Genomic DNA, 144,179 nt, shown 5'->3' on the forward strand with positions numbered 1-144,179 from the left:
GAGCAAATTTCCCACTTGACCAACCAAACAAGATTTATTTTTCTTATGTTTTGTCGTTGCATTTCTCAATTGTGAGGCCTTTTTTCTTTTTTATGAACCCCGCATCAGGTGCTGCTGCCAGTGAACGTCGTGTTCCACCGTCAACTGTCAGTGGAGAAGATGTGTCAGAAGTTGGATGGCAGCTCTCAGGTCGTGTGTGAGCATCTATTTCACTTTAGAACATGTGTGACTCCGTGTGTGTTAAGACTTATTTGACTGGGTGTAAATCTGCTCTCCTCCTGTTCCCCCATGTGATGGAGACGGGTGGAGAAGGTGGACCTAAAACTGGCGAGAGAAAGAAAAAATAAACGAGGGGGATTTTCCACTTCGAGCAACAATAGAGAAATAATAACAGAAAAAATAAACCACAATCCCCCCCCAAAAAAATTCCAACACGAAATCTGTGACCAGATGCAGTGGAGTCCTCTCGCTCTGTTATCCTCACAGATCAACCCCTGGCTCTCATGTCAAAAAGGGAAGGGGAAAAAAATAAAAAAATAAAGCAGCCAGAAAGCCTTTTCGGTGCTACTATAATAAACCATTTTCCCCGGGCTTTATTGATCAGTCACTCTGAGCTAATGTAATTATCCTCATCAATAGGGGGACTGCGGGGAGAATCATTATGCGGTTGACATTGATAAATGATCGGCCAAATGCGGCCCTTTTCTCCCAGGGACCCCCGCCTCTGACCCGCTCACACAGGCCCCCACAACGTAGTCATAGAAACACCTCATGGCAAGAGGAGAGAAAAGTGCTGAAATGTTCAAAAAGGAAAAAGAAAAGAAAAAAAAGGAGGAGGAGGACAACACACACACACACACACACACACACACACACACACACACACAACCTTAAAAACTGTCCCCTAGAGCGAGCCATTTTGGGGAGAGCCAGCTGCAAAGCGAAGGACACTCGGCCCCTGCGTGCGCGTCCATTTTTACGACCACTATCCAAATCAGCATTTTCAAATGAGAAACAAAGAGGAGAGAGAACTTTTCTTCTTTTTTGGGGGGGGGGGGGGGGGGTTGTCAAACCAGCAGATGCACTCAAACAACAAATGCACGTTTGCAGTCCTCCCTCCCAGATCACACACCTCACTTTACCAGATGCTCTGCTGAGAAACCCCCCCCCCCCCCCCCCCAAAAAAGAGAGAGCGCCTGTAATGTATAAGCATTATTAACATGTCGCCTCTGTTGCGCGCACACGCGCACGCGCACGCACGGTGTCTGCAGCGGGTTCAACTGTGCGTGGACTTTTAATATTGTTGCACGGGGCGAAGTGAGCGTCTTGCAGGGGAGCGGGGCTGCATTGTGCAGCAGTGCAGGGGGAATATATTCCTTATTTTATTCCTGCAGCAGCAGCGCGGACTGGCTTTGACAGGGAGGAGATGAAGGGGAGGAGTTGTTTAGCTCGGCTGGATCATCCATCATCCCTGTCACACCGAATCGGCAAAAGGAAAGCAGCAGAGGCAATCTACCTTCTGTCTCATCGGGGAGGAGGGGAGGTGGGGAGGGAGGGAGGGAGGAGAGGGGGGAGGGGGAGGAAAAAGAAAAGAAGAAAAAAAAACTATTAATATTGAAATCCTCTCCATCCACGGTAATCCTCACGTTTTCTCTCTTTTTCATCTGATAATCTCCGCACAAAACGGAGGACTTCTTCCTTCCGTTTTATCCCCAGAATAATGGAGCACCAGACAAAAAAAGGAAAAAGGAGATAATGCATCATTAACTATAGATTCTGGTGTAAACCATTAACAAAAACACACAGGATTTTAGATTTTTTTTTTCTACCTGGATATTAGGCCTTGATCAAATCCCTGTGAATTATGAATAACATGTTAACACAACGATTATCTGTGCAGGTTTTATATTCGGTATTTTCGTCAAACAACCTGCGCAACATTCGAACCAAACGCCCAAATAACCGAAAAGTAATTCGTTGTGGCTCTTGAAGTAGGATAAATATATGATTTTTTTAAAAATAAACATAAAATTCACTTGCTCATATTAAGTTTTTTAATTTAAAAAGTGGCGTGTTTGAACGTGAAATTGCAGAAATATCTGGTGTGTAGAAGTGATTTAAATCACTGTGATCTACATCGCTTTCTGTTTTTTTCTTATTGTATTTAACAGGAAAAAATAGGGAATCCATCTGTTAGATAAAGAAAAAATCAACAGGCCATACCTACACGAGGAAATTTGTTTTTTCCAAGAAAACAGAGGCTATAAGAATTAATGTTTTACGTAAGTAGCCTGTTGGGGAAAAAAAGGCTAAATTAATTTGTGTCAAAATAAAGTATCAGGTTACATTTAGGCTAAAATTAGAATTTAAAAAAGAAACTCACTGCTGGGAAAAAAAACTTGTAGCAGGCCACATGAGAATAAAAAATACACCTCAGTTGAATTATGAACAAAAATCACGGCCAGGCCAGTTTAAATGCAATAAATACAAATAATAAAATCCACTTGCATTGCACTATTATTATTGTTCTTATTATTTGCAATATTATTATTATTACATGTATTATTATTATTATTATTGTAATTATTAATTTATAATTTTCAAAGTGTGTGGTAGGCTATTGATTATATTTGTTGATTAACACACAGGGTTAAGTCAGTGATAAAGCAGTGTTCCTCATTAAAAAAAATAAACACAAAAATTTTAAAGTGAAGAACGATAAATTCAGAGGCATGGATCCAACAAAGCAGAGGTTTTAAACTTCTGTGAGAAGGGCAGGAGATTTTTCAGGCGAAGTGCTGTTGTCATTTCTGGTTCGAGGCTATGACTTGGATGGCCGCGGGCAACACAAGGCAGAGGGAAGGAGCAAAGAGAGAGAGAGGAGATGGCCCATCAAAGCCCATTTGTGTGCCTTGGACGGCAGTGCCGGTCGCGGCCGACAGGCGGCGCTGCAAAACGGCAGAAATGAGCAGATCATTCACAGAGGAGAGAGAGAGAGAGAGAGAGAGAGAGAGAGAGAGAGAGAGAGAGAGAGAGAGAGAGAGAGAGAGAGAGAGAGAGAGAGAGAGAGAGAGAGAGAGAGAGAGAGAGAGAGAGAGAGAGAGAGAGAGAGAGAGAGAGAGAGAGAGGGCCAGCAATTACACCGGGGAAGGGTCCTGACTCCATTGTTTGAACGACAGGGACGGAGTGAGGGGTGGATCTGTGCAAACCAAATGACTCACATTATTCCCAAATTAAGGTCATTTTTATATGAGCAGAAATCTGACATATTAAAAAAATCCTATTTTAGAGCTAAAACCTATTTTGTGTATGAAGCAAACTGGGGTATTTCAAAATAGAAAAGAAAATTAAATGTACATTCTCTTCAGTAGATTTTTTTTGGTCCCTCACTTTGAAGAGCCGGAGGCCGCAGTCGACCTCGTTTTATTTATCTCCACTTGAGCGCAAAACACTTTTATCGTCTGGTCTCAAACCATCAGATGGCTTCGTAGTAAATTTGCTGTGTAATTTGCGCCCTTCGTTTGCATTTGACATGTTGTTTATTATTTGGAGGGACACATTTGTGTGCCTGAATAAATTGCCGTGGCGAGATATATTTCAGCCATAATTTGTCAGTGTCATTTTAAAGAGGCTGTTCAATAACCAAATGGGCAGGCTGGTTAAAATGAGCCATTGCTGCTGAGAGAGCTGAAAAAAAGTGGAAACTTAATTAATATATTTTGATGAGTATTTAAAAACAATACAAAAAAAATGTTATCATTGTTGACCAGCAACACCTTGCCAAAACCACATTTTATAATAATAATAATAACAATAATATAAATAATAATGAGCTAATTACTTGTATTGGTGTTAAAATGGTAACATGGATAAGAAGGTTTTGTAACATGGTTAATCACACAAAAATCTATAACAGAAAAATCAAAAATGAAATATTTATTACAGCATTTGTGACTGAACACCTTTTAAACATTACGTCACAGTCCTCATACAAGTATTTAATGTATTTTTGACAAAGCTTAAGGGAGACGGCATCTTATCATCTAGTGAGGAACACGTGCTGAAAAAGGAAGGAATTCATGGACATACAATATCAATGCCACAGCAGATCTGAAACTAGCAAAAACATTCTTTTTCAATTGAGGTAAACACATAGAATATCTAACATGAAACAATTAATAGACTGAACTCTGTACGAAGTTTGTTACAATATTCTCTCAGCTTTCCCCCCCCCCCACCCAAAAAAAGCATTGAGTTCATAATTTAAGTTTTTTTTTTTTTTTGATGTTTTTTTTGTTTCTTTCAAAGTTTTAGGTTTTTTGGTGCATCAACCATCAAATGCTTCTCCAGTGCCACGGATTCAACGTTTGTGTCAGTATTGTCCTTATGGCAAGAGTGTTGATCCGCGGACGAAGAAGCGCCGTAGGATGTTGCTTTTCCACTGTTAAGCTTCCTTCGATAGGCTCTTGCTGACGAGAGTCCAGGGTACAAAAAAATAAAATAATATTAAAATAAAAATGTATAAAACCAACACAATCCAGTGCTTGGGCAATTCAAAGCAAGAACTCTTTTTTTTCCTTTAAAACCTACAGGGCAACATTCATTCATGAACCAAAAAAAAAAAAAGCGAGAGAGAGAGAGAGAGAGGGGCATGACAAATGTCCAAACTGAATCTTCTGGAGAGATCCGGTGTCATTTAGCAGCCTTTTCCCATCATGCCCTGCTCTTATGGGGGACAGGACCTGATTGCCCTCTGTGGTCTGGAGCCTTTTTGAGATGTTCCATCTTCTTATTGTTTTTTTTTTCTTCTTCTTTCTTTCTTTCTTTTATAGTGCTGTGCTGCGAGACAGTTTCTCCTCCAGGAAGGAGCACACACAGTGTGAGAGAGAAAAGGTTAACCTTTAATTCTAAAAACTAGCTCAGGAAACATAAACCATGTGATCAACAAAAAAAATGCACAAGTTTTAACTTATTTATCTATACTTTTTATACTACAGTAGTTATAACTCTTGGAGTCTTTCTGTTGTTTCTTTTTTAAAACCTTTCCGGAGTGATTTTATTTCTCGAAGAGTTTGAGCGCGTCACATGAAAGTGTACTGAACATGTTTATGATGGTTTGTGTGTGTGTGTGTGTGTCTGTCTGTGTGTGTGTGTGTGTGTGCGTGTGTGCGCGAGTGAGTGTGCGGAAAAGGTGTGTGTTTCTCCAATGTGTGCGTCTGTCCATTCCTTGCACACGTGTACGTCAGAACATCCTCTGTTGATCTCAACCAAAAAGCCCAAGACTTTACAAAGTGTTCTTGTCAGCTTGGTCCTCCGTTTGGATGAAAGTAACAAAATTGACAAGTAAAAAAAAAAAAAAAAAAAGAGAGAGAGAGGAAAAAAAAGAATCGTCACAGCTCATCTGGAATTCTGTTTCGTTAGTGTCAAATTCTGGTCAAAAGGGTTTTTATTCTTAAAAATAGTCTCAAAATAGGATTTAGCGTGAGCTGCTGCTTTCTTCTTCTTCTTTTTTTTCTCGACTGTTTTCTCGTAGTAGCTGCTGTTGTCGTCGTGGTAGCAAAGTTCCCTTATACTATTGGGCATGGATGTCCAGGCCTTGTCCTCCAGTACTGGGTTCAATGGGAGTGAGCAAAGGGGGTCTCTGTGCAGACATGGCCATTCCCGGGTGCGACGAGGGTCCTCCGTGCATCAGCATGGCGTGGTGATGAGGGTGGTGATGAGGGTGGTCGGGCAGGTACGCGTGGAGAGGGGGTCCGTGTCGGAACTGGGCGGGGTGAGAGGTCATCTGATGAGGGTTGGAGTAAGTGGGGCGGGCCATGCTCATGCCCATAGGACCGCTCTGAGGTACGTACTCCCCTGGCATGCCTGGCAGACCTGAGACACAGAGAGGGAAAAGTATATGTTTTTTAAAAACGCAGTCAATAAAATCATTTTCTCAGTGCAGCCTCGCCGTGCCCCTTCTCCATTAACAGGCCTTTAATTCAATTTAAACACAGCTTCGACAACAGAGAGATTTTATGACACTGCGTCTGTGACTACAGCGCTTTTAGCTCCTACAAGTAAAGAGAGACATTATTGCACTGGGGCTATTTTAGGCCATGGTGAGTGGTTTACAATGCCCAATAGCGTTGTGGTCAGGTCTCAGGTTGGGTTGGAAAATGATCCTCAGTCATCCACAGACACTACAAGTCCTGGAGGATGTGAGGGAAACCAACCAGCCGTATTGATGTGGAGAAGTGCTAATACTTTTACAAATGGAACAGTTAATTCCCCCGCCGACTTTAGTGACAAACTGAGCCGGCACGCTCTCCTGGGGACGTGCCTCTGTGAACATATTTGATTTGGAATTCCTTACAGAAGTTATCAAATAATTTAGGGACTCAAGTTAGCTGTACAACCAAGACGGCGAGCATTAAAAGCTGGGCTCCGCCCCTGGATGAGGGGGTTTTAAGCAAATCAAAGTGCTGCTCCTGATGCATGGCGTGTGGGTTTTTTTGCGCTCAAGTAGAAGAAAAAAAGGGGGCAGGAAACAGCAGCAAGACATAAGAGTCACCGAGATAAAAGGGAAGTAGAAAGAGAAAGGAGAGGAAAAGGAGGTGGGGCATGTTGATGCCCCTTAAGATGGACCCCGCTTCATATGTGCAGAGACCTCAGCATGCTGGCATCTCTCATACTGTGACAGGACCCAGGACACAGAGATGGCTCAGCAGTGCCACTGTTTGACTTTTCACACGGCTGTTTGTTGTAACCACGAAGTAAAAAGTAAGATGTGTCAGTGGGGGGGGGGGGGGGGGGGGGGGGGGGGGGGGGGGGTTGTTCCTGGAGCCTGGGACTGGAGTATGGGAACACGGCTGGTCTAGAGGCCTTGGACCTTGGGGAGAGACCAATGAGAGCAGGGGGTCCCCGCTGGAGCCAGGGGGCCTGGGTCTGGGATTGGGTCTGGGCCGGCCTGCTTTGTAATGTGAACCCCTGGGGGATTAGAAGCTGTAATAAGAGGGGAGAGGTCGCCGCAAGGTCACTAGGCATGCTCACTCTCTGCATTCCTCCACCTTAGTACACTGCAATTAAGAAATTACACAGGAGGGCCCCGGTGAGGGGGAAAGGGAAGAGGAGGAGGAGGAGGAGGAGGGCAGAGAAGGAGAGAGAAGGGAAAAGAGAGACAGCAAAGGCCAAGATTAATGACCGGTCCCATTGGCTGAAAGCTGTGTCATTCTCCAATACTCCCTTTTCCATGTCAGTTCATTTGAAATGCACATGTTTGTCGCAGCGGGTCTCTTAAAACCCGACTACTAGGGTCATAAAACAAATAAATCATCCGGGGTGTTGGGGTATGAAGGGTTGCCCTCACCTCCGTGTAACCTGGAGCGGCTCCTGTTAAAAAAGGCCCGGCAGATGTTTTTGACACTGTAAGCTGCTAATCTACAGTCCTGTAAGGTCTAGTCATTCCATTAAGTAGATCTGAGACCCCCCCCCCCCCCAACAAACACCCCTCCTTTATTAACAAGAGTGGTAAAACCATCTGAAGACAATAAGTGAGGACAGACTGGGCCCCTCTCTCTCCATCTCTCTCCATCTCTGCATGCCTGCCTCCCTGACTGGCTCTGTTATGGCAGAGCAGTCCTGCTCAATGGCTGGCCATAATTAAGTACCAAATACACCATATTGTGTGGCTGTGTAATCAAATCAAGAGAGGATAATATTCCTCTGTATTGCGCTATTAATGTAATTGGTCATGAAGCATAAAGTATGTTACGTAATTAAATAGTCTCAAAATTATATAGCCCTATATTAAGAATTAGCCAACCTGAGCAAATGTTGTCTCTGTGTGGCTGTTTTAGGGAACATTGCTTCCTGATTTGTCTTTTCCTTTTTTTCCTTTCTCTCCCAGCTGCCATTAGCAGAGACAGGAGGGGATGAGAGAGAATGAGTGAGAGACGGAGAGGAACAGAGGAAGAGAGAGAGAGAGAGAGAGAGAGAGAGAGAGAGAGAGAGAGAGAGGAAGCAAGGACTAGAGGGGTGAAATGATCTCTGTCGGCAGAATTGCCGCTGTGACCCTTTGGAAAATTCCAGTCTCCATTTACATATAAAGGGTTCTTTTAATCAAGGTAAGTGTTATTATATTGTGCCTCATTGGGCAAGGGAGTTTAGGTGTTAAATAAAATCTCTTCTGCCCTGCCGCCTTTGGGATGTGATATGTCTTGATTTTTCAAATGTCAGCACTGTGGCACTAGCGGGAGGCGGAATGGCCAGCTTAATCAGACCGCCGCCATTTAGCTGTGTAGGGATTGTGTGTGTGTGTGTGTGAGAGAGAGAGGGCGAGAGACAGTGACACAGATTGTATCTGTGCGTGTGAAAGAGTTCCCTTCCTTTTAGACGCAGCCATGCTTGTGTCTACAACCTTATAAATTTATCTCAATGTCTCCCTGTTCTTGTCTGTAAGTCTCAGGTCAGGGTAGTCACTGGCCCCCGCCCCCCCTTAAATCGTCTCCCTCCAGTAAAAAATAATCAAAACACACAGCCCCCCCCCCCCCCCCCCCCCCCCCCCCCCCCCCCCCCCCCCCCCCCCCCCCCCCCCCCCCCCCCCAACTCATTCCTCCCTTTACACAGCTCAAACCAAACCCCCAATGAAGGATCGGCCATGTCACCCGCGGCCCGTATATCTCGCTCAGGACCGTAATGTACTGCAGTGTTCCCGTCTTTGCATATAAGATAATTTGGGCATCAATCCTTCCCCAGACAGATTTATGTCACTCGGAGGACAGTTTCACTTCTCCTTCTTTATCGCTTCACTGGAGCCTGCTTAATTTCTCCCCGTCAGCCCCTTCCCCAGGAGATGTTATTTTTTCCCTAAATGTCCAACATTTGCATTCGCTGTCCACGATGGGGAGAGTGATGGCGCTGTTGTGATAAATAAATTTCTGCACGCCATGCCAGGTTGTTTCTTCCTCTCCCTTCTTCTGTTGTCGTTCCGGTAGTCTGGCGCCACAAGTCGGGTCCTCTCTGTCCCAGGACGCTTCCCCCTTTTTCCCAAGTCTTCAATTCATCCTTGGCTACTGCCCCCACCCCCCTTCCTTCATCCCCCCTTCCTTCATCTTGCTAAAACAGCCCGGCATATTAGCTATTAATTGTTGATCCTGGGGAGAAGGGGCTTGGAGCTTGCTGCAAAATTATGACCAGGGTAAGAATGGGTATTTGCTGGTGATGTGAAAGGGAGTTGTGGGTGAAATAAAATAAAAACCAACAGCCCAAAGTGTAAAATACAAGGAAAAGAGCCCAGTACTTACTTCCCCCTTTTTCTTTGCGTTTTGCTTTACAAGATGGAGGTTACATGTAGTGCCATTGCCCATCCATGCCCATATTCATCCCCATTCCACTCATAGGCCCTAGAAAGAAGAGATAAACGCCAGAAAAGGGTCAGCGGGAGTTTGAATCACAGAGAGGTCAGAGGAGACCCGCTTACAGAGAGGATGGGATTGGTTAGTGTTAGATGGGAAATGACAAGAGTGTGGGAAAAGGAAGACGTGAAGTAGTGGCATGCGTGTTTTGTATTTTTGCATTACGTCCCACAAATCCCTTTTTCATGATCACTTATGAGGGATTTTCCCAGATGTGTTAGATTAGAGAGGGGAAAAAAACAAGCAAGACCGGCAGCACACAGCCCAGGGAGTTGTGCGGGGGACCTACAAAGAGATGTGTTATTGTGGTTGAGTAGCACGTGTTAGTATTAGGTTAAGGTTTACGCCAACTTAGGTGACCTGCTCTGTGCCGAGGCGTCTAAATCTCATGCTACAGACAAGAGGATCAGTGTTGATCAGCTGCACGATAACGGAGGGTGAAACTGGTGTCTGGTGAAGCAGGCATGACGAAAGGACGTGGGACAGGTGAGGCGGGGCGCTCGGACTCACCAGCTGGTCGGATCCCCATGTGCTGCTGACCATCCAGCACGAAGCTGCCCATTGGCTGGCCCTCTGGACTGTATGCTGCTCCCTGGCTCACTGAAGGATCAAGAAGAAAACCTGATTGTAGTCAAAACGTGGACATGAAAAAAGGGAGGGAAGGGGGGAGGGGGGTTGGGAGAAGAAGAGAAAACACACCAGACAATCAGCAATTGTCCCAGCTCCAGCCCAAACATACTGTAAGACATTGTGCTCATGTTTGCGGACCGCAATGACTGACGTGTGGCATGCAAACACGCATACAGTTGGTCCTCGTGCATGCATGCAAGCACGCACACACGCACGCACACACACACACACACACACACTCATTCGTGCACACCAGTGTCATTCAAAACCGCACTCACAGGAGATACATTGTTCTCTAAAGGAGAGAAGAAAGCATGCAGTTTGACAGGGTGAGAAGAATTTCTACCGAGGGAAGGAAATTCACCCAGTCAGTTCTCGGAATCAGTAGCAATATAGAATACTAAGTGTAAATGTGTCTACCCTCAAACCTGTGACAACATCGAACAATCTGAACGCGTAGATAATCCTACAGCTTGCTAAATTCAATATTATGATTGATTTATCTGATGATCTGTCACGGTATATAGAACAAAGTAACAAGCAATGTCCTCACTTGTAGCTGGTTTTGTTCATAATCAGCTCTAATGAACTAATGCTCTTTGGAGACTGTAGAAAACAGTGTATTCTGGGGCTATAACAGTATTATCTTGGATAATCTGTGATTCGTAAAGATTAGGGGGAGCGATTAGTCATGCTGTTTTGGCAGATATTTTTGACTGGCAGATATTGGCTGCATCCCGTCAAATATTCAAGTGCAGCGCGTGTAGAAAAAAGAGCTGCCCAGATTTCTAACTGCATCTCGTTTTTTTTTTTTTTGATCATGCTCTTTTGAACAATCTCCACCCCGGTGTGTCGGGATCTTTCTCAGACAGGAATTTGCTAATCAACAAAAACAGCTTTTCCCTCCCTGAGACAAATTACATTGCTTCTTTGTGGTAATGCCACAGTCAATGAAGCTTAGGGCGACTGAATCGTTCCACGGGATCACAGAGTGGAATGTTTACTACTCTACAATCGGTGCTTGTAATCTGAACACAATAGACGTAGAAAATGCATTTGTTATCCATCAACAGTATGATGAAGCTTTCCACGGTCTGTTTGAAAGACCTGGAAATCTCTCCCTCTCATAGGCGTTAAATCAAAACTCCCTCTCATGGGCAGTTTTCATGACTGAAAATTCGACTGAGTAGCTATTTAGGGGCCTTGAAATTTGAAATGTTCTGAATGATGACTTACGGTAAAAAATTCAGAACACAGATTCTGGAGGGAATAAAATAATAACACAGTCGAGAAAGTGAAGGAAACTCCCCTTAAACCTGGGCCCGAGTTTTTTTTCTCCCAAAACAGCCCCCCCCCCAATAAAAGAAGAAGAGATAACTCATAAACTGCTGCTAGCGTTCTCTCCTCCAGTGTCCAATTAGTAAATCACAGATAGAGCGCTAATATTCCTCCATCTCTACTTAGACTGGGAAATCTCCCATTAGAGTCAATCAGTCGACGGCCCACACCACTTCTGAACACATCTCATTGAAAAAATGGAAGAGGGGATGAAGAGAGGAGGGAGTAGAAGGGATTTTTTTGGGGGGGGCGGGGTTACCCTGTAAAAAAAATCTGGGCTCCAGACATGATGTGCATGCCAGTAAAAGATTTGAAAAAGATGTCTCCATGCTGAGGAAAGAAAAGGAGGAGAAGCAGAACTCTACTGTACGTTGGCTGGGTTGTTACTTTTTTTTTTTTTTACCTGCTCGATTTGACTGGTCAATCATAGGCTGTACTATTCTTCTCCTGGCATTAATGAACCTGGCAGAGAGAAAGAGAGAGAGAGAGAGAGAGAGAGAGAGAAAACAGAGAGGAGAGAAAAACAAACGTTAAATCACCCTGCATTCACACTCGGAGAGATTCATCACAAGCCACCACAAAGACAAAACAGTTTTGCATGACTTAATGGCGACATTAGCCACCGAGTCCTTGAGAGAGGCGCTCACAGCAAAACAGCAACAAACAAAAGGGCAATTGTGTGCTGACTTGGGAACCCAGTGAGGGATACTTTTAATGTTCCTTATGATCTATTCCCCCCTCTTTTAATAAAGCTTTTGATTACGTTCCGTTGCTCTGGGCACCAGGGAGACATTCCTCAAGTATTAAGTGCGGCCTGGGCACCGAGGAACCCTCGTCATGGCACATCCCTCTCTCTCCCTCCGTCTTCTATAGAAGCTCCTGTGGCCAGTTGCACTCATCACACACCGACTACACACACACACACACACACACACACACACAGAGTGTACAGTATCTCTTTCTCCAGAACAATGTTATTCCCGCAGGTTTTTATCACCCATTGGAATTTCAAAGTGAGCTCTAAGTTAGCAATGTCCAGGATATAAATGGTTCCTTTCATTACTCCACCCCCATCTCCACCATTCCCCTCTGTGGGACCCCCACTCAGCCTGCATTGTAGGGGGCTCTGCTCCCCTTCCAGCTGTCTAGAAATGAGGACCAGGCATGGGCCACTCCGTGCTTTCACAAGGTATTGTTATGTCAGCGAGCCCATCAATTAGGCTGTCTGAAGTTTTATCACCACCACAGCAGCGAATAAGTGCAGCTCCACAAAGCCTCCCCAGCCGGCCTTGCTCCTGTGGCTTTTCCAGTGTGGAGCCAGAGGTTATTTGGAGGTGACTGCAGGCCAGGGGCAACCTTTTTAACTTGGAATGGGATGTTTCAGGGCCGTGTCAAACGCAAGCTGGACACTCGGGTCGAGCAAACTCTCTTTCGTTCTCTCTTTCTTCCTCTTTTACCCCCTCTCCTTCGTGTTCACCTCCTAAAAACATAGCGTGGACTGAGAACTACAGGTACCACCATGTGGTTGATATTAAAACGCGGGGTTTCAAATCATGCTGGAGCTGTCCAGCATGGAGTCCTTTTGCTGGTTCCAAAAAAGCAGAAGAGAGAGAACAAGGGAGAGGGGGGGGGGGAAGCCCCCAACGGCCTTTCTAACGTACGAGCCACGGCACCATCAGTACGGCTAAAGAACTGGTCATTAGGAGGAAGGGAGAGCTGGAACCAATTTGGACTCCTAATCCCCCATGAAGCCCTGATACCTGCCCTTACTTTCTCCAATGAACTTAAACGCCTGTAATCTGCCCGGCTCAAAGTGACATGGTTAAACGTACAAAATGCACGGTTGGGAAAAGGGGAGACATGGTGCTCATTTGCCAGGGGGCATCCAGAGTGCAGCAACGCAGGGGTGCCGCGGGCCCCTGAGAGAGAGAGAGGGAAAAAAAGATGAAACAGAGCGAAAAAAGAAGAAGGGAGATGAGCCGTGCAAATTGGAGATTTGAATTTGAAATTAAGTGATGGATTCCATGATAAAAGGTGAGGATTAAGTTTTTAACTTTGAGAGTATTTTTGATTGAACTAAAGGGACGGAGCATTCTTTGATATCCATGCCGTCAGAAGTACCTGCAGTGTTTCGAGAGAGAAAGACGTTACCAGCATCAAAACCAGCTGAGCAAGTAAACTAAGACATTCCCGGTATCACACTCCCTCTTCATGCTCAGTGCAAGGCCTGCCAAAATATATGCCCTGCTTTCTCCCTTCATGGACACACCGAGGGGCTCAAAATCACAAACACGTGCTTTCTTACCTATTCTGGGACATAATCATAAACACACAATGTTTGGCATATTCTTCCCAGGTGTTAAATTTGCCCTTATGTTTTCCAGTGACTGCAGAGGTAATACTGGGGAGAACGCTGACTGATCAAAGTGACTTTTTTAACTAAATGTTCCTTAATATGAAAGCAGTGTAGACAAACACGGATAATCAAATATTTTCCCAACAAGCTGCTTCTGAGATGGACCTGCTCATCGTCAACATTCCCATTTGGCTAAAGACCACCATATTACACACACACACACACACACACACACACACACACACACACACACACACACACACACACACACACACACACACACACACACACACACACACACACACACACACACACACACACACACACACACACACACACACACACACACACACACACACACACACACACACACACACACACACACACACACAGGCTCTGTTTTTGTCCGCTAAACAAGTTGCCACAGTAACCGGGAGGCGCTGTGGCGCACTGGACTGAGTGGGGGGGTGACGAGCGCCTCTCTCGTGGTGGCCTCAGAGCACCTTTTATCAGTCTGAGTAAAGCCAATTGAGATTATCAGAGTCAGGCCTGATAACACTGTTTTCCCTCGACCCGTGAGCTGCTAATGGCGTGTGCTTAGAACAACAAAACCAGGAATCCTCCAGAGATGGAGGCCAGTCAACTTGGATGGACAGATAGATGGATACATCTGAAGACCCAAGGTCCTGAGAGAGACACACAGAGGTTGACCACAGGGACTTAGAATTCCCAACCACTCACTAAAACATACGCGCACGCAGTAAATCTACAAATCGACACCGTGGACATGACCACAACCACCGCCAGTGTGTCCGTAGGCTAACCAGAACACAGGAGGCTCACAGGGGACACCAGCGAAAAAACCTCCAACCCGAAGCCCATGTTTTATTATCTACATCTGGTGGTCGAGCTTATTATGGCCTGCCTCTGCTGAATGTTAGAGAGCACAGAAACGCCAACTCACACACACATGCACACAAAGTACACAGAGTACCTCTCAGCATGGGAACTCCACGCTGTCTTCAAACAAATAATTAAAGGCAAGGTTAGGGGGTCGTGTAGAGGTCATTCCTTGGGATACAGCTCAGAATGTGTGCGCTGCCCCTGGAGAAAGCGGGCCGGTGGGGGCAGTGATCCACCGCTGTTTAATGTGGGCGGCTGGTTACTGCTAGCCAATAAGTCTGCAAAAAAAAAAAAAAAAAAAATGTACTTGCAGTGCTAGGCATACTTTGGAGTGTGCATGTGAACAATTATGCACATGTCAATCAATATGTGTGTGTGTGTGTGTGTACGTGTCAGCGTATTCTTCACATGCTATTGCCAATTGGCGAACAATGGCGCTTTCTGCTGACGAGCGCTGAAATGGCGGCAGCGACACGTGCGTACAAAGATGTACGAGCAGATGCAATAATCATCGCCACAAGAAGACTAAGAACCACAGTGCCATGATTATGTAGAGTAGCCGTTCATGTCACAGAGGGAAAAAAAAAATAACAAAACAGGCAGAGATGACTGAAGGAGCCAGAGCAGCAGGACTCCACTTGACACAGGGTCTCCACTAGGCTGGATTGACATGGCATCCCTGGTTACTAATATCTGTTCATACACAGGGGGTGGGGGGTTCACACACTGACTGTGAAGGTGTTAAATATCCTGCCTCGCATTCAGTGTTATGCTATAACCCTGCATGAGCGTGAGGGGACTGAGGGCGAGGGGATGTTGGTGACAGAAGAGGAGATGTAGGTCTGATAGGAAACGTACATTATCTCAAAACCGACTTATTGATGAAACTTCCCTGTAAACCACCTGCATCATCATCATCATCCTCATCATCATCATCATCATCATCATCATCATCATAAGACAAAGGGCTTCTAGGAAAGGTTACTGAAAGTTTGAAGATGAAATCACAGCACCTTTTTTTTTTCTCGCTTCCTCATCTCAATCTGTCATAAAGGACTTGTTTCTGGTTAACTGACTTGCAGCCACACCTGGTAACACACTCCTGTTGTCAGCATTCCTTTCCTGAGAAAAATCGTCATGCCAAACCACCCCTTCCCTGGAGCAGGGCCAAGAGAGAGAGACAGAGAGAGAGAGAGAGAGAGAGACTTGTTGCTTGGCTGGCCAATTTCTGTGGGGATCGGAGGGAACCCAGCCAATCAGGAGAGGGGTCACTCGTCTGACGAGTTTGTGATGAAAGAAAGAAACCGACCGACCCAGAACCAGAGTGAGAGAGAAGATGAGAGAACGAGCGAAATACTAATCGTGTCTCCGTACTAACTCCTAAATACGAACCATGTTCTCCATGACATGAGCCCTTAGCGTACGCAAAGACAGGAATAGTTGTCAGTTTATTGTCTTCATGGCTTACCCGCACATGCCCATTTTAATAGCTCATATGCCAGGGCCGGGGCTGAGCGTTTCTGTTTGTCAGTCAAATTCTCGGGCCCCTGTCCGTCTTTACAGGAAGATTAGATGCAACACAATCTGAACAAGAACGTGCTGAACTCAATCCCTGATCGCCGCTCGCAAACACGACTTGCCTCTGGTTCCCATTAAAGCTCATTGCTTCCATACTTCCGCTTCAGACAGAAATAAAGATTCCAAACCCCCAGCGATTGAGTCACAACTCACTGGTATCAAAGGAGGAAGGCTTTAGTTTGATCCCCCCCCCCCACACACAAAAAAAGGAACCCTAACCCTAACCCTGACAGACAGAGGAGAGTAAAAACACTCAATGTCCTTTGACCAGGAAGTGCATGCAAATTGACCCCATGATGAGGGTGTGTTTAGTATAAGCAAACACTAATTATGGTCCAGTCAGACAGCGCGGCAGTCTGGGGCTACTGAACCTCCAACACTGATCTACTGTAGTGTCAACAACACTGATTGAATCAGCTCACATGGTCCCAACAGGCCCCCTGTAACAGTTTACACATACTGAAGCTTCGCCATCAGACTGAACCTACAGTATCTGTGGGTTTATCATAAACCATCACAAAGGAGCTTTTGACAGGCTCCGCTCTTCCAGCGTGGAGATAAAGGACAAAGAGGGCATAGGAGCGAGGACGCTTCCTCGGGCTCATCTTATCGGAGGCAGAGTTTCCCTTTTTTTTTTTCTGTCCCTCCTTCCTTTCTTTAAGTTAAAACAGGAGTCAACAGACATAAGCGCGGCGAACATTACCTCACCCCCCGTGTTTGATTTAGTGCAGATGTGAAGCGGAGCGAGGCAGGATCGTTTTTTCTTTTTTCATTTTCTTTTTTTTTTGGGGGGGGGGGCACGTTTAGGCCGGCCACTGTGTTTACATAGTTTTACCTCTGTCTCCCTCTCCCTCGCTCCCTCTCTCATCCACGGTGCCTTCATGCCCCCCTCCACACTCTTTTGTCTCCCTCTCAAAGGGGCACTGTTACACCTCTCCTCCATGGACTTTCACTGACCTGTTTTTCTTTCCCTTTTTATTACTCCACTCATTGCCCTTTTGTGGCACCCCCCCCCCCTCTCTGCCCGCCCCCCGCCCCCCCCGAGCCATATATGAGCAACGTTTGCATTGCTCTGTCAGTCTAGCTGCAGAAGAAGTCACTCCTATACGAAACGCGGGGAGCGCGAGTCATTAGGACTCGAGTGGATAAATCAGACAAAGAATTATATATTTGTGTTGCGAACTGACAGGATTTAACGAGCAGCTAATTAAAATAAATCAATAGCACTGCGGCACGCTCACTCTCTGTCTGTCTCCCCTTCTCCATCGGATTTTCTGTCAGCATCAAAGAGGTGGAATGCTGCAGTGTGGAGGGCATTGCTTTTAACCCTTGCTGCATGACCCCACCGGCCATACATTATGATGAATAGGTGAGAAGTCCTCTAAAAATAAAAAATAAAAATATAATAATCACCTCAGAAGAATCTCTGTAAACTACAACAGCAAGTCAAACAACAAAGGAAACAAAGATAGACACATTTTCTGCCTCTATTTACCCTCCCATCTAACACCTTCTCCCCTCTTCCCCCTGTCCAGTGAGGGCATGTCACCCCTGGGCCCCGCAGTCCAGCAGCCTGACCCCTACATGGCGGGCTGTGCGGCCCCAGCTGCTGACTGTCCGTCAAACACCTCCAGAGCAGCGATGGGCCAGGAAGACCACGTTTGTTGCCCCCTTTGATCCGGCAAGCAGCAGCTGCTGCTCCACACAGCAGCACTTTGTTCCTCTGTCTCCTCACCACACTCTGTCCTACGGCACAAAAACACTGGCATCTAGTGCAGAAGTGGAGGGAGAGAGAAGAGAAGAGTAAAAAAAAAAAGTGGAGGGGGTTGGGGAGGGGGGCATTAAAAAAAAAATTGCCCATTTTCTCCTACCTACAACATCAACAAGCACCGACAACGGCAGTGGGGGGTTTTCTTGGCCCCGACACAGCTTTCAGACATCCCCTCCTTAACGCTTCATCCTCCCTTCTCTTATAAGAGATACGATAGTTATTGTTCAAATCAGCCGGGGTGAATGGAATGGGCCGAGGCCAAGCCTGCCCCAGGCGTCAACACACCTGAATGAAAGAGACCTTATTGTAGCAACCCAGCATGGCTAACCTGCCCCAGCTCCACCAGTTTTCTGATGTTATGTTGTTTCTGAGGGAGGGCACAATCATCTCTTCTTCCTCTCTATCCCACACAGTTCCCTGATATTTCCCTTCATTTAACCTCCCTGCCCCTCAGCGGCCGGCATCTTGGCCCTGAGACGTTTTACTGATCTCGGTTATTTTTGAATATAGTCACTAAACATCTCTCGGGGGCCCCACCTTTTCGCACTTCTGCACCACCTCCCTTGAGATAACACTTGATTAATGGGCGCAGGGGCACAATGAGGTATTCTCTGCCTGCCCAGGAGCTGAGGGACCAACAGCTGTGTCTGAAAACACCCAGCACATGTCAATATTAGCCTCCGTCAAAGGTTCCAGCGCGTAGCGCATGACAGAGGGCGGCATGCGCTGGAAGGTAACGCTCGTTCCTCATCAGCCAGCATCCCACCTTTTGGGTGGGTGAGGGCCTGCTGCTTTCATGCAGGGCCAGCGAGCAATAGAGGAGAGACACACTGGCAGGCCGGCGCACACACAGATACTCCAACATCACACAGAGGAGAGAGAGGGAGAGAGAGAGAGAGAGAGAGAGAGAGAGGGGAGGGGAGGGGAGGGGGCACTATCCGGCACCATCACTTCCCCATCAGCCCTCATGAGAGGAGTTGGTGCGCTCACAAGATCGCCCCATTTTCTCAGTTTTGATGAGTGCCACCCCTGTTGCCCAGATTCCCCCCTTTTCCCCACAATGCCAGGCCTGTTGGGCTCCTTTTGTGTGCCCCTTCGGGGATGGAAGGTATAATCTCCGTTTCCATGCACTCTTCTCCGCTATCATACAAATGTGTGACTTTTTTAGCCCCTCTGTCTCTTTTCCCCCTGCACTATCTTTCCATCTCTACTCCTTTCACCCTGCCTTTGTCTCTTGCTCCATCCTCTTTTGCTCCCTTTCATTCTCAACCCTTTTTTCCCCCCTCCCTGCCTGGTAATCGAGTGAGAGATTTCGCGACTCTGTGACTCCCCCTTATTGTCAGATATCAAACAGGGCGGCTTTGTGGATTACCAGGGGAGGCTGATAATGACATGATAGAGGCGTGATATTTCAAACAAAATTGAGTGTCAATTGCCTGCATCGTCTAGGCAACACAAGTGTCTGCGTTGCAGCAGTCAGGCAGGAAATAAGGCCAATCTATTTCCTTTGCCTCATATCAAACGTCTCTCTTCTCCCTCCTTTATAAGACTATAATGGGTTCAGCTCAAAGAGAAGAAGAGGGGGCCCATCAAGAGGGGCCTCGGCGGTTACATCCTTGTGCAACAGACATACATGCTTGGGTACACCCCCGAGCACGCGAGCGCTGTACATGTACACACACACACACACACACACACACACATGGAGACGTGAACTTATGATACTGAATCTCAAATGTATTAGCGAGAAAAGTCAAAAAGCAGAGCCAATGGGAGGTTATACAGGGAATGTGCCCCCATTTTACCACCCTGCCCCCCAAATATATACTCACATGCACATGCTCTCTCTGATCTTACTACTTTTTTTTTTCTTCTCCACCTCACAGTGCTGTACTATCAACCATGAATGTAGGGCAGTGAGAATGCACGGCAGTTTGAGCAATTAAAAAGCGACACCTAAACCTGGTGGATAGACTGTCTAGATTCCCTAATGCCGGAGTTTAGGTGCCGCCGCACTTGAAGAGCCAGGCGATTGAGGAGTGAGAGACTCTGTGCGTGCGTGTCTCTCTGTCTGTGTGTGTTTGGAGAGGGATTCTCCGTCCCACTGGGATGTCATCATCTTCCCACCATTGTGTCTCTGGCGGGTGAGTGAGTGTTTCCACCAAACACGTTTCCATGATGTGTCCGGTGTGAGTGTGTTCGCGTCTCATCGCATGTGAGTGACCACGGGAGTCACTGGTCAAACGCTGTCAGCTTGCCTCTGCCTTCCCTGTTGAATAATTAATCTGAGTTTCAATTGCAGATAATTGCTTTGACACACACGAGGGCGAGCACACGGGCATGTGCAGGCACGGTCAAAAGCAGAGTTTAGGGCTAAAAAAGCCCAGCAGCAGGCTGGCGATATAAATAGCTGTTGTTTGTGGAGGGGACTGCTGGCAGACGCTGCAGTGACACTGCGGAGCAGACCACAGGGACTGTGATGTGCCTGGTGGCCCGGAGCGAGCCCTCTGCCTCTCAGATCAGCTCCACCACTGACTGTGTACAGCTTCGACTTGGCCTCCTTCGCGTGTGACAGCCTGAAACAAACAAAACTATCTCCGTGTCTCCCAAAAGTCAAATTCAACTCGGCACACGCACTGCACTGCACGGTCCTTGAAAATGAGCCTGTGAACTGTCACGAGTGATTCTTCCAATGAAGAGTTTCACATTTGCGCCAAAATACAGGCGACCCCGTTATTTTTATAGGTTAACATTTAGATTTAAAAAAAAAAGAAAAGAAATTCTAACCAGACACGAGTTGTAAATTAACATCTGCGATCAATTTGGAGAAAAACTTTTTATCAAAAGGCAGATGCTGGCTTTTCTTCTCCGCTTCCTACTGTACCTTTGGAGAAAGCTGAGGAAAGTCTCCCGTACAGTATAACAAGAAGACGATAACGCAGATATGTCTGCGGGGGGCTACAGGCAGACACACTCTTTCCCCCACCAGGGAAAAGACATTCCCACCGCCCCCCTTCCGACTGCACATGCTCACAGAGACTCCCAATTGAAACATCATCATCAGTAATGGGGAGGAATAAATATTCATAAGGCTGGGAAGAGAAACCCTAGATTAGGGTAATACACTCCTCATTGTTCTCCTCCTTCCTTTCGCAAAGCGCTTCCTCTGTATCTCTGCATCTTGTTATGCACGTAATGGTGTTGGCTAATCGTGGCTAATTCCTTCCTACCTAGCTACCTCTGATAACTTCATCAGGTGCGTGTGTGTTTCTGTGTGCAGAGGACGTGGCGCCGTTTATTCCTCACCTCTCCCAAATTGCAAATTACCGGGTTTTTTATATTTGCGAGATTTTGGGCAGCGTTCCAATTAAGGTGGGATTGTTTTTGTGTAGGGGGTCCCGTGACGCCCTCCCTCCCCCCTTTTCTGCTTGGCAACAAGTCGACTGATATCTCATCCATAACAGCCCGAACTGGGGCAGAGCATGGCTTAAACAAACAAAGGGCTATATTGATTTATAGGGTCTTCAATGATGGGCTTATTGGCCTGCACCTCAAAGCCACAGAGGGCAGCAGGCCATGAATCACAGCTTCAGAAAAAACACAGACACAGACACACGCACACAACAGGTAAGAATAATACATTGGAGCATTGTTGAGGATGTGATTACAACTCTCTTCCATTCACCGCCAGAAACAATCACTTTCATTGTGTCTTTAAGGAAGGAATTTTGAACGTGACACCTCGCAGAGTAGAGATGGAAGAGCACGCTTATCTGCACGCCGTTGCTGTGTATCCACAGACGCAGCGATAGAGGGAATGCAAAGTGTGAAAAGGGAAAGTAAAGAAAAACAGAGAGCGGGAGAAAGGGTGATAGAACGAGCATGCCTGGACAGAGAGAGAAATACCTTGTGGAGGTTCACGGAGTTTTAAGAGCTCAGCAAAGAAGGAGCTCCTGTCCTCTCTTGCTCCAACACACACAAACACGCACACGCACACACACACACACACACACACACACACACACACACACCCACCCTCAGGGCCATTCTGTTACACCTGGTCACCTTTATCCCTTTTAACCCCACACACACACACACACCCTCACCTCTCCTTCCAAACACATGCACACAAACACATCCACAACATTCAGCTGTCCAAAACACATCACCACCCACACACACACACACACACACACACACACACACACACACACACACACACACACACACACACACACACACACACACACACACACACACACACACACACACACACACACACACACACACACACACACACACACACACACACACACACACACACACACACACACACACACACAGCTCCGTTGGCTATCTCCCTCAGCAGATAAAACTAATTATTCCAAATCTACTCTGTCAGGTTGTCTGATCCTCTGGGGCCTCCATTTAAATCTCTCTCACTCTCTCTCTCTCTCTCTCCATGTCTCGCTGCCTCCCTCGCTCTGTCATAAGCTGCAAAAAGACCAAGAATCTGTGCCAACCGACCTCCAGAGTACAAACATCAACAGAGTGCCTAGCCATAAAAACACATATAGCACCGTAGCAGCTGAGGCACATGGCTTTCTTTGTGAAAACAGACCGTTCCCAAAACACCACCAGACCTGAAGTTAGATGTTTCTTTAAATACTCGACCAAAACACTCAAATCAAATCAAATCCACCAAAAAGAAGCATTGATCCAACCTGGTATACTCTAAACAACTGTGAAAAATCACAAAAAAATGCATGACATCATCTCGCATACAATCCAAAGGCCTTATGCACCCATTCAGATGCCTAGTCCCCCTGTTGGCTCTTGCCCTTGGCACCCATGTTAGGCTTCGGAGCTAAATAGCAGGCCAATATCCCAGGATTTCCAGCTGCACGCCCTGAAAGCCCACGGAGAAACCATTGGTCCCAATGAGCTCTAAAGGCAAATGGAAGCTCATAAACAGAGACTTGACTGTATAGACTATGCATTTTATCTTTCTGCAGTCGCCCCTTTTATGAGCCACGGACCCCTATAAGACGGGGGGAAGAAGGGAGGGATGAGCAAGACGGGAGGATGGCAGGGAGAGAGTAAGGCATGACAGTCAGGATGACAAGAAAGAAAGCAATGGCAGACAGAGCAGGAGAATAAGAATGAGGGTGCAGGTTGGGAGAATGAGAGAGAGGAGAACTGGGGTCACAAATCTTGCTGCTATTCTGGAACGTGACATCTTCGCTCGTTTGCGGCTGCTCATTAACAAACAATACTGCTGTGAAATTGGTTTAATGACAAAGTAATAAAATTGCTATTCTGCTCACAGATGGCCTCAGGCACAGGGAGATTCTGGCAGGCTTACTGTGGCTGCCCGTGTGCATTAAGCTGCGTGTTCATGAAAACAGCACTCTACACTTTCTTTCCCACTATCACCAACCTTTCTTTTTTTCCTTTCTTCTTAAGTTCTCTCTCTTCCCGCAAATGAAATAAATTAACCTACTTTCCTCCCTTCTGTTCTCCTTGAATTCTCCCTCTCCCACATTCTCACCCTCTCGCTCTCCCTCCGTCTCTCTCGAGTTTATTTCTCGTTGTCTCTCACCAGTTCTCACCCCGAGTACAGAAATTACCATCTTAAAATGAAAAAAAGAAGGTTCACCCAGGCAAACGCAGCTCGACTTCATTTCAAACGCAGAGCCCTTGTTATTAAACGACCCGCCAATAAAACCAAGCCGTTGAGGAATAAAAGAGCCAAAAGGAGCAGAGAAGTACAAAGACCTCCCTCCTCCCATCTCTCTCCATCTCTCTCTAATGCTTTCTCAGTAATGCCTCTTTCAGCTCCTTGCCTCTCTATCGTGCCTCGTCTGGCTTCATTCTCCTTGCATGCGTCTTTGCTGGGAGAATTCCACAGCCTTGGAGAGTCTTGAGCTTGTAATAGGAAAACAAGTTGGGTTTTTTTTTGTTTTTTTGAAAGCATTCATTTTAGTGCATGATCGCCCGGCAGTGCCAGTTTTATTAAAGCACCACCTGTTTTTCATAACTCTTGTCTCACGCTGAGGTGGGCACAGGGCGGCGCAATGGCCGCGGTGGGTGTCCGTGCCATGCAATGACCCAATGTGCCCCAAGTGCCTGATAAAGTGGGAGTGGGCCCGCTGAACATTTCCACAAGGCCCGTGTATTCAAACACAGCACATACACTGCGAGTGCACATAAACACTGTGGTGCGCATTAGCATCAGCTGTTAAAGACTCCCACGGCTGACCCTGTGAGTGCAGCATGTGTCTGGATTTGCACCGCGAACAGAAATTGGGATCCTTAACAACTGCTGGAAAAAAAGAGAGGGAAAAACTAAATGAAACCGTCTACAACAGGGCGTCTTTTACTCTGCCAATAATGAAAATATGTTTTCTCAAATGTGTTTCTCCTTCCAAAACAGATAAAATTGGATTATTATTACGGGATCAAGACGGCAGCCAGATCAAATGAACTTAGCGGGCAGGGGGTGTTGGTAGGGGGGCTGGCACATGGGATCTGACAACAGAGTCAATTCTGCTAATTAACTGCCAATTAGTGGTCCCTAAATGAGAGGGATCATGATGCCTGTGTTGGCAGCATCCTGATAGTCTTTCTCTCTCTCTCTCAGTCACATGCACATATACACTTGTGCTTGCACACAGATGCTAACACAAACAAACACACACACACACACGCGCACGCACACACACACACACGCACACATACGCGGCCGCAACCTCTCGACACTCCAGCAGTATATTTAGAAAGCCAGGGGCATAAGATGGCCACTGGCGGGAGTCCCTGGTTGCATCCAAAAAGAGGGCCAACATTTCCATCTGGGTCAAAGTTATATAGATAACAAGCAACTTCAGTCAACTAGCCCACCGATGTGGCAGAAAGGAAGAGACAGAGGAGTAGCAGCAATAGGCAGAGAAGGGGGAAAAAGGACCTCAAAAAGCCCCTATGTGAGATTCATAGGACTTAAATACTTATAAAGAATGTGGAAAAAAGAGAGGCGGCTTGGCCCGTTTCATATAGCTTTATGTTACATTTGGAAAATATTAGTTATTATTTTGCATTTCATAATGGGCTCGCTCGCCAAACCCGAGGATCATAAAAAAATCATAAAAAATCATAAAAGCCAGTGTTTCTAAGTGTCTCACTGGACTGAGAGAGAGGGGTGGAAAATGCTTTGCGAAGTGAAGGGGCGAATTTGGCTTTGGTTTTTCTCGCTCTCAGACACTACAAACAATTGTGCTTCACCATTAATAAGAATTCACATTTGAACCTTCTGTTCGGCACTGATGGGTGATTAAAGGTCTGAGGGATCCACGAGGGAGAGAGAGGGGGAAAAGTGAATATGAATGAGAATGGGGAACTTCTGTGGAGAGTATATGTTTAGAGTAAATAGAAGCTAAATACTAATCCTAACCCAAAACTTATAAAGGCATGTGAGTGAAAATAAGTGATACAATTTCTACAGAATAGGTTTGAACTCTCTTGGTTGCTGAGATTTATTCTATTTTGTCCATTCAACTGTTCACATATACAGTACACTTATTTCAGTGGTGTAGACTTTATAGTTTGTCAACAAAAAACAAAAAAAGGAAGACATATCCAAAACATACATGTAAATGTATGCGGCGATATGATGACTGTCTATTATTAGTGGAGTTTGTCCTCGTGTTGAGGGGGATTCTCCAACGAGAGATAAAACCATCACAATCAGTGCACCGTGCCCTGCCCCTGCATGGCTGGAGAGATTGAGCCTATTTCGTCTCCTCAGTGGGCACAGGCCGCTTGGCGCCGTCGTCTGGCGGATATCCTTCCCTTATCATGTGACCTGTGATCTGACAGGGGGCAAAGGTTGCCTGCGTTCCGCCCTTGTGTCTTAATAACTCACTCATTGTATTCCTTTCTGCCACTAATTAGAGCCTCTCTCCCGTGTGTGCGTGTGTGTGTGTGTGTGTGTGTGTGTGTGTGTGTGTGTGTGTGTGTGCCTGTGTTGCCCCCTGGGCTGCAGAGAGGAGGCAGAGAAGTAAAAATAGAGTGTGGCTTAGTGCCCTCTTTATTGTTATTAGTGCTCCAGTGGCACAGCAGTCAGTCATCAGAGATGCCAAGAACTGACATATTCGCTCTCCGACTTGCTCCGCCTCTCTCTCTGCCCGCCGTGGAAATGACCAACTGGCTGCCTGCGAGATGAGGGAATAATGAGGGGACGATTTCCTTCCTTTTTTTAGATGCCGCTTCTCTCCGTCATCTGTCATCGGTGTCATCTCTCAGGCCCGTGTAATAACCCCTGCGTGCGTGTGGTTATATATGTGTGTATGCGCCTGCACCGCTTCTGTGGTAAATAACAGCGGGACAGTTGGTGTGTGTGTTTATGGCAGTGAGTGAGGGCATGTCGTGCTGGGTGTGATGCTGAGACATGAAATGATTTGGTCAGGCCCCATTTAGCCCAGACTGATGGCAGGACACCGGGAGCTGCTGATGCAGACAAATACATACTGCTGGATACTGTAAACTGTAAACGCTTTTTTTCCTAGCGTATGGACACCTGAGTCTGCCGTTTCACCTACTTCACTATCCCAGAACGCCGCGTGTGACACGGCCCTCACCTTTTTCTCGCAATCTTAAACAAATGCGATTACCCGTCGGACCACTCCCCAATTCTGTTAACATGACGCCAGTTGTCTCAAATGTAAGCAGAGCAAACACACTACCTAATGGTCAACTAATGGTGTCCTGACTCACTGTACACACATAACATCAGCATAGTGTCCCCATTAGTAATAATGTGCATGGCGTGCACTGACTTATGCACACAAAGCATACTATTAACAGGATAATCAGGTCCGTCTCCTCATCTGCTCAGCACCAGCACAGTGAGATTGTGGACTTTAACCTTTCCCTTTGTTTCTTATTAACATCAGTCAGCTAATGGGGTGTGGGCTACGAACAGGTGAGGCTGCCAGCTAATGATATACTGTAGACTGGATATAGGACCAGACTGAGTGTCACCTGTTAAAGTCCGAAAAAAGGTTTGAAACCAGCCCGGAAGTGGTCAACTGTATGCATGTGTTATTGAATGTATGTACAGGGGAGCTGCAGGTAAACGTAATGGGAGTTGTACGTCGGGGCGTATGGTTTGGGGAGTTGTGATGGGGCGAGCGGGGAGAGAGCGGGATGCACTGTCTATTGACTATCACACAGAGCACCCTTGTGCCCTCGCTGGTCTGCGATTGTGCCGGCGGACAAAGCCCTGATTCAGCACATCCTTTCCCCGAGGGAGAGCTCTGGAAACCGAAGACGGCGGCGGCCATCCCCTCCTTTCCCCCCAACTCATCCTCTGCTCCTGTCTCTCCCTCCCTCTGTATCTCTCTCTCCCTCTCTCTGGCCAGTACGTTACTGGCAGCAGCCATGCATCAAAGAGAACTACAGAACAATGCAAGGGGCCAGCCAGGAATTTGATGAGCTTTTTTTTTTCTCCTTTTTTTCTTTTAAACAGCCATTTCATACGGCTGAGTTCTGTCATATCCTGGGTGGACCATCTTAAAAGTTGCAGGAACCAGAAACCAATGAGCCAAACAAAGAGACATCTAGCTGTAACTGCCCTGCCTGGGTAGGAACTACAGGCAGAAAAAAAAAATAAAAACACACGTCAGCATCCTCTCTATTTCTCAACTGTACCTCAGCGTGAAATAGCGAATAACGTGGCAGCGTCTGCCAGACGTCGTGACAACACCCAGAATGTGCCAGGGAGAGAGCGGCGGAGTCTAAGTGTCTCTAATGACTTTATTTGTGAAAATCGATCCCTGGTGTGTTTTTGTTAACACAGCTGGTGTGACATTAATACACAGCTCCGTGACCACCTATCTGTATGTGCATGTGTGTGTGGAAACGGGGGGGGGGGTTCATGAGGATGTTACCCAGCGCGAGATTCTTTCAGACCTCTTTATAAATGGATCTGAGGCATTTCAGTGCCGGTCTTGGATTTCATGGCCTCTGGGAAGGCAGGGGCTCTCTTCCTATATCTATCTCTGTCTATGTCTCTGTCTCTGTCTATTTCTCTCCCTCTTTCTCCTCCCAGGTTAGCAGACTATTTCTGCATTAATCACCATGACACAGGCAAGGCAACTCAATTTTCTGCTCCTGTAGGTAAGGTGCGTGGCGTCCCGAAACGGTGGCACGAGGCATGAAACAGGCAAGCGGGGGCTAATCTTTGGTTACTGGTGTAATTGAAATGCTATCCACACTGTAGGGTGCATTAAAGTCTGATAACAGCGGTTCCTGTGGCCAATTTAAGTAGCTTGACTTCCCTTGGCTAGAAGGGAATAAAGCAAAGGGTGAAAAAGACAGCGAGAGAAACGGGAAGAGAGAGAGAGAGAGAGAGAGAGAGAGAGAGAGAGAGAGAGAGAGAGAGCGTATGTCAGGATGGAGGGGGGGCTGATAGATAAGGCCGACAAACCAGGCTAATTCTCCAGGCATGTTTCTCATTGTGATCCAGGAAAAATGAGAAAAAAAATGAATCACGGAACCAAAAAATCAATTGACCCTCGGGTGGCTTGTCAGGCTGCGAGTCTGATAAACCTAAAAGCTTCGTTAATGTCGGCCCGCCTGTACCCAACTGATAGAGCACTTTGTAAATGAACCTGCTTTGATAAATATATTAAGGAAAGCTGTGAATAAAAGGCACAGACTTGTCATTTGTAAATAGAACCCCCGCTACATGGAATTAGAATGATAAAATGGGGTTCCGTATAATTAAGTTTGTGTAAGACCTGAAATCCGTGCAAATACCTTCCCGGCATTTTGAAAGGAAGCTGTCAGTTCAATTAATCTGAACATCACCCTGAGAATGTACTGAGCAAAATTAAGCTGGAGATAAAACCTGGGCTAGTATTTTGATAAGTAATTCCTGTATCATTTCTTTGCTTCTGTGATCATTTTATTTAATCCACCACCCCCAGTTATGTGCTAAGCCATCTACAAAGGCCCTGCTGGCCAGGCCACCAAAACCTTAATCCACCATATTGCTTGTGTAAAATGGGAAGGGGGTGGAAGGCAGTTTTGGCTTTCGTGGGGGCACCAGTGGCAATTGCTACGTATGATTTTGGATGAAGGGGCGGGATCGGTGTGGGGGCTATAGGGTGATCGCTGACTTTCTCCCTTAAATATATCCCACTGAATATATGTGCGTCAAACCACGAAACACCACAGATTTGGCCGCAAAACACTTTCGCCGATAACACTGGAACATCCTGGTAGCTTAAATATAACAACGTCACAGAGGTTGTCTGTGTGTATGTCACCGTGTGCACCTCTGTGTGCGTCTATATGCGATTGGGGAGGGCTGTACATAAACGGTTTTCACACTTTAGGAGTATTAGCTGTCTTAGCTGGTGGGGAAGAGGGCGGCGAAGGCTTTCGAGAATGAAAGGCAGAGCGATGCTGGTGGTGGAGATAGGGCGAGGGGAAATCTTGACTCACCAGTTGTTTACTTGTAAGATGGTGAGGCCTGTGTCTTGGGCTAGCTGCTTCTTCTGCTCTTCAGACGGGTATGGGTGCTGCAGGAGCAAACGGGGAGAAAAACGAACACACATGAGCCTCTGACACACAGATTTACATAAATATTCACGCATGCAAGCACACGTAAAAGGGAAGCACGGGAAAGGGAACACATGCTCCAAGTCAAGTCAAGTTGCATTTCACTGTATATTATGTATTCGACGTGTTCCTGTGGTTGTCGTATTGTGTAACCTAAGACTGCACCTTCCCGTGACCTCCACCCAACCCTGCCCCTCCTTTCCACAGTATACGCATTCACAGCATACACGTGTCCACCCAACAACACCCACACCCACACACAGAGAGAGAGAGAAAGAGAGGGGGGGGGGGGGGGGGTTCAATGCAAAACCTGTCAGAGCTGGCCAAACAAGTTTGTCAAAACTGTCAACTGTGATATCCCCCTTTCCTATCGCATACCCGCCCACACACAGACAACATACAGTGTACACATCGAACATATGCACCTTGCACAAATGAAAATCAGAATGGGAGCGCGCGCGCGCGCACACACACACACACACACACACACACACACACACACACACACACACACACACACACACACACACACACACACACACACACACACACACACACACACACACACACACACACACACACACACACACACACACACACACACACACACTGAAAAACAACACAGATACTATGGTGTCTGAGAATCCTTCCATAATGCCAGGCAACAGAATGAGTGGGAGCAGATTTGCGGTGAATACATTTATCTTTCCTTGAATGTCTGACATGTATCGCGGTGGTGGCTCTTTCATGGAGAGCGGCTGAATGCAGACGAATGCCGGGAGAACAAAATGCTGTGAAATCTCCTCCACAGCCGTGCTCAGATTTTTACCTGAAAATGTAATTCTGCGACCAGGGCTGCAATGATACTATTTGTGTCAGGTCTAATCTGGAGAACGCGGGCTGATATAAATGGCAGACCTTGGGCTGCCTTGCTCCCCCTGGGCCTGCTATGAAGCATGACAAAACAACAGTGATCGCTGGTGACAGATGTCTTTAAGGGCCAGATTAGGAGTCGGGGCGCACGCAAACAAAACAAATGAGACACTGTGTGTTTCCGTCAGCCGCTGTACACAGAGAGCATGCATGCACGTACACACAAGCGTGTGCGAACAGAAATGCACACACACACACGTCACCTGCAAATCCTCACACAAAAATTCCTTCTAAATGGCAAAAAAAAAAAAATGGAATCCTCCTGTTTGGGTCGTTTCAAGCTCCATTAACGCAAATTCTTCGCCTTCAAGGAAAATAACTTTAGTCTCAAAACATATTCCATATTTTTCACCTGCTTCCTTCCTCCGTATACCGACTCAGAAAAAGCAAATTCCACAGAGCTGGTAACGTCTGCCTGGCTCGTGTTAATTGAATTCAATTTTAACTTGAAGTGATAACAGTTGCTCAAGAACTATTTTCTCATTTACCGCTGGAATAATTGATGTAAGTGAGGTTTCATATCAGCAGAGAGGAGGTTTTTTCTGCTTCCAGGTAGTGCTGCCGTCTGAATGTAGTCTCTTTTAATTAAAGTTGGGATGAAAAAAAAAAAACGGTTCGAGGAATGTGCTCAATTAATAACAAACAAGGTTGACATTGGACAAATAATGAGTCCCGGCTGCAGAGGAGGATTAATCTGATTTGCACTTGTGTATGTAGTCCCTTTTAATATGCTAAAATCATTAACAAAGGAAAGATGATAATGCCACAGAAATACATTTTTTGATTGCCAGGCGCCGACATATGCCTGGCTGGCAGAGTGGGAGCAATTTCTAAGTTGCTGGGTTTGTATCGATGTGCGTGCATGTACGGAGGTGCGTGTGTGAACAGATACACAGGTCTACATCCCCATGTGCCCGTGTGCATGTCGGCTCTGGACAACAACATGTAATGAGAATGCAACCTCTTTTTCCCTCCCCCTTACACTCCTGGGCTTCCTTGGGGTTTTCACATTAGCTTTGACCTCGGTCACGATCAAAACATGCTCACAAATATAACAGTACACAAACTGCCTCCCACTCCTTTTTTTTTTTTGTACGCACGCTACACATACACGGTTTAGAGACATAGCGAAAGATGAGTGGTATGGAGGTGTTGGGAGAGGAGCAGCCTAGATTGGAAATAGGAGTGGGTCATTTACATTGTATTAAGGCTTCCTCAGCCTCTCAGGCCCAGACCCGGTCATCAATTGCCTACTGTCAGCCGGAGCGCGCGTTCCAGCCCGGTGATAAATACACCAGCCAGCGGCACAGCTCGTCCTGCAGCCACCGCGCAATGAATGGTTTGAACAAACAAGAAAGATGTCTCATCAAGGAGAGTGGGGACGTTAAAGCCCCTCTCGCACACAAAACCCCTGAGTAAGGAGATTTACTCTGACCACATAGACACGACACGCACAAAAAAATCCTATTTAGTTCTACTCATACCCCTCTGAGCCCTCGCTCATTCCCCGACTCCTTGCCTCATCGTGTCAGACAAGATCGCCCCTGTGAAACACTGAGTCCACGCATTTGCACATACAGTACGTCCAAGTAAGCACTTACACAGGGAGGCAAATGGGTACACACACACACACACACACACACACACACACACACGCACACGTACAGTACTTTTTAATGGCTGTGACTGCATGCCACCCACACTTAACACTGTGGCAGCTTTCCTCAAAGCAAGGTGCTCTGAAATCTCAGCCCTACAGAAAATGGTGTGTGGTGGCAATAGCGACACACACACACACACACACACACAAGGACACACACGGACATTAGAAGTAAGCCGCCATGGTGGGCTTAGTGGTTACAAGGCTGCAGGAGCTGTGAAATTGGAGAACAGCTATTTAGACCTCAGAGTAACCTCTTAATGTTAATTGCCTCAGTAAAAAAATATATGTCCGTAAATCACCCAATGAGCACACAAAAACCTGATATGAAAAGAGCTAACGTGAGATGAATTATTGAATAAATATTAAGCAAAACGCATAAAGTCAAAATTCTAAATGCATTCTGATTCGTTTCTTCCTGGAGATGTCCTTCTCTGCCCTCGGGAGACAGTACAACATGGTTATTTAATGAATGAAACACAAATACGGAGCAAGATCAAAGATGGTATTGATAATCTCCCCACTAGCTTTGGATCCGGTCAATATGTTCAGTTACAAACACCAAGGCCAATATCCTTAAAAGAGGATTGACCGCAAAACGTAAAACGGCCGGTCTATAAATAATTAGAGGCCAGAAATGAGCAGCTTCAATTTGTTGTCTGGACAGCAGCAGTCGCCAATCGAAACGGCTCTGTTAATTATGCTAAAGCCTGTTAATGGCACAGGCAGGCACTATCCTGATGCGCGCATGCAAAAGCACAGCCAAGCATCAACACAAACACACACACACACACACACACACACACACACACACACACAGGTGGATCACATTCTGCCAGTAACTGAGAATTGAGCTGTGTGCATGTGTATGTGTAACCAACTGCTGGCTAAATTACAGGGTGTGATGGGCTCGGTGCTCTCTGATACTGCTGGATGTAATGGCCCCTGTGGTCGCAGAACATTACAAGCGGAGGCAGCTCCATCATCTGCTGTGTATGGTCCTTTAACCCCCCGTGAGCCCAAGCTGGCATTTCACCGTACACAATAACCACATCCACTGCTGGACCGCTCTTACTTTCACACCACATCTCTTGCCCACGACGACTCCCGTCTACTCCTTCAACATCCAGCCTCGCTATATATCAGTTTCATACTCTCCTGACACCTATTTGCTGCCGTCGTCAAATCCCACAGCCCGATCATTATCCCGGCCGCTCCGTTCAACCCCCACCGCTTTTCACCCCTCCACCCACCGAAACCAGCAGCCCCTTTGCCGGAGCCCGCTGGTGGACCCCATTGATGAATGACATCATCAGTGTGTGACATGAGTTATAGGGCCAGGTCACAAGGTTGCAGTGGCTTGCAAACCTATTCCATGCTAATGACTCCCAGGAAATCGCAGGCCATTGGCTGTTTACCCGCAGTGCCATGGCAACACAAAGGAATTGTTAATGATGATTGGTGTGATGTAGCCCCTGCTATTTTCTCTTAAAGGATTTTTTTTTAGATAATCTGCATAGACACTTTTCATACAGTAAAAATGTTTGTTTATTCATTTTTGAATACTGCACCTAATAAAGGTGTCAATAGCTATATGATTTTTTTTTCATGCTTTCATGTGTTGGCAGCAGTTGACGGGCTTAACTGTGACTTTGTGTCTAGTTTTACAGCAATAAAAAGTATTTCCTTTCATATTTGCCTTCCTCACATTGATTGGAATCTTATTTGTTTTTAATCAAAGTGACTGGAGGGCGATAATAATATTCACTGTCAGAAATAACTGCAATCAAATATAGGAATGACATTTTAATATGGATTCTGTATTGAGCTGGGGGTAAGATTGGCACATTTTAAATATCAAGTTGCCATTGTTATTAATGCTACAATTGGCTTCTTTGACAAATGACAATGAGATTGAATGCATATCGGCATTACCGGGAGATCAAACAGATACGACAAATAAATCCAGTTGGGAGTTTTTGAATCCATCACGAGTGTTTACTATGCACAGAGCAATATCGGGCTGTTTGCGGCAGTTATTCTGACAGATTTTATGATTTGAATGGACTCGGTTAATTACTTCTGTCTTCAAACATCAAATAGACTGACAATTGTCAATTAGAAAAAGAGGAGCACTTCATATTTCTATGGCATTTTTTCAAATTCATCACAATAAACTGGAAAATAATAATTTCTCTCCAATTACGATAATGTTGAACTGGTTGCGTCAAAGTTTTTTTTTTAAAACAAAAGTTACATTAAAAATTGTTTTCCTCCCATTACTGTTTTCCCATCTGTCTCCATTTGTATCTTCACTTATTCCATCCCTCTCACTCACTCCCTCTCACTCAGTAGAGAGGGTTTTCGGGTGTTTGTTTTGTTTTACCGGGAACTAAACCGCTTCCTGAAAACAGGCGGGGATACCACATGACTCAACCCTGCTGCTCTACATTTCTCTTTCTCTCTCAACAGCACACACACCCACACCCACATATGCACACACAGATACAGCCAACTTATAAACAGAACTCACATGATGTCAACCTACAGTGCGTGCCAACCTCCGATAGGAGCAAATGAAAGTACGTCCATATCTGCACCTCACACAGTCTGCATTCAGAGCATACCACTACTCTCTCGCTCCCAACTCCAGAGCTTCCACAAGTAGAAAGGCTCACAGCAGACTGCCCTATTGACAGTAAAACAGTGATGATTGCAAATACGGGGCGGACTGGCGAGGCCCGCGGCATCTATTATAGAGCGAAAGGGCCCCCAGTCTGTCTGTCTGCCTGGCTGCCTCCCTGACTGACTGGCTGGTTGGCTGGCTGGTCGGTGGGTTGGCAGTGCATCAGTACTACTGCTGCTGCTGCTGCCACGGCCCCCCACAACAATTGTTGGCTGGGCTCCTGAAGCCAGCTCCTGGACCCCGGCCAGCAGCCTGTTTGCTCTACACCATTAATTTATGTTCACTGGAGATGGCGCAAGGTTGTAGAGAAGCTCTACGGCGTAACTGCTGTGCTCGCCTGCCAAGCTACAGTAACGGTGGAGTGGGTGAGAGGAGTCAGAAGGAGGGAGAGGGTGAGGAAGGAGCCCTGGAGGATATGCGAGATATAGGCATCTGATTGTACCAAGCTCCACGAGGCTAAATAGCAATCACTCCCACACAATCCCAATGCACCCCCAGACTTAGAGGATCGACCAACGAAAAAAAGGGAGCGCTGTTCCAGGAGAACATTTACAAATTATATCGTGCATAGTAAAAGAGATCACTTTCATCCAATAAAGAAAATAAAAAACAATTGATTATCCAAGTAAAAATCTGCAAAGGACTCCCACATGAGGCCCAACCCATACTGTAGATCTATTCCTGTTATGTACACACTGTGTGTGCCGGTGCATGTGTCTCATTTGTGGCCTGCAGCCATAGAGATGTGCCGATTTAATCGTCAGATCGAGTTCATGGCTTCTTTTTCCACCACCCGGCTACCCCTCTGCTTTCAAGAGGAGGAATACGATCCCTCCATCCTTACAGCAGGGGCCTGGTCTCCCTCTCAGTCTCTCCCTCGCTCTCGTTTCCGTCGATCTATCCCTCTCCCGCCGTACTCCACAGGCCCCAGCAGCTATCCCTTTCTCGCTACACGCTAACCCGCCTGGCCTCGGCTCATATCCTCTCCACTGCACCTCTCCGCCTCTCCTCTCTGCTCGTCTCATCTCGTCCCCCTCTTTCAAAGTTTCCGCTCAAGCTTTAAGCCAGGTCCTAGAGGGCAGGAATTTGGCCTCTTTTTTTCAGACCAGTCTTTTTTGGCTTTGTTGTGGTAACTGCCTGCTCAGGGGCACCAAGCTCTGTTCTGCTTTGCTCCCCAGCTCGCCTGATGTCAACACGCAGCCATGCTCCCTACTTGCTCTAGAGAAATCTTTAAAACATCTTGTAGCAGTGACTACGGCTGAGCCAAAGGATCATCCCCCTGCAAAGGGGTTTGTTCCTGTTACATTTCAAAAAGTAAATTTAAAAAAAAAATAATTCTCAATAAATAAATCTCCTGTTCTTTGGTCCTCTGTGCTGTTGCATGCTGGGAGTGAGGTAATGGGTGTCTTGCCTTTGTGAGGGCCTTCTGGGCCTATAAGCAGATAATTCGAGGCCTGGTGGGCTTGTCAAAACAAAAGATCCACCCACTTTGCCTGCATGGGAAAAACTCATATCCACACCACTTATCACCGTTGTCAGTCATAATGTCATTAAGAGCACAAGTTATAGCTTAAGTGTAGTGAATGAACTAAGCTTCTGAATAAACTTTGCCACTAGTTTTAATGATATGTGTACCCACTGTAAAAAGGAAATGATTTACCACACACACACAGACACACAGAAATATTTTAGAATTCAACCTTCTTCCTCTTTTTTCCAAAATAAATAACTGAAGAATTATATGGCCAAAACAAACTAATTGAAGAGAAATTTGGCTTTTTTGTTATGCTTCATATATACTTAAATATGTATACATGTTCTGCTTCAAATCTGTCTAAGTTATTAGATACCATTGAGGAATACTGAAGCTTACAAGCCTCTCTTAGGAAATGCTGAGAAAGCACAGGGGACCCATGAGAAGACAGTAAAGCACTTCCAACCTTGAGTCTGATGATAAAGTCTGTTGGGAAAAGGACTTACTATTAACATACAGGGTCACTTTAGGTTTATCCTCTTTCTCTATTGTGTACTTTAGACTTTGTTTAACTTCCTAAGTCAAAGTAAAGTGGGTCTGATCTTCAGTTGAAATAGTAACAGATTCATTTGTGGAGAGACGGACAGACGGAGAGCGAGAAAAAAAGGGTGTTTGTTCACTCTTCAAATAGAAGCTTCTGAGAGTTTCCACTTGACGGTTCTCCCTTTCATTGTGCATTAACTTAATGAGCATAAGTATTCAAATACACAACCAAGACCTCTTATAGCACTCTCCCTTTCTCATTCTAGTCCCTCTCTTGCTGTCTCTTTAAGAGTCCGCACGAGAGAGAAAGGCCAGTACGTTCTAACAGCGAGCCCGAGGACACGACAACAAGAGCACAACCACTTACAGAGGACAAACAAGAAACCCCTGGGGCCAGCAATGGAATGTCAAGCCAATTTGGAAGATATTACAGGACATTTGTAATGTCAATTTTTGTTTTCAGGTCAAAAATCAAAGGCGAACATGGAAGGTAACATTTGTCCATTACAGTGCAGGCAGGAACAAGCCCCCTCCCCCACTAAAAAACAGCTGCAGGGGAAACTTCCTGTTTGCTAATGATGCTAAATGTGTTCAAGTCAACCATGTCAGATTTTCTCTCCCTCAGAATGGACAGCTGGAGTGGAAAGAGAGATTTTCTCTCCTCTCTTTCACCATCTCCCCTTTTCTCTATCCTCCGCCAGTGCAAGACGCTCTTAGGCCCGTGACAGACAGACACGTTCAGATCATGTCCCTGTCAGTGAGACAGGGGAGCAGAGCTGATGGTAACCATAGGTGCATTCATCTGAGATCACAAGTACTTCCATGGAACAAAGCCAGCCGAGCCCTGATCAGTCACCACCCGAGCCTACCTGTTGTGTCTGTTCTCTTTTACTGAATACCGTTTTTGCCTTTCAGGAGCGCACATCGTCTGAGCTCTCCTTTCATCTAGGGGTGTACGAGTCAAGGAGATACCTCCTGTCGTTGCTCACCCGGGGGCGGCTGGCTGCATGGGACAGTGCAGACTGACAAATGCCCTCAGGATCTTTCACTTTTTTAATGTTCCTCAAAGGGGAGACGACATGTGATGGGAGTTAAAAATGCCTTTATGAGGTGCCGCTGAGGAGAGGAGAGAAGAAGAGTGGAGGAGAGGAGAGGAGAGGAGAGGAGAGGAGAGGAGAGGAGAGGAAAGAAGGGAGGGATGTAGCTTTTAGGCCTGGTTAATAGCAGCCAATCTTGAAGTGCATTCTTCCATCCTCTCTCCTTGTAGTGCTCTTAGGCTCAATCCTGCCCGGGGGCCGAGGTGACCTCTGACCTGGCTGGCCTGCCTGGCTACAGCCCTCTCGTTTGTTAGGGGCTTTATCCACTGACAAAGCAGGCAGGAAGTTGGCAGCCACCCAGCAGCCCCATGGGAGGATGACCATCAGCTAGCTCAGCTTACCGCTTATTACAGGATGGTGGGGAGCATGTGTGTTTGTGTGTGTCTGTCTGGCGTGTGTGTGTGCCTGCCCTTGTGCTCACATATACTGTATGTGTGTGTGCATGCATGCGTGTTCATAAACGCACTTGTGCATGTGCGACTGTGGGCATGTTTGGCTGGAGCAGCATACTTGTGTTTGCATGTGTGCAAGAGCGACGGACTCAGAGATGTGGCTGACCTTTTTCTTTTTTTGTGCCGACAATTTTCACTATGCTAGTTAATGACTCGCAAAGAATATGCCTGGAAGCTGCAAACGTCCCTGTCTCCAAGCTAACCCGATCAGCTACGCATGTTAGCAACAATCAGGCAACCTTCCAGCCGCTGGACTCAAGGGACCCCAGCACACTTCAGTTCCCTCTGTCTCCCTCTTTCCACTCTTTTTCTCCTCCTCCTCCTCTCTGCAGCCTGCTCATCAGAGCGCTCAGAACAGCTCACTAAAACATTATATCATAAGACACTCCAGTTTCACTCTCGCCACTCCATAAAAGTCAGGTAATTCATACTTCATTTATATACCTTCCCATTAATAAAGCTGATGAACTTTTACTCCTTAAATCTAATGGGCCATTTTGCCGTGACTGCCAGCGATTGCCGTTTTCTCTGTCTGTCTCTCTGTCTGCCTCTCCTCTTCCTTCTAGTCGACGAGTGCTTTGGAGGAAGCTAAGCCACCGTCGCCCAGCCACTGCTCACGTACAATGTTTTTTCCGGGTGAAGAGAGAAAGAGAAGGATTTGGAAATTTTTGAGGCTTTCTGACTGACCTTTGCCACAGACAAGCAGTGACACGTACCGTATGGTGGATTTGTTGTAGCGCTCTCTCTCTCTTTCACTGCTTCCCTCTACCTCACTCTATCTAGGTGCATCGCAAGGTCGTTGACCTCCGGGCCTAAAGCAAGGCATGATGGCTCCCTGGCTCTGAGGCTGTTGACAAGCGTCTGTGTTCTTTTCAACAACTCGTTGAACCACCCCCCTACTCCTTCCCTTCGCAGGAATGTAACACAACCGCTCACTGAGGTAACCCAAGTCCCTCCCCTCTCCCATCCTTCATTTACAGAAAGAGAAAGAGACAGATAGAGAAAGAGTGAGTGAGTGCAAGACCAACTAGGGGTGTTAGACAGCCGTCCCCCATCTCCCCATCTAACTCCTGCTCCCTCTCTATTCCTCATCCTCTCTTTAGATTTGCTTCTAGCCCACTGCCTTTCGGAATAATTAATGATGCAATTGAGCCAGGGAGAGGACTCTGACCAGCAGGGGCTGTTCCTGAATGCCCGGGTAGCCGTTTTATGGGGGACAGGAAAATAGAAAGAGAGAAAGACACAGGGAGACAGATAGGCAGAGGAAGAGAAAGATATAAAACAGTCAAGACAGTGGGAAAAAGAGATTGTTAATAGTCTGTTCCCCAACAAGCCTTAAAACCAGTCTTGCTCTATGTTTTTGTCCCCTCTAGTCTAATCCTCCATCCCCATCCCCCTCTCCTCTCCTCCATCCTGATGGCGGGATTGGGGGGCCTGACCTGTGTGGTGATTGATGGTAATGTCTCAGGAAGTCATTTTCCCCGACAGCACCCCGCCGCCTTTCACCAAGCCTGGTGCAGAGGTGAACCCATCACATGGCCGCTTTTAACTCTTTGCTCACTCGCCGCCCAGGTCTCTCCGACCCATCTATCTCGCACATCCCCTCACCACCATCTGCCTCCACACTGCAGCGCCTGCTACTCCTAACACCATGTTGGGTGTGAGAAAGTTGATCACGCTACAGATCTCTTCTGTGAGAAAAGGCCAGGTTAAAAAAAGTTTGCAAAATTGCTGAAAACAAGGGATTCCTGACAACAACAAAAAAACACAGGCCATCTTGAAGTGGATCTGCCAAGTGGCCCCTAATTCAGGTTGCTGGGGATGGATCCCCACGACTCCATTACTGTCAGCGCTTACCACCTCCATTATGGCAATTAGGACGTGGTTCCAACACTAGGAATGCTTTGCTATGCTCTGAAATTGCTAACATCTGCTCCATGTGTCAGAGTAGAGTTGTCTTTTCTTAAACACATATCTTTTCTTACAGTCACATCCTCTCCTCCTTTTTTTTGCCCTGTTTATTCAACACTGCTCTCCACATTTGTTTTCTTAATTCGATTCAAACTGTGCCTTTAAGAGATCCCTCTCTGTTTGAGTCCAAATAACCTAAAATGATCCGTGAAGAGCCTTGCAGTTCCCGTTTTCAATAGGCTTCATTAGTTTTTAATATCTAGCCTAGGAAAGGAGGGGAAAATGGCATGAAGATAATCAATGGAAAGGGGCTGGTAGCCTATTAATCACCCCCAAAGGATTGTGGGTTAATTCACACTCTTGCATAGGCAAACATGGCTGTGTGGCGAACACATCTGTCTGCCTGGATGGGCTACTTAATGAAACAGCCAGCGTTTGGCTGCTAAGATGGATGTCGTTCCGCCAGTGAAAAATGAGTTCCCTCTCCCACTATGCCGAGGCAGAGCCACACTTGATAGGGCTCCATTCAATTCACTGGAGACCTGACTGTGTTCCCCGTGGGAGAGCAACTTAAACAATGCGGGTGCCGAGCAGGACAGGCAACGCATGGCCACTGGAGCACGTCTTCATGGAGATCATATCAGGGAATCCTAATGTGAACAAGAGTCTGACTGATCCGGGAATGAGAGAGAGCATAAAGACTGGGAGAAATGCAGTACAGTAGAGCGATGAAGAAGAACAAGGGCGGAGGGAAATGAAGGCTGAGCTGCCTGCATGGGATCAATAAGCAGGCTCAATGTGTTTGAGTGACAGTGTTTGTGTACTTTGGTGCAGATTTTACGTATGTGTGCATGCATGTGCAAGCATTCTTGCCTATCTGACAGGACACGTATGCATGCGTGTGTGTGTGTGTGTGTGTGTGTGTGTGTGTGTGTATTCTGACAGTGTCAGAGGTGACCCCTGGTCAGGGAGCCCTGTAACAGGAGCTCACCTCCGGTTCTGCGAGCTCTCCTCTCAGTGTGCTAAACAGCCACCTGAAGACAGGATTAGCCATTGTGACCCGGCCCCAGAGGTAACCGAGATACACCTCCGGGGGCAGACATGAAACACACACTGTCACGTGTTGCAGACACACAGCCAGGTGGGGAGAGACAGGCACCAGAGGTAGATAGAGGTTAAAAAAAAAGCTGTACAATTGGAAACAGGACGGGACGGGACAGCTGGTGGCGGGGATTGTAGGTGCAAACAGGACAACTATAAGAGGATGAATGCAAGTAGGATACAGTATAGCGTCAAACAAGCTAAGGTGAAGGTGTTTGCTGTTTACCGTCTAGTGAAAACAAAGCACACCAGAGCATAAGAGGATTGGACGACCGAACCCAATACCCCGGGGAAACGGAGATTTGTGCCTGTACGGAAATTGATGCCTGTCATCCTGTCTATGACTCAACTCTGACAGCATGCATGCATGCGTGTTCGTCTGCGCGCACATACAAATATGTGTGCTGCACTGTGACAAATGAGCGGTGCTCAATTTGCGACTGATTATGCGGGCTGCGGGTGCCCTAAACCCCTTTGAACTAGTAATTGCCCCTGGTTTCAGTAATGAACATTAAGGAGGATTCAGGAACGTGTTGCTAATTACATATTGCCCCCCCCCCCCTGCCCCCACCCACCCTTTTTTTTTCATTTCTTCATATTCATACTGGATCAAAAAGAGGAGGAGCAGGACTAGTAGGAGGAGGATGAGCGCCAAGGAGGAGGTTCTGGGTTAGGAGGCATATACTGCTGTTGTTGGCCTCTTTATCTAAATAATTGTACAAGCTGGTTTATGGGCTTTAGAGAGGTGCTTTGTATGTCAGTCGCCGCAGCCCTGGGGATTTGGGGGACTGGCTTTCCCCACAATCAATATTCAGAGAGATTCACATCTGGAGCCAAGGGCTGCTCTACTTAGATTTGGATTTATACATTTATTTCTTTATTTTTATTTGATTCCCACCCCACCCGCCCTTTGGTTCTCTTCTTCCTCTATCCATCTGATTTTTCTTATCAGTGTGTGGTAAAGCTTTTCCAGTGGTTGGTGTCTATCACACACGTTTATATACTAAACATGATTTCTGGGTTAATGTGGCTGCAGAGAGAATCGGAGCTCTGAAGTGAACTAGGTCTGCAGACCCTGACAACACATGGCTCAATATATATGCTAGGGAGAACTGCTTGAGCAATGAAGCATTTTGGGGAAAAGGCTGCGGTGCAGGGAGAGTCCACTGAGGCTAGTGGAGGGGGAAGAGCCGGGTAAAGCAGTAACAAATTGACCCGCTCAGCCTCAGGCTTTGATGTGGACTGGGCTCGCTCTTTAAAAAAAAAAAACAGCCCATATGTCCAGAGAGGGAAAGAGAGGATATCAATGGGGGAAAAAAATGAAAAGGTGAGGAAGTGGGGGGAAGAGGTGAGAACAAGAGACATGGCTCCCAGTTATAAGGACCCCACTGTGCAGGAATCCCACTGCCTGCCCCTGGACTGAGCGCTGGGCAAAACAAAAGCATGCATTGGAGAAGAGTGAGGGAGGGGAGAAAAATCACACAAAATGGCAGGACTGGGATTTGGTGTAGCCAGAGTCCCATGACAAACCAAACAGTGAAACACGAGGTCTGTTTTTGATTTCTATTCAATGCCTCCATCCCTCCACCTATTTCCCTTTCCCTCCCTCCCTTCTTGAGCCTGGTTTGCCGTTTCCATGCTTGTGCTGCTCCTTTTCCCTTTTGCATTTTCTTCTCTTGGTGTGATATGAATATCAAAGCAATGCTGGGGCAGCTTGGAGGCCTGCAGCAGAATCTCATTGGCCTCCATGGTCCCCGGCATGCAGCAGCCACCGTTCTAGCATCTCTTGCCACAACCCCGCAATCAACCGTGGGGAGATGAGGCTAGCCTGCAGGGCGGTACCCCTGGAAGGGTAAGGGGTAATTTAAGGAAACCAGCTCTAAGATGTGAAACCAAAATCCTCTTATACATTTTGTTATGAGTAAGATAACCCCAGACGTGTAGAAAAGGGAAAATGGCACAGAATCAGCAACCACCATCTTAATAACCCTGGTTTCCCACCAGGGGCATGTAGGCTATCACAGAATACCTCGCGGAGCCCCTGATTGCACATGACATCATTCAGCCCTGTTTCCTATAGAGGCAGTCCAGTCAGGTCCTCGCCAATGGATCAATGTTTTGACTGCAGCAGTGGATTGCGCCGCTGTGCAGTGCTGGGGCCTGTTCTCAGTGGAGCGTAAAGGCCTTTAAGAAGTCTCCTCAGCTCTGTGCATGTTTGTTCTTGGAGGAGTCTCTCAGAGCTGTGAGTTTATAAATCCCACTGGCCTCCACGGGCCCAGCTCTGTTTGCATTCTGCTGCGGTCAGGGTATGTGCAGTCACCTCTGCAGGGGCAAGTGAAACTCATGCTGCGCTCCCGCTCTTCCATGGGGAAAACCCCCCCATAGTCAAACCTCATTTAAGGAAATGTACATTGCATCATATTTCAGGGAAGACTTTTTCTTTGTTGTTGTCTTACTGGAGGATATGATGCAGGTTGTTTTTTTCTTTTTCTTTGGCAAACACCGTGAAGCTTCACACCGCTTAATCACCTCCATGCAGTGGGAGCGTGTGGTAAGCAGTCCCTTTGCGAAAGCACTCACTTCTGCTACTTCATTTAACAACCTGCATTAAGATGCAAACAGCAGGGATGAAAATTAAGACAGAAGGAGGGAAAAGGAAGGAAACGCGAGGTAGCGGGAGGAGAAGTGGTGGGGTTATACAGTTAGCCCTGTATTTCCTCGTGCACAATAGCATAATGCTCATTTGGAGGATAAGCGAGCCCATGGGAACGGTAAGTTAAAAGAAGAACTGCAAACAGGCCCGGTCCTTTCACAAGCATGCGCACATTGCTTAGTGTATGCAAGGTTAATGTGCCATGCTTTATTTGTCAGGGGATACCACGTGGGGTTGGTTGGCTTTGAAGTGGAACTTTGACAGATCTTGATCAGGGGCAAAGTGTAAAGGTCCGATGTCGGAGCATGAAACAAATTAAGGGTTTATAATATTGTAATGCGGCTCTAAAGCTCTGGAATGGGTACCAACTGTATGCCAACACAAACACACTGTAAACAAGGCTTGCCAGTCAGAGTTGTGCCCCACTTACACTAAATTACCATAAGGCTGCTCTGCAATACGACGGCCAAGTTGATGCAGCCCGTCATATAATTATACAGCCTGTGAAAATGGGAAGTCACTGGATCCCCCTTCTAATCTTTCATTCTGTTTTTCTGTACTCTCCTTCTGTAAAAAAGAAAAGCATCTTGTTGACACGTAGGGGTAATTTGTTAATGAGCACTGACGAGAAAGGAGAAATAAAAGTAGAATAAAAGACTTTCTCGAGTAAAGTTGCACTGTAAAGTCTGAGTGTTTGTGTTTAAGTGCGAGTCCATGTGGGGTCTGTCCAAGTTGTGGTAGCCCCTCTGTGGAAGAGCAGATGGCAGACTGGGGCGGCTTGTGTCTCTCCATGGTGGCTGAGCAGCCAATGTTAGAACACAGGGACAAGACAATAGCTAGACACCAAACCTCTACTATTCCCCCCCCCCCCCCCCACAAAGATCTCCTCCACAGTCATTATCAGTGACTTTCAATGACTCTGTGTGCTTAACATCACCAAACTATCCTGTCATATTGTCACTAATGTCTGTTTTGCAAAAACACACAAAGCAGTGGGTATTGACACAAAAGCAACGTGATGACTCTTTTCCTTTCTTCCCTGCGTCTCCTACTGATAGTCTCACATTTGGGCAGTGGCGGTGAACCAAACTGTGGCCCGGGTTGCTACGGGTGACTGGAGAGCTGACTTTTGGGCTCCGAGGCAAACGAGCACATGACAGATTAGTGTGTGGGCCTCCTCCAGGCTTCCACCTCTGTGACCCTTAGGAGCCCCCTCTATACCCCCTCCTCACCCCCAGCTCTTACCCCTAAACCCCCCTCCAAGCTTCTCCTTTGTCTCTGCCGTCTCTTCATCGAAATTCACACAACAACACAAGGAGGCGAAAAGCAAACAGATTTTGAATGTGCATCAGTGACTCACAGACTAAAAGTAACTTTGTAATATTTCCGACTTTTAAAAAGTTAATTGTTGGTTATACACCACATTATTTTCAATCATGTAAAAATCCAAGTTAATCAACAATGTAAATAAACAAGTTTTGTCCGAAACTAGTTTTGAGCGAAATATTTTTTCAAAAAGTTCTGTGCCACACTGGAAAGATAAAAAACGGCAGCTACAAATATGGAATAAACAGCTCTCAGCAGTGTAACGTAACAGGAGGAAGGGCTGGGTATTTCAAACTGTTTGCAGATGTGTGTCTCCACCAGTTAAATGCTGGTTGTCCTGGAACAACACACAAGGATTAGAAGGACTAGAGGAGCTTAAACAAAACGGAGGATACTACAGGGCTGACTGTTTAGTCTACACAAACAACATGCCCTCTCCTTTTCGAGGATGGACTAGTACACTTGTTTATCGCATGGGACAAACATCCGTTGTCAGGGTTCGGCCTTGCCTGCGCCCATGTCTTGTGAATGACCCTAGTTGGCTCTTTTATGCGCGTCTATAAAGGGCGGTCGAGAGAGCAGCTCCCATAGGAGGGCTCGACCTGACGATGACACCCTGTCGTCATGGAGACTAATGCTATGTTGGGCTTGGATTGGGAGTGAGTGTGTGTGCGCGCCGGGTGGGGTGGAGAGGGGGGGGGGGGGTGTCACTAGTGTATCTAATGATGTTTGCAGCACAATGCACTTGCCTCCACACAAAGTGCGATGTGTCCTCACTCTGGTTAACACCTGTATTAACGGGTTTCATGTGGCATCTTATTTGTAGTGATTTTCCAGGTAATGAAGAAGAGAAACATCCTTTTCATTTCATCAATTGAGTCAAGTAACTGTTTACGAGTCAGAACATTGGTGTCACACTAAGGAGGATCAACGACTGGTGTATAACTACTTAATATTTAAAAACCCGCCATCAATCATACATAAGCATTTCTCATCTGAACATACAGTTCTACTGCTCAGAGTCCAAGGACTATCCAAATGACCAAGGGGTATATCACTTCCCTTTCAAGGAGCCCAGGGGACCAATACACCTGGCTTAGCAGCTTAACAGCATTTCCCCAAACACCCAAGCCAAAGGGTGGCCCAGCACAAAACCTGAGACGCTTGATGTTTGGGAGGGCTAGCTACTTACTCATCTGACTGACCACTCTCACTCTCAATCCCTCCCTCCCTCCCTCCTTTCGGCCCGCGCACAAACACACGTGTGCAAACTCTCAACTGGCCCGGTTTGCTCCCGAGGTCCCCTATTTATTTTCATAGGTGTTTGAGGGTTTGCACTGGTCAAAAGACAAGGCCAGAGACCAGAGTGGTATCTTTGTATCTGAGTGCTTCCTGTTTTCATTGCAAGGCCGACCCTTGTCTTTACAGGGGTGAAGAAGGGCTAGCAGGGGGTGTGAGGGAAGGAAGGCCAGGGGCGCAGGGGGGCTAATTGTAGATTTTAAAGTTTAGTTTTGACAAACAAAAGGGCATCACCTTTTGCAACAATTAGAAGAAAAAATAACCACCCATCACCGTCTCTCCATTTCTCTGTTCGCCACCCCCCCCTCGTCATCTCTTTTCTGCTATCTTACATTGCCTCTATCTACCTATCCATCTCTCACTTCCTCTCCTGAATTCTCTAACCATTGCTTTTAAAGCGCAGCAGAACATTGTACCTCTAACAGTGAAGTTTACCTTTCTGATAACATAATCTCCCTGTAGTATTGAAAAGCTTATACCAACACTCTGGGATTTCCCTTCCACTAATGTGGCTGGAAGACGTCCAGAAACTCATGGAGAGGGGGAGGGGGGTATTAAAGAGAGGGAGAGACAGAGAAGGAGTTGGTCGGAGGATAGAAGAAGGGAGTGGAGAGACAGTCTGACCCTTTTCTGCCAGCTAACACCAGCTGATCTGTCCAGCCGTTTGGCAATTACATATGGGGCATTCAAGGTTGCCAGATCACATGCTCTGTAGCGCATGTGCATATGGCCTCAGAAGGAGTCAGAGTTGTCACAGTCTCTTCACAGAGCCACTGTGGAATCTTTGCATATCTTGTCACATCTTTATGCATCCAAAACCATACCTTGTCCTCAGGTTGAGTTTATGGTAAACATGAGTTGAAATTACTTTCTATGTATATGCGACTCAAGAAAACCCTCCTGTGATTTCTCTCAAGAGAGTGTGAGGTCGGAGTACGGCAATGGGAGGGCGGGAGTGGAGAGGACAAGGGGCAATTTTGTTATACTGAATCCAAAAGCCAACAGTTGTTACTATTGGCCCGTGTTGTTTTTCTGCGTCTGATGGGGGGTCCTATCCTTTTGAGCTTTTCAGGAGACGTGACAATGGCTGGATGTTGAGAACATATGTAGGGAGACCCCTGTGGCCCATGGAAGAGCAGCTCCATGCTGGCCCCGCCGTTTGAGAAAATACAAGGCCACTCCTTTCACTCCTCACCTCTCAGTTAATGAATGCGTGAATGGCAGAATGCCGCTATAGGCCATTCAGGGGCCAAAGTCCCCAAGAATTCACCCTTACACAAACGCATCCAGCATTGGCAAATTCATTTGCTTAACAAATTAAAAGAAAGGAGAATGGCTAATGGGCGTGTGTGTGCGTGTGTGTGTGTGAGAGCGAGAGAGGTGGGAGAATTGGATGGTGAGAAGGGGGATAATTCAATTAGTCCTCTTCCTCAGTGGAGAAATTAAAGCAGGTTAAAAGGGAGGGATTATTATTTGTACAAGACTGGCCAGGGCTTTACACAAAAGAAACAAATACAGATTGGAGAGAACATCTATAAGCGGGCGATGTGATAAAGGAGGGGGTCAGAGAAAAAGAGGACCTTGAAAGCTCCTCTCTGTCTAAATGAACCCGCTCTCCGAAAAATGTGGCCGTGCCCAACATTGGGCTTTCCCTCCTCCTTTAGTTTCCACTCCTTCAATTCAGCTTTAAAACAATTCTAAAGAAAATTGTTGCCGACTACGCATCACTCGGTCTTTCTCTCTGCAGCTCTTGCGGATGGGAGTGCAGGAGCTTTGTGAGAAAAATTCGAGTCTACACATGAGGTGTGTTTATGTGCAATATGAACATACAGTGAATGCCATTGAAATAAACCATTTTGGAATTCTTTTTTGTTTGTTCTCTTCATACACAAACAAGGTGTTCTACTCTATTCCAGCTCAGGGAGGAGAAAGACCTAGAGCAGTCAAAAAAAGATTTGCTCTCCCGCCCTCGGCCTCTGAATGAAGCTTGTGTGTACGTTTTGGTGAGAGGTCTCCAGTCAGGGAGCGCTGGAGCTGTGAACAGCTGTGAAGTCATTTTGATAATGATGAGAATAATAAGCATGCAGACTGGCGTGGTGGAGCCGCTAAGGCCTGCGAGGCTCAGGGCTTTGCTATTGCAGCTTCACTGCTCCTGAATAGATAAAAGTGATTAAAGCACTCCTGATTATCCCTGACCAATATGTAATGGATTTACAGCCCTTTCAATTAGGCCGTATTTGCTGGCCACTCATTATTTGGGCTTTTGGTTAGATAATCAGGGTACAGGGGCTTTGGGAAGGGAGTGGGCACTCTTAGTTGGGTCTGGGGTGGGGAGGGGTACAGGGTGCACAGGGGGCTCCTGACCCTCTGGGTGGATGATCCATAAGGCTGAAGCTCCAAGGTCTCATCTACTCCCTCTCCCTCTCTCCTTTTACTCCTCCCTTCCCCCCACACTGTCCCTCCGTCTCTGGGACAGGGAGCCACGTGCTCAGAGCGGAGCTTATGTGTCCCGGTGTGGCCACCTCCTCCTGAAATCTGACCTGCATTGCAAAATCAATACAGACTGATGTTCTGATAATGTCCTGACAATAGGGGAGGGTGGGGGACATGTGGTCCACCCCTCTTATACTTGACACACACACACACACACACACACACACACACACACACACACACACACACATACATACAAAGGCAGAATGACACATACAGAAAACCTCAAAGCAAAGAGCGAGTATGTTTGATTTAAATGTGGCATCTCAATATTTAATCCAAGCCATAGAGCATCACTGATCTGAGTGATGTGACTGAATCGTTTGGCAAAGAAGGGACTTCCTCTCAGCTATGGAGGAGAAATATTATGATATATAAAAATGCACTGGCTCAACCTCAAGTATGAGCTAGCATATCAGCAAGTCAGCAGGATTTAGAAATGTGAAACAGATCAAATGATATATCCAATTAGTAAGTGTAAAGAGTGTAGCTGTACCCTCAACCATCTAAACACTTTCACAGGAGTTACTGTGAAAAAAACAACAACAGTTTGGCGTGATCAAGTATATAAGTTTCAAAAATCACTGTGTATGCACTCACCCTTGAACACACAATCATTCTTCAGTAACAGCCACTCTGGGTCTCAATCTACCACAGAAAAACTTCAGGCCAAACAAACAGCGCAGCTCATATTGGAGTACATGTCGTGGCCTGTTGGGCCATCTCCCTCTCACTCAGAGTGTGCTGGGCAGAGCAAACAGTCCAAACTGATTAGATTGACCCGGTCACTGTGTCTGCCTGACAGGTGGCTGACAGGTGAGCATCACAACACTTCCATTCACTCCCTCCCTCAGTAACGACTACGTGACAGCTGTGTGTGTGTGTGTGTGTGTGTGTGTGTGTGTGTGTGTGTAACTGTGCATGTTTTTGTTTGTTTAGTCTCTGCCTGGGTTGTTTTCAAAAATGTGTACAGTATCTCCAAAAAACGTCTGTGCTTACCGTGAGATGCTGGAATAGCCACGCCCTCATGATGTTAGTGGCCACCTTGGGGAAAATGCCACGCTTTTTCTGCCTCTTCTTGTCCTTGTCTGGATCATCGTCGTCCCCTGTGCCAGGTGATGCGACGCTGTTGTCTAAGCCATCTCCTGGACGGAAACCAGAGCCAGGGTTAAATAACATCCCAGACAAACACCACTGACTCAGGATACAATGAAAAAAAAGAAGACGCCTGATCTCAAAATTCTCAAAGCTGAAACAGAAGTGCAGACAGTCAAAGCCCAGTTTAAGGCGTATGAAAGATGGATAAACGGACAAATACCACAGATACATATGAAGGAATTCGAAAGCACTGCACTGAGGCCGAGAGAACCGTGCAGCAAAGCCAGTGTTATGTAGTGTAGTGGAGGTAGAGGGATTTAAATGGCCTTAGACGAAGGCCTGTACAGAGAGCGAGGGGTTTACTCAGAGGCCTAGCAGAGTTGTTCTATACCCCAGAGCACGGGAGAGGGGAATAGGGGTTAATGACTCTCATGTTATGGTTGGACATTGAAACACTAGTTTCCTCATTCCAGTTCTACAGTAGGAGGAGAAGGAGGAAAGGGAAGGGAAAAAAAGGACAAGGAACCTTCAAGTACAGTAGAGGCTTGGACTCATGTCATTAATTCAATTAAATTTGCATGCTTGACATAATAGAGCATTTTTTTTTTTTCATCTTTTGAAGAGAGCCAAAGGGGACGGGAAGGAGTTCCGCAGACATGTACAGTAACACACAGACATTCGTGAATTCATGTTGCGTGCAGGGACACTCGCACACAAACAAAACTCCAGGGAGATGATAATTCACGGCATACAGTTGAGTCGCATGAGTATTAAAGTAGGGATGTGATTTGGGGTGGTTCATTGTTGCACTTCGATGCACATAATGGACTCGTCTAGTCCCCCCCCCACCCCCATCCCAAACCCCGACTCTCTTAAGTCTCCCTTCCCTCGCAGCAGCCCCTCCCCATTGTGCCACAAGATTAGCATGACAGGCCAGCGGCAGCTTCGCCTGCATTAATGTCCGTCAGCGTTTGATTTCAAGGGGAAAAACATGCATATACCCCGGCACGATTTCTCCTTTAAATTGAAGTTTCCATCTTTGTCCCTTGCCTTTTTCTTCCTGCCCGGCATTAATTGTGCATTAGCAAAAATGATTTACTTTTAACAGTCATAGTTATTTTTTCTTGCCCCCGGGCACGAATGCCTTGAAAGCCTTCCTTGAGGGCATCTAAATTATGTATCTGAAAAACTCCTCCACTAAGGCAGAGAAGGACCCTGACGTTCTCAAAATTCTGACTTGCATGTCCTCCTGTTTTTGGGGAGGCATCAATCACAACCACCTATACAAGCCTTAATCTTGCATAAATATTTGAACTAATAACACTGAAAAGGGGGGAAAGGAAAAGGATCCGACTGGTGGCGTAATCAAATGCAAAATAAATGAAGAATACAAGGACAGCAGGGGCCCTCACTTCTGACTACTTTACCCGCTTTCTTTTTCTTTTTCCTCCTGCTTGTTTTCCCTCTTTTTTCCTTCTCCCTCTCTCTTCCTTTTCTGTCTGTGCACAGTGTTTTCCTTCCACATCATTAGTGCAGAGCCACACGAAAGAGGAAAACAGAGAAGTGCCGACTTTGCGCTCCCTGTGTGCAGCTCTGGAAGCAATGGCCCTTCTGAAGGGAATATGGGACTGGTGACACAGGCTAGGGGTGTTGTAATTGTAGAATGGGCATTCATTAGTGGCAAATGCCGTAAATCCCGGGCTAAGTACGAATCCTTGTTCAGGAAAGCCTAAAACAATAAACCTTGGTCTGGCCGTAACCTTCCCTGACTGCGAGGGGCTTCCTGAGAAATGCGACCCAGACGGAAGTCGACTCTGACTCCCCCGGTTTGCTTCCAAACGGCTTCGGCAACAACACAACTAGCGAGCTGTGAATCTCAGCCACCTTCCCCTTGTTTCTCTGCTTTTGAGCTCCACTGAATAATGTTGATACACAGTTTGGTTGTTTGTTTGTGTGCCGCCAGGTCTTGTGTTGATTTTTTCGAGCTACTCTCCAAATCCCTCTCCTGCTGTGAGCAGCCAGGCTCATCCAATGGAACCACACAGTGGCCAAAAGGCTGGCAGATTAATTTTATTGACGTTTCCATTTTCACTGCAATGCGATAGCCTCCCCCCTGGCCAGGGCCAGAGCGACCCGTGCGTATTTACAGACTGACCTGTCACTTCATTACCCAGCATGCTCGCTGCCTCCTGCCCTAGCCCGCGAGGGTGAAACCAGACTCCAAGGCTTTCAGCTTCTCTCTCCCTCTGTCTCTCTCTCTCCCTTGTACATGGATACTGTCATGTGTGCACAGGTTAGACGTGTCGCATTCAAGCAATAATTTTGTATTAATAGTTGTTTTGTTTTTTGACGATATACAGTACATGCCGAAATAAGAAAATCAATTGTGGACAAAAGGTGAAGAGAAGAAAGGAACAAAGAAAGTTCAATAAAGCAGGACGAAGAAAAGAAGGAGTAGAAAAAGAATAAAGAAGACCCAACTTCCACAACCTCATTACATCTAAAGGAGAGCTGGTGCTTTGCATCCACCCCCACTCCTTTCTTATGAGCGAGAGAAGGAACGCTGCAGGGCAAATTGTCCCAAACGCTAATGGCTTCTGACTGTTCCCTGGCAACTCTGCCATTCTAACCTGTGTGGATGTGCACGCTGAAAAAAAAAATGGGGAAAGGAAGAAAAAAAACGTACAGGGCAGGGGGAAGCGTCCCATCATCTGGCCATGTGACACAGATGGGGGTTGGCTATTAGGAGGCAGCCGAAAGGCCTAGGGGAGCTGAGGTGCTGGAGTGTAGCCCCAGGCACTTTTGGAAAAGCAGCGCCCTTGGAGACGGGGAAAAAAAAAAGACAGCCTCCCTCTCTCCCACTCTCTTCCCTCACTTTCTTCCTCTCTCCTCCCCCCCTCACCAACTCTATCAATATCTTGACTTAAAGTGCACGCAATGAAAGTTCGTGCATATTTTCACATGCACAGAAGCCGAGACAGTGTAATCAGGCAAGACGGAAGACGATGACCGGACGCAACGAGGGTGAAGACGTGAATGAGCACGCTAGCAAACAAACAAGCACGAGTCCAAGAGCACATTACGCTCACATACATTCCCTCTCTCATCACCAGTGGGTGGTTATTAAAAATGCATTCAGATATATCTCCCTGTGAGTAAATTGGTCTCAGGGCTGAGCTCATTAACGGGTTGGGAAAGGACTGTAAACACACTGCAACTCTGCTTATCTAATGTTGGCACATTCAGGGTCGCTTCAGGATTTATCGAACAAAAAAATTGGTTCACCACAAAGTTTCCTGTAGTCTCTTGCTGAGAGGAAGGGGGACTTTAGGGGAGTCTTAATGACTCTAGAGATCATGCTTTATGTCTTGGAGGCACCCAGTCCCTGAGGGAGCCACTAAGGTCTAGTCAGCCCTGGAAGAACTATGGATATAACCGTGAGTTAAAACACACTGCGGCTCTATCAGTACACCAAGAATACGCTCCCTCCGCTGCTTTATCATTCTGATATGACCATGCATGAATGAATAATGACTTGTCTATAGCTGGAATACACATTTGAACACGGTTAGTTATCAAATAACACTTGAGACTTATTGGTCCCGATACCATTCATACACCTACTGAAGAGCCGGGGTGTTTTTGGATGCTTTGGATGTTGTGTGTATTATTCTAAAGGCAGTGCAGTGATTTTGCACTGGGAGGCCCCGGTGTTTGTTTCAGGGTAATGAAGCAAGAGTGTAGGGGCAGTGGCTTATGGAAGCTGTGGTTAAAGTGACTAATTACAACAGCCCCCCCCCCAACGCCCCCTGTCAACCCAAACTAGTCAAATTGTTCACCCAAGCTCATCCAAGTGAGGAGAACTCATGGGGACAGCTAGAGGGGAAAGTGGAGTGGGTAGAGAACAGAAGCTAAGAGGTTTGTTGTCGCAGAAGCTCCTTTGGCCTTCTCTAACTTAGCACACCATAGTGACCAGGCCCTCTAACCCTCCCTCCAACACCCTCCCATTACAACACCTCCAGCCCTGCAGGCTTGGCTGCAGAGAATGAAGAGAAAAGAAGAAGGGGATTTAGAGCCTCCCTTTCCCCTCTTTTTCTCCTCAACTTTTCAGCCAACATAAGCGCCGTTTAGCACATTCAGTCGTCCCCCCCCCCCCAAAATGGCAGCGAATGAGAGAAGCAGTGGGGGCTCCTCTTTTGTCCGTCTGGTTACCCCTTTTATTTACTCTGGATTTACGAAGGGGTCTTTGCTGGCTCTGGGAGCACATGCTTTTGACGCACACACACAGTCTCCCTCACATACACACACATACACAAACATGTTGAGGCTCTATTCACACTGGAGGAATGGCCGGCCCTCTGCTGCTCTGCGCCGACTGGGGATTACAGGTCTTCTGGCTATGACCACATGCTAGCAATATGCTTCACACTCACACAACATGCAAAACAGACGAGTGTTAACGAGTAGAACATAATCTCTTCACTGACGAAACACACACACACACACACACACACACACACACTGTTGAGCGTCCAACTTCTCACTAACCTATAAGCGTGTTTGTGTGTTTTTTTGTGTGACCACACACCATATGGTTTACTGCGCTCATTCAGATCCATACAGTAGATGAGGGCCCTAAACGGAACTGTTTTAGTGTGCACCACTGCAGCCAGTGTTTTACGCTGATTATTTCCTGATCTGTGCTTAAACAAGCAGCAGCCCCTTGCACCGGACCATAAAACAACAGCTTAGTAAACAGCAAGCATGCTGACAAATTGGTAGTGCTCAGGCCGGAGTCATTAACAGCCCTAAAACCTGTCAGAGCAATTACAACAAACTCTCTCCTTTCGCAAGTCTCCCTGCCAAACTCAGATGTCACAACCCGCCTCCTCTTTACCGCCCGCCTCTTACCACCAGGACACTGGCTAAAGGTGAAGGGCAGACTACCACTTTTCCCTCTCTCCTCCACAAGCCATGACACCCGAGAGAAATGAGGACAACCCTCCATCCCAAACACAGCTGTATCTGCATCCTGGGTGCTACGACTGAGTGGTTCCTTTTGCATGAGAAGTAATGTGTAGTTGTCTCAGCCCAAAAACACATCATTAAGTGTTCCCTTAAATGAAGTGGAATAAGAGCTTCTAATTAGATGGGGGGTTTTTTTCTGTGTGGGGAAGTGAGGCAGTCAGGCAGTAAGAGAGGGCAGGGAGGGAAGGAAGGTGGGAGGTGGGGAGGGGGTGCAGTTGCTCAACAACTCCTGTACCTCTTCTACTCTCTCCCTTCTCCGCCCCTTGTCTAAGCCCCCTAACCCTGCCATCAGGCAGATATCTCTCTGTCATCCCTGGAATGCTGGAGATAACTATCGCCTCTCCACTGATATAAGGCCTCTCTCCTCTCACAGGCACAGCGTTGACCCCGCTGTGCACATCCCCACCATAGAGGGTGAGGTTGAAGTGGAGGGAGCAGAGGCAAAGAGGAGGGAGGGGTGAGATTGTGGGGTTGGAGGTAAAACTTGTTTTTTGACAGCCAGTTAGGCTATTTTACCTTTTAACCCAAGATACAGGCTGGAGCACAGCCACACTCCCCTTTCAGCTTCTCCCCCTGGAACCAAAGAAGAGTGCTTCGTTCAGAAAGGAGAGGGAGGGAGGGGGGCAGGCTGCCTGGTTACTGCCTTTTCTCCAGCGTTACTGCCTCGAACTCTCTTGATCCTTTCATAAGATTATCATCTGCCAAGAACCTAAAACTTTAGTGCTGGACGCACAATAGTATGCACATTATTAGAGGCTTTGGACGGAACAAATTACTGGTGTGATTAACCTGCTTCTTGTAACAACAATTATCCTATTACATCATAAATTGGGACTTTGACGGTAGCAAAAATAATTGCTTATGCCTCTTGGGATCTTGATCTTTCTAATACTTTCCGCCAATTCCGTTCATTTTATGTTTATGAACACACGGAAAAGTGCTGCTTTGACACAGATGTACGTATAAAAGAATGTATGTCCGCTGAGACAAGGCCCTGCCGTCTAAAGGGGGCTTTATTTGAGGCGGAAAGGGGATCCAAAGAAAAGAGATGGAATAAAGATGTATAAAAGAAAGGAGGCAGGCTCTTGCAGATGTCAGGACCCAATTTGCATGAATGGCAAAGGGCTAAATTGCAGGGGATGGGGGAGCTACCCTCTATCCCCTCACCCTGCTCTTTTTTTTGGGGGGGGGAGACTAAAAGGGAGTTCTGATGCCCATGACTGCCCCTCACTCAGCAGACAGAGATCAGTGGCTAATGAAGGGCTTTGGGTCTCCACCAGACATTTCACACTCTCTCCCCCCTGCACTCCGGCACTGCGGACCAAACTGCACATCCCCTGGATTCCGAATTGAATGGGGCTGATTGGTCTCACAGGTAATTTCAGTTCACCCCGTTTCTTAATAAACAAATTTGCAAACCTGAAAATGTGACAAACTTTTCTTCTGCTTGTGTTTATCCAGACTTCATCCCCCTTTCTTTCCTTACCAAATATTGTACAATAGAGCTATTCTTAGTGGTTAAAATTGCCTGAATTATTTAAACTGTGAATATTGATACTACTCCCTATATAATTCACACTTGTTATGAGAGAAAACAGGGCTGGGTGCCCAGAGAGAAGCATACCTAAATCCTAAGGTTTGACGCCGCATTAAATATTAAAGAATGGGTATTTCCCAAAAGCTAGTTGGGCTATGTTGAATTGAAACAAGCGCGATCATTAGTAGAACAAGCTGTTTCCGCACTACTTCCTTCCTAAAGATTGCTATGTTGCTCTACTTTGGAATGATAATGTAGTGAATGCAAGAAAAAAGAAAAAAACAAAGAGATGTAGAGCCCGCAGATAAATCATGCGGTTCAATCTGCTAGCGAAGAAATGGCTTTATAATCCCCGTTAGGAACTATTGTATATCAAAGTCTTCTACCTAAACTGCCAGAGAGAGCAGCTGCATGCAGGTTCCCAGATATAACAGTGTGCGGTTTTGTGATTCAGAACAGCTTAGACTGTTTGAGGCAATGCACTACAACAGCATCAGCAGTGATTCTCTACCCCCAATTACAGTTTAAAACCAAACAAACAAACTCACTGTTTTTTATACTGAAAAACCGGATTTGTTCCAGACATCTTTGCCCACACCTGATGGACAGTGGCATCAAAGCCACTGAGTTTTGGGAGAGATAGAGTTTTTTTTACATAGAGCTGGAGGGACTGGGAGAGTAAATGGATTAAAAGGTTTATAAATCAACAAGTCAACCATCAGATTGTAGCCTCTGCTCAGCAGCCCTCTCATCAGCCAAATGCCATGAACTTTTTCTCTTCTTCTCGCTCTCTTTTTTTTTTCGCACACAAATGTCCTAGAGGCAGGGAACAAAGCGAGCAGAACTGATTACTGTGCTGTTGCCCCGCTCCGCCAGTCTAAACTCTGTTTGGCTTCCTAATGAGCTCACTAAAAACCCAATTCATCACCCATAACCCCTTCTCAACCTGCCTTGAAATCCCCCATTATGGGGAGTCAAGGACAGTCCGTTTACAGGCTCTGGGCTCGGGTCAAGGGCTGTGAAGGGTGGATGGCAGCGGCTGTGGTAACCGCACGGCCAAGGTTATTTTGACACAAGGGATACTTCCTATATGTGGTTTGTCTGCCCCCCCACTCCCCCAACTCAGAATCTAAATGTGCTCACCATACGCCATTGATTTCCTTCAAGCCAATCTATTGGTTTGATTGTCACGCTCCAGTGGATTTATACACACAGAAAAAATATTTGTTCTTACTATTTGAGCATTGTTGGGGGGGGTTCTTCTTCTTTTCTTTACACCCCTGCACCATCCTACCCCATCCCTTTATGCCCCTCCCTCTCTTTCGCAACATCAGCGGTGTCCCAGACTGAGCGGAGGAATGTCCGGCTTGATGGCTGCAGCAGCAGGAATGTCCCATTCCAGTCAGCTTTCGCACCAGAGATTTCAAGTTTAATACCCCTTCGTCCCATCCCCGCAAAGACAGGAATTTGGTGGGAAGGGAATGTAGCAGGATTTGAAAGGTGGGGGATAGCATTGGGGGGGGGGGGGGGGGGGGGGGCGTACAGTTGATCTGTTAAGGATGGAGCAAGAAGGGGCAAGACAAAAGAGTAAAAAAAGAAGAGAATATTGTAGGTAGATGACAACCTTGAGATGGTAGGAAAAGGGAAGGAAAATATCTTGACAAGGAGGTGTAAGATAGGAACAGGGTATTGGTTGGAATGGTGGTGGTGTGTGTGTGTGTTTGGGGGCGGGGGGGTGCAGAAATGGAGGGTCGGGGTAAACTCCCACAGTTCCTCATTACATAGAGTTGAAATGAGCCTCCTGACACCTGAGCTGTAACCAAGAGATTACAGAATTGATGAATCCTTGGTTTAAAATGCGGCTGTTTTATTCTGCTTTAGTAATTAATTCTTTTTCCGATGGTGTATTGATTAAGCGTAGCCCCTGATAAAGTTCAAACTGAGAGAGATCCCTCCGGGGGCTTTGGCTTGGCCTGCTCTGGAGAGTCAATGAAAACTTCCTCCCTCCACCTGCATCTCCCTCTCTGTCAGCACAGTTTACCCTCATAAATTAGTCAGATGTGTGAGGAGTGTGGACCTTGCTTAGTTGATGCTTGCTTTGTCTGCCCTCTTGCTGATACACTTTGCTGTTATTTTAACATCACACCTACACATAAATGCAGATGGCCTTATCGACGAGACCATGTTAAACATCTCACCAAAACATCAATTTGCAGTTTTTTCTGTCATAGTGAGATAAACATGTACTCATGGAAACAGCTATTTCACCTAGCGACTGATTCCTTTGCTTTCCTCACTCTCACCCTAACAGGTAGTCATAGCGCAGCGAGCGAGGGCATCTCCTCTTCACAAAACTACTCTTTCGTTCTTTCCATACAGCTGTGAGTGAAGAGTCTGATCAACAGAAGGAAGAGCTGGTCTCTCCGGGGAGCCAACTAGCAGAGAAATCAGATATGCTTTACAAGACAGTCAGACGCTCATGTCTTGTCAAGACCCCTCACCTACCGGCTCCTTTACAAGTCAATAACCAGGGCCCACTGTCCTCCACTGGGCCTTGGCACACATTCTCATCTTTCTATAGGAAGCAGAGGCGGAGGGGTGGGGAGCCAGCAGCTCTGGACTCCACTGTGTAATGTTTAATGCTCGACCATTCTGTATGATATCATGGAAATAATGTTGCCTCTCTACAATGTAAATGCTCCTCACATATGGGGGAATATATTTCCACAGTCCTAGCTGTGGTGGGACACTACATCACCCCATCTATCCCCAATGCACAACACACAGAGTCCTCTGACATTCCTGTAATGCATAGTGACAAATAATTGGTGACGCCATGAAGACAGAAGAGCCGGTTAAAAGCCCTTTTCAATATTAAAAACTAATGAAAGAGTGAATGAAAAATGAAGGCAGAGGGGAAAAATATAATTAGAAGGTGGAAGTAGTGCTTAATACATTTACTCGAGACTATTTCCTTTCGTTAATGGAACTGCAGCATGCAGAAAGGGGGATTTGATGAGGCTAGTATATACAAATTGCAATACAAATTGCAAGGCCTTGGTTCAAATTACTGCCATTCTGCCTCGACGACCCACCAAAATTTCGTATTTCATCACAGCCCCGGACCTCACCTTTTTGTTTCTCTGCAATGATGTGATGGAATCCAATGGCCTTAAGAAACTAAAAAATAATTACCATATCATAATTGGTTAGGTTTTGGACCACCAGAATACTTATTTCAGTTATGTGGTACATTGAAGCTGCACTTTTTGCCGGTGTATTAAACTGTATTATATTTTGGCCATTTCATTTACATATGGATATTAGAAATAGCTGACATTATAAGGCAACTCAACAACGCAACACCACAAACTAGCTAAACAATATATATTGCATTACAACATACAGGGGCCTACATTTTGGCTACTTAGTGCATTTTTTTTTAATCCTCCATCACAAACATAGTTACTGTTGGTTGGCCTATAGTATGATGGACCTGACTCACAATGTGGACTCTTAATCCTCTTGCCTCGCAATTTAATATGCAGCATTAAAGTTCCAGAAGGAAGAAACAAAAGCTCTTCCTCTGATGCTATTAATTAGCAGTGCTCCATAGCGCTCAGCTTTTTGAAGCTCTCCATCTCCTTTTGTTTCACCCTCTCCTTTTTTTTTTGTTGCGGCCTTCGCTATTGACTTTTCAATTTTCCTCTCACATCCACCCCCTGCACCAGCAGTAGCACCAGGGCTTCTGCGGCAGTGCCCAGCCCAATAATACCCCCAAGCCCTATCGCCGAGACGCTGGCTGGGGAGCCCTGAAAGCTGGGCCGGCCCTACAGCTCCCACCAGCCCACCACTCGCTCCCCACGAGACCAGAATCAAAGAGAGAGGCCCTTAAAATATAACCATGGGTATAATGAGGGTGCTCCAAAGAACAATACACATATACACCAAAGGAGAGAAGAGAGTAGGAGTACAAAAGAAAGAAGGAGAAAACCATAGGAATGTTGGCCTTGGTGTTCTTGAGAAGTGAACAACAGAGCGTGGATGAGACACAAAACGGAACGATACTGTGCTGTGGGAGAGGGGCCAAAGGGCCACAGCCAGTGGTGGTGGTAGCCGGGGCCACGCATCTATCCAACCATGTATCTGAACCCAAAACAACAAGGGGGTCTGCCGCATGCCTCTGGAGCTGAAGGAAGCCAAAGGGAGCCAAAGGGAGCACGACTAATTTCTGCACAACAATAGGCCTGGATGGGCGCCCACACAATGGCAGGTGCTTTGAATAGCAGCAGGGCCCTTGCAGCAGGGATCTTCTCCTCTCTCGCTCTGAGGGCTCGGACTCTGGCTTGTGTAACCTCTCATTTTCAACCTGGCTTCCTTTTGACTCATAAAGGTTGAAAATGATCTCATGGGGGGGGGGGGGGGGGCAAAGGAGTAGGAGACAGCCGGGCTTGTGAGACACAATTCACACCAAGTCCATCTGCGTTTTCTGTTCATATTATCTACATCACTTTTCCCTCTCCCCCTTTTTTTCTGTCTCTATTGCTTTTTCTTATCACCCTTTTTTCCTCTCCTTCAAATTCCCTCTATTTACATTCGCAGTATCTCTTCCGCTCTCTTTTGCTTGCCTCACTCTGACTCCACTTTTTCCCCCCCCGCCTCATTCTTGTTTTTTGTGTGTGTGTTTTTCATCGAATGTTTGCCTGTAGAGTTGTTATTATGTGTAGTGGTTGTGTTTGTTGTGCTGCTGCTGGGCTGTCCTGTAGGCCATGATGCAGTGGTAAAGGCAGTTTTCCCCCCACCTTAAGAGCATTCTTTCCGGGGTCATAAGGTCAGGCTTCACAGATGTCTGCTGCAGACACTCAGTTGTCTAAGGACTGCATCCCTGGGAGTAAGCATTTGTACTAAACAATGCAGCGGGTTACCCCCCCCGCCCCCCCACACACACACACTTTGGAAAATGTTAAATGTTTTTTCTCCTTTGTCTCACTTTTTTTCTACCTCTCCGGTTTCATTGTTTTATTTTTCAATTGAAGCTGTAGAGTGAGTGCAATTTTTTCCAAGGTGGAGGTTTTTGTGTTTAGATAATGAAAGAAAGCACTGGTTATCACAAGATAGTGGTGTTTTCTGCCTGCTTTCATTCTTTCAAACACTCCCCGTCTCCCTAAGTTTCCTCCAATTGTTCTAATGGGGCCTTAGTCATCCTCGCCTGATGGCAGAGGGAAAAGATGCTTTTTAAAGGTCTTTTTCTTTGCTCAGTATGAGTTGCCAGGGGAGAAAAAAAAAAACGAAAAGTAGTAGTAGTGACTGTCCTGAAATACACACTGATACAAGAGACCCTTGAGTAAGCAGGGAAGAAGCCAAACAAAGAGCAACTGTAAATGGACAGACAGACATTAGTTGAACAATATTTGTGCATCTCTGTGTAGCATCAGTCTCAACAAAAAATTGTAGAGGAGAAAATTCCTGAGCCAAACGGCTTTAATTAAAAGGAAGTCAGTTTGTGCTTTTTTTTTTTAGGGGGCGGAGCGTAACACTGGTGTAAGAGAAGGGATTGCGGCATTTAACATGCAAGTTTTGCCTCAGAACATGGAAAAGTGTGTAATTGGAACAACATTTTAAAAATCCAGGCACTGCTCACTCCTTTTCATCTCACTTCCCCTTGTTCCTTTTTCTATTCCTCCGTTTGATACGGTGCTCTCACTTCCCCCTCCAAACATCTCCCCTGTATTCTGCAAATTGATAACCCTCTAAATGAATTATGGTAAATGCATAATGAAGGTTTTTTTCTCATGCCTCAGCCCTGCAGCCAGCCAGGATGCAGCATCTCGTTTGGCATGTTTGATTCGTTTTGTTGCGCATTTAGCCCCAGTGTTCCTTCAGAGTGTTCACTGCTTGGGGCATGTAAATAAGAAATTATCCTTGCTGACTAACATGGCTAATACCTCCTCTGGGGTAATCAAAAAATTATTAGACGCTTGCTACCAATAAACATTATGGCTCATGGCACTAACCACTGTCAAATCGCTCACCTCCGCCTGCTCCCCAATAGCCATAAAATGGGCGAACAAAAGTGATCAGGTGTGGAAAAAGCACCCCGACTACGTGGAAACTGAGAGACCCCGGGACTGCTATTATGCCTAAAAAAGCAGCCCTTGGCTTTAAGAGTCATTAAAGCATGTACTAGAGTGGGAATCAGACTAGAAAATGAGCTTATCTTGCATAATGCCCTGAAAAGCTTTGCATAAACGTGAAAGATGTGCGCGTGAAAATCGGCAGCAGAGGGGAAGAACTCGGATTGTAACACACTTCCTTTATCATCCTCCCACTCTCTTGGACGGCGGCAGCATGGTTAAAGCACTACCTGTAGGGTATAGCTGCTCTGCTCGGTTCCAAATATGCTTCCCTGTGTAAGCCCCGGTTCACGCAAATGGAAACCACACAGCAAGTGTGCAAGCTATGGCGGCCATCCTTTGCTAAGCCACTCAACTGAGCTGCGCGCTGTCTTTTGGGAGGGACCGTTGCTGTGATGTGGGGTTCGGACATTAAGGGGAGGAGAATTGGGAGGGTGGGTGTGGTGGAAGAGATTAAAGAGCCAAGGGAGGCAGAAGAAAGGAAAGAAAGTAAAAGAGCACAAGGCCCATTGGTCAAACACAAAAGAGGGAGAGAGGGAAAAGAAAATTTGAAGTCGGGGTTAAACTCCAAATAAGCACACCTTAAACGGGCTTGTGTAAGCTGCCAGTCAGGGTTTTTGGAGTTTCCCTGCAGGTGTGCCTTTGACAGACTTGGCCTGCGTAACCTCTCTCTGATCTAGAGTGGGGCCCCGGGTTGGACATAGAAGAAACCGGTGGCATCTTGCTGCCTCTGCCTCCCATTATCTGTCTTTTAAATTCACACACGCATGCTTACACTCTCTGTAAACACACACACACACACACACACACACACACACACACACACACACACACACACACACACACACACACACACACACACACACACACACACACACACACACACACACACACACACACACACACACACACACACACACACACACACACACACACACACACACACACACACACACACACACACTAGAGGAAAACAAATCTGGCGAAGACTAGAGCAATTGGATTATCACCTCTTAAGGGTGACTGCGAGGCTGACCCCCTTCAGGCTAGCCTGCTGAAACAAGACGGAACATTTCCTAGGAAAACACTCTCCCCTTTAAAGAAGCAGAGCGATGTCGTCCTTGTGAAAATACGGCGGCGGCAGCGGCATTAATGGACGTGGAAATGCCCTTTGGGGCATGCGCTCAAATCCCTTTTAGCCATATTACATCATAACCCCTGTGCACTCCTCATCATCACCACATACACTAGAGTAATCAGCAACGGAACATGGGTGTGTAAACCCACTGCACAATGAACTGATACAGCAGCACTGCACCCTTTGTTTTTTGGTCCAAGCCTTTGGGTAGAAGAGAGAAAAAGTCATTCTTCTCTTTGCTGTAGTTTACTTCCCGTCAACGGTTTCCTTTCTGCTTTTTAATTATGCACAACTCACTCCCAGATAAGCTGGTCTTCATCTACTTCTCAGAGAAAGACAGAAAGAGGGGGGGGGGGGGAAAGAAAAAACGTTTCCCCCAAGCTTTCCCTTAATGGCGCAAAACAGACATTCTCCTCAGCTGCTGTCAGAATAATCTGGGTAATTTTTTCCCTATGTTCTCCAAACATTAGTTTGCACATTAGTCTGACCCAGTTAATGCGCCTTTCCTGCCGTGTAGGACCCAGTTCCTGGCCCAGCTAGGGCAGTGTGGGTTGGGCTGGGCTGGGTTGGGTTGGGTCGGGTCGCGCCGGGGGCCTGTTCGTGATTACAGACCAAAGGGACCAGGCCCCAGTCAGGGCCGAGGCGGCGGGGAGAGGGAGAAAGGGAGAAGCGGTGGGAAGGAGACGCTGAGAGGAAGAGTGGGAAAGCTGGAGCTGCAGTGTGGACGGACGGGCAGAGTGGTGGTGATGTTGTGGACTTCTACTGGAAGTGGAGCCGACTCTTTCTGGCAGCCCTCATCCATTTACAGTTTCTTTTCTTTCGCCGTTTTCATGTTTTTCATTTTTTTTTATTTCCCTCTCTAGTGATCCGTAGACTCTGTAGAACGTAGCGCGGGGTCAGATGAAAGACAGAGAGACAGAGCGGAAGGGAGGAAGGAAGGAGGGAGCTGAGGGAGCTGATCATTCTCTTTAATCACATTCTGGATGAGGGCCAGGTAGTCTGTGGTACCGAGAGTGAGACGGAGAGGGGTGAGGGAGGAGAAGAGTGTGGGGGAGACGGCGAGAGAGGAAGGGGCTGGGAGAAAGGAGAGGTGGAGGAACAAATGGAAAGAGAGGTGGTGAGAGAGAGAGAGAGAGAGAGAGAGAGAAAGAGAGAGGATGAGAAAGGGACTTATGGAGAGTGGGGATGAGCCTGAGAGCAGAGCCCCTTGAAACAGCCTGAAGTGCAGCGGTGCTTAAGCAAGGGCGCACGTATGCCCACACATACCACGTGTGTGTGTGTGTGTGTGTGTGTGTGTGTGTGTGTGTGTGTGTGTGTGTGTGTGTGTGCGAGGGAGAGTGACAGCCGTTCCCGTAAATGCCCGTGAATGCTGAATCCAGCAAGAATCTGGTGTTAGAGCAGAGGCAGGGAGAGATCCATTTTAAAACTATGTGCATTAACTATACTTTTCCCTATAGATTAAGCACTCCACATGAATAATTTAGCCTCTCTTATGCTAATGGGATCATGAAAGTATCCCCTCCGTACTGTGTTTTCTCCCCCTGCACAGCAACTCTTCTCGGCTTTCAACAATGGCCCTACCCCTTCCCAACAAAACCGTCCGGCAGACACGTTGCACAGGAGGCACCTGACTAACGTGGGCCCGACATGTAGTGACGAGGCGAAAGTTGCACACGGTAGCTGGTTGAGAAACACTGCCGCGTTGTCGTCCTCATTAAACAGGTATTTTCTTTTGGGCGCCGCTTGCTTCCACTTGTTGTCGCCGAGCGCGAGGTATCGCAAGGTATAGTTTGACGGTGCACCATGGCTGTACTCTGCTGAATGTTTATGTGATTGCTGTTGCCACTGAGCCGGAGGTCTTTCAAGTGGCAAGCTCCACTTTTCTGATGGCCTCGCTGTGGCTCTCTGTGTGTTTTTTCTTTTTTGAGAAGGGGAAGTGGACATATCCTGTGTGTTTGTGTTTCTTTGGCCTTTTTTTTTTTTTTCTCTCTCCGGTCCAGCCTCCGCCGTTGCACACATATACCCGTGCCCGCATTTACAACACATCCACACCCTTGTTGCTTCAGCATTGTGTTTTGCGGTGGGGTGGGGGCACTGTGTAAAAATTATCAGTGCTCCAACAGCTGGGAGTGAGAGCCATGAAACAGCAGGGCTTGGGTCTGCTTTATTGTTTATCTGTTGTTTATGGGCCAGTGTTCAGCTTTAATTACTACACTAAATTAAACTCTAACAGGCACTTAGAGGGAACCAGCTAGTACACACACACACACACACACACACACACACACACACACACACACACACACACACACACACACACACACACACACACACACACACACACACACACACACACACACACACACACACACACACACACACACCTCACTGATAACTCCAGGGTTGGAATAAACAGTAAGCTACTAAAATGCAACAAGGCTTCCATCTTGCGTTTAGCTGAGATTTTGGAGTTTTCACTGTTGTGGCAACAACATGTTTTTTTTCTTCTTCTTCCTTCTTTCTCCTAATTAATTTGCGCATCTCCTTGAGCCCTAAGATCATCTGTAAAAGAAAAAACTAAAAAAAGAAAATGCCAGATTCAACAGGCCTTGTCCATGTCGGAACTCTCTGGGCGGACACAGGGAATCATGTCCCAACCAGGAATGACCCCCCCCTCCCCTCCCTCTCTCTCTCTCCAGTAAGCTCAACCACAAAGACCTTGCTGAGTGGGGCGTCCCAGCCAGGGCCAAGGGAGCTCACCACACTCCCCACGCATACACACACAAACAATCACACAATCACACACACACACACACACAATCACACACACACACACACACACACACACACACACACACACACACACACACACACACACACACACACACACACACACACACACACACACACACACACACACACACACACATGCACCACAACTCCATCAAGCGCAGCATGCTCCCTTGGAGCCGAACACTCAGGCTCTCCCTCTCTTCCTCCCTTTTGCTCCATCTCTGCCTCTCTCGGTCTCTCTGGGGAGTCCGTCTATCCGCAGAGCGTGGGGATTGTTCAATTGCTGAGAAAATGTACAAAATGCTTTCCCCTCTCTTCTGTTGAGCCCTTTTTTTTGACTGCTACAGTAGAATCAGGGAATCGTACAGAAAGCCCCTTTGCTCACCCACTCAAGATGTCAATGTGGATTTGGTCTCCGTGCATAGCTAATAATTACAAGTGTGGACTGGAGCTGAAGCAAGCACTCAAACACACACACACACACACACACACACACTCAGAAACACATATACGCGCATACAGCAAGAGGGGAGAAACATTACCTACCGTGCTGAATCAGTGTTGGGGATTTACATTTCATGACTGAGTGCATTTGACTGTACTGTGTTTGGTGTGGGCAAAAGTGCAGAGCATTTCATCACGCTGCTCCATCACACTTTAGGTGTTTAACATATTACGGACACCTGCTTGGAAACGAGCGCTATCTTAAGGCACGCACATTCATCAAGTTTAACTCCCTGCAACCGATGTTTCTGATGTTTCCAGATAAAGCTTGGAGCAGCTCCAAAGGACTGTTAATCAAAATGATGTGCAAACGGAGCCAGTGGAGTTATTGTGTGTTACCTTCTGAACCACCCCCCTTCACTGATATTTGTTTATTCAGCCAGCACATAGGGAGTGACTCTCAAAGAGTCAGTAAGTGAGAGTGCAGCATTTGCCCTGAGGGTGATAATTCACATTTTCTTTTTCTGGAGGGAAATTCTGAGAAAAGGGAAAGAAAAAAGAAAAGAGAGGAAAGTTTGTGAAGAGCAGTGGGAGGGGAGAGGTTGCAGATTTGAGGATTGCACTGAAACTGAATCCCTTTTTTCATATGTGTCAGAACCTAAACTGGCAATCTTTACAAACAGCTATGACCATGCTTCACCCCGGTTTATAGCTTGACAATCAATTATTCCACAAGAGGGGCCATATATATTTGTGCACTTGTTGAACCGTTTTTTTGGCACAGGTTCACAACAACGCTCAGTGCTGAGATACGAGCCGGAGTGTTGTATCACTACACATAACAGTGCTTTTTGGAAAAGAAAAGAAAAAAGTTATGTGTGTTATGCACTCTGGTCCGCTGTGCATCCCCAAACATCAGCCAAAGGCAAAGGAGGAAACAAGTTAAAGCGTTTTACTCTTAAAGACAGTTTGACTTGGCCACCTTCAGAAATGCTTCACCGCTGGAATGAAATAGACTGGAGTCACATATTCAACGCTTCTGGATCAATTTTCGGGGTAAATGTTTTTCAAGCCACCGGCACACGCACAACCCACCTTTCAAGATGGAAAGTCGGGGAAGCAAGTTGATGTTTTTCTTGGCAGCCGAGACCAAAAAGTCCTGTTGGACTCCAACTCTTTTCTCTCTCCCCGCCTCGCTCTCACTCGCTCCCATCTATTCTGTCGTCCTCGACTGATCCACGCCGTCACCCCTTTTAACAGGGGCCAGGCTGTTAAAGACCCCATTACTGAAGTGAAGCACACATTTCACGTTCCCTCTGTGGACTTGAGAGTGTGGACTACAAATTTTATGTGGAAATGTATTGAGATAGGAGGCGAGTTCATGCGTGGAGCGAGCGGCGCGGAGTGGAGCGGAGTGGAGTGGAGCGGAGGAGAGGAGGGGAAGGTGGAGAGGTTGGGGAGGGAAGGCTCTGTCAGAATGGAAGGGCCAGAGTCGGGAGTCAGCGAGCGCTTCAAGCGTTAACGTAATTGCAAGAATGTGAAAAATGAGGCGGCAGGGCTCCCGAGCGGAGCGAAAGGTCAGAGCATGCCTCACACAAAACAACTGGCTGGAGGACGGCCTCATTAGACCATTAAATCAGCTGCCCTCTCTCTCTCTCTCTCTCTCCCTCTCTCTCCTTTTCCTCGCTCTTCCTACTTTTTCACCTTCTCTACTCTTTCACCTCTGTACTTTAACAGCTCTGCCTTTTGCCTTCTTTGATATCTCTGATTCTATTCAGCTTATTTTTTTTTTTTTGCCTTGTTTTTTTTAACTTTCAACTGGAGGATCAAGCATTTAAAGCACTCTTCATCGTAGGTCAGGCTCTGGTCTGGCCCGGATCTAGTCCGAGTCTCTCTTGGCCCAGTGCGCGGTGCCGTACCGTAACTGTCTTTGGCCCGTATTGATCCGCTGTTACTGGATACGGTGGGGAGAGGAGTCGATAAGTGCTCTGTGGATTACAGGTCACTTGTACTTATGTGTGTAAGATAATCAATAGGCAGTGCATTTCTTTCTCTCACCCCCTTCCTCCTTCTCACTGTTATTCCTGCAGACTTCATCTCCCGTGCTACTTGCAATTGCAAAGAGGAGTGCAAAAACATACGCTCTACACTTCTGACCTGCAATCATGTAGTGTTATTAATTAATGTTATAACTTCCAGATTCTTGATCACCACGAATGCGGGAAGCCCAGCGTCATCTGAACTGCTGAAGTGTCCTCGAGCAAGAAAGGTGTGACGTTATCTGTCCCTGCACCCTGCAAAAGGAGAGTTATCCCTATCAGGATCAATTAAGGTGTCAAATAAGTGTCACGTTATTAACCATTCCTTCGTTACGCCTAGACAGACATGCCGATGCTGAGCCAAGCCCGAGCTACCATCGCCTTCTCCTCTCCAACTAGTCCTGACACGGCCGACCACAGAGGTCTGCTGTGGTCAGCGATGCTTCAGAAGCTTCAACAACCGCCTCTGTCCGATTTGAACTGCCCCACCACAGATCCCTTCGCCCATCACATCCCATCGATACATTCGATCGCTTATTGGCAAAGCGATAGCCTTGAAACGGACACAGCGAGCGGCTCCACTGTACTGGTGTACACCAGATAGCTGGTGTGAGTGTGTCAGAGAGTTCCGAGTGGGTTTGTGTGTGTGTGTAGAGGGTGTGATGAAATTTCATGCAAAGCCCTGGACACTGCCAGAGGGCATGCACAGACACAGGAGGAGACCCGCACACGTGCACACGCACACGCACACACTCTGCCGCCGGTGAAAGGAGATCATGGCGCGTTCAAAACAAGAAAAAAAAAGGCCAAGAGCTCATCATCTGCTCTCTTAGTTCAGGCGGCAGTTGCATTTAATCAACAACTCTCATCTCACACTGTTTTGATGTTTGGCCTCACGTCTAAACCCGCGACTCACCGCGTGTGCTTTTGGTAATTTACATGTCAAAATTGATGCAGACCGTGACAAAAATACGAGGCAGTCAACTGTGACTTACACACACTATCTGTAGCAAATTCAAATACATTTGTTTTTAAGTGCATTATTGCTGTTTGGCAGGTCGTGTACAGGATAACACAAGGCTCACCGGGACATAATTAGCGGCTCTTGTGCAAGAGCAAAGTTAATGCGGTTTAAATGGAGGCAAGAACTGGCAGAATTATTGTATTAATCACAGGTTTTTGTTCAGGTCTCAAAATAGCAACCACTCTGGAAAGCCCCTCAATGGGTCGGTGTGTTACAGTGGCTGTTGCTTGTTGAGTGTAAGTGTGGATAAGCGTGTTCATTTTTAGGTGTGACTATGTGTTTACATGGACGCCAGTCAAAAAAACGGATAATCCGACGTGAAACAGGAAGGACTGGGGTGTTAATGTACAGATGTGCGTTCTATTCATTGCAGATCTCACATTAAATGGGGTTAAATTGAAGTGCTGGCAACTCCGCTCATGCATATTGATTAATATGTCCTGCATGGATCTGTGCCCTTATCTATGTACGATTGAGTAAGTGCTCGAGTGAGTGCGTGCGCGCACATGCCCGTTTCTGTGCTGGCTTACCTTGTTCACTGCTGTTGTCACCGCTCTGCGAAGCGTGTCCCCCGCTGGAGGGCCCCGGTGTGCCGGCCGAGTGTGTGGAGGTGGCGTCATCGTGGTCTCTCCAGGAAGCTGGGTTCTGAGGTTTTGAAAAGAGAGAAAGCGAGCGTGGGATCCATCCATCCATCCGTGCATCCATCCACATTCCCCGTCCAAACCGCAAACCAGGAGCACAGAGAGCAGCAGCAAGGGGGAGAAGGGGGGAGGAGGGGGAGGGAGAGAGAGAGAGAGAGAGAGGCCATATGAGTATGGTGGAAACATGAGAGTGACATCTGTATGAGTCTACAGGCACAGTAAGGGCCCTTGGCCTGCATATATTCTCCTGGCAAGGCGAAGAGCCCCGGCTAACAGACAATCAACAAAGCCACTATAATAATAAATGAACAGAAAGAAACGAATGCACTAAAGCAGCTGGCAATAAGTCAAAACAGTGTAATCAAAGTGTTTCATTAATGCATGAAAGCAAAACGCAGCACGGTTAATGTGGCGTTTGATTTTGAACGTTGCGAGTAGAGCACTCCTGAGCGATTGTCTAAACACATATGGCAGAGCCCGGTGGAGTTCGTTTATACCATAACCAATTGAGACTTCCGTGTCAAGTGAGAAATATAGAGGTAAAAAGTCCAAACACACCACAGCCACCATTAATCATTACCACTGTCAGAAATGAAAATAAGATATGACAGTGATTCTCCTGCTAATCTGCCAAAAATGTCTACACGCCCACACTGTCACACACACACACACACACACACACGCACACGCACACGCACACGCACACGCCCACAGAGGCCTGCAGAAATACACTTACACACACATGCTAATGACATAATAGAGCAAGAAGAATAAACACACATGCGCACACACTCACTTTTATATATACAGACACAAAAGAGTGTTAAATCTCAGCTGACTAACTTCGAAGAAATGCCCATAAACAAATTCAGAGCTTTTTTGAGGCGACTTTCTTTTCTCCTTCGCTCCTTCTAAAGTTAATTTTTCTCTCATCCTCCCCTCTTTCCTGTTCACTGCCACTGCCCCGTCAGTGCGCACGGGGAAACAGGATTTTCTACTGTACACTGTACAGGAAAGGCTTTATCAGTGCCACATGAAGGCAGGCTGGAGGTGGAATTTCCTCTGCCATCCAGGCAATCGACGGACAGGCCGATCACGTCATTTACTACACTCGTGCCCGCAAAACACACAGGCTTCGACCGAATGCACACTCCAAACAGCCGCTCGGACAGAGTTGATGCGGCTTCGTAGCGCACACACGACCCTAGCCAGTCTTTCCCAATTTAACATGTCACCTGAGCATGATGACAAAATGTTGGCGAATGTAAGCCCAACTTTGTCTGGGGCCCAAGAGAAGCAGCCCCATGAGCAAAGCCCAAGCCAAACAAACACAGGCCTGCACCAAGTCTTCCCACAAACCTCAACCCACTTCTCAGTTCCCGCTATGGGTTTTTTTTTTTTTCCCCCCTTCCTCTAACACACACAAACACACACACACACACACATATATACATACGAAAGCGGAAAGAATATTCCAAAAAAGGGACCGTTTTCACCATTTTCTTTTCTAAATTGTGTAGTGTTCCTGATGAACTTCTTTTCCCTCAGCTCCCGCCAGAGAGGAGCCTGCCCGCCTGCTTTGTTGCCCCAGTCAGAGTGAGTTGTACTCGAGGAGGACAGACAGGAAAGGGCCTGGAGACTAGTGGAGGTTTGCACGGATACAGAGGCTACAAGACAAGCGGCTGCGGAGGATCCCCTGGGTGCGCAGTCCTGATGTGCTGCTGCTTGTTCTGCTGCGGAGGCGAGGCGGCTGCTATGCCTGTGAGCGGGGCCCTTTTATCTGCTAAGTTTTTTGGGGAAGGAGGGCTGTTTTCTTAAACAGCTCGGAGCTGAAAGCAGCAGACAGAAACACACAAGGCCCTTCAGACCCTCCGCTCCACTCAAGGCCCCTCTCAGCGTCAGCTGTTCGCCGAATGGCAATCGGATAAAGAGCTCGGAAAATTGCTCAGAAGAGGGGTGAGGAGACGGGGGGGAACAATAGCCCATACGTGGGTTTTTAGCCCTTCAAAGTACAACGCAGGGTAAAGTGTCCCTGTCCTGAGAGGGATGGGCGATTCTGATGTGTTAACTCTCTGGGCCTCTGCTCAACACGTGGTATTCTTCACAGGAAACAAGGTCTGTTGTCGTAGTCGTTTTTCTGTTATTCTCAACGCGGCCTACTTTAGTCCGAGTATAATCGATAATGTGGGAGAAGCGCGTCAAACGTCTCGCACACTTTAATTTTGTCTCCGTCGCATGGAACACGGAGGGAGGGCCGAGGTAAAAATCCCAGACTCCCCGAGTGCATAATGTATTTTAGCAGAGCTTGTCTCTGTGCACTGAGCGGGCTGTTGTTGTTCCAAGAGAAGAAAATGACTGGGTTCTGCTTCCTCGCAGCGAGACACCCACTGCCAGCCAGTCGTGAGACAGACCTGAAAACCTCTGCTCGCCGCTCTCACACTGTCGCTCTCTTGTTCTCCCTCTCTCTCGCTCTCTAACACTTGCCAGCTATGGCCACATGGTTTTAATGCAACAGCTGAATCGATAGGACTTAATTTAGCTATCATTGCAGAGTAATGTGTCATTTTTAATGGTGCTGGCACTAAATTAAATTCAAAGACACCTCAGCTAATGGTGTTAAGGGGAACGATATTTTGCTGTGATTTGCTACTCTGTGGGTTTAATGGGCCTGTATGCAGCGGTATAGATAAAGCTGCGTTAGTTTGGTTCTTCCAGGGCAAAAAGCAGGCCGCAGCACTTTATATGACCTAATGATAATAAAGCAGTGTACAGTGGGACCATCCAAGCAGTGGATATTATTAATGAAACCCACGCTACCCTTTTAATACCTGTGAGTCACCTCTCATTCATAGCACCGTCTGCAAAACAAGACGACAAATATCAAAAAAACAACAGCGTTAACTTTCCACGCTCGACAAAGGCTACAAAAGCAACAGCCTTTCCTGCCCATGAATAATTTAGTGGGCCTCTCTGAGCTACGGAGGGTGCATCATCAGACACCGCGCCGCACAACACAAACACAAACACAACCATTTTGTCGTAATCCCCGTGGGTCTGATAAAGTTCAAACAAGTTGCTGTTACCCCAACAGTCTCCTTCAACCTACACGAGAAGTCCTCGATAAAACATAGAGGAAAGAATCAAAAGAGGAAACGACGAAGAAGAAAAAAAGGCCTCCAGCCCATGTGACTATTCCCTAAAGCTGGGCATAATTAGGAGTCAAACATGGTTCACTCCATGCTCTTCACTAATTGTGTTAAAGAGCAGTGTTACCAGGAGGAGGAGGAGGAGGAGGAGGAGAGCGCCGGCAAGCAATCTCAAATAAATGTGATGTGCAGGCAGGAACACGCACACGCACACACGCACACACGCACAATAGGACAAGATAGAGAAAAGATACAAAAGAAGTGTGGTCTCTAGGGGCAGCCTTTTCTGTTTGCCGGGGTTAGCAACTGGCGGCTGATAATACAAGTTGTAATTAATAAAGCAGGAGACAATATGGGGAGAGGGCTTGTAGTGCAGCCAGGCCACAGGAGAGACGGCAGCATTCGCCTGCTCTCTCTGCTCCTGTCCCCTGTTTCTCATTTACAAACACCTGCCTGGCACAATCTCACTTCCCTCACTGCACTCTGCCTACATCCCTAGGAATTTCAAATAAAATTGATTTAGCGGCATCATTGAATTTCCCGCAAATTCCCCTAGAACCCAGAGGGAGCGGAAGAAATATGTTGGTGTAGTAGCAATGTAAGGTAGGCTGAGAAGGGGCCCGCTGCTGTTGCAGCGTGTGTGCGTGTGTGTGTGTGTGTGTGTGTGTGTGTGCATTGTACTGTATGAGGAGCAGCTACAGGGATCCCATGCTGAACACGTACAAAATCGCTGACACAACAGAAACATTGTCTATAAATCATAAAGCGACCTGACATTTCAAGACACATCTTGCCACCTGGCATAAACAGGGATAAAGTCCTCACATGCTTTTTTAAAAAAAAAAATGGTTGGGTTGAGCACGTAATTATACACAGCCGCTTTAGAAAAGTGAAGGCGCACTTCTATTGAACAGCTGAGTACTTACAACACCCTCAATTATCCTGAATATAACGATTCCTTAATTTAGCTGCTAATAATTCAATGCAGTGTGTTTTAACAGACACGAGGAATTGTATAGATGCTTGAAAACTTCCTCTGAGGCAAATACAACCATAGTAGTGAATGGCACATTAGATGTGCAAATATGTCTTCAGAAAGAAGAGATTAAATAAAAAATAAGAAATGTGACAACTATTGTGATTCATGGGTTTGGCACCCATCAAAATGACACATCCCAAATATGAGATGTCATAAATATAAAACAGTCATTATAGACAATTCTACTTTCATATATTGCTTTTTAACAAATAACTCTTTCAGATGAATATGTAAATATGTGTCCGTACCATCATTAGCAGCATATGTTGTATTTTTGATGCAAGTCAACATCCCGTGGTCTTAAACATCAATGCTGGGCAGCTATTTTTCATCGCCTTCATTTACAGCACACATGCAGTTAAAGGAATGGGAGTGCGAGAGGCTCAACAAGTGAGCCGAGCCTCTCTCCAGCCACGGTAGCGATGATTAGATATGCCTGCCAACAGGGCCCTGCCTCTGAACACTAATCAAATAGGAAATGTAAGGGCCAGACATCCCACCATCACAAAACAATTGTGCGGAACAGACAGAGCGGTCCAAGTCGGCGGTGCACTGAGCAAGAGGGAGAGATCCAAACATAGTTGGTCCCCGAGGAGAACAAAGCTAGTTGAATTAGAACACCTCCAGAACGGAGAAATTCCACGGTTCAGCAGGCCAGCTCGGCCCGAGGGCTCGCCGTCCACAGAGAGGGGAGGCAGAGGGCCGCGTGTGCGCTGCGCCATGCACAGCGAAGTACACAAACAGGACATCACTATAAGCACGCACCTCCACTGCAGTAAATCACAGCATGGGCGCAACATAAACTATTGCATTACTTGACTGAGCCTGTGACATCACCATATCTGACCAATGGTCTGCGCCCAGAGCCTGGACCAAAGAATCAAATGTAAACGGAAAGGTCTCCCCCCCCCATTTTCCCTTTCCAGCCATGCAAAGTGTAGATAAGCGACACCACAACCTCTATGGGAACTATACTATCACTCCCTGAGCAAAGCTCTCCAAAACAAAGTGGCGGGTCCTGCAGATCCTACGGACATTCTGTAAGACAAATCTGGAACTATGCAGAAATTCAAAGGCCGCTTCAAAAGCACATAATGCATATGCATTGAGGAAACGAAAAGCCCTCTGTTAATATGTAACCTTGACTGAAGAAGCAGCACAATAGCACGGGAAGACACAAAGGCTAATTCATTAGAACAGATAATATTCAGACGCCATTAATTCTATTTGCCTCCCTAATTGGATGTAGCACAGAAAAGACAGAAATTGTATTCATTAATTAAAAGACAAGAGAGCAAACCATTGACAAGAGCACACACACACACACACGCACACACACACACACACACACACACACACACACACACACACACACTGTATCAACCGTTTACAAATCTACACCCTCTGTGTTTTTTTCCACCCTCCATCACCCTTCATGTGTAATACAACATATTTTTTTCTTCAGATCACCCTCGTCCTTAAATAGGACGGGGTTGATCTGAGGAGGGCCAATGAGTTAGGAAAATCCTTGGGTGGGCTACATGGTAGAGACAGTCACCGCAAGCGAAGACGGGAAATCAACAGTGTCAGCAAGAGACCTCATCGCGCTCTGGCTATACCATAATCCAATCATCTCTAAGACAATGCAGCATTCAAGTGTAAATAAAACTGTGCTTATTATGCTCTTACTGTCAGGTACAGAGAGGGGAGAGGAGGGGAGCAGAAGGAGGTAGAGAAAGGACACACACACACACACACACACACACACACACACACACACACACACACACACACACACACACACACACACACACACACACACACACACACACACACACACACACACACACACACACACACACACACACACACACACACACACACACACACACACACACACACACACACAAACAAGCTCAATGGGCTGCCTCCTTCCCAGTGAAGAGCCTCATCATCTCCAGAAAAACCAACTTTCGCCAAATGAGATGTAGCCCAGGGCTATATATTAAAAATGCATATCAAAGCAAAGAAAAATGGACGTGAGAGATTCTAACTAAATAAATTAGCATATCTAACTATCAAACCGCCTTCCTCTCAACGATGAGAGGCAAGGACAGAAATGAATAATAAAATAGAGCCAAATACAAATGAAAAAATAAAATAAATAAATCAAGGCAAGTAGGACAGAAATCGCTTTTCCATCCGCGGGTGCAGTTCTGCAGCCAGTTGCAATTTTGTGCATTGTTCTTCAATATTCAAAACACATTTTCAGGCATGCAGAGCTGGACTCTTTTTTTTTTAATTAGATATGGAAATGTCTCCTAAGGAAGTTTAATATTTACTCCAAGGTTTTTAGATCCCGACTGCACTGTCCACATTTTTCCTCAACAGCTTCACTTTCTGCAAATAAAGCACCCTGCAGGGTGAACACATGCTCACACACACTGTACAAAGATAAGGTGTTGTGTTTGTATTTGTCAAAAAGAAGGCTGCAGAATATAAAATCCTTTTTTTCAACTCAGACAGAACAGCAAAAAAACCGTAAAAAAACCCGCCCAAAAAAACCTCTCCACCACAGTGTAATAAAAAGTTCATTGGTGCCACAAAAGTGAAATAAATCCATCACAACTTTAATACCTAATGAGGTGTTTGGTCCAAATGACATCGAGACAAATGACTTGTCGTGCAACCTCCTCTGTTTATTGCCTCTCCTGATTTGCTTTATTGGCATGTCAAATTTTTCTAACCATCAAAAAATATTCCTCACAAGTGGACTCATGGCAAAGGCTGATGGCGCCTCTGCAGCGCGGGAGACACCATTGGAAATTGGCGTCAGTCTCGACCATCTGCCACGGAACTAAACAGGCCAGTTTATCTAATCTCCACAACATAAACAACAGCATGCCTCATTTCTGCACTTGTGTTGGAGGACCACAATATTGCCGTTTCTTCCCTCGAAGCAGCGTCGGCATCTTGGGTCTAATCGTGGTTTAATTCAGCCCTGTGCGGCGCGGCTGCGTGGCCCTATGGCCAAACGCGCCGGGCTTTCAGAGGGAATCCACCGCTATTGGGGGCGAACGGCCAGACAGCAACAGATGCAGCGCGGTGACTCTGCATAACACTTAAATCTGCTTTAATTCCTAATAGGCTTGGCCTTGTGCTGCTGCGCAGATATTAACTAGTCACTTTGTTGCGATGGGCGCTCATCTCTTTCCCACCCAAACATTATGGCTCTATCACATGCGCGCGGGACAGATATCAACTCAATAATACACTGTCAGCTCGATCCATGCAGCGAGGGGGGGGGGGGCATTCTGTGTTTATTACACCGAAAATGCACGATTTAAAACCAAGACATCGATTTTCAAATTTAAAGCTCCTGTTTCTTCAGGTGCACATAATTGAATTCAGCATTATGGAGCCTCCAGCCATAAAGCGGGGAGCAGAGGAGAACGCCACTGCAGAGCGAACCGCGCGGCGAATCAATACGGAACAATTAAACACATTAACATCAACGGCAGTGGAAAGGCCTCCAGACGAACCATCATATGCCTTGTGAACTTGACATTGATGGTAAGCCTTTAGCTCGGAGATCTATTCCAATAGGCTACCACTTTCTCCACCTCTGCAGCAAAACCCACAGCTTTACGCGCAGGCCACATCCAGCTCCCACAGTCCCAAATATAAAGCCCCTTTCTTTTTAAATATTGGCCTAAAGCTACAGCTTAGCACTGATACCCTGCTTTAACGTTAAACCTGCGTAACAGATAATTGCCTCACGTTTTTTCCCCCCTCTTCGGCGTGCAACTCTCCATAACGCACGGCGGCGATTTACGCACGCGCACACTAATAAACACACACTCTAATAAACACACACACACACACACACACACACACACTGAAACCTCGGGCACACAAGCAAGCACGGACGCATTATGCACACATGACCGCCCCTAATCAAAAGACTAAAACAATAACTCGCTCTATTGTATCACATCTAGCTTTTGACCTTAGAACATCGATCGACAGCTTCCCCTCGCAGAACAGAGCAGGCTCTATTTACTGATGGCACAGCGGGGTCACGCACTGCAGCGGAGGCTAAGTACCCCCCCCCCCACCACCACCACCACCACCCACCCACAAAAAAAACAAAAAAAAACTGGCATGATGAGAAACATCACAACTAATCTGACCACTTTTCTGAAATGGTCTGCAATTCCAGTACAACTGTCCCTTAACGTTCCAGTCTGCTCAGGTATCCTCCCCATCAGCAGCAGAGACGCACGACGAGAGCACGCCACATCACGAATGCAACAAACGGTTGTGTTACTTACGTGATCTGCAAGGTTAGTCGATGATCCCGAGAGTTCTTCGTGATCTGATTTCGAGCTGCCATCCCGTTCGTCGATTACTAGATCTATTGGCATTTTTCCTTTCAAACAACTGATGTACCGGTGGCAAAAATTGTCGCAGAGCTCGTGCACCTATAGACAAGGTGAAGAAGAAAGAAGAAAAAAAAGTTGTTTTAATTTTTTTTCCGGATGAGAGGTGAAAGACGCCGAGGCCAAGTCCAAGAATAGCTCCACGATTATTGGGCATTATCGGCGGCGAGGAAACAATAGTGAAAATTGTTGCGGGGCTTATTATTCTCATGAGACCTGAGCAACAAGTTGAACGACAAAAATAAAAATAAAAAAATAGATAAAGAGCATGCAGTTAAGCTGGCGAAATAATGAGCAGCTGAAACTAAATCTGCGGATCGATAAGACCGTGCAACGTGAGCAAAGAGGCTCCAGCGTCTTTGATCAATATTCACTTCAGCTGCACAAATAGTTGGCTAAATAAAATGGCATATTTTATGAAAATGAAAACTTTCTGCCCCCAACACAGGTCGGTTTATTTATTTTTTTTATTATTTTTTTTTTTAAAACAGTGCACTGACGCACGTTCAATAATATCAGTTCCATTAACACACAGGACGTTCGTGCAGGTGGCGTCAGTGCATTTGCCACAGGTCAGAAAAAGACCAACGTGAAGATTTACAATATTTACCTTTTCTAATTCCAAGAGGTGAAACCGCAATACTTGTATGGCTTGTATCATCTGAAAGTAAAAGAAAGATAATCAGAATTGATATTACAAATCAACACACACACACACACACACACACACACACACACACACACACACACACACACACACACACACACACACACACACACACACACACACACACACACACACACACACACACACACACACACACTTTGGAGTGTACAGCCAGGCAGGAAGAAAACATCTATTTCTCCAGTCACTACACACTGCATGGTCAGCTGGGTCAGTTGAAAAGGGGGAAGGCTGGACAATGACAGCGGCGAATGTGGTCGCACAGCTCCACTTCAGAACCGATCTGAGATGCGTGCGGGGAGTTTCAAATCACATGTTCCCCTCAGTGACCGTGCGATGCGGCGGACACTCCACAGTGTGCACGGTCCAAAAACAGAGTGCGCGGCTGCGACAACCGCAGCGATACGCGGCGGTCGCTGAGATGGCACAGGGGGTCAAAGGGTGTGCTCACTTACCAAATTGTCCAACTCTGGATTTGATGAAAATAAAGGTTTTTCTGCTCGGACCTAAAGAGAATAAAATAACACAGCAAATGTCGAAGTTAGTTTGGGTATGGAATGTGTGCGTATTTTTTTCAGAACTGGATTGACAATGCAACTCCAAATTTCATTAATGACACAACGTTTGAATTAAGCATTATTTTTGTTCATTTTTTTTTGTTTTTTTTTTGCAGAGAACACACACTTTAATTTCATGTCACTGAAGAGAAATTGTTTTGTGGCAAAAACAAAAACAAAAAATTATGTGAGAGGCAGAAAACCATGCGTCATGACGCTGGCCACAACATCCACAATACATGTGTACTTTGTTTGGAAAAAATATTTAAAAAATTGACCTGTTTGGCAAAGACTGCAATGTCCTCATTGAAGGAGTCTGAGGAGCAGACGTCGCCGCCTGCTACGCCGGGCTCCCTCGGAGTACACGTCGCCAGCTCGCACTTCTCAAAAACCAGTGCGAGCAGTGGGAATAAAGGGTGACTGCAAGAAGGGAAACACAAGCCTGAGCACAAGCCCACTGCAAAAGATGTCCAATCGACCCTTTAAAAACCTATACTCCCCCCCCCCCCATAAATTATCACACAGTTTGATGAGATATTGTTCCTACTAATTTTCTCGCCCCTGATCTCTCCCTCTATCCAGAGACATCGCCTGATCACAATAGGGATAAGACAACAACTAAAGAAAAACCCCCAAACGGTCTGGACTGGATTCAAGAGAATTCTTTTTTTGATTTTTAAGACAGACAGACAAAAAAAAAAGAAGAAAAATACGCATCTGGAATATTTCAAGTGCTCGATTTGACAAAATGAAGGATTTTACGTGGCGCGTGACATGAACCGACTGACACTTCTCGCAGTGCAAAACGATAAACGGCAGAGGAGTCAACAGGAGTCCACAAAACACAAGACCGACACGCACAGCGGTGCTCCCCGAGCACTTTGCAGGAATTATGCAGTTTGCTAAAGAACTTGAAAAAGAAATACTAATTTTGCAGCGCCACGCCAGAGGTGCACAGAGGACTCGGCCAATTCGTCCATAACAGGCGTATAGTTTTAACAGTGACGCGGAGGGGAATTAAAAAAAAAATAATATGGGCGAACTCTAACTTCCAGTCGTAGAACAACATGAACACAACTAAAATAATTTTAAAAAGCTCAAATAAAATGTATTGGAAGGGAAAACGTAACTTCATAGAGCATGGCACAGGTTTCTGTATTTGTATCATTTTGGATTTGCGTCCGTCCATGAATGAAGGTATGAACTCTAGTCCACAATGTGAGCAAAAGAGATGAAGTGGATTTACTCTGCTACATCCCAGATTATGATGATACACGGCGGATTATCGTCCGTCTTGCGTACACGTGTTGAGCAACGTCCGAAAACTACGAACACGGTTTCTGTCATTTTTGGAGAATAAGTTACAAAGTTGTAAAGACGCACGGTTGCGTTTGGACGCGCTGTGTGTGTGTGTGTGTGTGTGGGTGTGTGTGAGTGAGTGTGTGTGTTACTGACAAGTTTCTGCACGTATCTGAGTCAAATAACCGTGCTCTGTAACATTAAAGCAAACTTTAAAAGATGAACTTGTTAGGTAAGAAATATAGTCGTTTATTATTATTATTATTACACTTCCATGCAGCCTGTGACTTTCGAGCTTGGGTCGTCGTGCACCGAGAAGCTTGCACATTATTTTATAGTTTTGTATTTCCAGCTCGAGGCTTACTCCCACTCACTGCAGCCTCGACGGTGCCTTCCTCACAACGCGTAGAAAATGACACATCCACACAACTCCCCTGACCCAACAACGGAGCTGCGACAGATGCCAAATTTTGCCGTGCAACCTGTACAAATCACTATTTATATTCGGCGGCGGTGGAGGGAGCAGCTCCGGCGAAGTTGCAGAAAAGCAACAAAACAATACCACAAAAAAAAAATAAAAAAATAAAAATAAAAAAAGTTATAATGATATCTGCACGCGTGTTTGGCTCGTGCAAAAAAAAAAAAAAAAGCCTTACCCATAAATTTGATCTTTATCCCTCTTTAAAACGTCGTTGACAGCGGAGCCCATGCTGGTGGGCATAACGTTCGGGTGCGGAGCGTGGGCTCCGTAGTGCTGGCTGGCGTGCAGCGGCGGTCCGTGGTTCAGGTGGTGGACCTGGGGAAGCGGCCGGGGACCGTGCGGGTCCCCGTACATCGACGCCGAGACTCCGTCCATCCCACCGTAGTGGGCCAGCTCATCGTACTGGGGATGAAAATCAGAGCACAAGTCAGCGGGCTGCCCGGTTACTTTTTTTGGAGACAACATGTTGCAAAGTGTTTTTACGCAAAAACAACAAAAAAGGAGCGAGAGAGAGAGAGAGAGAGAAGCATGCACGTCTCGTTGCGAGTTCACGCAAAGGAGGAAAACAGCAACAAAACAAAAAAACCCCCAATAACAACGCGTGGAAAACGCGCCGCGGACCGGGGTGTAGAAAAGTGCTATGTGCTGTAAATATGAAACGGTTTGTCTTTACCAAAAACATAATAACTCAGACGCTCGCCGACAGAGACTTTGGTGAGTGGAGAGAGCGAATTCGTTTGGAGTCTCTCGTGTGAAACTGCTCCACGACTGTCGCGGAGGGGAGGCTGTCACTTCGCTCGAAGAGTAAGGGCGCTGCAAAAATGTCCAATATAGCGGCTTTGATATGAATACTTTGTAAATTCGCCTCCGCCCGACGAGGGGGTTAGCGACACGACGGCCTCCCTACGGTGGATTTGAACAGGTATAAGTGTAGGAGATTTAAAACCTACCCTTTGCGCCATCAGGCTGCGCTCCAATAAACTCCTGAATCTGTCGTATATTTAATATCCCAGTCCCGGTCGGAAAGTGATTTAGTGGCAGGATTCCTCTTTTCAACCAACTTTGCGAATGCTCCTATTCGCCAGTGTGGTTCAGTTGAAATCGTCGCATCGGAGAGTTTTGCAATTTCTCTTGTTTTCCCTCTTTCCTCGGCAAAAAGGGGGGAGAAAAAAAAAAAACGTGCCAAAGTGAAGGTTACAATCGGCCCATCAACAACCTGCATGTAACTAAACTGTCGTGTCTCATGGCTTTTTGCCACTCCAGCTGTCAATCAAAGCCAGAGGTTGTCAAGGTAATGAATGAATGACGGTTGGTGATGATGTTCAAGAGAAGGACGAATCTTTTTAGTCCGTTTTCATCCCGCGAGTCCGCGTCTCCTTTAACGCTTCCAGATCGCTATCTTGTTTTATTATCACTGCAAAGAAAAGAAGAAGAAGAAGAAGAAAAAAAGAAGAGGGGGGGAAAAAAAAGCAGGAGAAATTAAGAGATTGCGACTCGGATCTTTCCTTGCTTTCCCCCCGTAGGTATTTCGTCTATCTGGCGCGACTGAGATGAGTGAGTGTCAGCGAGTGTTGGCAGGTTGGCTGCTAGCTTGCTTATAGAAACAGAGTCAGTTCGCAGCGCTGAGCGGTGGGCGAATGAAATGACGGATCCCGGAAGTAGTGGTGGCCATAGCCAGTCCTGCAGCAGCTCCAGAAAAGAGAGAGGAGAGACCAACTCGTGTGATATGCAGAGTACATGCGAGGCACGGGGACGGCTTCAAACTCCACACTGGGGGTAGAAAAGGCAAACCAGCACAGCTCCAACTCCCACCCAATTCCCCTTTTCGCCGAGAAGAGACCTGAAGAAAAAGCAGAGAGGGATGAATGGAATTCTTTTTTTTTTTCTTCTTCTTCTTCTTTTTTTTTTTTTTTTTTTACCAGTGCGGACACTTGGGGCTGCAACTGCTCCGAGTTACACCGGCACAACACTGAATGAAATAAACTGCACGAAGTATGAGTTGGAGCAACCGTGGTTTCATTTTAAAAGCAGAATTACGCACCACGCGTCCAAACTTTTACGCACGGTGAAATGGAAACATTACAAAAGACCAAAAAACAAACATATTTTTGTTTCTACTTTTTTCCCCCATTCTTGCGGTGACATAAGTATAACAACATATTTGAATGCATGAAATCATCCGAGGATCTTATGATTGATGCTTACTTGTTATCTGTTCTCTGGTTATAAGTCGCTGTGTCTACATAATATCTCGGTAATACCTCCTAATCTTTCAGCTAATTATTGCTCAGGTCTTCTTTTTTAATTTTTGAAGCAAATTAAACTGCACGCAGCACCCCTCTAAGCCCCGAATGAACTTTTCCAAGAAAGGGGGGGGGGGGGGGGGGGGGGGGGGGGGGGGGAGTGAAGTGAAAGAAAGTAATTTTGTATGTTTCTTTCGCCCAATCCCCTCTCTTGATAGAAATTCGTGCCTTACCTCAGAGTAGTCAATTATCAAAGCTCCCCGAGATCATCAATCATGTGGGGAGATTGAAGTTTAGAGGAGGAGCAACGCTCCGGCCATCGATTGCAGTGGAGCTCCTTTTGGAGTCTGAGCACTTTTACGCACAAAACAGAAGCAGGCCATCTATCCCCTTTAATATTTAGCTCCATCAATGCTAATATGGCATCAGGGCTGTATTGATAGGTATCTCACATAAAGGCTCCATTTATGGCTCCGTGACATTTTTGACGGTGGAAATTAATTATTCACAGGTTAGGATTAAAGCAGACACACGCTCGGGGAGATGGGCTGTGGCTACCGTTGTGGAGGGTCACTAAAACTCCCCACAACAAACAAAAATACCAAGCAGAGTTGCTCAGAGTCGATTACCGACAGAAAAAAAAAGGCAGGCTTCTTTTTTTTTTAAAGGGGGGTAAAAAGACTTAATAAATGAAACCGTGACAACTGTTATGTTTGTTGGCATAAAGGGGGGGTGGGAAGTGTAGCACTGCAGGGTTTGACAAACGGCTGTGTGGACATTTCAACGTGCAATACCCCGGGAAGGAGCTGCAGAGCGGTGCGCAGAGAGCCAAGGCACTCGCCGTCTCCAAGTCTCTCCTGCACTCTGTAAACACAACCAGCCCGGCACACTCTGCTGTCGAAGACTTGACTTCTCTTCTTTTTTTTCTTCTTTTTTTTTTTTTTTTTAAATATAAGCTAAATACTATCGTTCACATTGACTTGTGCACTAACGCCTGACTCTTCTTTCCCCCCCCCCCCATTCTCCTCCTCTGGACAACCATGGTAAGTAAAGCATAAACCTTATAACATGTCTTCTACCGCTGTGTTGAGAACGCGCGTCCTTTCCACGGCGCAGTGGAGGAGAAGTTGTGAGGCTTGGACCACGAGGGAGACGAAATGAATAGACTTCCATGTGCGTGTTTAATCTCCCGTTCAAGTGCACAGTGCGATATCCCAAAAAATATTGATTTTAAATCGCAGGCACTCGAGTTAAATTTTTAAACAAATTCTTCGGGACTCTGCGACTTTTACCGTCATGTTTGCACATTTATTGGGGGGGGGGGGATGTGTGGTTTTGCCCCCGAGGAGACTGACGCAAACAGCCGAAGAGCGTGTGAACATAGCGGAGGCTGATTGCGCGTGTCCAGTGCGCGGCTCCAGCAACACGGAACGACGTGACGCGTGAGAAAAGAAAAAAAAAAGCCTTTTCTTCGGCGAAGAACTATTTATTTGAGTAATTAATGGAAGAGCCATAAACACAGGGCGTCGTGATTAACAACGTTCGGGCTGTGAAATGGGTTCATTTCGCTTATAAACAGCCCTTGATGCGACAGTACACAAGTCGGTGTTTAATTTTCTAATTTCATTTTAATCATCATTCACTCAGTAGTTAATTAAAATTAATTTTCCCTCATAAACAAGACCTGTGCCAACTTCAACTCCCCCTGCTTATGACCTGCGCGCGTTTACAAGCCAGACGACTCCAGGAGGGACACCTCTACCATATAGACTGTTACACCTCTTTCTTTTCCTTGAAGTAGTTTTTATATTTCCTATAAGGCACTCTCACGTCTCGGCCCTTTTCAGGTGCACACACAATCCTTATTAAAAATAAAAATAAAATAGAAAAAAATCGGTGGATGGCATTAACAGGCGGTAACATTTCATCTGGTGGTGTCAAATTGAGGTCAGTTTAGGGTTAAAGCTCTCGGTGTCCGTGTGGGACATGGCCAGCTGCGTTTGGACTCATTTGGGGGCCGAAGGCTCCATTTCAAGGAAAACACCAGTGGGACAATCACCAGGCTAAAGATCCACAGTGTGTCACATCCTGAAGGTGCAGCGGCACCGCCTGCATGCGAGCGGGCAGCGGCACTGAACTTCCCCACTCTCCTGTTTACTCTTTGCGGGGACTTACAACCCCTCTGCCCCCCCCCAACCCCGCAGGGCTACACACACACACACACACACACGCACACACACACACACGCACACACACACACACGCACACGCACACACGCACACATAACAAGCCTGTTGCTAAATATGGAGAGAGAGAGAGAGAGAGAGATAAAAACACATTGTTGATTTAATTCCCTCAAAAAGATCACCGATATGAAACGAGCTTCAAATCCTCTTAGTGACCTTAAACACTCCTGGAGAAAACAATCGGCGCTCGACCGCAGGAACAAATAAAATCGCCCTAATCTTGTTTGTAACTTTGTTCTTGCCTGGCCCTCTTCAGCGTTTGAGATTATGTAAATGAGCACAGCTAATGTATAGAGCCAGCTCAGATAAGACTGGATCATAGACTGGCTGCTAGTGAGGCTCGGAAAGTTACAAACAAAAAAAAAGGCTCTCTTTTTTTTCTTTCTCATCCAGTTGCAGCTGCTGGTGCATATTTTAATGGAAGAGTTTAATAATTATTTTTTTTTGTTTGCAGTCAATAAATAAAAGTAATGCAGTGCTTCGCGATTCCCCCACTGTAAAGGAGGCACCTAATTATATCCTATTAATCACCGTGCATTTAATTGTCCCCGTGTGACACACATTCACGGGATTGTGTTTATGATTTGCTTAGGGATCGTTTGGACAACTCGTTGTTTTCCTCCGTCCCCTGCATCTGAACTCCGGTTGACCCCGCCGAGTGAAATGTGACTATAGGGTTTCAGAAAAAGTGGAGTGGGCAACTCAAATACTTGTAAAAGTTTCGCGACTAACTGTAAATTCTTCAGCTCCCAAAGCCTCATTTTCCCCTCCACCGATTCTCAGAGTCTGGTGTCAGAGGGTTAGTAAAGGGGAGGGGGGGGGAGAGGAGGCCAACACAAGATGTAACTGTGGCTTTCTCTCTCTCTCTCTCCTCCTAGACACAGTGGGGAATATGCGGCCCTCTAGCGACACCTGGCGGCCGTAGACGAGCTGTCGAGGGGTTTATTGCGACACAGGAGAGGAGAAGGCCCACAACATAACAACGAATCAAATGAACACGGAAAAAATGCACACCAGTCAAAACGAAGCCGGGTGTTGAAATTAAAGATTGAAAAATTAAAATAATTGCATGCCATGTTTTTGCCAAATTTGCTTGCAATGCTCTGGCTGCAAATTCGTTTAGTCCCCGTCTGTCACACAGACTAGAAAAAGGGGCCTTTATTATAGTCATAGTTCGACTTTAATTTACGTGAACAAGTTTAATTTTGAATCGTTGGATTTAAAAAAAAATGTTTTTGATTATAATTCAATTTCAATTTAAAATACGCTTATGGGCAAAAACGCGTTTAATCTCAAATGTTGCCGAAATCTAACTCAAGATTTATGACGTCTAATTTTTCGCCTATATTTGTATTCTTGGCATCTCAACCACTTTGATAACATGCGTTAGTTCATGTTTAAAACAAAAGCAACGGTGACCAAATTAAACCATTAAGCGTTAATCTGTCATTGAAAGGGATTCAAAAAACAAAAAAAACAAATATGAAACGTATTAATTTGTTGTGACTTGGAAAAGAGCGCGTCGAAATAATGCACCCTCTTCAAATGAAGTATTCAATTATTTTTAAATGCACCTTTAGGTGGATAAAATATCATTATCCAGATGTAAAGTTTTTTTTTCTTCTCCTGCCCAAACGAATATCGGTGCTGATAGGAGCAGCGTGTTTTCCTATCGCGTAAAAAAAATAAATATATATATATATATATATTTATATATATTTTCTTTCAGCAAACTGCTCCTCCGGTGTAACACCCCGCGTGTCCCCGATGTCTGCAGCCTCTTCTGCAGAGTCTCGGCTCTGCTCGGCTGTGACACAGTTTGAACAGGTCACCGCCGAGATTAGAGCCCGGTCGTTAACGCCTGCTCGGATACACCAAATGCTGATTTAATGAGCTTGCATTGGGTGTTTGTCCCAGAATACCTGGTGTGCATGTGTTAGTAACGCCACACACACACACACACACACACACACACACACTGTAATCCCCGTGTTTCCCCCCACTTAACACGTGGCTTTACGGGGACAGCCTATATATACATATATAGATATATATATATATATATATGTATATATAGGCTGTCCCTGTAATATATATATATATAAACCTGCAGCCACGAAAAGGGCGATCTGCGCAGATTGGAGTATGATTCTGGTCTTTTGTGTGGCTGCAGACTGAGCAGGTCTCAAGCCTATAAGGCCCGTATCCAGCCACATTACCTCGTGTAATTGAGAGAAGTTTAAGTGGAGGCCGGGAAAGCGAAGGAGTTAATAGCGGTGACCCTCTCGCTGTGCCTCTGTCGCTCATCATTTATCAGGCTTAAGGGGCTTAAACAGGCAGCGCGGACCCACCTTTTATTACATATCAAACCCGCTCTCTCTCTCTCTCCCTCTCCCTTATCTACATCATAGGGAATACATGCATCGTTGCCTGTTATGCGGATTTGGAAATAGAAACATGTCCAATAAAGTCGCCCTCCTCCGCTGATCAGAGGAAATATGGCTCCAGGCGCCGCGGAGACAACCCCGGCGGTTTAAGCCCTTATTAAATTGTCTTAATTCCCCCTCTCCACTCTGAAGTGAATATGAATTCCACTCTTGTGTTTGTCCGGTCGCAGTGCGGACGCGCGGGGGGGTATGGAAGTGTGGAGGGTTGTTTTTTTATTATTATTATCATGCTCCCAATATGATGAAGAAGTGGATCGAAATTGCGCACGGTGCCTCCAGAGTTAAAGCACGGCTCCTCCAAAATATTGCAAGTTCCTGGAGACGTTCAGCATGACTGTAAATCTAAATTATGAATGATAATTATGATGAAAATATTAGTGAGACAAAAAGAAAAATCATCTCTTCTCCCATCAGACAAGCTATGTGTCTGTGCAGCTTTCACACAATTAATTAAAGGTGAGAAGAAAAAAAAAGAGAAGAGGCTTCCTTGTGAAAAGTTGGTCTATATTCGTCCTGTCTTCTGTCAGTCTCGTCTATTTATTACCTTAATGAATTACAGCCTCCTCCATAATAATCAGCTCAGCCTCGACTCTGTGCAAATGTGTCCCCCAAGCGCATTTGTGTGGTAAGGAACGTTTTAAAGTTTAATGTTTTCAGTGAGGAAATCAGCTTTTTTAAAAATTCAATATTTGGCTACAGTAGTGTGTTGTTGTTGTTGTTGTTGTTGTTGTTCTGAGACCCTGTGTTTCAGTGAAACTTCAGGGCCATGCCTAAGTTGTCTGCCTGATTCCTCCAAGGAGAGCTCAGTCAGTCAGCCTGAACGCAGCTGCATGCACGCCGAGAGTGACGGATTTTGATATTCTAGTCACACAACAGAGCAAACACCGCTTCTCCTATTCAATAAACATCATTGACAAGCTTCCATATCCAGCCGTTTGGAATGCGGAGCTCAACCCCGTCAGCACCATCAGCAGTTTTTTAAATTTAAATTTGTAAATCACAAGTAAGATTTCACTTTTGAATGTTGTTGTTGTGGATATCTTTAACATCACTACATGTAAATATTGCAATAAAGTCACTTTACTGTAACTTTGTACTTCTATTGATTATTTCCCCCAATTGGTGCTTTGATTTAATGCCATTAAATATTCAAAACTATCTTTTGGTTTGTTCTTCTCTTCTTTGTTTTTGTTTTTTAAATGCATGTCTCTGCTTAAGTGAAAGGTTCATTGAGTCATCACACACACACACACACACACACACACACACACACACACACACACACACACACACACACACACACACACACACACACACACACACACACACACACACACACACACACACACACACACACACACACACACACACACACACACACACACACACACAGGTTAATCAAATGACTGAACCCCACAGAGAGAAAATAAGATTTCACTTGAGTTATAATAATTTTGCACTCTAGCAATGCTTTTTTTCTGTAGGAACTCTCCCTGTCTGAGCCCGGGCTCACTCTTCACAGCACAGGACGGCACTGCTCGAAAAAAAAAATTGCCGTACATTTAAAAAAAACAGACTCCGCTTGTTCAACACGGCGCAGTGCGTGTCTTGCCGATGTCGCTCGTTTGACATACACTCGCATGCAGGAAACAATGCAGGTAAATACATGCAGATGGTTTGTTTGTGTTTGGGTGCCTTGTTTTTTGTCCCCTTGCTTTCTTTCTTCCCCCTGTTTGTGCTCCCCATTGCCATCCCCTCTCCCGATACCCACAGTACCACCCCCCCCTTCCCTCCTGCATGCCTCCCTCCTTCCCTCTGGTCTGGTTCTGCAGGAGTTCACATGATCAAGCAAGGTACCCAGGTAATTACCTGGCATTGTCAAATAAAGCGACCACTGATTCAAATGAGGAGTGAAGTATCAAAGACCAGCGTTGCCTTCGCAGCCACTACTTATCCACACAGGAGACAGAGAGGAGATCTGAGAGCTCGGGGACCTGCGGAGAGGCAACATCAACATTCAGCTTTCCCCTTCCAAGATAAATATCACCAATAGGACTAACAGAGCCAAACATGCCCAGGTTCACTAGTAGCAGCATATTTATTTGAATAACATATCCTGCTTGTGCATTATTAGCTCCTGGTATTCTTTATAGTGGCTGCAGTGCCACTTTAACAAGGAGGATTTCGCTCTGTTCCTGGCCCTTCCTGATGTCGCGTCCCGCTGAGTTTCTCCCCAAAGGTCAAAGGTGGGAAATTCATGAATGTGTTTTGTGGCTCTGAAGCTCGTCGCAGTCAGGGGCGGCCGCGCGACGTTTCCCCATCTTCTGTTACAGCGTTTACTCCGCATTCATGGATCCATCACAAAAATGCAGGAATAAAGTCGCCAAGGTTAAATCTGAAGAAGCGGAAAAATAACGTCTGGCAGAGCAAAAGTCCGCAGCCTGATTGACCCAGATCACCGCAAGAATATTCTGTATATTTGCAAAGTTCGTATTTTATTTTGCTGCTTTTACGACATAATTCAATATACCGCGTAAATTCTTCTGCCAACGTAACGATACTTTGATTCCAGCAGCGCTGACAACAAGACCTTTGACACAGTAAGTGGAAGGGTGATCTCAATGAGCAATGTCACCGCCCTGGAAACAACAGCCAAGAAACCTCGTCTCAAACCAGACAAGCGGCGTCCTGGGATTTCAGTTCGGCACGGAGAGAGAGTACCTGCAATTTGACTTGCCACATCTAAATGGAAGTTGAATAGGTTACATTGTGCAACAACAAATAAAATGCTCACATTGCTTTGGTGAGTGTTTTTCGTGGTTGGAGGCGAAATAGGGGTTGGTGACGATGTCTGAGTGTTTAATGCCATAAACACACAGACTTCCCTCCCTCTGGCATATGGAGGGCTCCCAGGGACACTTTTACATGTAAATATTCATAGCGTGATGGGATGGGCTATTAATTATTAAGCACAGCAAGGAAGTGTAATACTTCAGCATTTAACGCATGAATCTTATTTTTTATTTGCTTCACCCGAGGAGGAACATTTCGAGATGGAACAAGACATCTTTCACAAAAAAAACGCTTGAAAGGCCGGAGAATACGGATGTGCTCAATAAGGACGACTTTCAGGAAATAAAGAGTAGTATTTCTCAAACGGAGCGAGCGCAATGTGTTCGAATATGCATGAATAACATATGAGCTGAAGAAGAAAAAAAAAGCACTGGCGTGAGCAGTGGGAGCTGGAAGATGTGTCTTTCCTTGGATTTTTCCCTGAATGAAGTGGAACTTTTCAACTTTCCAGGTGAACTACATCAACGCACGTCACTGCAGCTCTTTTTCCCCTCCGCACAGCCTCGCGGCCCGGGGCTCGCGACAGACTGTCACACTGCGATGGAGCCCGAGTGGGGCCACCGGTGAGTGGCGGTTAGAGGTTCATACCTGAGCCGCGCACTACCGACATCTGAGGAGCGGAGGACAAAAGTGTTCCTATGTGTAGAGTTAAGATAAGGGAAGGAACCGCGATGAAAAAAAACACAACTCTACAGCTAATATGGACACTGACAGCGTTGTGCCGCAGTTGTATCATGTTGAAAGAGCCCATGTTTGCTTCTGAGGGGATTGAACCTATTCGGATGTGTAGATATACAGTCGCTGCTGTAGCTCTGCCTCCGAAGCAACGTGCAGCACTTCTGAAAGTTGCAGAAATGAAACACAAAAGACTTTTCAGCCACAAGCAGAAGCAAAAGGTAAAAAGGCCCAGATATGATCAGGTCTTTGACAGTTCACATCCTATTGGGCCAGCGAAAGAAATGAAGCAGTGATCTACATAATTTGCGTTGACATGACTCAAAATCAAAGACGGACTCGGCCGTTCTGTATGATCCCTCCATCCCCGCGATTCAATTCATTTAATTTATGCCCTGAAAAAAAGACTCAGTGCTGTCTGAGTGGAATTGAATTAACAATTTCCCCAGCTGATTTGGTCTTTTAAAGCCCTCATTACACTGAAGCATTGTATATATTATCAATTCCCTTAGAGCAATAGGAACGAGGAGTCTCTGTTCATCCCATCATCACCACGTTGTAATATTGTAATCAATTAGCATGGACGATAATTGTCCGATCTCTCACTCGCTCATTAACCCCTGAAATATAAATGGGACAAACTAATGCACCAATTTTTTTCTTCTTCTTTTTCTCTCAAAAGAGGACGCGCAAATTGAGCTCACGCGTTGGTTAACGTGGTCGGTTTCTTCGGCGGGATCGTCAATATGTATGAGCTACATCAAAGAGCAGAGATAGAAATGAGGCCTGCGAAAAAGCGGAACACGTTTCAGATCCAGAATATGCAAATGCCCCGGTTCTTGTTGAACTCTGGTGTTTGCATAACATCGGTTGACACAGACTATGAGAGCGTCTCTGTGCCACTTGTGTACAGACTACAAAACACACTGTCCTCTGGGATATTTCATTTTAAAAGGCACACTAGGAGCTCTGCATAAATACGCTGGATTTCAATGCATTTGGTGACACGGTTCTTCCAAATTGCCACGGCCTCAACGCGTCTGAAATGACATCATTTTATGCAGAGTAGGGCGCCTGTGTGACGCGAGTTGATCATTACCACTCAGTCACGTGCATCTCAGAGTGGGACTCGCATGTGTCGGAAAAGACTTTTTTACATTTGGCCAAACGAAAAAGGGTGACAACACCAGACCAGTACCGGGGCTGCATCGGCAAATGATTGTAGCAGAGCAAAAACTTCACGGCAACTGCAGACAACAATCAAGTGACTCAGTGTGGACACTCCGGGAAAATCGGTGAGATGTTTGCCTGTGTAACTGTACACCTGAGTATCCAGGGAGTCGGCCTCAACTGGCTTCCAGTGTGACTCACTGACAGAAACCAAGAAAAACAATGAGCCCGAGTCTTTCCCTTTAAACGTAAGTATAACGATCACTTCGATTTTTAAACCCACTTTCAACACATGGTCACATGTAAAAAAAAAACAAAATAAACGTCAAACTCATACAAGGCTGTTCTTTGTTGATTGCATGAAGCCAAAATATAACAATAAAAAAGTCAAAAATAGGCCCAAAACGGCAGCCAACTTTTTTTGGTTTTTCGCTCCTCGGTCCTTTGTTCCTTGCTGTTGTCAAATTTGAAATTGAATACTATTTTTCACCTGACGCCATCTGTAGAAAAGACATCCTGCATTCTCCTTAAATATTCACTGGTTGTTAATTATTAAAGGTATGTATTTGAATTATAAATATACTAGTTATACAGAAGTAGGCAAAGCAGGCATATAGCCTGAGGCTAAATTCCTCCATTACCCATTATTTTCCAGTCTGCCGTCTCCATATGCCTGCCTCCTATTCCTATGTCATCTCCAAAAACACTGAGGCATTCCTTTGTACTTACCCACCCCTCCCCACTTTGGCCACCCGAAAAAATCTCTCCCTCCATACATATGTGTGTTGCCTCCTTGAAGTAGGATGTCACACTTGTCTTAAATATAATGAATCACCATCTTCAAGGCATCCCTGGATCCCAAACACTCCCCACAGAAACCTGCCTAGTCCTCCCCCGTTCCGAGCCTTCCTACATGTCACAAATCATCCGTCGTGGAGGGCTCTCCACTAAATCATTAACATTGTCAGAAGTGACTGGGCCAAGAATGGGAAGAGCCCAGAGATGCAGCAGAGGCGCGTGTACGTGTGATGGGAATATAGAATGGTAAACAAAGAGACGCAGCCTCATACCTGCTCTTTCCTCTTCCTCGCTGTTCCCCTTTGCCTCCCCGGCGTCGCATTTTTTTTGTCTTCCCTCCATTTCCTCCGTGGGATTTCTGAACAACAGGGAGCAAGTGCAGCGTGAGGAAAAGTAAAGAAACTGTCAAAGAAGTTTTAACAACTCGCGTGAAATTCCGAGTCGCTCTTCTCTACACCGCCGTGGAGTTTTTCCTTTTTCCTTGGAGTTTTTTTCTTAAAAGCCCTTTGTTATAAACACATATAGAGAACAGTGCAGTGAAATGTGTGAGATTATGTCTCTGGGCCCTTTCGATAACAGGTATTTATGAGTCCACTGTCGAGACAATAATCAAAAATATTACTCCTTTTACTTTCTTCTCACTTCAGTGGTGGCTTTGTTGTTGCAGACAGATAACTCTCCTGTCATCCAGCATTACGGTTTGTTCCACATACGTGGCACGTCTTAAAAAAAGCCCCTCGTGCGATGCTACTTATCTCACTATTTCCATTTAATGCTATAGACGCACTCATACCTTTCGCACACACTCCTACCTTGGCTATCATCCATCAAAAGGATTACTAATTTTCCTTCAATTTCCGTTGCTCTCTTAAGAATCTAAAGGATGATTGATAATGGATGAAGGAAAAGCACAGTGGTACTGTTTTTAACCTTGCTCAAGTCATTAATCCGCTTTATACCCATGAAGGTAGTAAAGGAGACAATGAATTAGTCATTAAAGCACAGGTCAGTTTATTAGAATTCCTGATTGAACTGTAAAATGACTTCTCCTGGGCTGCCGGGGCGGACGGAGGAATCTCGCAAGACCAGGGAGGGAAAAGGGAGCCGAGAGAAGCAGGCAAGAGGAAATCCTGCACGAGTGCGGGTTTTTTTTTTCTTCTTCTCTTGAAGAAATGACAGAGGGGCGTATCGGCAGCTGACAAAAATTGCAGCTAATTAGTGCACGCCGTGTATCTCGACATAGTGAGAACAATCACGTGGCAAAGATCATCTGAAAATGATGAAAGCACAGAAGTGATGCAGGCGTGACGGATGAGGAGCGCACACGGCACACACCTACACATGAATACAAACACTCCGAAAACCTGCAGTGACCGTTTACATGGTTCAACTGGGTGCGATGTCTTTCTCCGCTGCCATGTAATGTTGCTGATGTGAGCGCCGGCGCATGTTTGTCACCATTTATTAAAGTCATGCGGTCGTTGGCTCCACTCCACGGGAAAAGTTCAGACGGTCTCGGATGTTTGCTGCTCCCTAAAACGGAGCAATGATCTAATGACTGGTAAGTGGAGGGGGGGGGGGGGGGGGGGGGTCAGGCTGGGACCCGACTGAAGGGATGTAATGGACAGAATCAAACCAAAACATGGTGCAAAAGTTGGCACTGTTCAAATAATGGATTCCGTCTGCTGCTGGGAGCGCTGGCTTCCGACGCTTGCATTAATTCCATGACAAATTTAGATTTCATGTCTAGAAGATGTGAGAAATAAAGCTTTAAACTTAAAACAAAAAATCTATATCTATTACTATCAAAGGATAGTCACAGGAGCCCTACTCACATTAATATTCTGAAATTACCCGGCATACACAGGTGCTACTTTTAAGAGTCGTGGCTTGTAAACACCATCATCCACTCGCAACAAACACACATCCCAGTTATGAGAAAGCGTGAGTGTGACAGCTGAGATATGCCATTATTAGCCAGCATCCTCCGTCATGCAAACATCTTACTCCATTAAATGGTGATTCTGTGGCCTGTGTAAACTCCGTTTCCATGGCAGCAAATAGAATACTGTTTATTTATGTAAACACGGGTGTTTGTGAATGGGATATGAAGATCAACATAAACAGCCCAATCCTAAATAGGACGAACGGATGCGCGGCTGTGGAATACGATGTGATCACCATGCATCATTAGCGGCGGCGCGTAAGATGGGGTTTTTGAATCCGGTTGAAAAAAATAAAAAGTATTTATTTAATATCCCGCTTGAGCTGTGAGATTGTTTTGAATCCAGTCATAGCCTGAGGGCTTTCAGGAGCTGATTGCAGCCTGTCATGTTACCCAGGAAGGCCGCTTACGACGGTGGTGGAGTTCAGAGGAGCTGGCAGGGCCGCGGGGCTCTCCTCCTTCGTGTTTTGTCTATGCCACGAGAATTGAACGGCGTCACTTGAAGGAATGCTTGTAACAGCCACGCCAGGTGCTTGGTGCGTGTGGGCACACGGCCTTGACTTGCACTGTGGTGATTTCTTGTTTGCCGCCGTGTCGACAGACTGTCATCCCGGTCCGTCTTACTCCCTGACTAAATGGAACTTTCATTTCCTGTTCTGTAAATGAGTCCCCCCCCCCCGCTTTTGTTTCGTATTTATTTATTCCGTTTATGTGACAGGAACAATGCACATTAATCAACATCTCAGCTTTCACGTCACTGTAAATGTGTCAGAACCCCCCCTCCCCCGCGCCTCCTCCTCCTTCCCCCTCGCCTCCCTCCCTCCTCTCCTCTCCTTCCCTCACAGTGTAGTGGCCTCAGCGTAACTCCAATCAGCACCGTAACTCTAATGACTGAAATTGCTTATGAGGGGAATCTGTTTCCGATGGCGGGCCCGATGATTAATGCACACTGACAACATGTCTTTCCTCGAGGAGCTTTGCCGGGCCACGGGAGCTGTGTGACGCCACCTTCTCAAAGGCTGACATCCCGCAGGGAGAGGGATAAACTGGGGATGCTTCTGAGGATCTGTTGCGGAAATCATGGAGGCTCAGGGGTTTGGGACGGCCCAGCAATGAATGCTGATCATAATGGCGGAACATTATCCTTACTTTATGTTATTTAAAGTTAGGATATGCTAGCATGCCCCACATTAAAGTAGATGTACTGTACATGCTGCGTTCACAAGAAGCCTACAATTCCAACTTCCCACACAATTCAAACTTGGTTATTCTTGCCTTGTATTAAGCCAAAATTAACTACCTTTACTGTTACATATATGGAGTTGATTATTAACAAACCAACAATGTATTTTTAAATAAGATTAACTCATTATTTCTGCAGTAATATTAGATTTCATTTAGATATTACTGCCAGTGATGGTGGCTTTGCAGCTATGAACTTCCATATTCCTGATCTTTTGGATACAGAATTACAAGAGCTGAACGTTTTTTCGACATGGTGGGTAGTAGTTATGGTTTAAGTGACATGGTGTGAAACCAGCAATATCTAATGCAATAAAAAGTATTTACGACTCCATGGTGTTGGTGAGCAGCATATTCAAGGATGTTCATGTGGTTTTACTGGTAGAACAATAATTCAAACGCAATTTGACTTTGCAAATATTTGGTTGCAGAAGGTTAAATTGGTTTGAATTTGATGCAATTAAGAACTGTCCATATTTCTGGTAATATATGTTAGGTGCCTTCACATGATATATATTTGCCTATATAGAGATTGATCACTGATTGAGACCATTTTATAGCAATACTGTATTTTCTTAAAACATTTTTTGGGCATCAATGTGACTAAATATTTAGATTTGTCAAGTATTTGCTTCGCTGGCATATTCCTTTCGAAGTTTAATACATTTTTATAATTTCTTCATTTTCAAAATCCATATTGATGTCAAGGCATAAAATTGAACATACTCTACTATATTTTTGGTTGCAACTAGTTGCATGCATGAGTTTCATAGGATGTGAAGTGTCCAACCACGCATTGTTTCATATGAAGGGACTCTCTTGGCTGCAGGTCGTCTAGTTCCTCAGCTATTCAGCTGTTTCCATTTCATCACGAGCGGATGTTTCATCAGGCTCATGTCGATGCTGAGAGATTTCTCACAACTACTGGGCATGTCTTGTTAATGCTACGTGAAATTAGCCACTCTTTTGGACAATTGTTTTAAACAAGTAAGATGATACTAGGCTACTAACAAAGCACAGCCCTCGACTAACTGCACTGGTTCTGTGGTTTGAAAAAAAATATATATATATATTTAGCCATTTATCAGCTGCAATAAAAGTGTCTCAGATATGTATGAATCAATTCATAGAAGTGTGTCTTGGCTGTGTAGCATGTGATGAGTCTAGATTAATAAGAAACTATTCATCTCCATACTTCACACCTCAAGAGAATTTCTTATCTACCATAACCATTCTGTAAATTACACTACACAGACTCTGAAACACTTATCCTTGGTTTGTAAGGCTCTAATGTAACATGCACCATTATCAAAGAATTTCTACCTAACGACCCAACTAACCCGAACACTTCTTTCCTCATTCCAACACCGCAGATGAGATGAGACCCCACTGAGCCAATGAGCTTCAACAAAACCGACTTGATTGCCAGGGCTTTAGCGTCAATGATCCTAGAATAACAAGGAGCATATTGTACCATCAGCACAACGGCTGCAGAGCCAGGTCGGTTCCAGGTTAACAGGCGCTCAGACGCCTGGGCTCATTGACGGAGGTAATGACATCGTGATCCAGCAATACAGGTGAATATGAAGCCATATGGCCAGAGGGCGACTACAGTGGGGAAGAAAACTACAGAGTAGAAATACAACCATCGTATACTTTTAAATAATGTGGAAAATAACCATAATAACAATAATATTAGTTATCTAATAGTAAATTATGATATCATCTCTACCTAATTCCCCTTTAAAACGTCACAGAATGTACAATAAAAGGACAAGTATAAAAATTAGAGCGTGACCAATATATCGTTGGCCAATAATTTTGGTCGATATGAGGCTTTTCACAGATATATCGGCTAACTTTTTTTTCTAATAATATTTGGTCCTCTACTTTTCTCCTACGCACCTGTCAATTAAATAGATGTGCAATTTAAAAATATATAAAAAAAAACTTCACAAACTTTTGTCTTACAACGACCAAAGTAAGTAGAGGCGGTCGATGGGAAAACAGAGGGCAGCACAACGCCGGACAGTGCAAGGCAGAGATTTAAGACCCATTTCTGTTGGCAGCTCAGATGCTCTCAGCTCTGGTGCCCGGCGGACATCACCACCAGCAGCTCGGCTATAGGAGAGACACCAGGATTTCAGAACTGAGCTACGACCAAGACACCAAACTTGACTTTACACACACTCAAACACACACAGAGCTGATGCATCCAACGGTTAGAAGAAACAACTCTGAGTCGATGATGGAAAATCCTGACACAGGGACGGCCCTAATATGTAGATCATGAGTGACTGAATGCCGAAATATTGACAAGCATAAATGGGCTTCGGGATTGTGTCTATGAGGCAAATGTACAGTATCATCTCGCAAGCGAGTCATTATCACAGTGAGGCCACTGACACTGCGATGCATCGCTGTCAATATTTTGAGTGGAGCCGAGTTCTTCGCACAACTCTATATGAAGTGGTGTGACACTCCTAATTGTGTGTGACTTTTATCAAGGAATGGAAAATCCATTTCTTGCAATGCACACTGCAAAGGCAGCTCGTCAGCCTGTCCCTGCCAGATGCCACAGTATAGTGCAAAAAGAGTGAAAGGAGGGGGGGAGCTAATTTTTATTATCAAGATATGATTGACACCAAAACAGGAACAGTCATAGTGCACTGTGCATTTGTTTTTGTTTTTAATTTTCCACAGCTTTTAATCACAACACATGACATCTGTCACCAGGACGCCTCTGATGGGAGTGAGATGCACGCAGCTCTATTTGTGGTGAATGTATAACAGTGTGTTTGTATATGGCTTCATGCATGAGTGCATACACAACTGTACACTGTATGTGTAAATAAAAGCTTGCATGCATCTACATGTTGTGTCTGCTATAGGAAGGAACACACACACACACACACACACACACACAGACACACACACACACATACCTGGGTTTGACGCAGAGAGTACAAAAGAAAGGTAGCATTATCACTGCTTTACATATCTGCCTGTCTGCTACCACCACTCATGAGCTTAGTCCCTGTCGCCAACCGCCTTGGGAGTTCAGATAATGTTCCTGGGCTGGCAGAAGACAGGTTGATAGCTGTCAGGGACAGGAGCAGAATAAATGACGGGGTTTCGTCGGGGCGCCTCTAAGGCGCATTAGGGACCTCGGGATCCCAATCCCCAAACACGGGACGGAGAATCATTTTGTCACAAAGGCACAGGGTCGCCCATCACTGTCTAATGCATGCCTTGATTAATCGTACGGATGGATCAACATTATGTCCTTTCCAGGGTGACGCTTAATTGCCTCCCGCCGTCTAACTCATCCACTGCCCTTAATGACTGTGGGTCCGCTTTTTTTCGGACACATGGATAGCCTGGTGGTCTGTGGCTTAGCAGGACAGGATCACCAGCTGAGAGCCCACCCTCTCCAGACACCTTTACCCCCCGCCACCCCTTAACTGCGAATATGTGGATGAATGGTGCTGGCTTCATTGCCCATAGCCCTGTGTTTATATTCACAGCAGAATGTCTGCAAGTGGTAATGTATGTAGATTTCATTTCTGATGAGTGATTATTTGACTGCTCATTTTGCCTGAGATTTATGGCACGTTCTCTATCTCCTGACTGCAGTGCCACTGTTATCTTTAATAAAAGAGATGAGGACATTAATCAGGTTTTGTTGGCGGCCCTTACTAAGACATTAAATGTATTGTATGGGGTAAGTAAACACGCTTCACATCCTTCTCTCTCACAGATGAGAGAGAGAGAGGGAGAGAGTGAGTGTGTGAGGGAAGGAGCAGAAAGAGAGGAAAAAAAAAACCCTCATTATATTTATCATAATTTCACATCTGCTGTTTTTGAAGCAATGTACCATGAGCCCATAAAGTGTATTACAACTGTGCATAAATTCAACTGATTTGTGGCTTGAGTAGCTAATTCCTTGAGTACATTTTAGAAAAACAAGCACTGAGCCCTGAAATTGCAATTCCATAAAGGCTTTAAATTACTGAGTACAGAATCAAGAACTTGCCTGATGTGCCGCGCATGGTGACCGTGTTATGGGGGGAAAGCAGTGCTTCCCGAGATAGAGACAATAAAACCTGAGATGAGTGAGTCATATACTCCAACAAAATAAAGGAAGGGGAGATGGGCTGGCTACGTGATGAGGGGGAGTGACTATTGTACCACCGCATCTCATTTTACCCTTTTAACCATGAGGATGCATTTGAGAGGACACATTTAGTCCCCCCCACCATAATATCTATCTCTCTCCACTTCATCCCCGTGGAAGAGTTGGTGGATTGATGACACTGCTGCATGCAAAACCTCCTCATTCAGAAGCAGTTAAAGTGATATGAATCTCATCATTAGCAGAAGGGGGAGGCTGTGTACTGTGGGATCCTCCTATGCGGAGTCAAGAACACATGCAAAAAAACAAAGGAAAGAGCAACACACTTTCGCACCTACAATATAAGCTCAATCATGCACACCCTTTTTTCATTCATTAATTTCCCAGAATCAATAAAAAACACATTCAAACCAATGGGAAATTTATGCCCTCCACTTCAACTGACTTGAATGTCTTGGCAATGGTTTCTGCACAAATCAATAAAAGATCCTGGACCCACATTTGATACAAGGCCTTGTTTTGTTATTATGCAAACTTTAGGGTGTCACATTGGCTCAGACCATATTAATATTTCATGTCATCCCTTCGAGCCACTCTCCCGCACTTCCATCCCACCGCCTCCTCGAACCCCCTTTCGCCGTCTCTCACCTCCCCGATTTCTTCCTCTTCTATCTGGAGTCATTTGGGATCGTCGCGAACAAGATTTTCATATCAGGTAAATGAATATCTTTATCACAGAGGCAGGAGCCGGGATGCTCGGGGAGCTGGAGAGAATAATCACACCGAGCAAACAGTCTTGGGGAAACAGAGAGGCACTCAGTAATAACAGCCTCCCCCAGTCCCCCACACTGCTCCCTGTGTACATTTAAATAGCTCACTTACTGCAGTGGATGCTACGGGATCAATGGCCTTGCTGTGGCTTAAAGCTGACCTTTAACCCTTGTTGAACCCAGTAGGGGAAAAAAAGTAACTTAACTGTAAATGATTTTGTGAGAATCAAGATGTGTTGGACACATTCATAGTCATGATAGTGGCAATGTCTGTCTGTCCAGACTGAAATATCACAATAACTGCTGCATGAATTGCTATGAAACTTTTGTACACTCTCATTTTTCCCCAGACGATAAAATCCACTGTGGTCGATGATCCATCGACTCTTTGTTTAGTGCCACTATGAAGTTCACCTATTTGGTTTTTAGTGAATAATCTAATCTACTGCATTGATTTCCAAGGCAAATGTTTGGGTTTTTTTCACAGAAAAATGTCATTTTCCATAGTTCTGCGAAATATGTCAAACTCTGCCAGATGGATTGGCACCTTTTTTTCCCGGACATTGATGGTTCCCAGAGGATGACATGTCATCGGGTTTACTTTTTCAGTGTGCAATTCCGTCCAACTATCAGATGGATAGCCATGAAAATTGGGACACAAGTTAATTTCTGCATCAGGCGGAACACTGTGGTGTTTGCTCTGGTTACTTATCTTTGGTGCCGCCATAAAGTCATAATTGTATTGTATTGTGCTAATTAGCAGACGTTACACCGATAACATGCTAAGCTAAGACGTTGAACATTTTCAAGCGCCTAAAATGGAGGCTGCGTTGTAATATGGACGAGCAGTTAAGAATCCTTCTTCGTCATTGAATCGAAAAATCCCTGGTCTAACTTTTCACCATTGCCATTTCCCGTTTGTATAATTTTTTGCAGCCAAGCAACCAACTGAAAGTATAAAATCTGCTTCCTGATTTCACTTGCAATCGCAAGGTCATGGTTGTGGAATATGTCTTTTGAGCTATGTTAGTATGGACGGATATTAATACTGATGCCATAACATTTTTAATTCCTTTATGCTGACTATGCAACTATGGAGTATCAGCCAAAAGACTGACTTTAAAAAAAGCATATTGTTTAATTAATGACGTGTGCACTTCAATAAAAAATGTTTTATTACTATAATGTGTGTAAGCATTATGGAGGTTTTTATAAATATGCTAATATAAAATAAAAAAATTAAGCACAACTTTTTCTTTTCTACAGTGGAGTGCAGAACAAAAAGCAGCCATCTCTCTTTATTACAATGCCCAATAATAGTTGATTTAATGGCAATAAAAAGTGTTCATTAGAAGGTTATAGTTAAGAAATATTGAAAGTATACCTAAAAGTGTCACTTTTATAGTGAATGAACAGGATAATATAATCTAAAAAGGGTGTGATTATATTCAAGTCTTGTCCTCCAGCATTATCTCGGAGCTCATAAAGAGATGAAATTTAATATGATGCTTTCAGTCAGTTTAATTGAATTTTAATTGCCACTTTGGACAGAAGGTTTAGATTTAATCAATAAAATATTAAACTTTTGGGGCTTTGACGTGGAATGGTCTCCTTGTCGCCCCCGCTGCAATGCATCTCGGGGCCCGCGGGTATAAAATGTCTGTTTATGAGCTGAGGTAGCGGAGCCAACACCTTGCTGTTTTCCATAGTGTTTCAACAGAATGCAGTGGATAAATAACACAAGGAGAACAAGCTGAGATTCCATTAATTACACTGGTGTGGAAGAGCGGTCGGTCACCTTCAAAGGAAGGCCCTTTAATGTGCCAGAGCTATAAATATTTTGAAATGTCACACCTTGGGAAGACGGCATCAGGACAGAGCCGGGGCGATAAATCAGAGCTGGAGAAGAACATGGAAAGAAAAGATGGCTCTTTGGTATTTTAGAAATAATTACTAATACAAAAGGGGTAATGAATGAAGCTATAAATTACGTTAAAACAGACCATTAGGGGAGGATTAGTTTATAAAACTCGTTGCTGCTCCTTAAAATTACCCTCTCAGAATATTGCCTATTTTACTCCATCCCATAACTCATAGAAATAAAAAACATGTGTGCATAATATCACTAACTATATTGATTAATGCTAAATTAATAGATTTTTAAATAAAAATGTTGTTCTTCAAGAAGACACCAGATACAACGTCATCTCAACAGATCTTTCTTACCTCTATAACGTGAATGTAATAATGTCCGACTTTTGTGGCAACTTCTAAATTTTCGCCATAGATCACTTGCATTCTTTTACAGATTTTTGTCCAAGTTAGAGCAAGTATGACCCGGACAGAGGTCAGTGTACTATGTCTCTAATGTGGGCTAGTCATCGTCCGCCACCAGCGTCGCCTGCGCCATATACAGTTATAAATCTGAGGGAGCCTTGGTTGGGCTGCTGCATGGATGGACGGAATTTATCCCTATAGAGAGAGTCTGGGAGAGAGAAATGACATGGCCCATCCTCTAAGGCTCATAAAAGTCTAAATTAAATATCAAATTGAACCACTGATGGATAGCGTCCCCTCCATGGATCCCGAGCACCGCCTCAGCCTCCACTCCCTGACACGACAGGTGCTGCTCACATGACTGGAGAGCCAGACAACTTTGTTAGCAGGATTGTTCTCGGTTCGGTGTAAAGCCGCTGTGTACAAAACTAAGGGAGTCGAGTAAGTGAACATAACAAGGCGCCATTATTCCTCGCCGGCTCCCGCCATAGCCGGATCCTCCCTTCTTCCCAAAAGGATTCCTAAATATTACACTGTGCATGTATGACTGAATGAGGAGGTTTCCTCAGACCATGTCAACGGTAGTAATTTGTCACATATCTGAATTACAGAAAATATGATTCTCCATATCCATATTTATAAACTCGCGATTCTCCCGTCCTCAGCAGAAGAACACTTGCAAAGACTGCTGTCAGGCGGGAACACCTCATTGGGAGATACTGTAATACTAATGCCAACCTCGCCACAATGGCTGGCGCTATCGCCAGGCTAAAACTGTACATTATGAATCATCAATTGTCGCCCTGCTTTGTATTATCCCCAGAGAAAATCCCAATCTGGGCTTGAGCCCACGGCTGATGGACACCCCATTATTCACTCGCGCTTCTTCAGCTCCGAGACAGGAGTGGGGATAGGCAGTAAAACGACGGCCTTAAGATTAATCCTCCGCTCTTTCTCCTGCTTCCCGAATCAGAATGAAATAGAACATTCCCTTTCCTTAATCAAAAAGTTTTTATCATCCCCACCCCTCCCAACTCCGGAAGTGGGGATAATACTCGTTCCACAGCTCGTCCTGTGAATTGACATTGGGGAGGGTGGTGAGCGGGATCTGCTCTTGCTGCCTTTTGTACTGTAACAAGTGAGCACAATTTAGATGAGCTGGTGGTCGTCGATCACTACGCGCATTATCTAGCATGCGATGCACCACGCAAGTCTTAATAATGGGGGTTAGAAATCCCTACAAAGCTCCCTCGGCATCCACGTCACTGAATGGACTTCACAATTAAGATAATAACACAGCGAAAGTCAAACGGAGCAGAAGTTCATGGTGCAATGAAGGAGAATACAACGGAAGACGTTTATAGAAAATAAAACTATTTTGCCTCAAGTTTACCTCTAATGTTACGCAAGAAGTATAACTCAAAGCACTTCATATGAACTAAATGAAATTCACACGCCTCTGTCTCCTCTCTCAGGGGGAGGAAGTGCAGCGAGAGGTGATTTGGCTCTCAGCGAGGTCACAAGCGTCAGGTGAGCAGTGAAGTTGTGGTTGTAGTCACCTGAGCTCCGCCCCACACAGACAACTTCGCCGCAGCCTCGATGCCATCGCGCCTCAGCCCGCATCACTTAGCGGAGGGGTGTGAATTTGTTTTCACCCGGGCCTTAATGAACTGTGGGCTTTGTGGGCTCAATGAGAGTGCGCTTTCTATTGGTCAAAGGTACCTGGGAGGTTGAAAACTTCTCCCTTTCCGCAGTTTAGGAGGTGTTTTAACAAAAGGGCTGTCGACGGCCGCCGCAGCACTTCATCTCTGACCCCCTTCAAATCAGCCGCGCGAGGAAACACGACTCCGGGAGTATTCGTCATCCATCGAGAACATGCAGTTTTGTGCCACGGCTCCTGGCTTCCAGCCAAGTCCAAAGCGACTCATTGTACAGCAGCCAAAAGACAAAGGCAGCTCCCCCTCTGCTCTGCGAGAGCAGTGTGTGGAGGTGTGGGCGGTTATGCAGATCACTAATTGCACAGGCCACCGGGGGAAGCGAGAAGGGAATGGCAGCCTCTCTGCAAGACATGCCGAGGGAGGGGAGGGACGGACTGGTGTGAGCCTCCCTCCCTTCTCTCTCTCTCTCTCTCTCCCATCTCTTTCTGCCTCTTTTTCACTCTCTCTACCCTAAATTGGCAGCTGGCAGGCAAATGAATGCGGTGTGAAGTGAGCCCACTGAAGTGCAGGGTCCTGCTGTTCAGGCAACAAAGGAGCTCCATGCAAGACATCTGCTGTTCAGTTATCAGAATACATTTAGTCACGTGCCTCCCTTCCTTTGCTCTTTCTCCTTTCCTCTTCCACCACAGCCCCGCGACATCCATTCTGTCAACTGAGAGCCGAGCCTTTCTTTCCCTCCCCGCTTCTCTCCAACGGCATTCTCCTTCAAATCACTCCTCCGCTGACACTCCCCTCCATCTCTTTCTCATTCTCTCATTTGCCACCGTAATCCCTCTCTCCACCTCTTCTTTTGCTGCCTTTATTTAAACAGTTTAGGTCTGGCAGATAACCCTGGAGTGCTTCCTATCTGGTCCAAAATGCGCGAACCCTGTGTGAATGATGACAAGACGGCCCGAGGAGACGGCAGACTGAATCTTAATGAGCCACGCTCGCACAAGCAAAAGTAAATTGAGCTTACCACCATGATAAATTAACCTAATGAATGCAATTGTTTTGTGGCACGCTAGCTTGGGCTGGAGCCAGATGGTCAATACTTAGCACTGAGTTTTGTGGCTCCGGTCTTTCCTCTTTTCCCGCGTTCGTTCTTAACCTTAAGCCTAAGAGGGCATAAAGACGTGAAAAGCCTTAAAAGAAAATCACATTCTAAACTTAATCACATCCATCTCATCATTTTAGAATCTTTTTTTATTTCCTCAATGTAATGCTTCAGAATTGGTTTGCAATGGATACAGCCCTTGTCAGTAGGCATCCATCCCACACATTGGACGAGCGCCTCGCAGCTGAGGAAAGTAAGCAACTGTGGTGACATGATAGGGGTTCGCCGAGGAGACGGCGGTGTGCATTTCTCCCCATTTCCTGTCCTTACCCACGATATCCGTGTTTACTTTAACACTTAATCCGTGCAAAGTGTGTCATTTGGTTTGCACGCTCTTCACTCTCCACTTCATCCTCCAGTCTTCTCCCAGTGGTGCAGGCTAGCATGAAGGTTGCACATCCAGGAAGGGACAAACCCCTCCTGCACTGCGTGTAAACTAGATGACTTCCTCTAGGCAGGTGGCACATATCCAGATGTTCTCTCAATTTCCTCTGTGTGTGTGTGCTTGCTTATGTGTATGCGTGCATGTATTGCTTGACGCACCCCGAGCTGGTGACCTCTCTGCTCTCCCTGCAACATCACCACTGGAGCAGCTTACACCATAATGACTTGTATCGCCCGAGGCCCTGCCACATCTGTGGCTCCCTTCCTCCATTTCTGTCCCTCAGTCTTTCCCTCTATTTGTGTCTTTTGTCTTACTACCTCTCTCGCACACAACCTGTCCATATCCATCCTGCTCGTCCTTTATACCATCCAGTTTTTTTCACTTTGCTTAATCTGTCATCGATTTTTTTTCCACTGCTTTGTCCTCAACCAAGTGCCTTCCTACTTTGGTCGACAGCATTATTGCCAGAGAGAGAAAAAAATCGCGCCGCTCACTTTGCAGAGACTAAATGCACGTCTGACATGACACCTATCCGCCATAATAAACAAACACATCATTCAATGTCAGCAAGCCAGAGCAGCTAGTTGCAGCCCTCATTGGAAGGGCCCAGTGTCCACGATAAAGCACAGGGCAGGCTCTGGCAGCACTGACTGAGTCTAATGTCACATGGAATGACGTGTGCTCCACCAACAACAGCTCATTACCCACTCGGGAGGGGAGGGAAACATGCTGCGTCCAAAATGTGACCATGTGCTGACCAGGCGTTCTGTCCCGTTTCCCCCCTCCTGGCTGTATATGGAGAGCAATGACCTCTCACTCAGACAGTGCGGCGTTCGATCGATCACAAGTGACATTTGTGACATTGCATGCATCCGAGATATGCATCTCCACGGTGTCAACTTATCAGTCAAACCATCTCGCAGGCAGGACATACATATCACGTTGCGTGTTGAGCGGCTCGTGTTCCAGCGGGAAACGACGCGTGTGGTTGGACTCGGATTTTCGAAGGTAAACTGTGCCACTGTGAACGTGCTGAGCTGCCGATGTGGGATCACCTTTACAGCTGGCGCACAGACAAAATAACTGACTTCATCATGATAACACAGAGTGCATGGCTCACACCAGAGACGCATTGTATTTTAACAAAACAAAACAAAAACAGCCATCTCAGAGGTACTGTACAGTATCCATCTGGATACAAACACACACACACCTCACCACACACACACACATGCACACGCACACGCGCACACACTCCTCTCACCACACACAGTGTCTTGTTTTCAGGTTCATTAAGCCCCAGTGTTACCCAGAGTGGCTGACAGGATGAGGAACAGTGCAGAAATCTCCCCCTGCAGGTATCCATTCACATTATCATTGGGGAAAAGCCTCTCGTCAGTGCCCTTGTTACGGCTCGAGGGGGGACCACTAATTAGAGAGACAAGAACTGCTTGAGAGTAAGTCCATTACACCCATGTGGACCCAAAAGCCGAAAATACCTGGAAATATCAGCAAACTCCCGGCATCCAATCACTCCCGTTCTGCCGAGGGCATCTTTTAAAACAAGGGAAAATGTGGTGAGAGAGTTGTAGACAGAGACAGCAGTGGAGGACAGAAGCTGTCAGCGATTTGAAAAGCTTTATGAAAATCATCTTCCAATTAGAGTTGATTATCAAATCAGGCATGAACCCAACTCTTGAGTTCTCCATGATTTCTATGTCTGTCTGTGTCTCTCTCTCTCTCTCTACCTTACAATTTCACTCTTTTCCCCACGTGTGTATAATATATATCTATATCTATATATAGATATATATTTATACATACATGTAAACAGCATTTTGTTGTAGTGTAGTTAAAAGTGGCACTAATCTAGCTACTAGCTAATTTGATATGTAAGTACAATACATATTACTTTACACTACAGATAATATAACAAATATAACACAAAAATGAGCCATTCTGCATAATGAGTACTTATGTACTTACTTATTTGATTTTTATATCGAGCAATGTTTTATTTAAATGGGAGACTTGCGATGCAGTATAAGGGACAATGTGATATTGTAACTGTTACATGAGAAAATGGCAAATGTTTTGTCTTCCGTGATATCGTTTGCCGATACCTTTTACCACTCAGTAGTATAGTAAAGTAGTTTAGTAGTATTTACCCATCTGAGTATACAGAGCTATTTAATATCACAGCGCTACGCAGATCAGAATCTGTGTGCAGTTGTGGAAACCGGTGAACAGACAAAGATAGTGCTCATTTCCATTCTTTTGTAATTAGGTTTCATTGTGATCCAACAAATGATCCATTAGTTTGGATGCAAGCCCCAAGTAGGCAGGTGAATTCAGTCGGCAGTTGGCAGTATTTATACGAGTTGATTTAACTGCTGGATAGGGTCCTCTTGTGAAACATGAGTCAGTTCCAGCATTTAACCTCACCATACTAATTTATGCACCGTGGCATAGGTACTTTATCATCTGCTCTTTGGGGAAAGACAGTCATCTCATTAGCCAGGATTTAATGAAATGCAAGGATACACTTCTTAATTCCATAGATGGCTGAAACAAAAATCCAGTGTAAATCCTGCACTCGTCTGTGGCGGCATAAATTGTAGCAGCCAGAAGAGGAAATGTGAAGGAGGCTGCGAGGCAGGAAGCAGGCACAGACTTTAGGTGAGAGAGAAAGGAGATGGGGGTTGATATGTGCTCAGGTATATATAAATCAATCAAAACCTGAGTATTCCTGGATTGAAAGATGTACTAAACAGCATCTTAGAAACAGGTGAAATTAAGATGGTCGCTTTACATTATAATACATCATATGTATTATTCATTATCCAATGACATCCACAATATAATGGATGTTGTCTTGCTTTAAGCATCTACGCACACGTTCCTCTTGGCCCCCCAAAAAATGATGAATGTTGATGAATCTGAACGGACAGGAATAGGCCTGTGCATCTTATCCATCCCTTCTTCTATTCTTACAAAGTCCCACTCAAATTTTGCAGCCTGAAGCCAACTAAGATATGTTAAATCCCTTTGAATGTACCGACGGTAGCGAGGGCTGAGGAAAAAAATTAGGGCAGACTGTCGACTGTTCTTGGCAAATGTACATGTTCATTTCCAGACGGTGATTGCCGGGCTCGTAGACGGGAGTCACCAAGAGGAGGAACACACCAGCCCATCGTCAACAGCGCGACGCAGAACATTAACACCATAATTTACATAAAATTACTTACATACTGGTGTAGTAATTTAATTTGTTTGACCAGTACAGTGCAACTGCGAGAAATGGATTCGTACAGGCACCACGAGGGAGCTCTGCTTACTCTTCCACATGGCTAATTCTTTCACACAATATTATTGGGGGGGGGGGGGGGGGGGGGGGGGGGGGGGGGGGGGGGGGAGTCTATAGAAACATTGATTTCATTTACATCCCCTCCGTACCAACCAGAGCACACATTAACACAAGGAAGCATACATTCACAAATGTGCAAAGACACATATGGAGATGAATGCAAGAATGTTCTAATATAAAAAAAATTATATTCTGTTAAATGCTAATAATGTAATGTACATTAAGCAATGTAATAGAGAATTACAATACTTCAGGTTCTATTTCTCTTTTTGTTAAGCCTATATCTTCAACATATCTTTAATATCTTTATCCTTTACTGGTTGAATAGTTTCACATCTACAGAATCTACACAACGTCTAGCATTTAGGCAGAATATATGAGTCATGTTTCTGACATGTATTCAAATAAAGACGGTTAAACGGTAATGTCAGCTGTCTGACAATCACCAGTTTGATTTGCAAATTTCCAAAGCAACACAAGGCTGAAAAACAGACACGAGCCTGAATTGATGTATCAGTCACAAAAACTGCAAAAATAATTTGACTGTGAGACAAGAAGCAGCCTCTCAGAAATGATGACAAGTCTGCAAAACAAAAATATAATGTGGCTATGTCCAAACTAAAGCGCTTTCATTTAAAAAACGGTCTTTAAAAATGAAATCCATCCATCCATGTCCAGGCGACAGTTTTACAATAGCTATGTATCAGAATCATGTCAATCCACACTAACACACATGAAAAGGCACACTGCATGACCATGCCTGAACTCTGGGTGTGTGTGCTGGTGTAAACAGGAAGCAGATTGTCTACTCCACCCTCTGGATTTCTTCTTAACAAGGTGAAAATTGTTGTCGAATCAGGAAGCAAAACGCTGATGACCGTGTCATCGCTTCCAAAAGTCTCAGTTTCGACCCGTCCATACAAAAAAAAAACTAACACGGGGGCCAGAGTAGAGGTGTACCAGGCGTAAATGTCGCAAAAGTGATGCATCACAGCCCTAAAACATATTAGTGTGGATGTAGCCCGCATATATATTACCACTAGCAACTTCATTAAAAGCATTGGCATTTCCTGATGTGAGAAGCACAAACCCTGAAGCAATAGACAAGGTAATATGGCTTGAGGACGAGCCATCTTTCACACCTTTGCCTAAATTCAAATGGGTTTAGGCTCAGCCCATAACGTCCGCTGTCATCCGTTAAACAAGGGGTAGAATTGGAACGGGATGGTCAGCTCGCTTTTCAGAGTCATTAGGTCCAATGATCACTCTGCAGGGTACCATGAGTGCAAAAGAAGTGGAGGCCATTTTACAGGACTATGGAGGGACCACCGTGTGCAACGCTGCCCCCTGATTTTGTTCCTTTAATTGATAAGGCCCTCACACACTCACATTGCTGAACAGATTCAAAAGTGGCGGCATGAGCACCAGGATTAAAAACATAATTCACTATTCATGGAAAGTTGTCGAGTCAAGAAATGGAGATTTTCAGGCTCTATGCCAAAATATTACCACCACCCATTATTACAGACAGTACAGGTACCCTCACTTTCGTTTTCCCTAATTCTCTGGACCCGATTTTCCAGAAGTTCATGTCTGAAAACAGCTTCTGTTGCAGAATTAAGCGTCCCTTGTGAAACAAGGTAGGTGTGACACGATATAATGTAGAGAAATATCAGCCTGTTTACTAAATGGATTCTTTGAACTTCAGGGAGGATTGCAGTAGTTCTTATTCAGCATCGGCCATGGCTGGCCTAACAGAGGAGCTGTCACCTTCCTGTGTACTTGGCTGCTGTTCGCTTCAGCGCTACACCTCGTCACCATGACAGGAAAAAAAAAACCACCCACCACTACTACCAGTGAAAAGAACTCAATGTCCTATTCACCCCCCGCCCGGCGCCGTTTGGAAAATTGCTCAATCTTTTTTTCCCTCGCCTGTCCCAGTGACATATTATTATATATTGTTTCTGAGGAAAAGCATTTTCTATTATTGCCATTAGAAATATGAAAGTTTAGAAGAAAAATGGAAGAACGGAGACGGTAGGATGAAAATGAACATTTGGGGGAGAGAGGTGAGGGTAAAAAGCGATTGAAAGGCTGTAATTATTTGAAATAGTCTACTAATGTGTATTATCATGTCATTAAATGTAAATGAGATGGAGCTAAAAGACCGAATGCAGAGAACTTGTGGCTTGTTAGAGAAAGAGGTAGGGGAAGGAGGGGGGAAAAAAGCAAAGTCTGAGATTTAAAAAAAAAAAAAGAGGAATGTCAAGGCTATGTTCAATTGTGAGGGAACATAAACATTTAATAAGCTGACCAGCCTATGATGAACCAGCACATTGTCACAGGACAGTTTGATACATTTACATAGAACCAACCGAACCTTTGAGGCTGCGACTGACACAGATAAAGAGAGGGCGGACGATGGGAGCCATTTAGTGGGAAGAGCCTGATGCTTTCTGAAGTCCCGAAGACAACTGTCTTGACTTTGTGTGTGTGTGTGTGTGTGTGTGTGTGTGTGTGTGTGTGCGTGTGCGTGTGCACATGTGTTTACTCTTGCATTTGATCCGCGACGTGAGCGAGCATCATTCCACTCCAGCTGCTTAATAAGGCTGTCTGGGCCAGCAGCTCCTCATGGCCCCCAGCCCTGTTATCAGAAACATTAAGCTGAATATTAATGGCCTGGCCCGAGACGCATGCCATTAAGCTCGGCTGGGCATTTCTCTCTGTCCCTTCCCTACCACTGTACAGGAATTAATGAATCGTGGGTAAAACAGGGAACACAAAGGAAGACGGGGAGAGATAGAGGAAGTGGAAGAGAAATGGGAGGCTTGGTTCGTGGCTATTTCTCAAAATTCGAAAGATAAATATACGAGCAGAAATGTAGCATGTCATGTGTGGACCAAGGAGAAGGAGGAGAAATAGAGTTAGGTGCCAACATATCTAAAAATAAACTCCTGGTTGTATTTATCTTTCTCCTGCTACATTAATAACACACCCAGAGCCAAAGAAGAACTCTGAGTCTTGCTCTACGAAAGAAACAACGAAAAAAATGATTTGGTAAGGATTTGTTCATCTCTATTTCCTCTGGCTGAGAGGTTTACATTTGAAATGGAACAGAGCGAGGGAAAAGCACTTATTACTCCCTAAGTGCAGTGCTGTTGCAGCCTAAGCAAAGTGAGCTGTTAATGGATATAATTTGTGCAGAATAGCCAGAGGAGAGCTTTTGATATGCAGAAGAGCTGACCTCTGGACTGCCACTTTAATTGGGTTTTTAATTTTCCAGGCCATCTGACAGTATCAAACATGATCCCTGAGCTTTTCCCCACTGATTGGAACCACCGTGACAAGAGGAGCCCGGCGTTCCCTTCGCTTTTCACAGAAGGGAGGACAGCGAAAAGAAAAAGGGAAAAGGAGCAAAAGGATTGGGGGGGGGTGAAGGAATAAAAGCACGGAGGCCAAAGGAGAGTGGCGGGCTCGGGATGGAAATTTGCCTTAATAGTGAAGACCTGAGTGTAGCATTGTACGCGAATGTGGCTGAGGCTGAGGCTGCACCGTTGATGGGATACCACCCTCAGAGACGGGGAGGAAAAGTGCAGGCTGCTGAAATATAGCCTGTCACTTCTGACTAGTGACAGCACACAAAAGACCAAACCACAATTCACCACTCGGGAGAAGTGCAGCAATTGTACACAGCACACTAAAGAGGCTGTGGCCATGAGAAAAAACGTGAGAGTTCTGACAAATTAAACCATACAATCATTTCTTTAAATAAAAATCATTAGGGGTCATTTGTATGTTTTCATGACCAGGGTTTTCCTGATGCTCATCTTGCCTCCGCAGGAAAACTTCAGTCGTCATATCTGGTAAATGTAATAGCACGGAGCGGAATGGGGGCTAACACTGTCAGTACTGAACACGGCCCATCAACGCGCCAACCACCGCGGTTATCACCTGCGCCAGTCCATCTGGCTCGCTGTCGGCACACAGACGAGTCTGTCTCGTGGTTTTTTGGACACGGGTTCCTACTGGTGCGTGTTTGTTCAATCTGCAAGACCACACAAAGAGTTTCAGCCCTCTAATCTCCTAACCAAACAAGACAGCAATTACACAGGCAGATAACTAGGGAACATTTTCATCTGCTGTGACAGTCCTGGCACAGAAGTGTGTCTGTTGTAGACAGAAGAAGGGAGAGAGGCAGACAGAGTGAGGGAGAGAGAAGGAGACTGTTGTCCCGTTTGAAGAAAGGCGAGGTTCACCTGCCAGTCGGAGACAACTGACACACACGCTGCAGTCATTTCAAATGGACGGGGTAATCTCGAGGACCACTGGAGGAGGTGGAGCAGGTCCCAAACCTGCCAACACCACGTGACACTTATTGACTAACTGACATATTTAGCCACGTTATTAATGCGAGGGAATTCATTTGGTGCAGACGAGAAACTCTGAACGTGAATCGGATTTCCCTAACCGAGCCAAAACATCGATGTTGAACTCTTTGTACAAGTAACCATGAATATAAAATTCTGGCTATTAAAGTTGAGGGAAAATGACTCATGTCCTTGGTGAGCGTGAGAATGTGAACGAAATCGGTGGACAGGATCATTGTTCAGAATTAAGTCAGTTCCGTGACATGCATTAGACAAATGTAGCTATTTTTCACGAGTAGTGGAATACATTACTGTTGAGATTGAGAGTAATGTACCTTTCTTGGCACCACAGAGATTCTTCAACCTTTAGTCATTAAAAAGTGGGAACTTTTCCACCTTTTCCTTAAAGTTCATGTTCTCATGGAAGCTAAATTACTCTGTCCTAAGATACTCGTAAAAAACCCGCAGTGACAAAACCCTTTTAATGTGTCATGAAATGTAGAGCTGTTATATATTTGCACGTGTGGAGGATGTGCCTGCTAACCCACACTGTGCCGTCAAATCACACACACACGCACGTGCGCGCGCACGCATGCACACACACTCAAAAAAAGGGCCCATAAAGTCACACTCACATACACACACATGCATACGCAGAAATCTCATTAGAGTCTTTGTTAATTGCGGCAGACAAATGCTAATGGTTCAGGCAACAAAGCAGCTGTGTGTATGAAAAATGAGAATCCACAAAGTAATTATTACATCCAATATTAATTTAATTATACCGTTTTGTGCGATACAGTAATTTAGGAGGGTTTTTCTAATCACACACACTCTTGAAATAAATTAGGAGTTACGAAGGCGCAGGGGAGCTGAGGATTTCTCCAAAGACTCACTAGGGGGGAAATGGCATCATCTCTCCTCCAGAGAACTGGGATTTTCACATTTAAATTACAACACCACTGTTGCTCTCTCATCAAATGTGAGACTACAAGAAAAGGAGTGGGATGCCTATGTGTTTTCTTTTAAATTTATTTTGCCAGAGAAGCAAAGCCAGTTGGGTTTTTTTATTCTCCCGGTGGTCGTGCTTTACATTTGGCTGATGAGGGAACCAGTGAGACGGTGTGGCTGTCAGTACATTGGCTGCATCTGAATAAAAATAAGAATATTAATCATCTCTCCTGGGCCTGCTTTTGCCTCTTCGCCTCTCGCTTGCGAGCCCAGAAATGTAATTGCAGTTGTTGTCTATATAATCAGTAGCCGGAGAGTTGGTGCTATTACAGACACTCCACGAGGGAGCTTTTGTTTTAATCTTTTGATTCCAAAGTCAGGTTCTTTTTTTATCTGCTGTGGTGTACACAAAAGCAAGTTTGATTGGCGGGGAGTTTCCCCCCCCCCCCCTCCCCTCTCTCTCTGTCTCTGTCATGTAAATTGTTATTGTCTTTTTACCTCAAATTGCCTGAGAAGTTTGTCAGATGAATGGATCCACAACAGCATCCTTTCTTCTATGGATTTGTATGCTGCAGAACATGCATGCCGGCCAGTTATAATTCAAACAAACAAACACCTCGGCCCCAGCATGTGCAAGGCTGTATATCTGCAGCGTGTACAAATTGGACAGACGTATGTTAACAGTCTCTGCCATTGTACCTCTTTTTGCATGTGCGTGTCTAACCATCTTTTCCCCTCTCCTTTTTTTTTTTTTTATATTCACACTTTTTAATAAAGCAGAACATCTCGCCTCTGGACGTCACAGGGACGGACAGCTGTGCCGGTGGACGAGGTGAAAATCAACCCCGGGATGTGTCAAAGAGTGAGATTTCCAGTCCTAAAATTAGATGAGAAACCTGGGTGTCTGTGAAGGGTGAGTAGGAGAAGGAGACAGAGGAGGGGAGGAGGAGGAGAGAGGGGAGGGAAGGAGCGCAAAGGGGCGAAATAAAGTGTTAGAGAAGCACGTCCACCCTTGGCCAGTTACTGTAAATCAGCTCCCTGAATGACTAAGGGTTACACCTCAGGAAGTAGCTTCCTGGAGTCAAAAGTGCAGTGGTATTTATATAATAACACAGATTCATTCCAACATCCCACGGTAACAGAGTAATGGGGCCGCTGCCAGCGGCACCTTTAATGCTCTAATGGCAGAATTAAAACCAATGGATGGCAATGAACGGATGTAAATTAACAATCACCTCGCTATCACAAACTTTGCATGCGCACGCGCGCACACACACACCCACACAGGAAGTCAGAACGCCAACCTGCTCCCTCCTGCAAGAAGCCAGTAGGGAATTGGAGGAGCATCTGACAAAAGTGGGCTATTGTTTTCTTAACTGCCTGGCAGAGCTTTTAGGTTCGGGCCACTTGGAACGAGCAAACTGTCCAACCTGACGTAACAGCCGGTGCTGAATGAAGTATTCAGATCTTTTATGTTTTCTAACATGACAACAGTCTCCTTTAAATGCTCAAAGCCAATTTCATTTCTGAACATCTTAAATTGTGATATGTTTACATCCTTGCAGTTGACTCTTTCCCTTTCCTTCATTGACACATTGCTTCGCTTGCTATACGGCCAAACGGTGAACGAGCATGGATGCGGTGCAGGATTGTGCATCGTATAAGTGTGTCTTTGTGCACACTGCATACAAAATGTGGGCCCGCTCACAAGGTTGCTCCACAGTTCTACAAGGATACCTATGAGTGAAAGTATGATACTAGTATGTAAAAAAATTAATAATAATTCAATGTTATAGCGGCTTTAGGTGAAGCTAATTTCAATTTAATTTGTCTGAGTAAAATCAGAATATTTAACTAGATACTATAGCTGATGAATACATTTAGTGAAGTAAAAGTATAGCTATATAGGAGATTAGAAGAATAATGTAGCATAAAATTGAAACTGAAGCAAAGTATATGCACATTTAGATTGTGCAGTAGAACAAAAGGATTTTACTGTTCTTCTGGTCTATGTTTACCATTCTTGATGCTCGTTCTTCATTAATTTATGAGACCAATAAGCCGGGCAACATGTGCTGTTAAAATACTTACATAATTAATTACATAATTAACTGCAAATATTATCGTAATTAAAGGGAAGGCGCACACAGGGATTTTACCCTCCTTTCACCACGGAGGCTTCAAATGTTCAAACTTATAGTTCACATGTTACAGGTGGTTAAGATATGGCTGCGGTTCAAATGACGTTTCTCTGGGGAGACGGTAGCCCTCGAGTATTTACAGCAACAGCGGGTCTGGCACACTGCCCGTGTTACTGCCACACAGCCATGTGTGAGTGTTTAGTGGGAGGGTGACATGAGGGCAGCAGGAATATAATGGACAAGCAGCAGTAGCTGGCAGACCACGGTATTTGGGATCTGAGAGGAAAATCCAGATCCCTACCGAAACAAATGATGTCAATTTTTCACAAACTTATCTGTACTCCCCGATGTTCCTTCCTCGACTGATATTGCGCCATTATTCACCGACCTAAGTAGAAATAAATTGATGGATTATCATTTGAGTTTATTCAATGGTGAAAAACCTTATGGAAGGAGAAAAGAACAGTCCTTGCCATTTAAGATAATGGTTAAAAATGTCCATGAGTGTTTAATGTCCCTGCAGTGTTTGCTCTGTGGGGGTCTCGCGGGGAGAGGAAGATGGCTGTTCTGGGTCACTGGGGTAGGGACGGCGAGAGCTTAGTCGATTAGCCAAACTCTTATTAACTACATCAGGCCCGACTGGCAGGCAGGCGGGTACGTCCGGGCAAACTCAGGCTTTCTGTTGTCCTATTATTCCGCTCGATGACTGAGATAAAAGCAAGGCTTTCTCTCTTACCCTTTACACCCCCCACTCACACACACATACCCTCCCAGACTCGTTCTGTCTCGCTTCTCCTTTAAATGTCCTGTTGTTCCACTCATTTCCTGTTGCTATTTGCATTTTTCCGTCTCCTCTCGCTCAGACAAGGTCATCTACAGATTTTGCGCTGCCGTTTTTGGTTTACTGTATCAGTCCTTAGCAGTCGGCTTTTGTTCTTTTTGCCATGGATCAATATGGGGATGACATCAACAAGTCTCAATCGTAAATACTCTTCCATAAATCAATCATCTATAAAATGACATGACATCCTATGAACCCATGACAAGGCTGTAGTCTAGTCACTCTAATTGCCTGTGGGTGAGTCAGTTCAGCAAAGTACCTCGGATGACCTCAAATGACCTTCTCTTTAAGAAACAAACAACAGTCAAACATGCCATCACATGCCAAGACACACACGCGCACACACATGCACACACAAAAACACAAACACACACACCACCTCCATGAGTTCATCATAGAGTTTTCCTGACACTGCAGTGGCAGGTGCACAGTGAAATCTATACTATAATTAAAATGTGTTCCAGTTTAAGCATTGCTCCTGTTTGTCTCCATAAGCCATCCGCCTTCTAATGCTAAGTCATTTAACCTCAGCTGTCTCCCAAGTGGATCTGTATATACTGTACGACCCTGGCACGCCAGGGCATCCAAACTGTAACAGTCCACGCGGTAATGCTGAGCTAATGACATTACAAAGAGCTACTCAGTTAAAGACATTTAAATAAACTCTGACACAGATCTGAGGTCCAGACTACATATGTTGAGGGATTTAAAAACAAGGTAATTTAAGGTTAAGTGGTGCTGGGCTTGCCCTTCCCCCTCTTCTACCCCCCGCCTGATTGTCCATTTGCTTTTGTATAAACCCAAATAAGGAGATTTGGAGAGATAAAAGTAAAGGGCACTTAAATCTGCTAACACACTTATGGTATTGTATAGTCTGGAACAGTCCAGTGTATTGAGGGTTTCGTTGTGTTCAGCCACATATTGCTAATTGTAAAGTTTCCTTGTCAGAGAGTCAGAAAATGTATGCGCATCTTGTTTTTTTTTAAGTCTCATTGTAAAGTTTATGTGCACACACTGACCAATGGGTAGGCTGTTTGGGTTCACGGATGCAGAGACGCCTGAGGGTTATATACTTACTGCACATGAGTTTAGTGCAAACAAAATAGTGACAGTTGCTTTAGAAAGAAGTGGAGAAGAGGATGGATATACACTCTGTTATTCAACGTACCCTGTCAGTATAATCTAATACCATTCAACAGTACCAAAAACTGCAGCCTCCGTCATTTGAATCAACACCACTCTAAATCAATTTCAACAACAACTGATCAAAATAAACTACATAACTGTAAGTGTGTGTAATTTCATTTGAATTATGTAATTATTACAATCATTCGTTTTATCAGACAGACTTTGATCTTTGAGATCTTTGGATCAGTTTTATAGTGTTGAGGAAGTGCTGGACAGTCCCACCAAAATCAACATCGCCTAGTCTAAGACTGGACAATCAGACTTCCATGTAGTTAAGGAAATCATCTTTTCTTTCTAAGAAATTGTCAAATTTAAAGTTAAGTTGAGTGCAAAAAAGATAAACCCTGATATTTTATGCAAGATCCAACAGATTTGGGGGGAAAAAAGATCACTTGATTAACATTAAAATGTGGATAAAAGGGAAGGCTTTTTCCAAACAGAGGTTGGTTTAATACTCGCTCAACATATTCATACCTCGCTAAACTGATTCATGTTTACTCGGTCCCTCCTGAAGTATTTAATAAGTGACCATGCCAATTGGTCTGAATACATGGTAGGGGTCAGGTCGGGTTGAAAGGTCAGCTGAGGACATGTGAAATGGTAGGAGTAAATCCAGGCCTACTACATAGAGATATCATCATGGTTGGAGGGGACCTTCATGTGACCCCGGCGTGCTATTAGGGACTACACAGATAGATGTCCTTATCTTTCCCTGCAGCTCCCCCGCAGCTAACTGACAGAACTGGGGACTGTCAATCACTGCTGACATGTGATGTCTTACTCAGCCAGGAGATGGGACAGCACCAGACGAATCACTTCTAAATGACAAATCACTGTCGCGGTGGCGGTTTATCACCGTTTTGTCATGGTACTGAGATACGTCTATCACTGATTGAGGATAATGATGTGTTTGGTTGGGAGCGATATTTGTGATTTTTTTGGGGAGGTAGATAGTTGGGTTTTTTGAAATTTCTCCACCAAAGGGAACTTAAAAGCACGGGGTCACATGACAGGAAACAAAGAAAAGCAATTAGGCCATTGTATGTCGTACAACAGGTTCAAAAAGCTGATTTCACAAACAGGTGGCAGGAGTAAGAGGGAAGACTCACTTCAGTTAAGTGGTGATAATTGAGTGCTGATCTTTGGTCCTCCCTTCCATCTGAAGCTGGCAGCCATGGTGACCTCCTCTTTCTACCCCTTTCTCATCAGAGACGCTTCCTTACATGGCGAGCCATAATGATACACGTTGTAAAGTCTGTGTAAGCACTACCTTCCGACACTAAAAGTGACCCTTAAGAGCGTAATGGGGCTATATTCCTCCTGGCATTGTGAAAAGGTGAAAAAAAAAACAATTTACAACTCTTTGTACTGCCACTTAAGGACTCCCATCACCGGTTTATTTGAGTCGAATGAGGAAGCTTGTAATTTTCGGTTTCTCAAGGAAAATAGGTATTCTTATGAAGGTGAATAGCAGGTTAAACTGCAGGTTCGCGGTGGATGTTTTTATGGCTCTTGAGTATATGTTTGTGTGTTTATTGAGAGCAGAGATTAAAGCTCAGCAGAAGGAAAACATGCAACGACAATACGGATACATGTGACTCACTAAGGTCAGCATAGCTGCATGGTCGATTGCAGATGTTGTAGGATAAGGCTACATCCATACTACCATGTTTACATTTTAAAACTGCATTTTGAAACTGAAGGTCATTTATCAGTATATGTATATATATATTGCATTATTTATTTATTTATTTTTTATTTATTTTTTAAAATATATATTTCCATCAGTATCATCTTTACTAAAACACCTAAAACCATATATCACGTGACCATTCACGTACACTTTGCATGTGCACGCTGGTGAAGAGGAAGGAGATGATTGCTCCACTACTCTTAAGTTGGTTACCTAGTTACAGATAATACTACAGAAGAGAAAAAACAATGAAAAGTGAGAGCGAGGATTTCTGTTCTCGGGCCGATGAAGTGGAAACTAGTACTTCAAGTTACTGTTTACAACGTTTTGCCTTCACTGCTAGTAGTCGATTTGTGACGGATAAGAACCAATCAGGACGCAAATGCGGTTGACTGCGTCATCGATCCCCAATGTCTCGGTTTTTGCCTGTTTTTTTTTCATTAAAACAGGGTAGCCTCAGCAGCCTTACTCTAGTTATAGTCAATGTCTTTTGTATTGTCAACAAATCCTATGAAAATAACTGAACCAACAACAAATTGCTCCTGAAGCATGATACAGCTTATTCCTTGTGCCATGAGAACTCCACTGTTAAACTGTTAAAACTGTTTTAAACAGTTCCAAACTGCAGTATGGAGAAATAAGGGGAATTCAGACCGAGGGATTTAGCCTCATGCTGTTGCTTCTGCGTAGTTTCTGTGAAATGCTCGACACAGCCATGACTCATCCTCAATAAGCTTTTCGCTTTGGTTTAGTTTGCCTATTAACTTCCCAAAAAGCACGTTATAGTGGTGTTTTACACATGGCCAATTTTTATACTCAAAGGCATCCTCATCTCCAAAGCAGGTATAATTCTTGATAAAGCCATCATAATTCACTCCCGTGCTTATAAGATTACACTGCAAGTAGGAAACCCAGGAGCTGTTGGTATTAGCAGGCCTGGGAAATTACATATGCTCTGTTCAATAAGTGCTCGGACTGTTAATCAGCCTGAGAATAAGACTATGGACCACAAGTGAATGAAAAGCCTCCAAAAGCCTATCCACACATTTGCCCGCGAGAGAGCGAAAGAGAAGCGAAGAAAGATGAGAATACGGGCTATAAGAGTTGGAGAGAGGAAAACTACTCTATGCTATCTGCAGAGGTTCCCGTGTATTTATATGAAAGATATTTATTCAATTTCTGAGCTCGGGGGACGGCGAATGATAATCCGTTAAATGTCTGCACACACCTTCCCCGCTACTGGCACCTTATTAAAATATGTAGATTAATTTGCGACTGGTTCTGCATGTGATTAGAGCGGGTGGATTGGGTGCTCGAGATTCAGCTCATATTTGTAATCTTCTACATTTAACAGTGAGTGAGAGCTTGTCAATTAAATGGCACGAAATGATGAGGAAGAGTAAGATTCATCTTCATCTCCTTGTTTTATGCTTGAGTGGCCACAGAGTTATCATTTACAGGGCTTCACATAATTGGCAGGAGTTTTGCTGAGCACCTCCGATTCACGATGAATTTGTATTCTTCAACCAGACAGCGGCTCAATACACTTTGGCAAAGTGCAGCCAGGCTTTGTCAATTACTGCGCGTGTCACGGGGAAAAATATCATGTCACTCCAGATGATAGAAAGGCATTAAGTGAGGGTTGAGGTAAAATAAGATCTCATGGAATTCAATGGTATTTATGTCACTTTGTTTGAAGGTGATTGATTTGCACTTTTCATTCTTTACGTGTTGGGCTTTCTTCCTATTTAATTTGACTTGCTGCAGAAACTTGATTTCAATCAAAGCATGCTTCATATGACAAGCCAGCAAGACCAGTTCAAACCTGCCTGAATGCTACAGCGTCATTAGTGAGAGTTAAGTCAAGACTCTAGAAAAGTTAAATGTGAAAAGGCAGCGATGTCCGGAAATTCAGGCGGTTTTGCCATATTTGCCAAATTCATGTTCCATTGGAAGAGACCTCTAAAATACAACCAACCACTTCATTTTGAACCCATTGGTCAGTGGACAAATTCTCTGTCCATGGTATCAAGTACCCGCCTTCCATTAACAACAATGTAAATTTTAATTCATTTCCCTCTACAGTCTTAATTGGCAGCTGGTCTTTGTCAACCTTTGACTGAACGGAATGAGACAACGGAACAATGATCTGACAATGAGGTTCCTGCACAAAAACCCCTTTGTCATCAAACACAATAAACTGATTTGGGTTAATTAAATCTAAGCTAATAGGCAGTGATTGAGCCCCATATTTGACTCAAATCAAATTAGCTAAGCCTTCAGACAGTGCCGGTGCGCCATGACTGTGATATGGAGAGGTCGCATGGGGCTCGGGAGCAGGTTTGGATTGATCTGTCCGCAGGAAATCATCCCTTTCCTCAAGCCACAATCATTAAGGTGACAACAATAGCATACATGACATTCTACCAATGGTATTCCTCCAATTAATCTCATTCTTTCTTATGTTTAAGTATTACACATTGTGTTTCCAACTTTATCCGTGTAACACCAAACTTTCGAACTCGGCTACAAACTACTGTACAAGTTTTCAGGGGGAGTTAGAGTCGACCTGTTGTGCTCTGTGACAGATATAGCCATGGGGCTTTCCTTCTCTTTGACCAGACCTCAGCAAGACCCCGGGGCTCAGGAAAGAAAGTGGTGAAACAGACACTCACACACTCACACATAGAGAGAGAGAGAGAGAGAGGGACAGAGACGGAGCTGTCTTGACAGTGTCTACTTTCACCTCCTCTCAGCACTTTTCCAACCCTCTGGCAGGATTTTGCAATTCCACTTTTTACCCACTTGGATGGTCAAAAGTTTTACCTCAAAACAAAAATTCCTCTGCTACATCGTTTTGTTGGTCATGTAAGGGGAGGGGGGGGGGACTACTCTCTCCAGTTAGTTGACCCAAGTATTTAGATGGAGTGAGTAGGTGGTCTTCTCTCAGGCAGGTGAGCCTGCAGCAGAGTTGAGCTGAGGTTGCCGTGAAGGTAGATTGGTCTGGACAGGAAAGGGTGGCTGGTGCTGAGTGGCCGAGCAGACAGCGAGACAGGATTAGAGGCCGCTCCTGACATTTGGCACAACACCCAACTGGGGGCAGAGTTAATTTAACGGTGAGGGGTCATGGGGTCACGGGTCTGACCCAACCACTGCTGGCAAGCTTGAGAGGGACATAAGATATGCTTGAGCGCCACCATTCTGTTAGTAGCAGTAGTAGTATTCAATAGATGAATCAAGTTGAACAGTTGTACGTCTGTGAAGATGGGTGTGTCTGGGAAGACAGAGAATGTGCGTTTGTGTGTGTGCTAGTACAGAGCGTGTGCTTGTGCGTGTTTGCACATGCGTGTCTGTGAATAAGTGTGTCTCCCAGTCGGGTGTGTGGTGAGTTCAGAACAGGAGCAGCAGGGCCTCTCCTTGGTCCTTCAGTCCTTCAGTCACTCACTTCCTCCTGCTTGACTGCTCTGCTCAGCCAGGCTGAAAGCTGCTCCGTTGTCAGGTTGGAGTGTGCTAATTAGGCTCCAGTTTAATTTTTCAGGATGCTCTACTGCCCTTTAAATGGCCATTTCAAATTCAAAGTGATGGTAATTGTACCATGGCATGCTGATCTTGTAATCACCCTGGGATTTTTTGTAATTTCTTTTTTTACTTGGTATTTTCTATTTTTTTTTCCCCTCACATCGCACTCTCTATTTGTCTCATCTGACGTTTTATTTATTTTCTTTCTGCAGAGATCGTAAGTGGAAAGTGGAGACGTTCTCCGTGCTGATACCTCACCCGGCTCTGCAGACTGTGGGTCAAAATACCATGGGCAAACAGAGGAACTTAATTAGATGTCAATTATATTTCTTCTGGTGAGAATTGGAAAATGTGGCTGAAGCCGGGAAACCACCAACAAAAAAAATTAAAAAAGCGTTAACACCATAGACTGCATATAAAGAGAGGATAAGACCAGTGACAGATCTCTTTGGTCTTCGTGTTGTAACTCCCAGAAGTCACCGGGTCACAAAATCTACTAATCTGCTACAGAGAGAAAGCAACGGACAGCTTCTTACGACACGTTCAGCAGGGTGGGAGTGTGCACTAACCACGAGGAAAGGCAGAAAATGGACAAATTACATTACTTGGAGAATGTATTCAGGGTGATTAACCTCATGTTACATTTTTTCATTTGGCTTACATCCCAGTCCAACTCGCCCAGATTAAACTGGTTGATGAGGAGAGCAGCTGGAGTTATTAGAAAAAAGAGAGTAATTTTGATAGCCCTCCTGCAAGAGTAATTGGGGTTAATGAGTGGTACTGTATGGGAGGAAATTATTACATTTGGTCAAGCTATGAAAAATCTTAAGCGGCAGAAATTATACCAAAAAAAAAAAAAAAAAAAAATCAAAGGCAACTCTGCCTAATGTTACAAGTTTTGAAAAATGCACCAACGTGCATTAGCCGCTATAGGAAACGTGTTTTATTTCACTAATGAGATTGTTTGGCATTGAAATCACCTCAACTTTTCCATGACTGCAGCTGCTTCCTGCATCTCTTTTTTGAGCTAGACGAGATTCATTTGTTCTGTTCTAAAAAGCAAACACAATGGACCACATGCAACTTAATGAAAAACAAAATTAAAGCTTTTCCCAACATAATGAATATCTCTACCCGAATCTTAATTGATACCAGCGGGTGCATTTCCTTTTGGTAACAGTGGAGATACCCTTGGTGTTTGATGCTATTTACTCTTGTCCTGGGCTAGCTCTGCTTTGTCAGGTGAGGTTTTATTTCTCCTTGAAAGGGATTCCTTGAAGTGACTCGGGTGTCAGGTTTGTGACGCTTCCTCTTTTCAATTGTCTTTGCACTCGGAGGAGATGTGAGGACGGGCGGCTCCTCAGCCGTCACAATATTGATACTGTACGATGGCTGTCGAGGCACAAGCCTCCTGCTTCTAATCTGCCCTGACAGACCATGCAGCACAAGAGTGATAGCAGGTGTGACATCACAAATAAGAGATACATCAAATGAAGTGAATAAAGGGAAAACTAAAATAAAAGCGAGGAAAAGTTTTTTAGGAGTTTTTTCCTAAGTTTTTTTTTTTTCCTTTTTGTTTAATTTATTTTTTCATAGAAACTATGTGGACCAGAGATAGAGATGGTTTCTCTTTTCTCTGATCCAACAACTATTCTCCCTTCCTCCTTCTACTCTGAGCAGGAAGGGATGGTTGATGGGACGGTGGCCGGGGCCATTCATTGTGGCGGTGTCAGCGGTGGATTTATTTTCTCTAGTGTGCAGAGGGAGATGCAGGACAGGATGCTCAAGACTGTAGAACAAAGGCATACAATGGACTTCTTCAAAGACACCTTGAAGACACTGATTCATCAGTCAGACAAGAAGCCTGTGGGCAGGTGTCTGGCCACAGTGGGTCACTCATAGATACACACACACACACACACACACACACGCACGGACGCACGCACGTGCACGCGCACAAACAAAAGGCAGAGAGGGAAAACACACATGCCAGCTAAATCAACTCCTTGCTTTCTTTGTGATTCTGCGAGATAGATGGGTCTGGGATGGCACCTTTGTCCCAGAATGTAATAGACCGAGCAGCATGAGGCTCTTTGTTAAATTGTGGGTCTCGGTTACAACACAGCCGAGACCGTCACCGCTTTTAAAGTTAGACACAAGTGAATAAAGGTTGTGACTACCAGTCACATGAATGTCGAGGGGCTTTCTATTCTTGTATTAATTAACCATTAGTCATAAGTAGCTCTGTTAGTGGTATATAATCTAGTGAGTATTAATCATTTAGTTTTACTGTGTAATGTTACAATTTCCGCGAGTGAAATTTGCTTGTTTCGTCAGGACATGACTCCAAAACTCGAATCTGAAAGATACTCAGTTTGAATTAAGGATGCAAAAATTAATAAACATGTACGCAATCTGCAAAAAAAAGGACATCAGTTGTTTTTCAACATCAAATGTCCTGATTTTCTGCTCATCCCTTTCGTATATCTTTCTAAAATGAATATTTTCGAGTTTCGGATCGTCAGCGTGGACAAAACAAGACACTGCGGCAGGTGGGTAAATACAGAGCAGGTCTGAATCCCAGTGCTGTCAAGAGTTTGATGTGACAATGAGAGGTTTGCTTGGTCATATTGCGTCTTCAAGGCTACGGTGGGGCGATGCAGAACTGAGCGTGAGTGACAAGGTGAGAATTGGGAGCAAACGTCTGATCGGGCACCATTTCAAATTCAATACAGATTGAATGTCACTTCTGCTTTTGAGAGTGTTCACTGGTCAGCCATAAATCACTTGTGTTTGTTGTAATCTTATTGAACGCAAACACTCATCTGCATTCAGCAGACAACTTTAAATGTGTGTTTACAATCGAAGCATATGTTCTACACTGTACTACTCTTACATACTAATAACCTACATTTGAAGCTGCGACACGGAAGATGTAATCGGCAATAGTAGCCAAACCTCCTGAGAAAATTATGTTGTTTTTCTCTCACTTTTTTGACTTGCCGATATAAGTCTTCACCCCCCCTCTTGTCCCGCAGGAAAGACTCTTGAAATTGTTCATTTACCGAGAGGAAGAAGTTGAAGGCCGGGACATTCTTTTTTTTCTGTCAGATTTGTAAAGATTATTCCCATCATGATCCTATTAGCCACAGGGAGAATGTGACTACTTAAGAGGGATTTATGGAAAAAATAGTTATCCCCCCAAAAACATTGGTCGTGAATGAATCTGCCCCCTCCACCCGCCCACCACAACAGAACTCATTCCCTCTGCAAGTTCAGTTCAAGAGGCTACATTTGTGTTCTCAAGGCCAACAAGTCTGAAAGTCATAATCCCAGACCACAAGTACCACTTCACGTTCCCAGCAGGCTCCTTTCCTGGAACTTTGAGACTGCTGAGGCGGAGCTGATTTGGCAAGGGATTAATCTGCCCCAGCACCTGCAGTCTCTGTAACAGCCATTGGTTGGCCCACAGAGATCTGTGAGAGATCCCACAACAGCAGGTTACCACAATTAAAGAGTCGCAACTGTACTGAAATCCAGGAAAATGTTGTTGAACCCCTATGAAATTGTTGCGTAAAATTTCACAATTTTTAAAATGTATGTCTTATGGACCAAAAAAAGTATTTCTTTGTCACCCTCACAACTTTTTTAGGTGCCATCTCAAAAGCTGCTTTCAGACATACACTGAAGTCAGGACATATTCTAGAACTTTTCCTTCCAGCCCCTTAGTAAAAGGGAAGCGCAAAATGTCTGAGAGAGCCCAAGAATACTTCCGAAAAAGTCACAGTGAGAGAGTGGGCGCGTTGATGACTGAAAACAAAAACACTGCTGTGCACAGCGGAATTATCGTCAGGTCCGGCTCAAAAACAGCCGAAGTCCGATTCACAACTCCCTGAACTCACATTTCACTCGTGCTTTGTGAATAAATAGATTCCTTCGCCTGCACTCAACCTAATGAGTGAGGCTTACCTTCCCCTGCCCTTCAACAGTTTATTTTCCTCTGGTCAGAACCAGCGACTCAAGACCCCCATGGCTGGCGCCATATGTGAGCGAAGCAGGGGGTGGTGCAGTGGAAGCCTGCTGGTCTTGCCAGAGCTCAGGTAGGTTCCCCCGAGCCGGATCCCCCCCACCCAGGCACCCAAGGGAGAGGAGGTGTTAAAACCTGAAGGGCCTTTGCCTGGTCCCCCTGAGCATGCCACCATCTGCTCCCCGCCCCCGCCCAGCTGGCCACCTTTGATCCCACCAAATTTGAGCTAAAACGAGGATGATGACAGAGGTCTTCCAGTTTGTGCTGGAGAAGAGGGGGAGGACAGAGGAAGAGCGGAGGCTCACGGACTCGAGATGGAGAGAAATTTGGCGATGACTCGGCTACGAATCGCAGTTTAGGGAGTGCGCATTCTCTTTCACAGATGTGCTTCCTCCTTAAAGCTTCATATTGTTGTGGATATGCATACAGATGTGTAATTTGCCCTCAGCTTGTCGGTGAAGGAGCGTAAAAAAATGTACAACTTGGAGCCACACGGGGTTATAGTCTGAGAGAAATGTATAAAAAAAGGCATATTAGGCTGTCATCATTGCTCACTGTACAATGAGAAAATTACAGGTAGATTGTGCAGTAATCTATGAACATGTATGGAATCCTTCCATTCATCTTCCCTAATGGCTAGGAACACACCGTGACCATGGCAATGTAATTGTAACATCTCATATCTCTAATTAAAACACGTCTCTCAAACAGATGTAAAATGTGACCCGGGGTCAATTAAAATTGATATCAAAATGATCAGAATTATTCTCTCACACAAAAATGTATGGATCTGAGCCAAATGGCTTATTTCCCTCATGATTAAAAGAGGATTTTGACCTAAATGACCAATTCAGTGATGAATCAGTGAGGGAGCAGACAATCAGCATTTTGCTCCTGCGACCCGGGACCAAATTGATTCCACAGAAAATATCATGTGAATAATTAAACGCATTGATTAAACAGTGAGATAATATTTAATTAAGGTGGCTCATTAGAATTCCTTGCGCACCACCATTAATGGGTCATTAAGACAATTAATTAATTAAGCACCCTCTAACTACCAAAAGGAATTCAATCTATAATGAGTACATGTTTTTGAAGAAGTTAATTAGGTAATCCCCGCTACCACATAGTCTTGAGTACAGAATCTAATGTGAACTACAATTACTGACAAAACTTGCTTGCAAAAGTTCTTGACAAGGTTGCAGCTTTAATAGTTGGGACTTCTTAATTTGGGAAGATACACGTCTATGTACAATAAAGCTTAAATAAGTTTTGAGACGGGGTTTTCCACCCGTGATCATCTGCTCCTGAACTTTGGTGGAGCATTGTTGCATTTCCTAAATCAACCAAAAATCTGTGGGAGCTGAAGAGAGACGGCAAATGAGAGAAGAGGTTAGGTTCACACACGGGGGTCTGAGGACGTCTGAGGACATCTGCATCCGCCGGGGGTCCTCCGGGAGGGTTCTTGGCATTGTAAGGTGAATCATTTTTCTTCCAAGTAAGAATCTTTTGTTAACTGATTAACTGTTTAATTAATTTCTTCAGTAAAAAAAATCCAAAGCTTCTCTTGTTTAAGCTTCTCACACAGGTTTTTCTTGTCTTAAATTTAATAGTTGTTTTTTTTCTTTTGGACCACTGGTTATACATTTTTGATGTTCATATTTTGCTGTTTTCTTTAATCTACCAAATAATAAATCAAACAAGAAAATAACGGGCAGATTGATGTTTTAATCAATTTAGTTGCAGCCCCACTAAATACAACAATGACGTAAAACTGACAGTAAAACTTTAGCTGTTATGTCTCCACCTAAATAACAAAGTTTGTTATTCAAGCAATTCTTTGTGGCAAAACTCATCTCAAATTGACTTCCTTAGCAGCCAAAAAAGAAGCTAAATCAAATGGAGGTATGTGAAAAATACACTTTTCTGTTAGGATGAAATATTTTGGGAACGCTTGATCTATATTCTACAGAGGGAAGAAGGCAAGGTGGGGAAGTGACAGCTAAAGCAGCCCCGTGTATGATCAGGGGTGAGCTCCCCTGGTGCGATCCCTCACCCCCGTAGCGTGAACAATCCTCAGACGTGATCTGTCAGGCTAACCGGCTTGCATAAATAAAATCGGTTATCTCCCCATCCCTTTGCCTCCCTGTCCGCACTCTGGCTGTATTTAATCACGCGGGAAGGGGGAGCATGGGATAGGTGCCTTTTTTCTGCCAGAATAATCAGAGGGCCTCCATGTGTCCTGGTCATATGTATTAATCCTGCCTTCCTATGGCTGGCCTTATCAGCTACCAAAGCCCACCTCTCATGGGATCTGGGCTGCTGTCTCAGCGCCCTCTAATCTGCCCTGAGAAATTGTTAACAGGATGTAAATGCGTCCAGGGATGATATATGGCTTCTTGTATAACATACATGTTATTGTTAAGCGTTTTGCATGCAGGCTCTGAGATTATGCACACAGAGAATGGGAGAGATGGTATTGATTGATGGAATAACAAATGTCGAATATCGTTTTAGATGCAAATGATCACACAGGGGGTTATGGGACAAATCTTTCTTTTTTTTGCTTCTTATGGATATGGACAAGGATGAAATAGTGGAGGGATTGGACGACTTATCTCAGGCAGCTATTTTAGTTTAATGGAATGTAGGTGAGAAAGAAACGCGGATTCTACCATCAAGAGTATTACATTACACAAAAGTGCATATCAGTGGGGCCTGATGAAAATTTGTATCTCATGAACCGAGTTTAGAAACCTCACAGGAATAATACGAGTCGTATTTCACTTTTTAAATTATCTTAAGGTGTCATTTGTAATTAGACACTGCGTGAACGCAGGATGTGTGCTTTGTATTGTCACCTATCCAGAAATATATTCACTGCTTCTCCACTGTGTTGGAGCAATTTTTTTTTTCCCAATACAAAAATCCCATCCTGTCAATTTCATTCAGAACCTGGTTCTGAGTCTGGGGAAACAGATGCATTTCTAATTTGATGTACACTATTTCATCTTTACTCTGTCAGCAAGAAGGGGCAGATCACTGATATGCATTGGAAATGTTCGTACGCAGCTGTCAAGTATTGTGTTTTCAGAACATCAATAGAACGTATGCTATATGCTGTCAACTGTAAGCGGCATATTGTATCAGCCTACATAGTTATCTGCAGTATATTTCCAAAAATAAAACACAAATGAGAATCACTGTACCTCCACTCTAAAATAGAAAAGGATTCATTAATCCATGCGATCCAATCATGACTGTCTTCAGTTTTGTTGTCTTTTACTTTTCCTTTGTTGGCCGCGTTCAGAGCAAAGACGGTTTCGTGTCACTTCCTGTCAAGATGGGTTAGGACTCAGCATCCGTTCCGATGGACAGGAAGCTGTGTGATTTGTTTTTTTCTGTACTGTAGTAATTAGATTCCCCCCACCTTCTCTGCCGTGCAAATGCGATGCAAAGCATCTCAAAGTAATGTCTGCCATGATTAAAGACAGCTCATTATCTGTGGCTGGTCTCCGTCTGATTCAAGCCCCCACAGAGGAATGTGTGCAACCCAAAGAGAAGGCACAATTGTCCTCGTCACCCAAGAGAGGATCTGCCTTTTTCATATCTTGGCTCCACCCACTCCAGAAATGGTCGTTTGGTTTAATTTCTCGTTTCTAGCTAAAATAGCCGCATACCATAACTTAAATCAGATCTCGAATCTCACCAATTCCCAGTGAGGGTGATTTATTTCTGATGGAGGTAAACAACAGTTACATTAATTAATGATGCAGCTGAGTATTTTCATTATCTCTTTATTTTATTTGACTAAATTATCCTATGGTTGAAAGGTTTATGAATGGTAAATTAAAGGCAAAAAAAAATACAAAATACTTATCACAACAAGTGATGATGAGGTCTTCATATGTCCACCAAAAAGTAAATCTGTTTAGAAAAAGAGACCTAAAGTCGCTCATTTGAGAATTTATTTTTTTTCCAAAATAGTTGCCAGTTATTTTTCTGCTGCTTGACTAATCAATTATTTGACCAATTATATCACTAATAGTCTAACATTGTAAGAAAAGAAAAAACTTACCAAAGCAGCAAATCTTTTATTCGAAAAGTTGGATCAAAAGAATATTTTTGACTAGAAAACAATTGTCAATTGTTTACAGAAATAGTTGATGTTGAAACAGTTTCAGTTCAATTCAGTTGTTAGTATGTTAATAACATCATTACGCATCAGAAAAAAAAGAGAAGAACAGTGATGGTGTTTAACATTCCCAGCATGCCATGCTCCACTCAGGGACACCTGACAACATCCAAGGACGCACCTGACAGAAGTGACAGGAACTGGCAGGACGGAGAACCCCGTGAAAGAAGCCACGCCTCGAGGAACTGCTCGGAGAGACAGGGACGCACAGAAAGGCAACGCTGAGCTATACATTTGTCCAGCGACTATAATTATGAAAAATCAAACGTTGTGCTTGTCGGCATGGTGGCAACTCTTAATGGAAATGTTACAAATGAGGACCTCAAATAATGACTACTTTCTGACCACGCTCAGCAGTGTCTCCCAGCAAGAGGGTGCCAGAAAGTGGAGATTTCTCAAGCTGGGGACTGATTAGGCCGAGGATGGGACTCGGCTGGAGGACGGACAACGCGACGCTTCCCCAGAGAATAAATTTGCACCTACCCCGTCCAGAACAATGGCCCTCTGCCTTCGCACTGTGCACAGGGCTTAATTAAAAAACATGGCTAATTTGCACACTCTACTTTGCTTCAAAATTGGAATCTAGTTCACCACTGAGTCTGTTAATTTACACAGGAAACAACCGACTGCTGCCGGCTGAGAGGGTACGGCGCTGTGATGGGTTTGACAGCGGACTGGACAAAGAGCGGACACTGTGAAAACATCCACACAGCGAGGCCTGACACCTTGTCTGCTCTCCCCTATCTCTGTTACACGCAGTGTTCAGGGAGGGGAAAAACTAACTTTGATTCAACATACCAGAGGAATAATCCTAACTGCTTCGTAGTGTGGGATAATCTCCATAAAGTGAAATCACAGAAGGGCGGATGGGGGAATGGGAATCCTGACATGTCTCCTCTGACAGGTGACCGGATTGATGATTCCACGAGCAAATGTATATTGCTGAAAAGGCGGATGAATTATGACAGTTTTCATATTAAGCAGACTTATCTGCAGCAAAGAGCATTAAGAGCGCCAAGTACATCGACCGATACAATCATAAATTGACCTGCCAATCACCTTGTCTTGACTTCAAAGGTGCAGATAAGGTATTTAAGGTCATTGAAAGCAGATTCCACTGTCTGTTGGCCCTTCCTCTTTACTATTATCAGAGCCATTTCCAGTGAGAAAGCGCCTTGGTCTCTCTTGCAACATGAAAAAGATCTTGGATAATTCACCCAGTCTCAAAAAAAGGGAGGCTATTTCACAGCTAGGATTTTACACGCTGACTGAAAATAGCCCTTTAATACTTCCTCCATGTCTGAGTAGACTTGGTAGCGGTGGGGTCGCGCGGGGAACTTCCCAAGGCTTATGCGGTAATCTCACTGATATTTATTCGTCTAATGACGACTAAGAATGTAAACTGATGGCTACATTCATTCCAAGATGACCCCAACGAGTCTTACGTATTAAAGTAATGAATTGTACATAAAAGCAGCTCCAAATCTTCAAGACAGACATAGCATAAGCTCTAATACAGAGAAATCCCAGCAAGGTATTAAAGTTAGCAAATGGTAGATAATACCAAAAGATTCAAAGATGTATGTCCAACAATGATCCTGTAAGGGTGAATTAAAGCCCCTGGCAAATTGGATGTAACTAAGACTTAAATAAAGACTGATATTGTAGACTCAAATTTATAATGCTGCCCGCCCCCATGTTCCTTATTTGAAGATTCTCACATGGACTTTAGATATAGAATCAAAACAAATTCCATCTTCAAATAGCTCAGTGTACATGTGATAATTACATATTTTCACAGCTCAACTGCGATTTAGAGAGAAGAAAAGACATTGGACGTGAGGCTCGGGTCGCTCCTGAGAGATAAAGGAGGCAAAGTGAGGAGCGCTGGAGACAGAAAGTCGAGGGCAGGGAGAGTGTTACTTTTTGGGGGAGATCACTCCTCACATTGAGCTGGAGCTGTCGTACCTGTCGCTGCGGTGCTGACAGGCGGTTTGTTTGGACGGGGAGGGTCAAGCAAGGAGCAGGGGAAGTGAAAGAATGCTAAGGACACTCAAAGTTAGTGATAGCGAGAGGGGATTGGGCGGCCGAGGTGACATTGTGATTTATTGACTCCTCGGCGGGTTAGCTTGACCCGAGTTTGAGGTCACTGTAACAGCCACGGGTAATGGGAATTTGTTTCCTGCTCCTTATGTTCACTTTACTCAAACTGTGCAGCAGGCTTCATTTCCTTAACTTGTGCCATTCTGCACTTTTTATTCGTCCAATGTATTTACTGAAAGATTAAAAAATTGGACATTGTTTCAGGCGTGCGTGAGTGAACGGTGGACCGGGTTGATAATCGTGTGTTTAAAAGGTCACAAAGCAGCCGTCCCCCTCCCTTCGGCCGAGGTCTCCCTACAGCAGTTGTTTTTTGGCTTGTTTACTCAACATTGGCTGGCGTCCACGTTGTCATCACCTGTGAAATGACTAAGCTCAGGGTGTAAGGCTCTAATGAGAAAACACACAAAGGAGCTCATTGGGTATTGCAGAATTACACAGGGATACAGTATGAACCAAATCCCCGCAGCTATCCAAACACGTAGCTTTTCATATAGCCCGTTGTTGCCGGGCGTTTGGCTTGCGTGGCCATGGGGGCAGCTGTTGACACTGTTACCACTGCATTTCCTGTTAAGCCTACCAGCTGCCTCTTCTCTATTCTCCGCGGCCCCCTGGAAGGGCGGGTGAAACAAGTGTTACCAGCCGTCTCGACGACAGACAGGTCCTTTCTGCCTCTGGCTGTTACTGTATCACTCGGCTTTCATGGCACAAAGAAAACCAGCGAGCGTGGAGACCACAATGGCCTCACAATGCACCTCACCGAGCCCTCTCTTCTGAACACGTGCCCTTCGTGCCGCAGGTTCAACCGGAGAGGCGCGTACGCAAGGGCTGGACTGTATGCCACGTGCACAATGCTAACATGGCTGGAGATGAATCGATGTCTGCATAAGACCTGACCACAAGTGGCATGCAGCTGAACACACAGAGGTTCATTCAAAATAAGATCAAAAAGTAAGGAGCTGATTATGGCATCACTTGCCATGTTTGACTCCAAAAATGACACACAGCCAGATTCCCAAAAATGAACGCAGCAAAACAAGCATCTTATTTAAAGAGTTATAGACCAACGATAAACAAATACCAGCTAAATATCTGATGAATGCCTGCTCTTTAAGTCACTGTGGGCACTGCAAAGTATCCTTCAATGCAAAGTATATGTGATGTGTGTTTGTATATGTGAGGTGTGTTTGTGAATGTGCATAAGGGCCACTACATCTCCCTCAAACTTCAAATATTGACTGTCAGAAAGAGTGAAGAGTAGTCACGTAATTAGTTCATATGCATAAGAAAGACAGTGGAGGACTAGTGATGTAAATGCGTTGTCGCCATGTTAGGGATGTATGTATAGCTTCTCAAAGCAAAGCCAAGACAACAATCGCAGAGTCTCTTTTACATAGCGTGCGGCCGATAATGAAATCCGACCATTTTGATGGGACGGGGGCTTTTAAGAGCAGATTTTGAAAAAGTTCTCGTCCTTATTAACGGTGGCAGTTTTCTCTTGTGAATGCGGGGGGAGGGGGGGATTTGCCGAGAAGGTGTCACATGATTAAAGTGGCGATTGGAGATAGCAGGATCGGTCGGGTATGGGAAGAGATAAGAGGAGAGTAACCGTGTTTAAAGTGTGCTGTGATCAGCCATTGCATGAGGGAAAGCAATGACAGGTGTACTGTAGATAGGCTTGCTGCGAGGAAAACAGGAATGGGTGACTCCTCCAAAGCTCCGCCGCTAAAATTAGAATATTTCAGAAGATGTGAACAATGGACCGTTAGATCAGGGGAATCAGGATTCAAAAAAAAAAAAAAAAAAAAAGTATTTTTATTCAAACTGATAATGACCCTCCCTGCTTGAGCATATTGTTAATTCAACGACAGTGGGAAATGTAGCTTTACAAAGATGAAGGAGCTGCTGCGTCTTGCTTAGGAATGACAAAAGTAAGGCCAAGCAGCACTGGAGGACAAGACCGGCCCAGAGGAAGAGGAGGTGCAGGGATGGGCTGTTTATTCCGTACTTCACAGACCTGCCTTGTCAGCAGATCACGGCTCTGAACCAATGTCTCAAACATGAAGCCGCATCGAGAGAGACGCCTCAACCGCTACAGCATTCGATAAATATAATAAACATCCCTGTGAAACAAATTGTTCATAAGCTACCTGTTTAATTTTTCAGATCTCCTTGAACCATATATTTCCTTATTAGTTTGGAGACATTCGCTTGGCTTGAGTGGATGGATGATGCTGTCAGGGGCCTGGGCATTATGGCGGCGCTGTGTGAGTGATTTCTACCAAGGAAAGCCTATTAGGCCTGACAGGGGGATGATGATATTAGGCCATCATCATTCAGGAGACACCGCCCCCACCAACCCCACTACACCCTCATCCATCAGACAGCCCAAAACACCGAGCCACGCTCCCTCCTTTTCTTGCTCGCCCTGACTCCCTTACCCACTTACTCTCCTTCTTCATTCCTTTCCTTGTTTTTTTTTTTTTTTTACCTTCCCTCCCATTTCCTTCATCCCCAGATCCTCTGTTGGTCTCACAGTACTCCCTCGCATTCTGTCTCATCCCATCGTTTCTTATTTTCATGTCCATCATGTTCCCTCTCTTCCTTTTCCCTCTTCTCTTCTCTCTCTCTCTCTCTCTCCCTCTCTCCTCTTCTCTCTCTGATGGCAAACACAAAGACAAATTCTGCCCTTTTCTTAGCCCATGAAACATTTAACATTTCATTCCAGATCTTGGCAGACGCAAGTAAAAAATGACCTAATGAATCTTACTTATTGTCTAGCCTGAGTGCAATCATGAGCTAAATATGAGATCCCTTGTCCCCTGGCCTGTATCCATTGTCTTCTTGGCCTTCCCTGTTCTTGCCAATCCACTGCGATTGAGATCTTTCCCTTAAAGCTACAAAAAATGAGCACGACGGAAATAATAAAATCAGTGCATTCAAAAGCTTCCGTGTAAGCATTTAGTATATACTACGAACTATAAAACATGATGCCATTGTATCCTAAGTCACGGCCAACATAATCAGGAGGTGTGAAGTGAGGTTTGTTTTAAAAAGAGAAAAAAAAACAGGCACTGAAGTCCGGACATTTTCCTGATCTCTTCTGAGAACTCTTCCGGAACTTTTCGTGCCAGCCCCAGAGTAAAATGTCAGAGTGAACCCACGTGAGAATACAGCTGGAGTGGGCTCTCTACCCAGATGTAACGGAAATGTAACGCGAACGCAGATTGACTTGTTTAAAGTCAATCTGCCGTTAACCCCTTACGCCGAATATAAACCAAGTCTCATCCTACAGATGATTTGACAGGTTCATTCGCACATACATCACCTCTATCGCGACTGCATGCCATACCTACTTGATTATTTTTAGTCTAGAGGGCAGCACTGACAATTTTCTGTTCCCAGAGGATTAGAAAGCAAAGAACAAACTGACGGAGCTCTTTTTTCAGTAATCTGACCTCTGCATCTCACTCTCTGCCTTCGCACCCTATTGTTGTGGTATAAACCCTACAATGACCTTAGCTTTGGACCAGGGCGCCCGTAGCTGTGACCCCTGAGACCCTCGAGTCCTGCAGAGGAGAAGGACTCGGGAGGAGTTCCATTGATGAGAAAAGCTTTGCTGGAACTTTGCTCTAAGCTTGTTTCACATGGTGATCAGTGCAGCCGATGGCCGCCTGTTGGCCTTGACAATGGACGGTTTATGTGCCAAGAGTCAAATGGTGCCAACAAGCCATTGCTCTCACAATGTTCATTGTCAGCCTTCTCTGTTTTGGTTTTGTTTAAAGCCTTGATCAAACAAGCCTTTGTCTTGCGCCGCAACATGAGTGTATCTCCCTGATGGAATTTCAGTTCGACATCCTTACTTAAATACATTGACACATTTATAAATATGCTCGTATAAATAGTAAGAATACCTGCTCGACAACACTTCATTCATGCTCCCTCGATGCAAAAACAGAAACATCTCTCTGTGTTAAGTGAAGGAAGAAGACTTTAATTGGAGCTCATTGTGCACCACATACGCATACGTTTGAAACGCTGATGATTCCAAAACATTCAGGCCCATTTAAGTGCCTCTGAATGATGTTAGCAAAGAAAGGTCCACCACTAAGACAGCCTTCTCCCATGAGAGCATCACAGATCTTCAAACGGCATGCATGGTTTACTGCTTTCCATCATGTCCTCTTTGAATATTGTCAAAACTTTCATTATGACGTGACAGGGTTTGCTATGCAGATGCAGGTCAGATGCTTTTTAAGACACCCCGCCCATAGATTTCTTTGTTTTTGTCAGTCATCCTCAGAAAAATGTCTGCACAGTAAAGATACTACTTTCGGGCATTAGTCGATAGGGTTTCTGATGTCTTCATGTATTCTCAATCTCCCTCAGGCCATCACAAGGGACCTGCAGATGATGCTTGACAGATTTCTATAGGAATTCTTAAAATATATATTTTTTTCTCTTTTAAGATTTCATATATATATATATATATATATATATATATATATATATATATATATATACTTTTCTCCATTCTGTAACATTTTACTATGTGAACAGTAATCCCAATTGCATCACACAATTCGTTCTAACCCAAAGATGCTTAATTGTGAATAAGGTAGTTGTTTGAAATAAAAACTAACATTGTGCACTTGACTGATCAGCAATATTTCAACAGAAATTTCTAAAATGTGTGTCAGATTTTACTTCAGTGCTCGCCCCGAAAATAGATAAGGGATTACCTCAGATGTGAATATGTCAATGTGATCAAAATGAGAGGAGCAGATCACGCAGTGGCTTTAAAGATCTTATGCAAAACATGATATCTCCCCTTCCCTTTCCATTAACTGCTGTATTGAATTACTTAATATGGTATAGACATTTTGCCATGAAGCAATTAAAGGATTACTCTAATATAAATCACACTGGCCCGTTTTCTATTTTGCATACACATTCTGGTTCAGAGCTCCAACTCAGAATGCAGCTGCACATGAGACATGCAAAAACACTCATACTGATAACAGTTAGTTACTGTAACAAAGACATTTACATCCATCTATGAGTAAATCAATGTTACAGCGTTTCCAGACAAAGTGACAACTGAATTTGACCACTGCAAACAACTTAATTTGATCAGCTTTATGTAAAACAGTCAGTTTAACAAGGTGGTGGTGGTGGGGGGGGGGGGGGGGGGGGGGGGGGGGGGGGACCTGGTGAGAAGATTAATTGCAAATGTTTACAGTGGAATTTGGACTGTGTGTTCACATTAATCCAGCCAGGAACCAAACAGAAGAGAAATAATAAATTAACAACAATTGAAGCCTTTGCTTATCACAGACTGCTGTCTGTTCAGTGTGCGAGGAATCCAGACGTCTGCCAGTCCTAAACACTTGCACGTACAATGTAACATGTTTATTTAAGACCCAGCCATGGTTACTAGCTCCTTACAAGGAAATGTTTGCTTTGGTTTTTTTCTTTTTTTTTCCAAAAGCAACCCTTGCCAGAACTTACTGACTGCTGCATTTTTCCTATTTACCCATCAGCTTGTCTCACTGGCATCATTAATTTGCTATGGATGCTGCAGAGGTAATTTCTGTGGCACAAGACACAATTATCCCTGGCCAAAGTCAGACAAAGGCGAGTGCGTCCGCGTTCCCTCTGCCATCGCACAACGCTAATGACAAGTGAGGAAGTATAAGTCTGGTTGTCATGTGGTAATCAGTCAACGGACATAATTAGCCAATGTTGTATGGAAAGTAAACACAGCTCAATGAGCAATAAACCAACAAACAATTACCACCAACAACCTTTGCCCTGACCCATTTACCCATGTTCCATTATAGATATATAGACACAGACAGAGAGTAGTGCGCTACGAAGCTGTTACTTCAACAACTGATTATGTTCATGATAAAAATAAAAATGTGCTCCAGTTACATTTTACAGAGAATTTGTCCCCAAGTTCTTCTTTTTCTTTGCAGTGGTCAAACCTAAATGCAGTGGTGCCAATTGTGCGCGAGTAACCAGGAGCTAAAATAGCTTCTTTTTTAGTGTTGCAGAGCTTTTCAGCCATTGAAACAAAGAGTGAAAAGGGTTTCTTGCACGTTACATTCATATACACAAACGTGCACGCACACATAGCACAGACGTATTCATATTATTGTACCTTGACCCTTTACTGAATATACGTGTGTGTGTGTGTGTGTGTGTTCGTGTCACAGGCAGAAGATGGTGTCAGTCCTTAGCCCACCCCCACCTCTTTAGCTACCCCTAATGCCCCTTTTACCTCCCCATTTTCTCCAGCCTATTCAAACCCTGCCACTCACTGGTGTGAATTCTATTAAACCTAAAGGTCGCCGTGCAGTTACCTGAAAGGAAAGGATAAATATACAGCAGCAGTTTGTGTGCATTTGCGATGCACATTCTTTTAAATGTATAAAAGGAGAGAAAGCTTGTGTTTTCTCTCCCCAAGTATAGCGAATCCAACACTTTGTCCTCACACTGCTATGATTTGTCAGCCATCTCAGTTTTTTTTTTCTTCACCTGAACAGGGAAAGTAAAATCCCAGCATAAGGTCACATATTAAACAGGAGCAGAACTGAGGAGTCAGCACAGGCTGGGAGAGAAATGTGCGTCTGGGTCTGAATGTGCTGAATGAATGAATGCAGGTGATGATTTATTGGGCCGAGAGAGCCACTCTCCGCCTGTCCTGCTGAGTCCCGGTGGCTGCAGCCTTTATGTAAAACAAACCCAGCCTTTTCATTCTGCTGCTCCCATCGCACCACTTTGCCACGAATAGAAAGCCAGACTCCGCATTCCCCAAAGTAGCCCAACAACCACAAAATGACCATGGGTTTTCCTTTTATTGAGGTATAAGCTAAAGGTCCACTCCACGTGAGAGACACTTATTACACTGTGAAGAACAGTCTGGATTATGGAGAAGACAACGGGTCATGATTAAAAACAAAGGGATGGTTCATTCTGAGCTATGTCTTGCTGGAGGGGGGTGGAGGATTTAGCTGACTGCACTAATATTCTGCA

The 144,179-nt window shown here is 45.1% G+C and overlaps 1 protein-coding gene across 8 annotated transcripts; it reads right to left on the reverse strand.

Moving 5' to 3' along the window:
• Positions 1 to 3,921: 3,921 nt before the first annotated feature.
• Positions 3,922 to 84,590, reverse strand: meis2a (Meis homeobox 2a). Of its 8 annotated transcripts, none has more exons than XM_035610289.1 (13): positions 83,697 to 84,586; positions 82,922 to 83,148; positions 81,245 to 81,386; positions 80,865 to 80,915; positions 80,335 to 80,385; positions 79,617 to 79,766; positions 70,987 to 71,101; positions 50,221 to 50,366; positions 29,477 to 29,553; positions 11,767 to 11,825; positions 9,906 to 10,016; positions 9,285 to 9,383; positions 5,735 to 5,874 (listed from the first exon to the last, which is right to left on the reverse strand). In XM_035610289.1, the coding sequence occupies exons 1-12, from the start codon at positions 83,706 to 83,708 to the stop codon at positions 9,325 to 9,327; spliced, it is 1,200 nt and encodes a 399-aa protein (XP_035466182.1). In that variant the 5' UTR covers positions 83,709 to 84,586; the 3' UTR covers positions 5,735 to 5,874; positions 9,285 to 9,324. The 8 variants fall into 8 exon arrangements, with proteins under 8 accessions (XP_035466179.1, XP_035466177.1, XP_035466181.1 ...); XM_035610292.1 differs by having other exon boundaries at positions 9,906 to 9,995; positions 83,697 to 84,584; XM_035610291.1 differs by lacking the exon at positions 83,697 to 84,586 and adding an exon at positions 83,420 to 83,576.
• Positions 84,591 to 144,179: the final 59,589 nt, after the last annotated feature.

Source organism: Scophthalmus maximus, chromosome 15, assembly GCF_022379125.1.
Source record: "Scophthalmus maximus strain ysfricsl-2021 chromosome 15, ASM2237912v1, whole genome shotgun sequence".
In the NCBI taxonomy this organism is placed as follows: domain Eukaryota; kingdom Metazoa; phylum Chordata; class Actinopteri; order Pleuronectiformes; family Scophthalmidae; genus Scophthalmus; species Scophthalmus maximus.

Bases quoted from the DNA above. Each gene is read 5' to 3' on its own strand.
- meis2a (XM_035610284.2), bottom strand. The intron at 81,387-82,921 runs GTAAGGCTTTTT...CCCTTCTTGCAG, and splicing joins GATAAAGATCAAATTTATGG to TCACCCTTTATTCCCACTGC. The intron at 80,386-80,864 runs GTAAGTGAGCAC...TTTTACTTTCAG, and splicing joins ATCCAGAGTTGGACAATTTG to ATGATACAAGCCATACAAGT.